We start from the raw sequence: 144,179 nt of genomic DNA on the forward strand, positions 1-144,179 counted from the left end.
GTTCAGATGTTGACTGCTCCTACTCTGAAATTCTGTCAGTAGCTCTAAAACATTTTTATTTTTTGACCAAAGATGCAAACCCATTATTATGTATTGCAGCACTTTCCTCATTGTCAACCTTAAAGTTGTGTAATTCTCTTGTGGTCATTACTTTTGTTTTCTTGATGTTCAGCTGTAGTCCTGCTTTGGCACTTTCTCTTTTAACTTTTAGCAGTAGTCATTTCAAATCTTCACTATTTTCTGCCAATAATGTAGTGTAATCAGCATATCTCAAATTATTAATGTTTCTCCCTCCAATTTTCACTCCACCATCTAAATTTAATCCAGCTTTCCTAATTATATGTTCTGCATATAGATTGAAGAGATAGGGAGATAAAATACATCCTTGTGTGACACCTTTGGCAATTGGAAACCATTCCGTTTCTTCATATTCTGTTCTAACTGTGGCCTCTTGTCCAGAGTACAGGTTGCGCATTAAAACGAGCAGATGTAGTGGCACACCCATTTCCTTTAAATCCAGCCATAGCTTTTCATGATCCACACAGTCAAAAGTTTTGCTGTAATCTATGAAACACAAGCTGATTTTCTTCTGAAATTCTCTCGTATGCTCCAGTAACCAGTGTATATTTGCAATATGATCTCTAGTGCATCTCCCTTTTCTGAAACCAGCTTGAACATCAGGCATTTCTCGTTCCATATACGGTAACAGCCTTTGTTGTAAGTTTTTGAGCATCACTTTACTTGCATGAGAAATTAATGCAATGGTCCGATAGTTGCTGCAATCTTTGATGTCTCCTTTCTTGGGAATTGGAATGTAAATGGATCGTTTCCAGTCTGTGGGCCATTGTTTTGTAACTAAAATTACATACGGCTAAAACAATATTATTTCCCTTTCTATTTCCATTCACACTTAATCCCATGTAGCAGAAGTCAAAATAGGGAAAAGGGATATAGCACCACTTCTGAAAGATGCTGAGTCCTAAGGGCAGCAACTGAAGAGTTACCGTGCTCTTCGTGTTCTGTTATATTTCAAGTCCCTAATTTCTGGTTCATGTTTCTAAATAATTATCATTGTTTTGCCCTCAGTTTTGCCTTTTGATTATGCCTTATTTTTTTAAAAAAAGAATGAGTTGCTATAATTGTCATTCTTCAAGGTTCAGCTCCCTCCCCAGAATTCTGAAACTTAAATTCTATTTATGTATGGAGAAATGCATCTTTGTACCCAAATCAGGCTTTGCCTTTCATGTTTGAAGACTTCTGACAAGTCAAGCAGATCATTTACCACTCTGCCCACCGTTATGCATATCTACACCTGCCCCACCAGCCTTGCTCTCCACCTGGCCCACCACACCTGGCTCTCCAGCAGTCTCTCTGCTAGCCACAGGCATTCCCCTCTGGCATAGCTCACCTTCCTCTTCCCCTCCCAATCAGGAGATGGTCTCCAGGAGAAGGTCTATGCCACCCCCACAAAAAAATTAGAGTGGGATAGCTGTGTTTTCCTTGCCATTTTCCCATTCTAACACCCCCCACCCCCACACACAGTTCTGCTGTTTGCCTGATCAGGAAAACTGCTGGAAAGCATTATACACCAGTGCACCTGTTATTTCCAAGGGCTACTACTCCATGCCAACTCAGAGGTCCTTGCCACTGCTTCCAATTGATCATTAAAAATAAATACAGCAGGAGATTTAGTAATGGACTTCACATTATTTATTATTTCACATTTATAGCCCACCATTCCTGGCAAGCTGGGCTCAGAGAAGGTCACAACATAAATAATAAAACACAAGTTAAAACATTGGTCACAAATAGTAAAAAGGTAAAGGTCCCCTGTGCAAACATCGGGATGTGACATACCCATGGGGTGACATCACATCCTGGTGTTTACTAGGCAGACTTTATGGGGTGGTTTGCCAGTGCCTTCCCCAGTCATCTTCCCTTTACCCCCAGCAAGCTGGATACTTGTTTTACCAACCTCTGAAGGAAGGAAGGCTGAGTCAACCTTAAGAGTCTCCTTAAAACTTTATGTAGTCCGGTGTTAGCCATTTTGTTCTTCAATCACAAATGCCACAAAGCATTAATATTAGACACTGGACAACCCTCATTAAACCATTACGTCCCAACAGGGGGTAATTATATTTTTATCACAAGACAATCACAATTCTGAGAGAAAAAGGAGCACCCAGCTGTGTCCGATACCCTGGGGGCACCATTATTGCTTGATAATCTCACCTGTGCAACTGTCAGGTTTCATTGCCCAATTAATTTACCTCCATAGATGGTTCAATAAAAATGCCCCCTGCAGTAATTCCAAATGATTTAATGACTTTAAATCTTTTGGACTAACACAAGGAGATCTGGTAGGTCTTGACAACTCAGCTTTGGCACAGAAGGCATTTTCAAACTTTCTGTAAATCTTATACTCATTAATTTCTTCTGGGTTGTGGGAAAGTCACCATGTAACGCTAAGTATTAATAGCTGCAAATGCCACAGTGGAGCTCTGTTCTTAAAGCAGCCAGACTTAAGACTGCCAATTCATAACAAAAAAAACATTCTATGAATTTTGGCCTCAGGTAGGTTTCATAGAGTAAGTTTTACATACCATAACAATAGCTAGACATGTGCTGTACCTGGAGGGATATTCTCAAATAGGCTTTTTACTCATGCTGTCATTGCACCTTTCTAGTGAGAGGTGGACAAACAGATTTACTTCATCCTGCATTGAGCTTTTCGGTCTTTCACTATCAACTGACTTATAGGTCAGGTCATGTGCCTTCCATGTGGAAACCCTTGCCATGCCAGAAACTTTGGATTTTATAGGCTGTGGTGATTACCAAATATCCTTTGCCTGTAGCCTGTAATTCTTAAACTGTAATCTGTAACTCAACCACATATAAAAACTTGGACTGAGGAATTATTGAATTTCAGAGTGAGGGGGAAATGGCTTTCAATAGACTGGATGCGGAAACAGACTAAAGTGGCATTTCAGTTGAATTTTTGGAGTTTTATAAAACCTGATATACTTTCAGCGCATTCCTGAGCCACGCTGGCAGCCAGGATGAAAGGGCATCGTATGCCGGCTTTCAATAGACTGGATGCGAAAACAGACTACAATGGCATTTCGGCTGAATTTTTGGAGTTTTATAAAACTTTATATACTTTCAGCGCATTCCTGAGCCGCGCTGGCGGCCAGGACGAAAGGGCGGCGTATGCCGGCATTTGTGGCACCAGCACCGGCGTGCAGGCCTGGCTGCCTGTCATAGGCTGCTGCCGCAGCAGCACCAGGCCCAGATACCAACGGAGTCTTCCGCTGGTGTCTGGATGCCAGCAAAGGCCATGGTGGCATCCCGGGAGGCGTTCCCGGGGCGTCTCGGCACCGGCCTGGAGGCGGGGCCACTGTTAGGCAGCCTCCTAAGCCTTTCAGGTGGTGTATCTCCCGTACAACCCTATGAGGGTTGCATGGCTTTTTGGTGCCAGGTGGAGGTTTCAGCTGTGCCGAGACCTCCTTAGGAGGCAGTGCTACTGCGTTGCCTCCTAAGCCCAGCGCAGGCATTCCGCTTAGGAATGCACTGTTATTTCTAATTGGTTGAACAACTATCACCCCTTGGTAAGTTTCACCATCATCTTTTCCTCGTTCTGTTTTTTAATGTATTGATGTATTTTTCTCTTTCATTATTACTTCCTCTCTTTTTCTTCTCTCTGATTAGGGCTAATGAAGAGGGTGAGTTTATGGAAGGCAGAAGTTGGTTTATTTTTCTTTCTTACTCTATTCCAACCAAAATATGTTTTGAGACATATAGATATGATATTTTTTTTAAATGGAGCTATTTATCTGTCTAATAACCTGTCCTTCCTCCAAAGAACTCAAGTTGTGGTTCTCTACAACTCTCTCTTTTCCCCCTCACAAGACAGTAAAGTAGGTTAGGTTAAGCAAGTGTGACTGGTCCAAAGTCACCCATTTGAATGTATATGACCTATCAAGCACTGTTCTTGCATAAACCTTTAGGATGTGAGCTAGGTTGTTTGGGAGCAATGTTTCTTGGATAATATTTATATTAAGGTAAAATGGAAACAACTGATCTGAAAATTCCAAGTGATTCGTGAATTAGATATTGGTCACATACATGGGAGTTTTATCTGAGGTTTATTGTTCACTGGACCCACCCTTTCTTCTTGCAAAGCCATGCGCCAGCAGTCTCCTAGCTCAAAACAAGAAGCTTTTGAGTCCCCACCCCTTGAAATGCCGCTTTTTAATTGGCTGTAGTGCTTTCTTTGAGAGACAAGTCCCCCTCTACCGAGTCAAAAAGCATTTAAAATTTTTAATTGTGAGGGCTGGCAGTGAGGTCATCTCTAATGGTGGGAAAACTCATGCATAACTCCAAGGAACAACCGAGACAGACTGGGGGCAAATCTGAGTGAATGTACCCATGCATAAGTAACCATTGGCTACAGTCAAATGGGGAAAATGCATGTGCAAACGTTTCCCAGGTTTGAAAAACTTGATTCAGGAGATGGCTAGATATTTTTTTAAATAGCACTAAACATCTCTTAGGGAAAGAGGAGAGGGACTGAACTGAATCTAGCCCTTGACTTACCTCCTGTCAGGTGCTTAATACTCTGAAGACATCTTTTACCTTCAGAATCAAACATAGGCAAATTTCACCAAGAACACAATTCAGAGAGTGGACAGGCTTTTGCTGTTACAAAAGGATAAAGGTACAATGAAGATGTCTCATCATGTCCAACTTTTTCCAGATAAAGCAGAAATAAGAACTTGCTTTAACCCCAAAGGCCAAAGCTTTATAGTTAAAAAGAGACAAACTGAACATCAAAAAGTCAAGTTCATTTTAACATGATACAGTTTCAGCGAGGTCAAAATAAGCTTCCTTCTCCAAATAAACCCTTTGGATGTTGAAGGGAGAAAGGGAAGAGTGTGGCATAACAATTATTTTTTTAGCGGCCAACTTCTGAAAATTGTAGCTTCCTACAGAAAGCTAGAACAGCTTAACTTTAATCCTCATGGAGGTTGGGAATAATATAGGTCAATACACAAAACTAATCTGCCAAATGGATCTAGAGTGGCACTTCATTACTGATACAAGTGTTGTACGTGTATTTGTTCCAAAATCAGAACGCTTTAAAGTCTAGCCCAGATGCCTTAAGATAGCTATGAGGTACAATGAATAACAAAATGAGCATCATATGTCAAAGGAGAGAATAAATTAGATCCTCTAACCACAAGCAGAAAATGCTTATAGAAGTAGGTCTTCCTAGCCTTTCTTTTCCTATAGAAGCCACTTGGTATCCCACCCACCCAAATCAATGCTGGAGCTTAGGAAAACCTCATGGACATGTGCCCCATGCTTCATGAGACAAGGACTTTAAAACAAACCAGATGTCTTATGATTCCTTCGTTGATGGGTTTCAGAAATATTCACATCTATCAGCTAAACAAATATTAATTGTCTGGGCCAACGGAATCCTGATTTTCTCCTAGCAAAATTTAAGCAACTTGGAAGGGCTAAGATCTTTACAACCCCAAGGATCCTGTCCACCTAAGCTGGGGGAAATTAACCCAGAACTATCCAATCAAACTGTCAGAAGGTTCCTGACTCCTCTGCCATTAGATCTACTTCAAACCAAACATCAAAGTTGGCTCAAATGTGAAATATTTTATCAGCAAAGAACCTAGCTGAACCACCACAATAGACCAAATCCTATTGATTCTGTGATGTTTCACATCTAGGTGTCATCACTACCAACTACCTAAACAATTTTGCTGGGTGAACTTCTGCTGGTGCAGAGATCAAAGGTTTCTTCAGCACTATCACCACCACATTACAGGCTTGAAAATGAGCTCAGTGGCATGCTCTGATTCAGCATGAATCTTCAGCCAATGCCTCTCTGGTCATATCCAAACCATTTTCAAATCCCAACGTTCCTTCAGAAATATGTGGCTGTGAATCTTCTTGAGAAACAGAGAGATCTATTTACTTCTCCTTTAACCAAATCACCAGAAAACTATTTGGTACAGACAATTAAATGTACACCACCTTCCTCCTGCCTTCGTAACTTCCAAAGTCATTTTGACGATATATTCTGTGAAGGGATTTTTTAATGAACTGTATGGTACAGAGGAACAGTGGGATCTAGAAATCAGCCCTGTGATCCTGCTGAACTGTCTGGAAATAACCAGTTACTTCCAGCACCACTGATGATGGACTAGGAGCTACTCTCTCAAAGCTGAGGACTATAAAAGACAGCAAGAAAAACTAACAGGAGGAAGATGTGGTTGAGGCAAGCTTGTCATCTTGTTTGTGGGCTTCCTAGAGGCACCTGGTTGGCCACTGTGTGAACAGACTGCTGAACTTGATGGGTCTTGGCTGGGTATATTTAGCCTGAAGAGGAGAAGACTGAGTAGGGATATGATAACCATCTTCAAGTACTTGAAGGGCTGTCATATAGAGGATGGTGCCGAGTTGTTTTCTGTTGCCCCAGAAGGTTGGACCAGAACCAACGGGTTGAAATTAAATCAGAAGAGTTTCTGTCTAGACATTAGGAACAATTTTCTAACAGTTAGAGCGGTTCCTCGGTGGAACAGGCTTCCTCAGGAGGTGGTAAGTGCTCCTTCCCTGGAGGTTTTTAAGCAAAGGCTAGATGGCCATCTGTCAGCAATGCTGATTCTATGAACTTAGGCAGTTCATGAGTGGGAGGGCATCTTGGCCATCTTCTGGGCTTGGAGTAGGGGTCGCTGGGGGTGTGTTGGGGAGGTAGTTGTGAAATCCCTGCATTGTGCAGGGGGTTGGACTAGATGACCCTGGTGGTCCCTTACAACTCTATGATTCTATGATTCTATGATTATGTTCTTAGGTTCTTATGTACCAAATACTCTTCCAGGGGAACTCAGCAGGACCAAGGTGGTAGTTGAACAGAGTGAGCGAAAAAAGTGTCAGCCTTGGGTTATGGGATTTATCCCCCCTTCCTGAGGCTTCTCTAGCCTGGCAAAGCAGAGGGACCTCTCTGGAAAGGCTGAAGCCACCTGATGTGATTCTACGAGACCCCTGCCCTGGGGTATAGGGAAACTCGAATATCATTATAGATGTGAATATACTTACCCGAGAAAATGTACCTGTGAGAAGACCCTCAATCTAAGCTGGCAGACTCTGTATAAAATGGCCATGGATGAACATTTAACATTCAGCTACCTATAGGTGAAAAAGGCTATCATAACACAGGCAACTGGTCTGAGAATCCCAGGCCCCAAGTACCCAAAGCAGCGAAACCTCACAAACTATAATAAAACAAGAGAATGTGTAGACTCATAAGAGAACATTCTGTGGGCAAATCTGTCACAACCAGGATCTATTCATCTCAAGACAAACTCACCCAGTAATCTAGCTCCTATTGTTTGTAAGGGTTTGAATTCCTAGTATTTATGAAAAGGACCTCAGGTTAAAGAAGCAAAAGGAAAATTTATGGTGAAAACTGATACTTCCACCCAACTGAGAGTCACTAGAGAGGAATTCAGGTATGTAATGCTTTTAGTCATGAGTGATGCATGCTGGAGATGATATACGAGTGTCATGTGAGCAGAAGAATACTAATGATTCTTCTCCACACTTCTCAAGATGATCTAAGAAAACTAATCCTTTTTTAATGTCTAAAGAGACAAATTTATAGCTTTTTATTACTTTAATGGGGCTCTTGTGTTAGCACTGAAATCCCAAACAACTTACTTGGAGGTAAGTTGAACCAAAATCCGTAGGACTTGCTTTCAGGAAAGGCAAACAGGATCAGGACACAAAATCATTTCGTATCCGTTGTCAGATTGTCACAACTGTGTTCCCCAATGTTTGGAAACTCAACAATAGTGTTATTGCTGAGTCATATTCAGTGGTATCAAAAGACACACTCACCACATGGATGTTAGCAAGCATTCAGCACAAAGGAGCAACTCACCACATTTGCAGAGCCTGCACCAACGTCTGGAGAACCCGAAATCTTTTCTCCCTGTTCTGTGTTTACTGAAAGTAACTCCCTTATACACTTTAGTGAAAGTCAACTAAAAACAGCGTTTTCAAGGTAGCTGAAAGTTCAGTGTGATGTTTTATTGAAAACCAATGAACAATTACAGAGTTCTGGGAAACTGCAATCACACAACATTACAAAAGTGGAGCTATCACATTTCCCCCTTATTGGGAGATGGATATAATTAAATATGTAGTTCTCTTCATCCCCTCACTCTTCCCTTTTAGGTCAGAAGGAGTGATTTATATATGATATATTTAGAGAGAAATGCACACATGGGGAAACAAATGTGGCAGCAAAGCAAGAATTTCAGCTCCGCACGGCAGGGTTACCAGTTTCATTCCAAGATACTGTAACTTTACTTTTATCAATACAAAGATTGCTGAACTGTGTTCTGCCATTTTGCTCCATCATATAAAGAAACAAACAGAACTTACCTTTTCCCCTACAGCAAATGGGGGAGGGGTGGATTTTGACCAACAGGAGCTGGAAGGAATGGAGCAGAGGGTGCAGTGGCAATATCCTTTCCCACTGCATATGCATTTTGTAAAGGTAAAAGTACAGTCCCTGCTAAAGGTACTCTCTTTAACACAAGCTTAGCTGGATCTCCAAAACTGCTGATGAATTAGTGCTGATGAATTAATGCATCAGTTATGCCAACCTCCTCTGGAACATGTTAATGCAATCCTTTTTGAAACCTGATTAAACTCAAACCTTGCCAAATTTTGAAAGCAATGTAGGGGGTATTCTTCATGGAGATTTGCTGCTGTTTCGATGCTGATTTGCGTCGGAGGCAAATTTTGGTTATTCACTGCAGATCCGTGTTTTCCCCCACTGAGCAAAATAAGCTGGTTTAAAAGAGAGGCAATCCAAACCACTTCTGAGCCGTACTTTCCAGTAGAAGAGCGTTTTGTTGCTCGGATGCCCATGAAGAAATGTTTGCTTCGCTCCCCGGGACGTCTCCTTTCTCCTCCCCCAAGAACGGTGATTGGCTGGGGGAGTTGCCACTCTAACAGCATCACACCGGCTGGAGGGAGACCCAGAGCAGACTGGCTGCCCCTCTTCAGAAGGGTGATGGGGGTTTTGGCTTGGATCTGCCGCTTTCAGGATGCCCCCCCCAAACACACACACACAAGATCATGGGAAGAGTGGGCGGGATTAGGCGGATTTGGAGCGGTGAGTCATGAGCGGCAGCAGACGTAAGCAGCGCAGAGAAGTGCGCTGTTTCTCCCGTGAAAAATTGCGATGGGGGTGAATCTGCACTGCCATGAAAAAGCTATTTAAATCGGTTTATTGTTTGCTCCGATTCGAAACCGAAGCAAAATCCACTGTGAAGAATACCTGTAGGACTTTTTTTAAGGGAGTGAAGCTGGATTTCTCTGCTTCTGTCATTTGAATGCCCATTTTTATGAGATGCTTATAAATTTGTTGTGTACTCTTTTAACATAGTGATCATAAGCTTCTTGTTGTCACTCAGCCTATTTTATGTACATGCAAAACATGCATGCTTATTTGCTATGAACATATAACAAAGCTGTCTTATACTGGGTCACACCACTGGGTTATCTGTCTCAGATACCGACTGGGAGAAACTCTACCATCTGAAACAGAGAACGGTCTTTTGAACTGGGAAGGCTGGAAACTGAACTTCTGCCACTGAGCCCTAACTCCTCATCTGCTACTATTCTACCAACATGGAAGCCAAGAGCAGAGCCAGCTCAGACCTGTCTATGTAAAAAATTAATTGGCACAAGGATGTCAACTGGTGTGAATTCCATGAAAGAGTAATAAATGAGTCATGGGACGAGTAGCTTTACATAAGGATTTAATCTTTTTGGAATGGATTAAAAAAATTATATCACCAATAAAAAGAGTCATTTGGTTACAATTTAGGATGCTAAATGTTAAGCCAACATCTTTTGGTTGTCACAAAGCATGTTGCCACTATAAATGTGAGTCCTGGCTAAAGAGAGAATGATTGTGACTCTAACAGATTTGATAGCGCTAAGAATGACTCTTAACAGAGCATTTGACAAACTGCTTCCTGATTTTTTTAAAAATCCATATTAGTTCATGCATGAATCTGCAAAGGAAATAATCTGAGAACATGGCTTTGCAACAAGATACCTCTGTAAACTGCTGTTGCTAGTGCTGACATCAATAACATATCCCAGAAGGAAACCCAAGACATTTTTTACAAAGCTGAAATATTATCTCCATACTACTAATAAGAGCAATTGCATAGCTATTTTGAAGATGCTCCCCAGACAAGAATGCAGAGCAGAAAAACAGTGCATGGGTACATCTCCATTATCAAAGTAAAAACAAATAAAGCAAAAGGTTTCATATAATTAAAATGTATGTGATCACATATTTTTTGGCAAGCATGTGACTTTCACCGGCTGCTGCTCTCATAATACCTCCAGGGTGGGGAAGAGCCTATTTGGAATTCTACTCAGCTACCACACAAAAAAAGTTGATCTTATCAGTACAGGTGCAAAGTATTGCACACATTGCAACATCTAACAACTAAGGAGAAGGTCAGGGATCAAAAGAGAATCCAATCCAGCTGTGCAGTCACCAGATTACTCATATGCCTTTCCCCTCTCTGTCTTCTTCTGCTGCTCTTGGTTTTATTTTGTTTTGTCTTGTTAGATATCAGCCAAACAAAGTAATGTCTTGATTTAGCTCACCGCTTAGCATCTTCTGTTGCTTTTTTAAAAAAATCGATTTATATTTCCCTTGCCACTGAAATGACAGAGTTAAATGTGGGCTGAGCAGCCAGGGAATAATTCTACATTTCAAAATGGAAAAAAGGTCCTGATCCACCTTCCTGATTTCAAGTTGGGAAGAAATAAGTTAACAACATTTACTGCAAACAGCCCGACAGCTGTTCAGCTTGTGCAAGAAGGCCACAGTTGCTTGGACCAGTGCCAGTTGCTGTTGCCTGAAAGATACCACACTAACAGGGTGCTTGAGAGAGGTACAGCCTGTTCTCATGATCCTGGCCCATCTTGGTTTGTTACACCCATGAGAGACTGGTCCTACTGCTGGCAGAAATAATTATTACCTCCGAGAGTGTTGAATGAAAGCAGTCTACCTATTGTAGAAAAAGAAATCCTTGCCCTGGAAATCAATTTATATTTCTCTCCCATTTGTCTTTCGAGGCAGCATGTCGGCGGTTCAGATCCAACCATTCCAGTGTTTCCCACAGCCCTTCACACACAACATCCAATAGTGTTGAGTTTGAATTCTAGATAGATCGTGATCTTGTGGATTATTGTACACACACACAAAATAAAGGACTCAGAACTTGTAGCTTTCTTTTAACTGAACAAACGTTTACTTATTATAGGGAGGGTAAACATGGGATACATAATAAAAGCTATCATGTGGCTTATAGTTTGAGGAATAAGTCCTCTTTCATAGCCAGTCTGTCTCAACCACTTAAAACGGCAGTTTAACTGCAGCCCCTCAGAACGCAGCAGAATGTCACATGACCAACTAATCAAATAACACCGACTATGTGCTGCAGCACTGTTCCCTGAGATCATTCAAATAAATATATACATTTAATTAGCATTCCTGATCCAGACAAAACTCGTCGTCCAATTCCCAACAAAGGCTCCTCATAGTAAGGAGAGAGCTCAAGGCCCAATAGACTACAGAAAAAGCCAAAAGTAATCAGAACTATTTGCCCCCTACACACACCACAATTGTTAGACTCACTGCTAACAGATAAAGCTTTGAAAACCTGTGAGTTGTGAACAGTATGGTGTAATTGTTAGAGTGTAGGACTAGGATCCGTGAGGACCAGGTTCAAATCTTCACTTTGCTGTGGAAGCTTGCTAGGTGATTTTGGGCCAGTCACACGTGCTCAGCCTAACATTCCTCACAGGACTGTTGTGAAGATAAAATGGAGAGGAGAATGATGCAAGCCATTTTGGCACCAATTGGTCAGAAAAGCGAACTATCAATGAAATAAATAAGGCTTTCATCTTAGAAGTTTGTCTTTAAAATATTTCTTTTAGTATTTTCATCCAACTTTTCTTCCACATGGGGTCTCAAAGCAGCTTATATGTAAAAATCACACATATCCACAAAACCAGTTTAAACCAAGATATACTAACAAGCTAATGGGTAGTACACTTTTCAACAAGGTGATGAATTCTAAAGTCAGCCCAGACTAATGCTGGTTCTGTTGACATAACTCATACAGGGCCATGTGAGCTTGAGGCTAAAATCAAAGTCCAAGAAGAGCCCTTTGGCTCCCACCCTTCAACTTGTGCTTTTTGACTTAAATACCTGAAGAAAGGGGGAGGGAAGGTTCTTATTAGGGTTGTGCATATTAATATCAATGAGGAAATTGAAATTGTTGAAGACTTTCTATTCCTTGGCTCAATCATCAAACAAAAGGGAGACTGCAGCCAAGAAATCAGAAGGAGATTGAGATTGGGGAGGGCAGCCATGTAGTAGCTAGATTCTTAAGTGCAAGGATGTGTCATTGGCCACCAAGATCAAGTTAATTCATGTCATCATGTTCCCTATTACTAGGTATGGGCATGGAAGCTGGACATTGAAGAAAGCTGATAGGAAGAAAGTAGATTTCTTTGAAATGTGGTGTTGGAGGAGACTGTTACAGATACCGTGGACTGCCAAAAAAACAAATCAGTGGGTTATAGATCAAATCAAGCCTGAACTGACCCTAGAAGCTAAAATGACTAAACTGTATTTTGGTCACATTATGAGAAGACGTCAATGGAAAAGACAATCATGCTAGGAAAAGTTGAGGGCATCAGGAAAAGAGGAAGACCCAACAAGAGATAGATTGACTCAATAAAAGCCACAGCCCTCAATTTGCAAGATCTGAGCAAGGCAGTCAAAGATAGGACATTTTGGAGGACATTGATTCATAGGGTCGCCATGAGATGGAAGCGACTTGATGGTACTTAACACACACACACACATATCGATATACCCGAACTGAAAATAAACCCGAAATTAGCAGTTTCAGCAATATTCGGGTTTTGGGTTGACCGAATACCAAAACTTGGGAATCTGCCCGAAGCTGAATAGGCGATTCCTGAAAAGCCAAATAATTATTCGGCTTTTTCAGGTTCAGCTATTCACCTTTGCTCAGATGCATAGCCCTGTGCTTTCTTCCATTTTTTTATCTTCTCCCATTTTTCTATCTTGACTGGTTTTGTTAGGGCCCCATAGTTGAGGCCTTTATGAGGTAGGGGTCATATAATCGGAGCCAACTTGGTCTGACCAACCAGGCAGTGGACTGATCTGCAATTCTGCATCAAGAATTTAAATGAAAAGGCTCACCCAGTCCCATCCGGAGGGATATACCCTCCAACTAAAAAACACCCACTTGTACAGCTGCTTGTTGAGCTTCTGAAGAAGACCCCTCACCCACGCGGATGAGCAATCTCCTTCACAAGAGCTGCCTTGGTCATGACTTCAGCTGGCTCCCATATCACCACCACCCCCGAAAACCTGCTGTAAAACTGAAGGTCACCCCGAGAAGGCCCTGCACAGTGACCATCTCTTGAAATTGGATTTTTGATGACTATAATAAAGGACTATTCACAAGATGTCATTTGCCACCAAAGGAAATGTTTTCCATACCTTTTTTTTTCATTTAAGCTGCTTTTCTCAGTTTGGAAACTAATTTGGATAGACATCATGCTATGTGCCCCAGATATGAAGGGAGCTCCCAGACTCTGAGGCACCAGCCTGCCAATCAGCTCTTTCTGCTAGTCCTCAGGAACGCTGAACTTCTGAACCTGAAAACCGATGGACAGCTTGACTCAAATGTCCGGAGGATGGCCCATAAAATTGGACCCCTGTTCCAAAATTCACCAAACTTCGGTGATTGTCTAAGAAGAGTCCCTTGCAGCCACACTGCAAATTTGATGACTCTACCCCCAAAGATTCCCCCACAGGAGCTTTGAATAAACATCCCCATAAATTATAATGGACACAGGTTGTTGTTGTTGTTTTTTGGTAAACCTAGAAATAAAGCCGAAATACCCCTTTAACGCTATGGGTATTTGGTATATTCTGGGTTTACCAAAAAAAATCAGGCCTAATAAACCTGAACCCGAAATTTACTGGATTCTTTTTTGCACTACCCCAGTTCTTATACACAGGTCTTGAACAGCTGGCTCAGAAGTAAGACTTTATAAAAAAAAAATGTTCATTTATGTTCCAATTTTTGAAACTTTATGCAGGTCTCAATGTTTGCAAGTTTTTTCACCATACTCACAAATACTAGAAATAGGCTTAAGAGTTTCACTATTTCAAACTTTCATGTTGCCCTAAAGAAATGAAACAACTGTGGTTTTCCAGATGAAATCTTTGCCCAGAGATTATGACAGCAAGGGATCCAAGCAACCCATTAGTGACACATGCTGTTCTTGGTCTTAGTATGTTGGTTTTTTCCCCTTACCAGTAGTCACAACAGAGTTCTAAAAATAATAGACCTGATGCTGATTGCTTGCCAATTTCACCGATTTCAGATTTTCAGAGTACATTTTAAAGATAAGAACATGGGGAGAATTAATTATTTCCTGCAGAGAATAGTTTCAGAAAGCCAGCATGAACCAAAGAACATATTGATTGCAGGGAACCCTGATGGCTCAGAGAATTGGTAATGGAATAACATAGTGCCTTTCATCTCTAGGTCCATCCAATGTAGGGTTCACATGTGTAAACCAGTGTATTTCAAAAGGAAAAAAATCCTTTAAAATTAAATATAGCCAAGATGTAGGCATTCCATTTTCATCACCCCTTTTCTGATATTCAGGACAGGACAATATTTCAAATTCCTGGGAACCAATATAAAATCATTAAGAGGTAGCCATCTTTGCTGCTGGAAAAAAAATGTTTGTTTAAGGTAGTTATGTAACATCTCTGAGGCCATTGAACAATTACAATCTGAAAATAAAATGAAGTATAATACATCTAAATAAAGCAGCATGAAACGTGTACGTTAGAATGTCAGCACATTTAAAGACATTTTTAAAATTAAGTTATTAGGATCAGACATCAGTGTTTTAGCATTGAAGGGACTAGTGACTTCAGAATTCCATCTCGGACAACCTCCCTTCCCACAGCTTTAAAAAACCATCAGCACACAGTCTATGTTCCACTTATTTATTATTCATTTGTTTATTTTTTGATGCCACCTTTCTTCCATCACTGTATTCAAGGAGTCTGACAGAAAAAACACTAAAACAAAACCTGTACAGTATCAAAACCAATAAAAAAGTCTCTGTACCACAGTAAATTTCTCTCAACTGCTGAAGAGTGTAGACAATAGTGAATGTCGCCAGAGAGTTGTACAGGTAGGGTTCCCAACTTCCCAGAGATGGTGGGTAATTGCCTGCAAATTCATTGGGCAGCCTGCCACCTCTCAAGTGGTTGGTGGGCGGAAACAGGCCCAGAGGATGGGGGGGGTGGGCAGCAGTGGTGCGATTACGTTACTTCTGCATCGATGCACCAGGAATGCTCTAGCATTCTCCCCCCAAAACTCTATGGAAATCATAGTTTTGGAGGTGAGTGCTAGAGCGTCCCTGCGAGATCTGATGCTTCTGCATTGACACAGCAGTGATGTAATCATGTTGGGGAAGCTCTAGCATTCTCCCCCCCCCCCAAAAAAAAACTCTATGGAAATCATAGAGTTTTTTGGGGGGAAGTGCTAGAGCATCCCTGGAGTGATCTGACACTTCTGTGTCAACATGGAAGTTAGGTAATCACGCCAGGGACACTCATCGCCAGCCCCACCCCTGCAGAGCTCCCACCAGTTACCAGGACAGACCTGGCAACCTTATGTACAGGGGACACCATTTGTAGTTTCTGTTCACCTGATTTTAATCAAGTTAGAGGTATGAGAAAGGATGGCTATGTTGACAAAGGTGGTTCATTTGTGCTTCTTGTTACAGATCAGTTAGCTGGGCTGGCATTTGGAATGGAGCAGTTTAGAGTGACCATCTCCAACGATGACCTTTGGCGGTTTTCCTGTGACTCACAGCTAACTGCAGATGCCTTATACCAGTCTGAGAACTCTGATTGACAAGGGGTTCAAAAAGAATGCTACTGTTTACCTGAGGGAGCGGCAGTTGAGAGTGACAGGAAGGAAGGTGGGGGCAGAATGGAGGGAGACAGTGTAGGATTGAGGAGGATCCTGAAAGAGGGAGGTGAAACCAGTAGTTCTTTCCTGAGGGATACAGCTCCAAGGAAAAAGGGGTGATCCTTATCCAGTGTTAAAGAAGGAAAATTGGAACCTGTGTGGATGTTCCTGCCTCCACAGACTTAAGAATTTTTTTATCAAACAAGCTCATGCCTGTTTAACTAAGGAGGGGCAGCCAAGTGTTGCTGTTTCACCTGCCAAGTTTAAAACTGAAACCTCCCTGACAGTCTGAATGGAAGTGAAATAAAACAGTTCATGCATTGTGAATTAATATCAGCCTCTAGTGTGCCATCTTCAGACATGTACCAATGAAGGCTTTTGCAGTTCCTCAGCTTCCTAGGTTGGGTCAGAATACATCTATATATATTTTAACATGTCTGAGGGGACAGAGAACAAAGTAGGAGAAAAAGGAGCTGCTTGGTTATGTGAAAAAGGAAATGGAAATAATCAGAGTCCCATTCAACATTTATAGTGTTGCATTGTTCCATTGGGAAGGGTGAAACAGACAGCTGCAGGGGACATGTTTCCAGTCCCATTGGATTCCCGTTGGGTTCCCGTTGGAGTTCCCGTTGGAGAGAATAAGGTAAAGGACCCCTGTGCAAGAACCGGGTCATTCATGACCCATGGGGTGACGTCACAGCCCGACGTTTCCTAGGCAGGCTTTTGTTTGCGGGGTGGTTTGCCAATGCCTTCCTCAGTCATCTTCCCTTTACTCCCAGCAAGCTGGGTACTCATTTCACCGACCTCGGAAGGATGGAAGGCTGAGTCAACCTTGAGCCGGCTACCTGAAACCGACTTCCGTCCGGATTGAACTCAGGTCGTGAGCAGAGCTTTTGACTGCAGTACTGCAGCTTACCACTCTGCACCACGGGGCTCCTACTTTTAAAGGCAGTGGATTGTTAATTAGTCAGATGTTTTTAAATTATATTTTAACATTATTGGATTTTCTACCTTGGATGCCAAAATGACATGGGCCATACTGAGTTGCAGCAGAGCACAGTCTTTGGAGCAACTATGCAAGAGATGTTTCTTGCTATTTAATCACACCTCAATCATCACTTGCACTCCTTGACCATGGGAAATAAAAAAGGATGAGAACTAGGGATTTGCAATTCAAGACTTATTGTTTTAATACCATATCAGAACTTCGGTGAGAGCATGATCATGATGTTCATTAAATATTGGGACAATTGTTCTGGAAAACAATAGGAAAAATCATTTTAATAAATAGCAGAACAGTGCCCCCAATTTGATGGAGCAATCATGGCCTTTGTGGAGGAAATTAATATTATAATTTTGGAAGTGCCTTCCCCACCAGAGGCAGCAGGAGCACAAAGTGAGGGAGAGGAACTGCACCCCAGCCTCATGCAGGCCTCATGCAGGCCTCCCATAAAAAATGATGGCCCTTTGAAGGACCTGTTTGCCGCAGACCAGCTGAGGGTCAGGGCATGCTTCCTCTCTTTCTTCCTGTCTTCCTGCCCTCCTGATTTCCACTTTTGATATCAGGAGTGGAATTTTGCAAAATTGGAAATTGCCAATCCAATCCAGTACTGGAAATATTGGGCTTTTTTTATCAGGTTGGGAATGTCCGATTGCACACTTGTAGCAAGTATTGCAGAAGAGGGGGTAAAAGGCAGAATCACTGAGGCTCCTCAGAGTGTGGGGAATGGAAAATAAAACAGGCTGGTTCAAGAGCGAATTATCACAGAGATGCCATAATGAAGGTGCTAATTTTTGAAAGTTAGTGTTGAGTTAAACTACAATTTAGGCCTCCTTTACTTACTAATCCAGGGGTCCCCATGAGCATTAGTGCACCCGTGGACACCTATTCTTGTGCACACCAACACTTGCTCGGAATGTGGCAGATTTGACTTGATTTTCTCTAACATGTTAAACCATAGGGAACTTTGCGGCTGATCAGAGTTTCACAGGCCAGACTTTGAAAAGTTGATCGGTGCAAGTCCCTCTAACGGAGTGTGAGGGATATTCCCATGCTACAGGGGTTAGGTAGGCAATGCAGTGAGTAGGGTTGCCAGGTCCCTCTTTGCCACTGACAGGAGGTTTTTGGGGCAGGGCCTGAGGAGGGAGGGGTTTGGGAAGGGACTTCAATGCCAGAGAGTCCAATTGCCAAAGTGGCCATTTTCTCCAGGTGAACTGATCTCTATTGGTGGGAGATCAGTAGTAATAACAGGAGATCTCCTGCTAGCACCTGGAGGTTGGGAACCCTTCATGGAAGAGAGCTTCCCTCTATCCTGCTGATATGGTTCAAGTAACTTCTTTAGTATGCTACAGCCTTTATAGCTCCCTTTTTGTGTCTTTGTTATTCCTACAGTAAGTTTGTGGTTTTATGGTTGGCCCCGCCTCTTCCATTAGCCATTTTGTGGTTGGCCCCACCTCTTCTGGCAGCCATATTATGCTTGCACCCACCATCCCGTGTCACAATCCCAAAAGTTCTCACAGGCTTAAAAGGCTTGGGGACCCCTGTACTAATCCAAAACCAGGGAATGAACAAAAGGACACTGTGGGAAGAATGTTTCAGCAGATGCCATTTATTTGTATTTATTAAGTGAGCTATTGTTGTACCTGTGTGAACTATCAGATTTGCACAATATAACAGTTTGAACAGTGACCTTTAAAAACTTGATACTGAAGTTGTTTTATCATGTAGATTGCAATCATGCAGACTGCAAATAAAAGAGGTTTGGAATTATCGTGCTCGGCCCTCTGAATAAAGACACAAGACATGAGTATATGAGTTAGACTAGCTTTATTTATGGCTGCTCTACATCATGAATCATTCCTACTTTTAAGTGTAGGTTGCTGCCAACAGGCAGCCTCTCTCAGGTAACAACACTAGGGGAAATCCCACCTGGCCCCAGACTTGACCAGCATTACCACTAGCTGTATTTATGCATCCAAATAGTCCTGTGTTGCATTCCTCTCTCTCCCACATACTACTCATGACGGTATGTATAAAAGCTGCCTTATGCAGAGTTCGACCATTAGTCCGTTTCGCTCAGGGTTGTCTGTTTTGACTGGCAGCAGCTCTCTGGGGTCTCAGACCGTGAAAAGCCTTCCCCACCAACCTCAGATTCTTTAACTGGAGACTTCAGGTATTTTCTGCATGCAAAACATGTCCTCTATCACCAGGCTCTGGCCACTCCTATTGTTGACAGAGGTGACCCATTTAAATTATGGATACTAGTATCACTTTTATTCTGCCAGTACGTGTTGAAATGTGAATTTTTTACTCAGTTCAAATATTTTAGTGAAATTAAAATAAAATTGGGTATGATCCCACCAAACTTATAAACTTTCAAAATCATTGGGGGAAATTGTGTTTAATTCTTCCATTGCTATCAATGTGACTTCAAAATATTTCAGTTGAACTGTATTCATATTTTCTTCAACATATCATCCATACCCATAATATTCAGTTTTGAAGTTTGTTACCATTACTGGCTAGTCAATGGGAATTCTGAAAAGAAATGGCAGAACTGCACCCACAATAATTTATGTTAAAGACTTTTAGATAGTAGGAAGTATGATAAAAAAAACTTTACATGTTATATTTTAAACATTAAGCATAATTGACAATCATATTCATCATGCATACAAAACTGCTAAAACAAGTCACTTAATCAAGTTACTTTATCGCTAATTTAATAGATTTCAAGTAACTTCATAATTATTATTCAGAATATCGCTTCACAAATCATTGCATGTTGTCAGTCAATGAGCAATCTGAAACCTGAAGAATTGTCTTTGTCTGCAAATATTGGAAGTATATGTACATTGAAAATCAGCATAGATTACATTATTTTACATTGTATATTCATTGCTTTGCATTGTATATTTTTAATGCAATCTAGGTATAGGCATATTCTGAGGTCAAGTCTTACAGGATCAAGTACTAAACTAATAACAACTCTGGAGTGATTTGTAATGTTTGTAAAGTTTGCCCCGTGTAACAGCAGTGTGATTGTATGTAGGCATGTAGCTTTCAAGATATAACTCAGTCATGAACCCACACAACAATGCAGCTGTATCTCATAATTGCAGGACAGATTTTTTTTTAGTATTATTTGTTTTATCCTACATATTCTATTCCTGATTCATAGCACCATGTGGCATTGTACTGCTCAATTTTGGTTCGATTCTGTAAAGTGCTAGGTATAGATTTTCTTTCTGTGAAACTATTTGCTGCTAAACTACCAGCAGGAACTACTGAATGTGGCATCACCAAAAATGGCATAGCATTTACCCCAAATGGCATGGACGATACCACTTTTTGGTTTCACTTTCCCCTCACCACCGACAACAGAAGGAACAAGTGGGGACCTGTGAGAAACTCATAGAAACTTGCAGGGTAGCTTGCAGGGACACTCTTTGCAAGAACCCCCAATTTTGGTGAAGATTGGGTCGGGGGTTCAAAGTTATGGGGCTAGAAGAGTTATGGGGTCTGGAAGAGGTCGCCTCCTCCTGCCTCCATACACAAGCATTGAAAGTTAAGAGATTCTCTGTTCACTAATCGGCTAATGCTTGTCTATGGAGGAGAGAGGGGGCAACCTCTCCAGAGCCTATAACACCAGACCCACTGACCCAATCTTCACCAAACGTTGGGGTTCGTGCAAGGGGAGTCCCTGAAAGCTACCCTGAAAATTTGGGACCTTAGTGGTGGGAATTTTCCTTTAGCCAACTTTCGCAGGATTGCAACTATGTAGCAAAAGTACGAAATCAATCTATTAATTAATTAATTCATTCATTAAATGTTTAGGATTTTAGTATGAGCAGAGACCAGCTCCCTTACTTCAACAGGGTACTCCAACTTACTTTTCCATTTCTTTCTCCCCTTCATCAGCGGGGCACCCGTATACTCCTTGAGTTTGTACCTCCCCATAAGCACTGTTGGCATTGTTTAGATTTACATTCAGGTGGTGAGATCCCTAGGAGCCCACAGCTTCATGGAGGAAAGTAGCACTAGGCAACGTTTATTCCAAGTATGCTTTCATTTTGTCATAGAGATTGATCCACATGGGAACCAATCCCAATAGAGTGGGAACTGTTATTCCTCGGACCCCTACATTCCCTCCAGCCCAGTTATGTAGCTCTACCAATTTCTTCCCACACCCTGAAGACATCCCCATGCTCATTTTATTCCCACTTTTCTGCTCCATGATGTATCCTGTTTCCTTTCTCTCCCTCTCTTCATTCGTTGGTCTCCTTCCTTAGGATTTTGCAGTAACCCCCTCTCCCCTCCTGTTTTACTTTGGGGAAACACACTCACAGGTGAATTCTGTATGTACTGGCTGTGGACACATCTAAACAACATAACTGCTTCTGGTAGGGATTGCATAACAAAGTTGCACTGCGTTTTTAAAATGCCTAAAGCGCCTTTTATCTCTCTGCATTACATTTTAAAATTTGTCCCCCTTTCTTGCTTTTTCTGTCTATTGTTGTGGCTTCTTTGTGTATACACAGGATCCCAAACCAGCACTGGAGAGGTGCTCCAGTTCACTGGTAACAAGCAGCCTGTCCTAGAAAATAATTATTTCAAATTCTAGGGAGGGGCTTTTCATGCACATTTGACAGTCACAAGCCTTCTGCAAGTAACCGGTGTGGCACAGTTCCCACATACAGAACTCTAACAGAGTCAGTCCATTGAAATTGTCCATGAAGATCAGGGATGACACTGGAAAGTAGGGTCCCAGTCGTCCTACTTTCCATGCATTGATCACTCAACGAAGTTATCCATGTAGGATTATCTGAGGCAATTGCTTTCCTGTGAACAAAAGGATGACTATTCCCAGTTGATTTCTCATAAGCTGGGAGAAGGAGAACATGTTTACCCAAAGCAAACTAATCACTGCCAAGGCAAATGGGGAAGGGATCAAAATGGAACAGCAACTGGGAAATTATTCTAGGCAAGAACATGGCACAAGGTTGCAGGAGAGTAATTGTTTTTTTAAAGTTCTCTCCAGCTGCTGCCACCTGATTGGCAACCCAAGAGAGGTATCAACTACTAGAGCTAATACAGGCAGGCAGATGTTTGATTACTTGTGTTATCAAGAGAGTAATGTGTGAATCATTCCCAAGCATTGAGTAATCTAGTGATGAATAATATATCAAGGTATATAACTCCATGAGTGAATAAGCTCCATGTTTTTAGAACTGAAACTCTACTAAACTGAAGCAAATCAGTCAATTTACCCCTTATAGATGTTTACTTTCCACAGGCAAAGCAGCTGAGTTTGTCGTTCCAACCTGTGCCATGTCTGAGGCGCTACTTCAGTTAGATAGCCTCATATTTGCTGGTTTTGTATCTCCAGCTATATCTGTGGCAGACTATTCAACAGTTGTACAATTATGTAAAACTGGCTTAGTCTTGGTTCTTTTACTTTTTCAGCATGTGAAGAAATGCATTTTTCTTTGGCGGTCAAGACTGAGCAAAACCTTCATGTTTAGTTAAAAATTAACCAAACTAACCAAATAGCGGGAGATCTCCAGCTAGTACCAACCTCCAGGTACTATAGGGTTGCCAACTGCCAGGTAGTAGCAGGAGATATTCTGCTAATTCAACTGATCTCCAGCCGATAGAGATCAGATCACCTGGAGGGAAATGGCCGCTTTGGCCATTGAACTCTATGGCATTGAAGTCCTTCCCCTCCCCAAACCTCGCTCTCCTCAGGCTCCACCCCCAAAATCTCCCTCCGGTTGAGAAAAGGGACCTGGCAACCCTAAGGTACTAGCTGGAGATTCCCGACTATTACAACTGATCTCCAGCTGATAGAGATCAGTTCACCTGGAGAAAATGGCTGCTTTGGCAATTGGACTCTATGGCATTGAAGTCCCTCCCCTCCCCAAATCCCACCCTCCTCAGGCTCTGCCCAAAAAACCTCCCGCCAGTGGCAAAGAAGGACCTGGCAACCCTAACTGCAGCCCTGAGCAGAGGCTCCAACGTAATGGGAACTTTTTAGAATCACTGTAATTTTTAAGCTTAAGGAGCCTGTCTTAGGTTAACATCTGCTAGGGAGGGTTACCAGGTCCCTCTTTGCTACCGGTGGTGGGAGATTTTGGGGGCGGAGCTTGAGGAGGGCAGAGCCTGAGGAGGGTTGGGTTTGGGGAGGGGAGGGACTTCAATGCCATAGAGTCCAATTGCCAAAGCGGTCATTTTCTCCAGGTGAACTGATCTCTAACGGCTGGAGATCAGTTGTAATAGCAGGAGATTTCCAGCTACTACCTGGATGTTTATACAATCAAAAAAAGTACTACTGGCAATAAATGAATCACACTAGCACATTATGCCAAGTGAATATATTTCCAAGGAACAACAAGCATTCCAAAATTTCAAAGTGCAAACTTTCAAAATTGCAGGTGCAATATTCCAATCAATTCCTATGTTCAGTAAGTAGCAAAAAGTGCAAAGTTCATAGTTGCCAATATAATGGGCCTCCGGTAAGTTCTCCCATTTCGCAGCAACCTCTTCAATATAGGCAATTCTATGATAGATATTCTTGGAACATATGTTCTGAAATACACATATGAACGCCATTACAATAAACAACCAATGTAAATATTGCACAAATCCATACACTTATATCACAGTACTGAAGCAGAGTGATACACAAACATACAAATATTATATACAACAATAAATTTGTTTTAGAATAAATAAGCAACATATCCTTTCAACGGTGTGTAACCTCCTATATCAATGGATGGCTTGCTCAGTCACCTAACCTAACGCGACTCCTCCTCTCATTTAAACTGTATTGCCTCACTCACACAGTCCTTCCATTTAAAGTTACAGCGTTCTATTTACAAAAAACTGGAAAAGTCTAAATTAGTATTTAAGCCGTTTGGAACAATTGTCTGAAGAAAGAAAGAAAGAAAGAAAGAAAGAAAGAAAGAAAGAAAGAAAGAAAGAAAGAAAGAAAGAAAGAAAGAAAGAAAGAAAGAAAGAAAGAAAGAAAGAAAGAAAGAAAGAAAGAAAGAAAGAAAGAAAGAAAGAAAGAAAGAAAGATAAATCTAGATTCTTGTTGGCTTAAAATGTGATCGATGTTATGAATTTGATGAGGCTTGCCTGAAAATTTCCATATTACAAAAAACCGCATCTCGTGGTCTTGGTGTTTCATGGACTTATAATGTGCAGTGAGCGGCGCCTCCATATTGTTATTGCGTATTCTGGATCTATATTGGCCTATTCTTAATTTAATAGGTCTTTTTGTTTTACCCACATAAAGTAACCCGCAGGGGCACTGAATTAAATAAATAACAAATTTGCTATTACAATTACTAAAATGGTTTATTTTAAATGTAAAGCCTGTGCGTGTGTCTTTGAATACTTTAACCGACAAAGCCTGAGCACACGCTATGCAACTGCCACAGCAGAAATGTCCTAGTGCTAGTCCTGTTGTCTGTGTTTTACCTACATCTGAATGCACTAGACGATCTTTGAGGGACCAAGTTCTACTTAATCGAAATCTTGGAGGTGCTGAACAGCCTGGAATCTCACTGACTAAATTCCAATGTTTTCTAATGATGTTTTGAATCTTGGAAGATAGTGGAGAAAATTGCAGGGCTGTCGATATGCTGGGAGAAGACTGTTGTCTGTGTTATTTTTTAAGTAAATCCACTCTAATTCTAGTGTCAGCCCGTGCTTTTGAGCTGCTACGGCATGCAGAGAGGGAAGCCCAGAGGAATTGTGCATTTACACTTTTTGTTTGGATCTCTTGCTCAGTATGTTGCTGTACTGAGATTATGTATGGGGGCATTTTCTTTTTAAGAAATGTTCTGTATCTTTAATGCTTGTAGCGATTTTCTGTACCACATAGACCGCCCCTGTTTTTAACACGCTATTTTAAAAGGAGAGCTAGGGGAAGGGGAGGAGCAGTCAGTTGGCAAGGGGCTACTCCCCTAGTGGTATTCAAGTGCAGTAGTCTTTCTCCATGGTAACCAGATGCTGAGTAGCAGGAGACACAGGAATGAAGTGAGGCCTTAGAATGGCAATGCAGGGAAGGAAAACTGGGAGCCCTTGTCATCTCAGCAGATAGTTCATACAAAGGCCAGCTGGTAGTAGTGGTTGAACTGACAGAGGGAGAAAAGAGCAAGAGTCCAGTAGCACCTTAAAGACTAACAAAATTTCTAGCAGGGTATGAGTTTTCATGAGCCATAGCTCACTTCTTCAGATACAGCTAGAATGACAAAGGGAGAGAAAAGCCCCCCCCCCCGGGGGGGCAAGACAGAGCAGGGCCTACAGATCAGTGGGGCTGTTAATTACACAGCACATTCTTTGTTTGCTTAAATGCAAAGTGTATTCATTCCACAATTCATCTTGTGTTTTCAGTTCCTGTTTATGGCTCTTCCTCTTTCCCAGTGACCACATCATCTTAAATTTTAAGGATGCAAACAGTTCTTTTGTTGTTGTTAACATGACAGATACTCATTGTTTTTTTTTAAAAAGGAGTCCATGTTGCTATGAGGTGAACTTCTCCATATGTATCAGTATGTTTCCAGCAGTAGGGCCAGAGAAAAATTTCCTACTCAGCTAATAAATCATTCAGTTGTTCTGAGATTTTGTGTATATTAATAAACCAAAGTTCAAAATGATAAATATTGAAGTAATCGTTTCATTTTGAAGAAACTGATTTCACATTTTAAATTTCAGTTTCTCTTCTTAGTTTGCTAGGAATTGACCTAAGTAGGTAGATAATTTTCATTTAACTGATCTCATAAACCATCTCTTATGGTTCCCAGACTCAATTTTATCATCCTCATTACAGCTATCCTCATGTTACTAAAAAGTGCTTGAAGTAAATATTGACTTTTATATTATTATGTGCAAATGAACTCTGACAGTATCTCATCTACTAGAATATTGAGGTCCTAAAGGGGTCAGCCCAAAAAATGCATCTCTCCATCTGCCACCGGTATTGAAACCCATAGGAAATGAAGGCAATAATTAAAATGTCAAATTGAAATCAATGTGAATCGAAAAAAACATCAACTTTATTTTCTTAATATAATTATCCACATTAATTTTGATGAGATAATAATTTGCTTGATCCTACATATGAAATTTTACAACTCATGCATTTCAGAAAAGAAATTACAGCAATTAATATTGACCGTCTGAAGTGATGTATCAGTAATGCTATATAATTACTCTTTTATAGTGCAGTTAAATGATTGTCATGAATTTAAGTTAATCAACCTCTGACAGCCCTGGAGAGATCATGCCCCTTTGTTCTTTCAAGCAATATTTCTTAGAGCCCATTCAGCTGTTTTATTTTCAGGTGCCCAAAAAAGTCTTTGTATGGTGGAAAATTCCACATGGAAGCAACAGAAGTGAAATTCTCCTTACCCCCGTGTGTTACCCAAAGGCATGCAAAATATGCACACCAGAACTGACAAATGCTTGAGATGCACACATGAGTGTAGTTATACAACAGCATTTTCTACATTCTGATGTGGCTTCATTAAGATAAAAGTGGAGGAACTTATGCCTTGTATTGAGTTTGTAGAAAACTGAATCGGAAAACAATCCCATACCCAGAGTAGCTCTTAGAAGATTTTAAAAACTGGCTGAGCTTCTTTAGGACACATTAAGGCACCAAATTAACTCTTTACTGAATAAAGGCACTAGCAGTGCTTAAAACAATAAAATGAAGATGAGTAGTAGTACTCTAGCTGTCCTGCAAGGAAGCTTGACTGTGAAATAGCAGAAGAGTTAAAGGACTGAATCAGCTTTGGAATCTTGGGTAGCTGTGTTGGTCTAGGGGAAAACCAGTTTGATCTCAAGGAACAAAAATAAATGTGTATACATTTGTAAGCAACTCTAAAGGGTTAGAGACTACTGTTCAGACAGGTATTCCTGATGGAATTTGGCTGGCCCACACACATTTTGGATCTGGATGTAACAGGTTCAGATTCAAGCCTGGAGTCAGTTTTGAAGCTCACTGTATGGTTATGGCCAAGTCCCTGGGTCTTGGCCAAACCTGCCTCATCATTTGTGAATATGTATGAACTATGAACTGTAAATTGCTTTCTATTCAGAAGAAGATCTATTCAGATTGTGAATAATGCCATTCTATCCAAGTGGTAAAGTGTGAAGCAGGAAAGCTGTCACTCTGTTTGCCAAATAAGATTATTTACACCATGGTCTTTAAACTGCGTGCTATTGTTTGTTTATGTGTTTTTATCGCATTCTTTTATAATTTTAAATGTTTTTTATTGTTCAAATGATTTATGCAGGCCGCCTTGGGGACCTGATCAGGTGGAAAGGTGGCATAAAAATGGTTTAAATAAATAAAAAAATTAAAAAGTTTCTGCCCTTATTGGAACCTTTCTACGTGCCTTCTGAGGAGCTCCTGCATATGCCCAAGCTGAAGTAGGGTAGGTGAGCAGATGATCTGCATGCAGAAGATGTACGGTTGGAAAAGTCTTCTGCCTAAGTCTCTGGAGAGCAATCAACCTACGTAACAGCCCTTAAAGAAGAATATCATGAATGCCAGTCTGCTAGAACAGATCTTCTCAATGATTTCTGAAACACAACTTGTAACATGCTGATTTTGAATTTGCGCTCGTAAAATAGGTATTAATTGAAACACAATTTAAAAAGTTGTTGGGTGATTATATTTTTGGGAGGAGTCATTGGTTTGACTCTACCTCTTAAGAAAAGGAAGGTAAAGTTATAGAAGGCATAATGTTAAACCACTGATTCCTCCCTATAGTGCACCTCATGACAACTTAATTATGCAGTCACTACCCTTTTGGGCCTGTTGCTTGCTACTGCCATGTATCCAGCTCTCTAGCAGCCTCAGCTATAAATGGGAAGGTCTGAAACCATCCCTTACTTCTTGTGCCTGTTCTCCTAAGTGAGAGCAGACCAAGAGAGGCCACCTCATCTTATCAACCATAAACCAGAAAGTAGCCCTAGGGTGCCAGTGATGGAGGGGTACCAACCAGCCCTGTCATCCCTTCCAACCCTTCCAACCCATCTCCAGCACCAGGCTCTGCTATGGTAAACAGTAGCCCTGGGAGTGGTCCTGGTCCCCATGAACAGCCACAGGGAGGCTGCTGTTTCTCTTCCTCCATAGGAGGTGGGCATTGCCCAAGCCTCTTCCTCCTTCCCTGCATCTTGTTGTCTCATCTTGCCTCCTCAGTGAGGAGGATGGGCAGTGGAGAAGTTCAGGGTGTCTCCAGGGAGAAAGCTAAGCAGTCTTCAGTGGTTCAGAGAGTGAGGCAAATAGCAGCAGATTGCTCCCATGACCAGTGCTGCCAAGCACGGTAGGCTAAGTATTTTTTGGGGGGGTTCTTGCACAGTGGAGAAATACTGCACACAGAAATATTTGTGAGGATGAGGTGCTAGACCACCAGTCTGTTCTGCCATCACCTCTTCTTCTGATCTTCTGACTCCCTACCTCTTTCAGCTCAACAGAACTCCTAGAAAGTGTTTATGACGAAAAGATATGTAAGTGTGTCACATGTGAATGATGCTTCAAAGTTTAGCTTAATGACTGTGGTATAGGAGAACTGGATCATGGCATTAGTGTGGGAGAAGGAAGGGCTGGCCTCATCCCTCATGCCATTTTCCTGATCTAAATCGTTCTTCTCAAATACTGTATAGAAAAAATATAGGCAGCTGTATTTCCTCAGAATGGCAAACTGCAGTTGAGAGAATTGAGAAAAATTGCATGAGGAAAAACATTAAATCCATCATCTTCCAGTACCACAGCAATCCAATCCCTTCCATAGCTACTTTAAAGTAAATAAATTCTTCTGATCATGAATTTCCTGTATTATAAAGTGTTTGCCATATGGTGTACAAGTACAGGAAATACACTGCTTACTTTAAATTTTAAAAATCCCGACTTCTAGCAAACATCCAGGCTTTTTCTAGTCAGTTGCTACCATCCTTTATGGATATATTATTACATGACAATCTAGTACCCAAATCATGCTTTTTTTTAAAAAAGTGAAGCCTCTAGAGGACTTACCTTGATCAAAATACCAAGATTATTTTGTTTTGCCATTGAGTCACAACTGACTCATGGCAACCCCATAGGGTTTTCAAGACAAGAGACATTCAAAGCTGGTTTGCCATTGCCTGCCTCCGTGTCACACCCCAATTATTCCTTGGAGGTCTCCCATCCAAATACTAGCCAGGGACAGGGCTGAGAGTGTGTGACCGGCCCAAGGTCACCCAGAAAGCTTCCATGGCTCAAGTGGAGATTTAAGCCTGGGTTTCCCAGGTCCTAGTTCAACCCCTGAACCACTACACCACTCTGGCTCTCTACCAAGATTATTAGAGGTTTAGATTTTGCCAGGATAAAACATAATCAATATAGCACTTCGAAAACCAAGCTACCGCTGAATAACAGTAGTGTCAGCAGGGGTGATTCTTCATGGTTATACGAAGAAGGGAACATATTCCTTTGATTGATTTCATCCCAACTGCAATTATTTCAAGTAATTTTACAAGGGCAGATATGAGAGTTGTGTCATTATCCAGTTCTGATGGAATTTTGCTGCAAGAGAAATTAACTCCATGGGAAGTAATAGCTTCGGAGAGCACATTATTCATCTCTCTTTTTTGAGCCGGCATGACAGGGAGCTGATAATTTAGGATGATCAAAGAATGAGGATGAGAGGCACATGCAGACACACACAGGTGCCAGCTAACAGTATGTGCTTTCTGGGATAAATTAGTGCCGATTGTGAGATACTAGTATTGATGGCAATGGCCTAAAGCTGAGTAAGATTTGTCCCCAGCCTGCTCAACTCCACACTGCTACATGTGATGACTAGGGCAGTTGAAATTTTTTTTTGGTAAAATTTGGATTCGGCAAAATTCAGCCCGTTTTTATTCGGGAAATGCCGAAGTCCGAACTCCCCCGCTTCAGGTTCGTGCAATTCATCATGAGATCCGGAGTTCAGGGGAAAATTCAGCCGAATAAAGCCATTAAAAACACAATCGCATCTTTCCGTGGCTCCGGGGGGGCATTTTTGGGAGTAGAGGTCCCAAACTTTCAGCGTAGCTTGAGGGGACCCTTCTTGCAAAACCCCCCACGTTTTGTGAAGATTGGGTCAGGGGGGGGGCTGAGATATGGGCCCCGAAAGGGATCCCCCCTCCTTAATGTGCATCTCTGACAATGGGGGTTTGCAATTAGCAGAGCTTGCCACCCACTCCCGAAGCTCCCAGCCCCGACAAACAGCTGAGTTGGGGAAAACAAGAGCGGGGCAGGTGCGAAGAAGTTTGCAAACCATGCAAAGCAACACATTTGCAACCACGCAAACCATGCAAAGCAACACGTTTGCAACCATGCAAAGCAACACGTGACGCCTGGGAGTTTGCAAACCATGGAAAGGGACAGAAGCACGCTAGCTATGCATAAGGAGCAGGAGGGGGTGGAATTTCCCTTTTTGCATTGGACTCGGGACCAGGCAAATGCATTCTTTAAGTCACAATTTGAAAACCAGTTTTGAGCAAGCATCAAAATAGACCTAACCGATCTATGAATGAGAGAAAACCTGAGGACACACAACTAAAGCCCCCCCTCAAACCAGGGAAAGAGAGACTCGAGGGGGCACCCCCCCAGGCAGAATGGGCGAAAGCCCCCTTTGGCTTCCCCACCCACCCACAGAAACTGCTCCCTCCCACACACACACACAGACTCTGCTTCCCCACCACACACACAGGGAAAAATTATAAAGCCCCAAAATGGGTTTTACTGTGGATGTCTTCTGTTCCATCTTCTTCGCACCTGCCCTGCCCTTGCTCCTTGCAGCTCAGCTGTTTGTCGGGGCTGGGAGCTTTGGGCGATGCACATTAAGGGTGGGGGGACCCCTTCCCGGCCCCATATTTCGCCCCCGATCCAATCTTTACAAAACTTGGGGGTTCTTGCAAGAAGGGTCCTCTGAAGCTATGCTGAAATTTTGGGGGCTCTACCCCCAAAAATGCGCCCCCTGCAGCCACGGAATGGCTTGAATGTGCACACGCTCCCCCCCCCCCAAGGGGGATCTCTCTCACACAAACAGATACTCTCTCTTTCTCTCCCTGGGCCGCGCAGCAACTGGGCTCATGCACTCAATCGCGACTGATTGGCCAGCAGAAGACCCAGCTTGGCCACCGATTGGCCGCGGGAGAATGCTGCTTACTAACTGACGGTTATGCTGCTGCGCCGTACCTCGAATTTGCTGAATTTATTCGCCGAACACCCCGAACTCGCTGAATTCGGCTCTCCATTTTCCCGCCTTTTTTGAGTTCGGTTCCATCCGAACTAAAAATTGCCGAATCAGGGGAAATTCGGCTGTTTTTCGGTTCAGGACGAATCGAATCGACAGCCCTAGTGATGACTTACCTGGTATCCAATTATTCTGGTGGAAAAGAGGAACTACCTCTTCTGGAAGAAAGCCCTGGCAGGTTACAGTACCCTGAAGTACCACCCCATTCCATAGCTTGAAATGAAATTGCTCGAATTATGTAAGGTAGTAAAGTGCTGGCCAAAATATATATTGAATTACTGCATAATCATTTCTCAACTGAGGTTTACAGTTCTTTTAAGCAGGAAGAGCACTCCCATTGAAAATAAGGTGAAAATTGATACCAAGCTACTGGGCATATAAGGAGTGAGTATGTCATCACTTCTTGATCACAGTCTAGTATCCAACTACCTGGTGACAGAAACAAATAGATCCATTAGCATAAAGAAGAAGAATTGAAGAAGAGTTGGTTTTTATACCCCGCCTTTCTCTACCTTTAAGGAGTCTCCAAATGGCTTACAATCAATCGCCTTCCCTTCCCCTCCCCACAACAGACACCTTGTGAGGTAGGTAGCGCTGAGAAAGTTTGGAGAGAATTGTGACTAGCCCAAGGTCAATCAATCAATCAAGTTTTATTTCGATTCAATATCAGCTCTGAATAAAAATTAAAGTTAGGTTAAAATAATAAAAGTTGATGATTCTGGGAGAGGTGATTTGAAGAAGAGGAGGAAAGATCTTCTATAGGGAAAGGTTTTCAATCAGCCGTTTACGAATTCCACTAGACCGAAGGCAAAATTTGGCTACTTGACTAGCCCAAGGTCACCAAGCAAGCTTCATGTGTAGGAGTGGGGAAACCAACCCAGTTCACCAGATTAGAGTCCGCCACTCATATGGAAGAGTGGGGAATCAAACCTGGTTCTCCAGATTAGAGTCTACTGCTCTTAACCACTATACCACACAGGCTCTCAGAAGTATATGTAGGCCCATATGCAACACATATGTTAAGCCTTGAACAAGGAACCAGAACAATCATACCCTCTAATGTCCCACTTTCCTATTTCCTGGTCTCTGGCCCTGGAAAATTGCTGCTTATTTTTGTCTTGATTTTTGCCTTTGAGGGGTGACTTATTAGGATTTTATTAGTGTGAGTTGGTCCAGTTTTCATTTCTTTTCCTCTATCGCTAGCCATTAGAGGTCCATCTTATTTCTGCTCTGCATGTATATAAATGCATTAAGATAACACGCAGTGCCTAGGCAGCCATTTCACACAGCTACCAAAATATATTTTGAACTGTTGATAACCTATTGAAGCCCAACTAAGTTTTCTTAATATATGTTTAACCACACACATTATTGGCACTGAAAGCGATGGAGGAGAAGCTCTTGCAAAATACTTGAATGAAATATACAGCACAGGGAGTATAGTGTTACCCAAAATGCTCCTTAATTAGGGAATTAGCTAAGCAGATCGGTAACTTTAATATTTATAAAGCGAGATCAGCCAACTATACCAGAGTCCATTAACTGTGACCTTAAGAATCACGACAGACATGGGAATTCCGAATTAAAAGAGTTTATGTCGTCTCTTTCATTCAGTGATGCATACAACCATACAGAGAAACTAAGAAATAAAGAGAGTATTACAAGCACTGATGCCAACATGGCAGGGATCGTTGATTGGGCAATATTTACCATTCTTGAAGAGGTGTAGTCCAAGTTCACGTAGACTAAGACAGAATGAAGTTAAGAGCGAAGGCAGGGCCAAGGGGTTCCCGTAGACTTGGCCAGCAAGGCGGGAGGGAGCGTGGTCAGGCTGCACAAAACCAAACCAACAGAATAACGGCCAAGATGCCAGGAAAGACTTAAGGTGGAGTTATGGGTTGAGGGCACCCCAGATATACTGTTTTTCTGGGGGCAGGGAGAGGGGGTTTACCCCTCCTAGGTTCCCAGGTGACAAAAAGGTGACAAAAGGATTAATCTGTGGCTACCGGGGTGGGGATGGTGAGAATTTAGAAATCTATTCTGATTCCAATGGCTTTTGCAATCCGGGAGGAACCGGGAGATCTCTGCTGAAGTGATTAACGTTCTGGAACAATGGGTGCATTCTCTGCAAACGTCTGGGGACCGCTGCTGCATAACTGGAAGAACGACTCATCACTGATATCAGGATCGCTGCTGATTGCCCATTAAGCTGCTGATGTTGCAATGGGAAAGGGGGGTGTTGGCACTGACTACGTGACTGTCTGCTTTTCACGACATGGCTGCGGCTGGAACAGAGTCTGCACATGAACATGGAGTCTCTCAGGTTCACTGAAGGTGGCCCTTGCTTCTGTTTCCTAGCTGCTGGCTGCTCGGAGCTTGCAGGAGCGGCCATGTCAGTTTCAACGCAGCGCGCAGTGGCCGTCCAGTAGCGTTTGGAGCGGGCGCGCGGCTGGAACAGTAGTCATGTGCCTGCATATCAGGTGGCCAGGTCCAGTCTGGGAGTTTAGGCGGCCCGTATGCTTTCAATAGCCTTCAGCAATGTGCAGTGTGTGAGAGAGAGGAGGGACAGGGAAGGAGGGAGGGGAAGAAAATGTTACAAACAGTTTATGAGAATACAATGTAATCCTACCCTTCCTGCTTCTACATTCTGTCTTTTGTTGTGTTGGTGAATTTTATATAAACAAAGCATATTTGAATGGTTTGAACAAGATGTTATTTGAGCAACAGGTTCATCCAGTGCTAGCAGCTGGACCTTCTTTCTCCCTGGAACCGTCTTGATTCAACCTTTCCTACTCACCTGCCTAATTCATCCAGGCCTGCAGGTTGTCTTTTTCTAAATCACTCTTTCTCAGCTTCAGTTCTGCTTCCTTTAATCCAATGTTGGTCTGCATCCTTGGCGTTTGATTTTGGACTTTGAGTTGCTCTTCTAACCTATTTTCCCTTCCCATCTACCCATTTTTTCCTGCATGAACTTGCTTTCATTATCAGTATATGCTACAACCAAAGCCCAATTCTTTATCTTGATAGGAAGGGAGTACATTGATTTGCAATCCTTCCCAAGACTGATAACATCCATCCCTGGTAGGGTTGCCAAATCCCTCTTTGTTACTGGCAGAAGATTTTTGGGGCAGAGCTGAAAAGGGTGGGGTTTGGGAAGGGACTTCAATGCCATAGAGTCCAATGGCCAAAGCGACCATTTTCTCCAGGTGAACTGATCTCTATCGGCTGGAGATCAGACGTAATAGCAGGAGATCTCCTGCTACTACCTGGAGGTTGGCACCCTAATCCCTGGGAAGCTACAGCTCTCGCCACAAAATTTTGCATGACTTTTCTTCTGTTTCCTATGCAGTTACCATCACAACTTCCATGCTGCTTCTGCACAGCATTGATACGTTATGGGGGGGGGGGGAAGGCCAGTAGCTCTCTCTTCATGTTTGGGAGAAGGGTGCTGCAAAATTTGACCACCTCTTCTAAATAAATACATGCAGAGTGGTAAGCTGTAATACTGCAGTCAAAAGCTCTGCTCACAACCTGAGTTCGATCCCAATGGTAAAATGAGTACCGAGCTTGCTGGGGGTAAAGGGAAGATGACTGGGGAAGGCAATGGCAAACCACCACGTAAACACAGTCTGCCTAGCAAACACCGGGATGTGACGTCACCCCATGGGTCAGTAATGACCCGGTACTTACACAGGGGACTACCGTTACCTTTTACCTGACTCTCAACCAGCCCCTAGATTAAAGGTTTGATCAATTTTATACTTTTTATTAGCAATATTTTACTGTATTTATAAATTATATGACTGCAAACCACCTTGGATGCTTTTAAAACCAAAAAAGAAATAGGATATAAATCTCTCAAAGAAACACTGACTGATGAATGTTAAAGCAGAAAGTGCCAAAGCAGGATTATAGCTGAACAGGAAAAGTTGAAGGCAGCAGGGAAAGAGGAAGACCCACCCAAGTTGAGACATATTGACTCCATGAAAGAAGTCACGTCCCTCAGTTTCCAAGTCCTGAGCAAAGCTGTTAACAATAGGACGTTTATCACCAATAACCAATATTTTACTGTATTTATAACATATTTACATCTTAAATATACTACTGAAACAACAGGGGTTTACATTCCCTGAACAGAAATGTATACTGTCACCATTTGGCCACAAGGAATAAAATGTGCACAAATCAATTAATACCTAGTCTGGCTAATTATATCAACACTTGTTCTTGGTATGTATGTATGTATGTATGTATGTATGTATGTATGTATGTATGTATGTATCTGTGAGCACAAAAGAAGGCCCATGGGGCCAGATCCCATTTGGTCTTGTTTACTATGGCTTTGTTTATGAACTATCACTTAGAGATAATAACTGAGTCAAGTTTACTGTGATCTTTTTTGTATATCATCAACTTTGAGCAACTCATTTTATTGAGGACTACTTGGTCTGATGATTTTCAGCCTAAAGGCTAAATTCAAGGTCTATGTTTATAAATTTATATTTTAAGTGCACTTTATAAATACATTGATTTATTTTGTTTAATTTGTTTTTATATTGTTTGTGCTCAACCTTCATGGTACTAATTGTACGAATTCATCCTTCCCTGCCATTCAGAGTCGCACTGTTGTTGCTGGTCTCCTGACGTAGTACCAATGCCAGGAGCCAACCTAAGGCACAACATCATCCACACCATTATGGCAGCCTGCGTTCTCTGGCCCTTTGGAAAGGTAGGGAGTGTGAGGAGCAGAGATCCAACATTTTCCCTGAGTGGCACACCCAAATGGCTACCATGGCACCATGGGGACCAGAGTTGTGACACAAGGCTGCTTGCTGGAGGAGGGGAAAGACTTTGCAATCATTACTTAGTATTCTTTTTAGCCTGGCATATGATTCTGTTAATGCATGACAATAAGTAGAAACAGAATCTATTTTAAATTGAATATACATCCTAAGTAGTGTACATTTGAATTTCAGACATTAGAAATGCAAGAGGATGTTTCAGCGGTCATTTGTGAAAATAGGCTTTGCATTTGCTGGTGACAGTTATCAATCAGTGTGATCTCTCTTGGGAGCTGAATCCAGATCAAGTGTCTTTATTGGCATGAGGTGGACATAAGGCTTTCTTCCTTAATTGGTGGAGAAACAAATCCCTATTTCATTCATTGCTCCACCTTATTCCCTCAGCTCTTTATTGAAACAGAACACATTTATCCAAACAAAAAGAGAGAACCTTTTCCTCAAATCAGCCAACCTGACTGGCACATTTACATTTGTGGGCCTAAGAGGCAATTTTTCTTCACAGAAGAATTCAAGACTATCAAAATATAAGTACTTATCTGGGAGAAACATACATCTCCACGGGCAGCTGCCAATTCAGTTGCTTTCCTTTACAGAGAAGACAGTGTTGATTCTCGCTGGCAAAGAGAATCTTTGCTTCTGCTTGATAACCAAGTAGCAACAATAGTGTGGGATTGGAGAACAAATGAAAAATTAGCCACCTGTAGAGGGGGAAAAAATCATTGTGTTCTACTTCTGAGGTCAGCACAGCACTGTAAATCAGTGGGCTTTTCTCATTGTTCAGCTGCTTAGTAAGCCATAAAATAATAACCTATCTAAGAGTTAAATTGCTTGTACAGAAACAATTAAACTGCAATTACATTCCCGAATGAGTTTGATAGGACATGCTACAGTTTGTCTTTTGGATGCCCTCCAGCCTTGAGCATGATGATGCATTGCCCTCAACCTCCTTGCTGATATTTACTGATATTTCTGTACCTCTACTTTCTCTCTAGATGTAAAATATTGGTTCAAGTTGCTGATGGACTCAAATCTGTATTCAGTGTCAGGACTCATCCTTGGAAGATATGAATTACTGTATATTGGAGTACGTCTGGGCATATGTAGGTAGGATCCATAAATCATTGGATATTGTGAGATATTCATTAATATGTGGCTGTAGCTACATAGTGCTTTTGCTAAATAACCACAAGCAATCCTTAACAGAGGGTGCCCAAATTATGACTTTCATGAACCCTTTAACGCTGAGAACTTATATTTTGGAAATTAACTATCTACTGGCATCCTATTCTTTCTCTGAAAAGCTCAAAGTAGTGTACATGAGGCTGTCCTCACAACGCTCATATGAGGTATTTCACAATGAAGCCCAAATTTCACACACACTAGTAAATCTGTGACAGGATTTAGCAATGTTTTCTTTAATGTTAAAAACCAGATGCAGGATATAAAGGCATGCAACATTAAAGATGCAGCCTACAAAGCTGAACTTGTTACCTCTCCCATTCAAAAGTGTAGGATGCATAAATTTTATGTAAATACAGGAACATGTTCTACAAAAAATTTAATGGGTTGAAAATGGTAAAGGTATTCATAAAGGTAAAAGGTAAAGGTCCCCTGTGCAAGCACCGGGTCATTCCTGACCCATGGGGCGACGTCACATCCCGACGTTTTCTAGGCAGACTTTGTTTACGGGGTGGTTTGTCAGTGCCTTCCCCAGCCATCTTCCCTTTACCCCCAGCAAGCTGGGTACTCATTTTACCGACCTCGGAAGGATGGAAGGCTGAGTCAACCTTGAGCCGGCTACCTGAAACCAACTTCCGCTGGGATTGAACTCAGGTCGTGAGCAGAGCTTCGACTGCAGTACTGCAGCTTTACCACTCTGCGCCACAGGGCTCCTAAGGTATTCATAGAAGTATATTAAAGTATACGGATGTATATTGATAAATATACAACCACTCAGTGTTCTATCATGAACTACTGAAAAGATGCTCAGCCTCGGATTTAGGGAAACACAAGTGAACAAACATGAACACACGAAGCTGCTTTATACTGAATCAGACCTTTGGTCCATCAAAGTCAGTACTGCCTACTCAGACCGGCAGCGGCTCTTCAGAATCTCAGGCAGAGGTCTTTCACATCACCTACTTGCCTAGTCCCTTCAACTGCCAGGGACTGAACCTGGGACCTTCTGCATGTCAAGCAGATGCTCTACAAACTGAGCCACAACCCCTTACCCTTGGGCCACAAGACTCGTGGGGGGCAATCCCATCTCTCCCTCCCCCCACATTCTCATCATTCCTCTGTGACTCCCAGGCTTTTCTGCAGCCACCATCAGGTCCACTGTGGCTCTTGGGATGCTTTGCCGCCACCGTTGGCAGGCCTGCCGCAACTCCTGGGCTACTTCACCACCACTGTCGCTGGGCGCACTGCAGCTTCTGGGCTGCAAGGCAGCTGCTGCAGTTTTTGGACTTCACCACAGCCAACGCTGGGCCCAGCATGTCACCCAACGCTGGGATCCACAGCAGTCACCACACTGAAGGTAAGAAATAGCATTCTGTGCTCTTACTTTTGAGGGGAATTTGCTCTGGAAGAAGTATCTTGCTCTAGTAGAGGAAATTTCCTCCATCAAACCAAGACTCTTTCCTCTGGAGCTAGACTCCTCACTTAGCGGAAGGGAGTCAAACCACAAACCTGACACAAACCAACTCAAGCAAAGAACACTATCTTGCAATACCAACAAAACCAATTTCAAGGGACAGAATCAAACCCAAACCAACATGGCAAGCCAATACCAACCCTTGCAAAGACACAGACACACAGTAAAAAAATTAAAAAAAAAAACTCACTCCTGGAAGCCTTAAAATACTGGCTCTCAATATTCTTGATTACTCCCAAATGTTTCTGGGATTTTTCGGGACCCATTTCCCAGCATCCCAGAAAATCCTGGACACCATTCAGACACCCAAATATATCCAGAAAATATGGGTGAGGTATTTTTGGGATATATATTTGGATCGGACAGATCCAAACACGCATTTCTACTTCCAGGCCCAATTCAAGTTGCTGGTATTAACCTTTAAAGTCCTATATGACTTGGGACCAACATCTTAAGGAATGCTACTCCCACATGAATCACCTGATCTCTGCAGTCATCTTAAGGGGTACTTTGGGTGCCCTTACCATTTGAGGCTAGACGGGCTGGAACCTGAGAAAGGGCCTTCTTAGTTATGGCACCAAAATAGACTTGCCAGGTCCCTCTTCGCCACCGGTGGGAGCAGTGCCGGATTTACGTATAAGCTAAACAAGCTATAGCTTAGGGCTCCACTCTCTTGGGGCCCCCCAAAAAAATTTAAAGGAAAAAAAACTGGATGTACATTTCCAAAATATAAGATAAAATACAAATAAAGTAAAACCTGTCAAGAAGTTGAGACCTCTCAATTTCTTGGATTGTATTATTTCTTTTGGTTCAGGCCTGGGAGGCCTATGAATTCTGTGTTATTGGGATTTTAGACCAGAAAAATAAGTTTCCTTTTGAAAACTGCTTCTGTGGAGGGAGTAAGCCCCAGCTGGTGCTAGTTAACCTTTCCCCTTTTTGGAATGCAAGGCTGTGCATTGCCATGGTAATTAAATGGTCAGCCATCATGACAATGTCCAGGTGCAGGTAGTTCTGCAGGCTTCCTCACCTGAACACATCTCTGAGTGAGTCAGCAATTCTGACCAAGCGATTAATTAACAGCTAAGTGCTTGCGTTTTCTCAATTGGCCTCTATGAGCTCATGCCACTGAGAAAACGAATATAAGGACAAACCAACCCTTGAGAAAACTATGCATGCTTTGGGGTACAGCAGGAGAGCTGTGCTGGCTGCATCACAACCCATTTGATTTTGGCCCTACGGGGAAACTCTGGTCAACTTGACCTGCTTGGAGAAACTCTTGAATGCTGGAAGCATCTTTGGGAAGTTGGTAACTATAAACCTGATGCAAGAAACCTTTGCCAATCCTTTTGAACCAAAAAGGCTTTTGAATGTATTAATTAGCTAAGCTAAATAGTTTATTATTTTCTTGCTTAACACTTCATGACTTTTTCTTTCCTGTAAACCAGCTTGAATCTTATAAATTGTTAGCCTTTAAATGGCTTGTGTCTGTGATTTTGGGATTCCAAGCCTAAATTCTAAGTGCCTTGTTTGAGTGTAAAAACCACCTACCAAAAACCTAAGACATTTTGGGAGTGTAATCTTTCCCTGGCAGGTCTCTACCTTGCAGGGTAAGCGTTACACTCAATTTTGGAGTGAGTTGGGAGAGGATTGCCCTTATCTTCCCCCTGGAGCTCAACCTTTTGAAAGGGCTGGTGGCAGCTACTCCTTGGACTTGGGGCAAAAGCCTGGAGTTCAAGGTTTTGTCTTTTGGGAAAACCTTTGACCAAACCAAAGCAGCCTCCAACTGGTGGAGACAGGTTGGGGAGCTCTTTGACAAAACCTACATACAGCAACAGTGTTTTGTGTTGTGTAGGCTCCTATGATGTAAGTAATGGGCCCTGCCTGCTAGCCTGCTCCCTAAAATATCACTGGTTTGTTCATTTCTATATATAGGGTGCCTACATTCTGCATAAATTACCATATAGCATATCTTCAGCACAAAAAAAAAACAGCGACAATTTGTTGTTGACAAAGGACAGCTGGACATATAAAGGGCCCCATTACCTTCAATAGCTTAGGGCCTCATCAAACCTAAATCCGGCCCTGGGTGGGAGGTTTTGGGGCAGAGCCTAAGGAGGGTGGGCTTTGGAGAGGGGCGAGACTTCAATGCCATAGAATCTAATTGCCAAAGTGGCCATTTTCTCTAGGTGTCAGGTGAACTGATCTCTATCCAGTTGTAATTGCAGGAGATCTCATGCCACCACCTGGAGGCTGGCAACCCTACACCAAAATTATGGAATTTTCTCCCCAAGGAGACTTGTCTGTCCCCCTTGATCATTGTCTTTCACCAGCAGGAGAAGACTTACCTGTTTTGTTTGGAATCCCCTAACTGAGCTTCCTTCCTGTTAATGTATTTTAATTGTTTGTGTTTTAATTTTTTTAATTAGTTTTTTTAAAAAGCTTCGTTTAATCGTTTTGATTGGTCACCTCCTTGGGGGCTATAAGTGGGGTGGAAAGGCAGCATTAAAATGTTCTGAATAAATAAATAAAGGAATGCATTCACCTTTAATTTTAAACCAAGATGCTTTTAAAAGTTACACCATCAAACATTTAATTTTTAAAATCTGATTCCATATTTTTAATTCTCAGATGTGAGGTTCAGTAGTGTCATTGATTAACAGCTAAATAAGGCCTTTGTACTAACAAATATCCATACCATGACTTGCACTTTTCAACAAGGGTGAGTACTGCATGAAAACTTTCATAAGGCTATACGTCTGAAAACATTTCAGATATATATGAAGGTGAAAACGTATATTTTGAAATAAATGGTTTGAGAAACAAAGATAAGCTTTCTCATCTATTCAATGCCAAGTCAGAAATTCTTTCAGTACAAATCACATTTTTTCCTTTTCTTGGCATTTCCCTAGTTTTTGTGTATGTTTCCCAGAATCCTTAAAAAAAATAGCATGGATTAAATTAAATTATGTCTATTTTGTATGTGTATATCTAAGAGCATACCAGGAACCCATTTCCCAAATATTCAAAAATTGAGTGCTCTGGTTCTTATATGATCTATTATAAACGATTCAGAACCAGGAACTTGCTTGACATTTTTCCCACTGCCAAAAACTATACAGATGGTTTTAGTAACAGATATCCCTGAAATAATCTTCCAAAATCATTGTAAGTAACTAACCCGTTACATGAAAATTAACCATTTCTTGATCCTTGCTCTCTTTATTTATCTTTGAAGCTTATGATTTGTAAAGGAAGAATTACATATTGCATTTTTAAAAAAGACTTAACACAACAGGTCATGCTTCATTGCATGTTTTGAAGACAATTGACTATGTATCTGTGTTCATCCTTCATAGAGGTGGTGCTAGTTTGTACATGCATAATGCATTTGAAGGTCTCCATTGCCATTCCTTTTATCAAAGAGCATTTGGCTGCGTATATGACAGCTGCCATCCAGGCTTGTAATTCATCTGATCAGAGAATCCTTGGAGGAAAAGACTTCTTCTTTCTCTTCCTCTAAGCAGTCAACACATTTACCATAAGCAACGGCATTGCATTCTTGTCAGATGGGCATGAATATGCAGGGAGGGGGGAGAGAGAAAGAGTAATCAACCTTAATTTCCCAGCTCTGCATTAGTTCCATATTTGATACAATCAGTGTTTTATTGTGTAGATTGAAATTCAGTTGCTGGATGTTATCAGGTCTGTCTTTTATTGAACTGAGTTGAAGATGCTGTACATAAAAAAAAAAGCAGGAAAAGCTGCTGGGCATTGGAAAGGGTACTAAAAACTGGCAACCATCCTGCACTTGCCTTATGAAGATGTGTTTGTGACTAGCAAACTTACTACAATAGGGTAAGGAGTTGCAGGGCATAGATACCCAAGCTGGCAGCCTGGGTAGAAGCAATCACACAAATCCTACATCACATCATAGGGGTGAAAACAGGACCATAAACTAGAACTTCTTGTGTGGAATAATACCAGCTAGAAATGTGCATCAAAGGGTGCATTTTCAAGGCATGCATACAGTGTGATATCTATCATATAGTGTACATTTCCATGTAGCAGGATGTGATCCCCAAAATGTCATCTGCTAGTAAGTAATGGTCATCACAATCCATTCCATTTTGTAGATGAGCAACCAGGGCTTGGTGAGAATGGCTTGCTAAAGACCACCTAATGTCTTCATTGTTCCTGGGTAGGCATTTCAGCCTCAGTCTTCCGGGTCTAAGTTCTATCAACTGGATCTCTTCAGTGATTGCCACTGATGCTATATGTGGCATCGCTGTATCTCTAAAGGCTTTTCAGGATCCAGCTAGGTGGCAGAAATCCTGAATGGGAAATGTAGAAAATGCTTTTTACAATGGAATTACAGGGCCATCCCAAAAGGTGTACCAGAATTCCCTGGCTGCCAAGTACCAGATTTCACTACAACTATGGTGTGCAAAACCAAAAAGTATGACAGCAGTGCAGATCTAGAGGATTAGGGTGCTTATCTCACATTAGAGTTTGTGATCCCACTTTGGAATTTTAATCCCTAGTTGTTGTTGTTTTGAGAAAAGGGTATCATCTTTTTTTGAGAAAAGGGCGTTGCATTTTCACTTAAAAATGTGATGAGGGGGAGGACACTGAACTTTGAGATAATGAGAGATGGGGATTCATTAACAAGGGTTGGCAAGGGTTGTAATGCCAGATGCTAGAAAAACGACCAAATGGTCTTCTTCCACGCACATACACTTTCATGTCACATATGGTGAAACAGTTGCTGAAATCTCAATGCCCATTAGTTGTGGAACAGCTCGCTGTCAGGGGACACAATCCCCATCCTATTGAAGCCAATTACAACATTCTGGTTGATTTTAATGGATTATGATGATCAAACCAACAGTCAATTGTCTGTTTTACCTTAGTGAGGACTTTCATCTCTAAAGGCATCTATTGGATTCTTAGTCTGTAAGTTATTCACACACATAGTGCTAGATTACGCCAAATGGAGATCTTATACTGAACAGGATTCTCAGGCTTCATCTACCTCTGCCCAATATGCCAAGCTCTCTCTTCTACATGCCACATACATAGGCACACTTAAGGGGGGGGGGGTCCGTCAAGTCACAGCCAATGAATGGAGATCCTGTAGGGTTTTACAGGCAAGAGACATTCAGAGGTGGTTTGCCATTATCTGCGTCTATGTAGCAACCCTGGACTTCCTTGGTGGTTTCCCATCCAAGTACTAACCAAGTACTAACCTGCTTAGCTTCTGAGAACTGAGATCAGGCTAGCCTGGGCTATCCAGGTCAGTGCAGCTTAAGCAAATGGGTAGACATAATTCATTTTTCTTGACAACTAGCAGTTCACTTTTATAACGCATTAATGTATTTCAGCACACAAGATGGGAATACAGTTATCCCATAAGAATATAAGAAAGGCCCTGCTGGATCAGACCAAGGCCCATCAAGTCCAGCAGTCTGTTCACACAGTGGCCAACCAGGTGCCTTTAGGAAGCCACAAACAAGACGACTGCAGCAGCACCATCCTGCCTGTGTCCCATAAGCCCATTACACATGTAATTGGTCGAGAATGCTACCAGAGTCTTTGGAAGAAGCTCAATTATTTTTCCACTGTAGTATTCTGAGTCGTGTTCTCATGTTCTTCCTTCTGTGCTGACAGAGATGCACATATAAAGGGGTGGGACTAAACCTGGGATCAGAACCCTTCTGTAAACCTGCTGAGGCTTTTGAGAAGCCTATTTGAATGAAATGCAAAGCGTGTGACAATGATGACATGGACAAGTTTTCCTTCAAATGGATGGTATATGCAAATGGTTTCCAGCATATTTTCTCTGCTCATTGGAAAGGCAAACTGTTCAGTGTTTCCTTCACCCGTTATGGAGCTTCTCCTGTCAACAGAAACACTATGATATCCCCTGCAGCACTTTCATAAATCATTTCCTGACTTAAGGCCCATGGACTCTCTGTGGCAGCCAGTAGGAATAAAACCCATTTTTCAAGAAAGGCTGCTGGAGAGATAAGTGTACTCGGGCAGCTAATCAGCTTCAATTTGTGGCGTGCTTCGAGACAAAGAAATGAGATCTACAAATCGCATCTTTCCTTCTGTGATACCAACTTGAGTTTGGCAATGAAATCAGCCCTATGATTAGCCTGCTGATGTAGGTTTTTAAAAAATAAATTAAAATCCTGATTTGGAAGGGCTTGGTTGTTTAAAGATAGATGTTGATTTGCTTTATCTGTGCTGCCTTGCTCTTTGTAGTCATACGCCTGCAGTTACACCCGCTGAGCACAATTTTTCACAACAAACATAACTTAGTAAGGCCACACAAAAACAAATCACTCATTATAACCTGTCATGGAAGAATGATACCAAAGGGGGAAAGGCATAGAATCTTATAAGGGAATAAAGCAGGTTAGAGCAATCCTGTGGTGGAATCATTGATTGTAAAGGGTAGAAGACGTTGCCAATCTCATTCTCTTTGTGTTTAATTATGGGTGGATTTGGATTGACTTAACTGAGAAATCAGCATATACACTTGCTATAACCCACTGTTGAATTAAATGCACAGCCTAGTGAAGTTCATTTCTACAGCGCTGTGGACCAATTGCTCATGGTTTTTCAAAAGTTTAAATAGCGGCCACAGGGAAAAAACAATTTAGAGCAGTGTTGTTGGGCAGAGTATTTTAGCCTCTCCATAGCTGTTTGTACTGCAGAGGGAAATATCCAGTATCTATGAATGTCTATGCATCTCTCCATAGGTCAAATAGTAGTTCAGGAGGCTCAGTTGAGGTTAGGAAAATGGCATGTGGAAATAGAGTTGACCTTCCCTTTTTCAAGCCACAGGGCGGATTCAAATAGAAGAGCGCTCTTCTTCTTCTTTTAACCCCTACAATGGATTGATTCATGGAAATTCCAAGACTTGGTCTATTTTGGCCCCAACTCAAGCAATGGGTTTTGGTTAGCCAGCTTGGTTCCTTGGCTTTCATGGAATTTAATCACAGTGAGTAAAAAGGGGAGTTTCGTTGCATTAAAACTTTAATTAGTTGTGAAAAGCATTGCCCTCTTTCTTTCTTTTTCCCCAAAAGGAATGAGAATAAGAAGTGAATGGGTAGGTTCATATGGGAGAAGGTGGCCCTTAAGACATGCTGGCCCAAAGCGGTATAGGGCTTTAAATATCAATACCAGAACCTTGAACTAGGCCCAGAAGCAAACTGGGAGCCAGTATAGATGGAACAAGACTGGAGTGATGTGGTACCTACAACACTCTCTAGTCAACTTCTTGGCTGCAGCATCTGTATCAATTGTAGCTTCCTGAAAGTCTTCAGAGCAGCCTCATTTAGAGTTTATTGCAACAAACTAATCTATATGTTATCAGGGCATATGCACAGCAGTGGCAAGATCTCCTCCCCCTACCCCGAAAGGCCTCTGATGGCTCACCTACCAAAGCTGGTGAAAGGGACACCTGGCCACCGCTGCCACCTGCTTATTCAACAGGAGGCCTGCTCTTTTAGAGGAAGTACAAGTGATGCACATGTTCTGGCTCAGTCCAGAACAGGAGATACCCATTTTCTGGGTCAAGCCTCCCCACCACCTAGAGTTGCCAGGTCCCCCCTCTCCTCCGGCAGGAGGTTTTTGGGGCAGAGCTGGGGTGCTGGTTGCACACGCAGTCATGTGCGATGCGATTATGTAACTTCTGGTTTACACTTGGAAGTGCCGCATCGTGACGGGCTGCTTTACCACTCAAATCCCCAAAACACTAGGCCCCGACCACCCGGAAGAGTTCTGCAGGTCTACACTGGGCAGATGCAATAATGGAAGAAAAATCTTTGCCACCTCACTGCCACAGAGCAGGCTTTAAAATTAGCTGTAGCCTGGGCCTTGTTTAGGGCTTCTAGGTCCCTTTTTGCCACCAGCGGGAGGTTTTTGGGGCAGAGCCAGAGGAGGGGAGGGTTTGGGGAGGGGAGGGACTTCAATGCAATAGAGTCCAATTTCTTCAGGTGAACTGATCTCTATCAGCTGGAGATCAGTTGTAAAAGCATGAGAACTCTACCTAGTACCTGGAAGTTGGCAACCCTAGCCTTGTTGAATTCATCTTCAATCTTTCTCCACTGGAGATCAGTTCCCTGGAGAAAATGGCCAGTTTGGCAATAGGACTCCATGGCACTGAAGTCCCTCCCCTCCCCAAACCCCAATTCTTCCATCACCCCTGAGCTCAGCCTGCTTGAAATCCCCTTGCATAAGGCAACGTGCAGGAGAAAGAAGCTTGGGGGAGGGAAGTTGCTCTCACAGAAAGAACTACAGCCAATAACAAAGCATGTCAAGAGGCGGGGATTCAAATGCCTCCTGCTTCCTGGGAGTTCTTTCTGAGCAGAAGAGAGGCATTTAGAAATGAGGGTTGGGTTTCTCTCCCCCCCACACATACACACACACCATTCCTTTTAGGGATCTCCATTTTGTTTTTTAAAATGCTTTTCGACCCGGCACTTGAGTTTCTGGGGAGGGAGGGACTTCTAAGCACTACAGCCAATTACAAAGTGGCATTTCAAGGGGCGGGGACTCACAAGCCTCTGGTTTTGAGCTTGGAGACTGCTGGTGCATAGCTTCGTGAGAAGAAAGTGTGGGTCCAGCGAGCAACAAGCCTCAGGTAAAACTTCCATGCATAAGCATCCATTGACTACAACAACATCACTCCCCTTCCACCAGGCCTATGTTGATGCATCACCAAGTAAGCTGGGGGCATAATTGGGAGAGTTACCCCCTCCTCCCTGCCCTAACCAGGTCTCTGTGATACATGCCAGGTCAGCCCTGTCATCCAGAATTAAATCCTGGATGGCTGCTGTTTGTCTGTAACTGACCTTTAATATCTTGCATTTAAAAGCAAGAGGTTATAGCCCAGTTGTGTCATACCTTTCCATTATACACACAAGACTCTATGCAAGGATTCTCTACACTCACCTGTGGAACTGATTCTTTGGATGCTGAGGTCGGGGAGGGGGGTAGAGTTAATTTAGAAGGGAGTTGATGTTCAAAAAGTTTGAAGAATACCAATACAATCCACAAAGGCAAGCTCTCTCTTAGAATCACGTAATGTAATTTACTTCTAGATTCAAAATGGTTGGTCTGGATGACACAAGCATTCTGCCAATGCAGACCTGATTCACTTTGACAGGTCTTCAGTAACATTGGAGTGCTTTTTTCTGATCACGCCATACAATGATGTAATTGCCACGATGCCTCCCTAGACAATTTAGGACTGTGCAAATTTAACTGCTCAGAATGAAATGTGCTGTTTGGAAGGACAGACATATTTACATCGTGCCTGAAGTCGACAGGGGAAAGGTGATGAACTGCTATCAGTTCAATCAGGTCTACTCAGCAATGAGACATCTGCATCCTTGAAATGCAGCCATTTAGCAAGAAAGAAGAGACATATAAGAAGCTTTTTTTGTCAAACATAAAGATTATTATGTTCAAACAAAACAAAAACATAACATAAACAAACATAAACAAAACAAAACAATGTTCAAACATAAAGATTATTTTTTAATATATTTATTACACAAGGGCTAACCTGTGCTTGAAGATTTTCAAAGATGAAAAGATGAAAACAGTTCACCTGGTCATTTTCTATATTTGGTGCATTGGTGCATTGCCAACTCTGCCAGGCGCATTAAAGTGGAGGAGAGGGATCATGACTAACAACTAAATGCTGAATTATGAAGCCAGTGATAAAAAGGTGGATCTAACAGGGGGAAAAGTGGCAAGGGAATGTCCGGGAGATCAGTTGTAATAGGAGGAGATCTCCAGCTAGTACCTGAAGGTTGGCAACCCTACTGATGCTCCTCCTCCCTTTGCACCAAGGTCCCCATTCAAATTAGGCCCTGTAGTATATCAGGACTGAGATCCCACAGCTGCTGTATGACTGCCTTGCAGCATACCTGCGTTAGATGAAACATCTAGTTCAGGCCTGATGGAGACGAATGTATAAGCAGCTGTTCAAGAAATCTCATGTGTTCTATTCAAACAAATGTTTAAGAACTCACTTTTTTCATACTGACCAAATTCTTCATCTATGAAGCTAGGTTTTCTGTATGCAATAAAGAGGATTAATATTCATGAGAGTCCTGCATATGGAATATCTTCCAGTCTATAATGTAATAATTCCATGTATGCATGTGTGTTTTTTTTCTCTGAAGCACAAAGCAGCAAGTATTACAAGCATTTGTTAAATACCTGCCCAGCTGTAATTTGCTAGAAATGAGTTCCTCGGGGGTATATATGCTGGAACAAATTCGGTTTCCAAATGGCCTTACTTATTTCATGTAACTGTTTTTCTTTGTTTCTAGCAGCACATCTTCATTTTAACTGTGCACATGTTTGCTGAAAACATATCCCTGAGAAATTCCTTCTGTTACTTGCATTTCTGTGACAGCTGCGAGGCAGGAGGCACAACATGTGAAAGGCTTCTTTAAAAACTCTCTGTCCTTTTTATGTTTCACATCTGTTATTTTTTTCTGCTTTATCAGAAGACCTTCCATTCAGTTCCCCTCTACAGGTGCCTTCCTTTACAGGAAGTCTGAAGCTTTCTGAATTTTGTTAGGAAAAACACTCTTTTTATGGGATTGGATCCAAAGTAACCACAGTCCAAGAAAAAGGCTCTACTTCTTGGGCCAGAGGAGGAGGATCTGTAATTTCCGTGGATTTCCACATGCTATCCCCAAGAGTCCCCCAATCATCAGGAACAGCTTTTTAGGAGACATGGGGGGAGGGGCTAAAAAAGATGGAGAGTTTGCTTCAGAATGCAAAATACAAACACGTACATTGTTACATACATTTTAGAATGATACATAGTTCACTTTGCTATTCCTTTAAGGGCTGAATGCAAGCACTCTGATCAAGTTCTGAGGCTAAATCCTAGTGAGCCCTGGCTCAGAAAAACCCTGCCGGTATGGTTACTGAATAATCCATGCAAACTACATTATGAAACATAGACTCATAGAGTTGGAAGGGACCACCAGGGTCATCTAGTCCAACTCCCTGCACAATGCAGGCAATTCACAACTACTTCCCCCCACACCCCCAGTGACCCATACTCCATGCTCAGAAGAGGGCCAAGATGTCCTCCCTCTCATGATGTGCCTAACGTCATAGAATATGAATCTCTGCCTTTCGGTCTCAGGCCCTCAAAGTCAAGCTTGCATGATTTTATCATTTTAGTTACACCACACCAACTGCCTCCTTTGTGCATTCCACGTTCCTCCCTTCAGCCTGATGTTCCACCCGTCTTCAGTGGTGCATGTACTATGAAACTAATGAAGCTTAAGCTTCAGGGGCCCTAATCCCGGAGGGGCCCTGAAGCAACTTATTATGTTTTTAATTTTTCAGCAAAATCAATGGAGTTTTTTAAGTGTTTGCTATTACAATAAGGCTATTTTAGTGATAGAATCATAAACCGATGGGTTGAAGTACTTAATATTGACCTTAGAATATGCTCTAATACCCATTCCATATGGCCTCAAAATGTCCCTGTAATTGGTCAAATTTCAAAATTTTCTTGGGGGCTTGCAGCACCCAAACCCCCAACTGTATAGGCTTGCTGAGCTCGCCAGAATCTATTTATAGCCTACATTTTGGCAGCTGAATCCTTTGTTGGTGCATGGCTTAATAGTTCTATAACTCAGCCCATAGGCTAGAGCCAATCGGAACCATAAAAGGACATCTAAATTCTCAATTCAGGCTGCACTCGTCTCGCTTGTGTATTTTAACACCAAAAATCAGATTTTCACCTCTTTATCCTAACAAGCCCCCTCTGATGACCTTCTACCTCTCTATTAGAGAATGAACCACTACGTCTACCACAGAACAACCCCACTGAAGAAGATAACAGCGGTTACCCAGCCCTCGTTGCTGGTGGGAAGGGCTCACTGTATGGCCCATTTTCAAGGACTCCACCCCACCACCTTGTTCTCCACCATTTGGGCTTCGAGGTCCTTGCAAGGGCAGCAAGGCCCTTTGGACCTTGTTGGATGTTGACTTATTGTTGCTGGTTGCGAAGGGCCCCCCATAACAGTTCAAGCTTCAGGGTCTCAAAAATGTATGTCCAACACTGCCCGTCTTCTATTTATGCCTTTGCAAGACTGGTATCCATTGCCTATGCATTGGGTTGATCATTTCTGTACTACTGGGATTTTTAAGTCCTCATCCCCTCAACAGATAAGAAAGGTATAAGAACATTCATTACTGTCCAGGCAGATGAAAATGGGATGTTTCTCAACATATCTCCCGTTATGGGAAGCAAACTTTAGGAACAAAGAGAGAACAAATTTTCTTTCATAATAGAAATAAACTAACTGTGAAATTCACAGACATGCTGCAAGGCCTATGAACCACTTAACTTTCATTAAAATCTAACTGAATAGTGAATTTCATGCTGGAAGATTACATCTGATCTAATTATTATTCATATGCCCTTCAGGACAATCCAGTTTAGTTTTGTGATGATGTTGCTTGGGTAGGTATACTCATTTTACTCTTGTCTCTAAAAGGGAAGTACTGGATAACCTTGGAGGGCTATTTTATAGGAAATTGCTGATTCAATAATAATAATTTCCTTTGACACTTAAATTCTATGTAATGACAGCAAAAATATGTGGGTATGAAACTGTGGGCTGATGGGGAGGATGAGGACTGTAGCTATGGTACAATGAATGTACCATCCCACCTATATTTGCCCCACCTAAACATTTCTTTTAAAAGGCCTTTAATTTCTGTCATAGAACTTTTCATTTAAGGAATAGGAGTTTGATTTTAGAACAAGAAAGACTATAATCAAAAGTCTCACTTAGGAAAGTTGCATAAAGGAAGGGGGAGGGCTATCGTCAAGCTGGAATGGCCTGCAACTGGCTTCTCCCTAATAATGATATCAGAGTTTCCCTACCATATCAATTTCTGACTCTGTCCTAAATATTACAACACCCATTTTCTCTTTGAGATGATCAGAACTTTTTCCTTCCATAAGAGGGAGGGAATTAAGAATATCTGAGCCCACTGAATAAGTCCCAGCAGGTAACCCCTGAAAAGCCACACCTGATGATTCCTGCACATGTAGCTGTTGTGGGGAAGGGAAAAGAAAATTTTCAAACCATGCTGGTTTCTTTTTTTTGGGGGGGGGGGAGTGTGGAGGGTGGAAATTGGCAATGCTATTGTGAATTAGTCCCAAAGCTGAATGTGTCCTTTTAAAAACTCACTCAGACTATGGTTGTGCTAGGATTAAGATTGCCACAGTATAGTCTTAAATGGACCTTCTTTGTTTCTTTAAAATTACAGTGAAGTTTAAAAACATAGTTCTGGAGTACCAAAGGAGAAGCTGTGCCTATTGAGTTAATTCCTGCTCATATATTCAAAATGGAGAGAATACCTCTTAGAATCAGAAGCTGGCAACAGCTCCCACAAACTCTGGCAGGCTCCCTCTCAAATGTCACCTATGCATCTTAAATGTCTCTTTGTTTGACTGACAGCTAAATACAGCAGTAGCTGATGGAAACACACTGTGACTGAAAGCTGCAGGCCACTTTACTCCTGATAACAGAACTAAATCAACTGAAACACAGCCCAGACATGTTGAGGATAACAGAGGGGAACACCTTCAGGAAATAAAAACTAAAAGATGGGGGGGGGACGACAGATTTTTGGCTGTAGAAAGCTCATCCTGAATGGAGATACAACCAGCTCTGTGAGCTACTATATTTCAGAATACAGTTTGCTGAACGTCCCACAGTGATGACTGGAACTAATAAACAGCCACTAAACCATGCAAGGGCGGGGGGGGGGGTCTTGAGTATCTATGATTTGTGTGAAAACAACCCCCAGAGTTTACATGTAACTTCCTTTTTTGAGAAAAATTCAAAAGCCACTGAACGCCACCTTAATTTTACCTACATGTTAATTTTATTATGAATGGAAGAATGCTTCCTATCAAAATACTGGATGCCATCTTGAGGTGACTCCACCACCCCTTCTACCCTAGAAAGCTGAATCCAGTTTATTGTAGGGTAAATGCTCAAATGTGTGCAGTCTAAGCTTTGAGAGGAAGAAGCACTTGCATGCAGAAAATGTGTGAAGATTTGTACTGAGAGACCAAGAAGCAACATTGAAATGAAATGTGAAATGAATGCTGGGCTATAAGTCCAATTAGCCATACCATGTTCAAAAACTCTGAAGTTGCTTAAATTCTAATAACGCAAGGGATTCTTCCATGGGAGTACATCCCATTGTACCTAGTGGGGTTTATTTTCAAATAAGCATGGATAAAATGAGAATATATGCACATTAATCAAAGCCTAGCGCAATTTTAATATTTTAGAAGTTCCTTCATTATAGTTGTGTCTTCAGACTTTGTTTTGTTTCTTGCTTTCGTTAAAACTGGTAATGAAATTCAACTCTGCTTAGAAAGCTGGGTTGCAGTGCTAATTATTTTCTTCACTCATTCAGCAAGGAATAGATGGGCCTATGCATGTGGCCAATTTGAGCCTACTGGATTGTGACAAATCTTGCAGGGATTGCCATCGTTAGAACTGATAAAAATTATATGTGGAGTCGTGGCCATTTTCACAAATAAGCTTCACTGTTTTTGAGTACTGTGGATTATGTGATTTCTGGAGTCCTGTGGTGTTGACTTTATATAATAGAAGCTTTTTTTGACTTACAGCATAATCCTGAGCCCTACGGATTAGCATTGCGGAGAGCTGCGGCATAACTAGGGTTGCCAACTGCCAGGTAGTAGCAGGAGATTTCCTGCTAATTCAACTGATCTCCAGCCGACAGAGATCAGATCACCTGGAGAAAAATGGCCACTTTGGCAATTGAACTCTATGGTATTGAAGTCCCTTCCCTCCCCAAACCCTGCCCTCTTCAGGCTCCGTCCCCAAAATCTCCCGCCGGTTGAGAAGAGGGACCTGGCAACCCTAGGCATAACTATGATGTAGCTGAGCTGGTAGAGGAAAGGAGCAAATCTTTTTTCCCTCTAATTTTTTCTGGCATGGAGCATGAGCACCACAGCATCCCGTTGTGGTGAAGCAGGGTGGTGGCAGGGTCCTGACAGACCGGCCCTCTGCCAACAATTAGGGAGCTATCTGAAAGCTGTGAGGCAGAGTGGGGCCTTCATTGAAAAGGCTCTGGTACAATTCTAAAAGGTTAGAAACCTGCGAAAAAACTTAATAGCATTTATAGTCAACAGAAGTGGGGCAGTTACTAGCATTCTCTCAATTCAGGAACTATGTACGTATAATACACACACCCGCACTCAATCTTTAAGGAACTGTATATGTCCTTCTCACTTTCTCATGAAGTTTATACATGCATATAAAGTTGATCTTAAATATCCATAGTTTATCGGCCCATCCCAAAAAAGTAAACCTGTTTATTGGTTTTTTTAAATCTTCATTTTCCTTCTAAAAAAATCAAGGATGGACAAGGTTAACTGGGTGGGTTACAAAAGAAGGGCAGGGAGTGTGCCTCAGATGTTTCATCATGGTTTACCCATGGAGTGGTTAGTTGTAAATAGTGGCAAGCTCTGGCAAACCAGTTCAACAACAACACCTTTGTGTGTGTGTAAAGTGCCGTCAAGTCACAGCCGACTTATGGCGACCCCTTTTGGGGTTTTCATGGTAAGAGACTAACAGAGGTGGTTTGCCAGTGCCTTCCTCTGCACAGCAGCCCTGGTATTCCTTGGTGGTCTCCCATCCAAATACTAACCAGGGCCGACCCTGCTTAGCTTCTGAGATCTGACGAGATCAGGCTAGCCTGGGCCATCCAGGTCAGGGCAACAACTTTATTGGCATATATTTTACTGAGATACAAAAACAAGAGAACACAGAAAGCTGGGGCTAAGCAAAATCAGGATTTAAATTATCTGAGCCTCATTGCCAGTTGCAGAAATTTTGTTACCCTGTCTATTGTGGTAGGATTGAAAAGGTATGAACAGGAAAAGCTGTACCTTGTGCTTGCCCGAGGATCCATTCTATGCAGCTAAGAGTGAATTAAGAAATTTATTCTGAATGTCAACAGAAAAACATGTTGCAAAACAGTAGATAAACAATTCTTTGGCCTCTGTCTCAGTTGTACTTGGTAATGTGATGGGGTACCATGGCAGTGTGTCCCGGGCCGGGCTCCTGCCCTGCCCTCCAGGGCCCTCCATTTCCGACCCCACTTACCTCCCCAGAAAGATGCTCCCGAGCACAGTCAGGCCAGCAGCTTGGGGATGCCTCTTCTCTTCCTCTAGGAGTTGCGGGGAGAGGGAAAGAGCCAGCCGCACCCAAAGCCAAGGCCAGAGCATGATGCCTGGAAGCAGCAGCTCTGGCAAGAGTGCAACGCCCGGACCCAGCCCTGACAAAGATGCTGCTGGGTGAAGCACCCCGCCCTGCCAAACAGCTGATGGTCAGTTGAGCGCAGGCAGGGCAGGAGCGAGTAGCCAGGCCGGCTGCCACGTGCGGGAGGGGAACAGACCCTCCCAAGGGCCTTTTATGGACTTCTAGAGGAGGGGTTAGGGCAGAGCCAGGGCAGGGTTTCTCTGGCCAGAAGGTATTTAAGGCCAGAAGGGAGCTGCTGCTGGGGAGGAGGAAGGTGTAAGGAGGCTGTAGGGTGAGGTGAGCTGTGGCAACCTGGCAATGTCTGATGGAGAGGAGAGTTCAGACTCTCCCTCAGATTGGTCTGAGGCAGAGGAAGCTCTCTCGGCCCGACCCTCCTTCCAGGCAGAGACTCCCACCATTGTGAGGGCTCAGGCAAAGCATGACACAGTTGGAGGTAGTCCTTAATTAAACCCTAAATGAATACATGCTACCATTGAGAGAACTCTGGCTCTGTATAGATGGTGGGCTGTTTCCCTCCAAAAATATATTAGTGCCCACTCTTGTCAAACAGCAGCAGCAGCAGCAGAAGAAGAAGAGTTGGTTTTCATATGCTGACTTTATCATTAAGGAAGAATCAAACCGGCTTACAACCGCCTTCCCTTCCCCTCCCCACAACAGACACCCTGTGAGATAGGTTAAGCTGAGAGAGCATGACTTGCCCAAGGTCACCCAGCTGGCTTCATGTGTAGGAGTGGGGAAACCAACCCGGTTCACCAGATTAGCCTCCGCCGCTCATGTGCAGGAGCGGGGAATCAAACCCGGTTCTCCAGATCAGACTCCACTGCTCCAAACCACTGCTCTTAACCACTACACCACTATACCACGCTGGCCATGCAGAACTTGTCCTAATAAATTACAGTATGATGAACTGCAGTGTGGATCTGGTAAATCCTCTATGAAGACCCCACTGAAAAAGAATTCAGTGGCAAGTATTTGATCTATTTAATTAAGTTAAATAATATCTGAGAGAAAGTCATGGTTAATTACCAGTTTGCATACTCTCATCCCTAATGTTATTTTATTGATTAATTCTTTTTATATTCCACCATTTTCCCAAGGAGCTTAGTTCAGCATATATAATTTCATCACCCATTATTCTCCCAACAACACAATGAGGTATGTTGGACTGAGAGGCTTAGATCCCACAGAACATTTCTGCTGATTTAAGGATTTCTATTGTGACGTGTGACTTCTTTGCTTCCCCTTAGGACTGCAGCCCTCAAAGGCTGTACCAGGTGGACAGAGGATACCAAGATCAGCATGTGGGGGCGGGAATCAGAGGTCTGCACAGGGGGTATTGGTGCAAATCCTCCTCCCTTCTGTCAGCGTGAATCTTCTGCTAGATCAAATCTAGAGGAAGCATCTGGTCCAAGGTCATCCCTGTACCTTCATGCTGAATAAAGATCTATTGTATCAGGATTCCCCACATCTATGCTTCACATCTCAGCTATTATACGACACTTTCTTTAATCACACTGAGAAAGCTTACAAGAAAGCCTATTTAAGAACATAATGTGTTTTTGTTATTAAAAAAAACTAGAAGCAAAAACATCTCTAGGCTTGATGTTAATATTTGATTTATACTCACATCAAGACTTTCAGCCCTCTAGCTTCATGATCTGAATGTTAATCTCTTCCTCTGGATTCACCAGAAGATGATCTGTTCATAGAGGGAACATTCTGAGATGGGTGTCATCCTGGACTCAAAGATTTAACCTTCCTGTTCTTTATTATGATGTTCTTAGCACTACCAGAAATTAGCAATTTATTCTCTTACAAAATGTGGTAAGAAACAAACTTCCCATATTGTTCTCAACAGCAGCATTCTTTGAGTTCTGAGACATCATCTCACTTCATTAACTGAATTATTAAAGAATGAAATGACACTGATTATTTTCAGACTTTTCCTGCAGAGCTGAACTGTTAAACTGCACAAAGTCATAGAGCAATTCTAAACATTTGTTTTCCCTGTTTGTTTCTTGAAATAAGATTTCTCTCAGCTGCTTTAACTTTTACCGTACTTTTTTAGGCTTGTTAGAGCAAACACAGGGACATTTCTTTTATTTTTTTGCCGTCAAGTCACAGCTGACTCATGGTGACCCCCATAGGGTTTTCAAGGCACGAGACATTCAGAGGTGGTTTGCTGTTGCCTCTCTAGGATTGCCAGCTCTGGGATGAGAAATACCTGGAGATTTTGTAGGTGGAGCCTGAGGAGGTCGGGGTTTGGAGAGGGAAGGGACTTCAATACCATAGACTCCAATTGCCAAAGCAGCCATTTTCTTCAGGCGAACTGATCTCTGTCACCTGGAGATCAGTTGTAATAGTGAGAGATCTCCAGCCACCACCTGCAGATTGGCAACCCTATGGCTGCTGCCGTGCCACAACCCTGGTATTCTGTGGAGGTCTCCCATCCAAATACTCACCAAGGTCAACCCTACTTAGCTTCTGAGATCTGGGCTATCCTGGGCTATCCAGATCAGGGTGAAAGCAGCATCTTCAAATGGTCTATTAGATTTTACCAGACTTTCAGATCACTTTATGTGGATGATTTTTTTTGTCCACTTTCATGAACAGTGAAATAAGCCACATTTAAGACAAATCTAATTACATCAGATAATGCCGGAGGGGTAGCCATAAAGTTGCCAGGTCCCTCTTCGCCACCGGCAGGAGGTTTTGGGGGCAGAGCCTGAGGAGGCTGGAGTTTGGGAGGGGAGGGACTTCAATGCCATACAGTCCAATTTCTCCAGGTGATCTGATCTCTATTGGCTGGAGATCAGTTGTAACAGCAGAAAATCTCCAGCTAGTACCTGCAGGGTGGCAACCCTATTTATGGCCATATTTCACTACACCACATGCAAAGAAAGCTTTCTTTTCTCACCAAGAACAGGAAACTCTGGAAGGCGGCAGTGCAATCTGGTGCAGAATTACTTCACTCTAAGCCACTGAGACTGGAGTAACTCTTGCACTGAAAAGGTATGAACAGGAAAGAAGGTATCCTTATCTACTATCAGTCTAAAAGTTGTTCAGGAACCATGAGGTGTTAAATACACTCACGGGTCATCTTCTTAGCAAAGAAGGTTATTTTTTTCCAGCTCTACTGGTATATGTTGTCTTACTAATGCACTACAGGGAGCCTCAAAGGTTACTGAGGCTCCCTGTGCTTTTCTGGTTGAGTTCCCCCCCCCCTTTTGTTGTTTCACTAATGCACTACACTAGGGGAGCATTTCATGGTTGGATTCAAACCACAAGTCTCGTCTCTCCTTTGGTTGAAATAAAAAGGTTTTACACTGAATTTGACTACACTACATTACATAGTACAAAGGTATATAGTGCCTTTGGAGTCAGTCTCAGCAAAAGCCAATCTGTTAGGGCAAATGAGGAAATGATGCAGCAACTTGGACTGTCTCCAGCCCTCTCTTGTCAGCCTTCTTACTATACACAACAGAGTCCATGGAGTACCAGGCTGTGAACCAATACCCAATCTTGTCGGAGGAGGAGGAGGAGGAGAAGGAGAAGGAGGAGGAGAAGGAGGAGGAGAAGGAGGAGAAGAAGAAGAGTTGGTTTTTATATGACGCCTTCCTCTGCCACTTAAGGAAGAATCAAACCGGCTTACAATCACCTTCCCTTCCTCTCCCCACAACGAACACTCTGTTAAGTAGGTGGGGCTGAGAGTTCTAAGAGTAGGGTTGCCAGGTACTTTACCTCCTCCAGCGGAAAGCTCTTCTTGTTAAGTGCGTGTGCGCGCGCACACGTGCACCAACACGCGCATGTCACTTCCAGTTTAGAACCGTAAGCGCCACATCACAAAGTGCCTTTACCTCTTAGTTTGAGTGGTAAAGTGGCCCTTTACCACTCAGACTAAGAGGTAAAAGGCCCCTCGCGAGGTGGAACTTCTGGTTCTAAACCGGAAGTGATGCACATGGTATGCACGCACGCGTGCACGTCTGCCCGCCGACCCTCAGGCGGTTGGCAGGCAGAGGGGGAAATTGCCGGGGGTTTGCCCACCACCAGCAGGTACCTGGCAACCCTATCTAAGAGAGCTGCGACTAGCCCAAGGTCACCCAGCTGGATTCATGTGTAGGGTTGCCTGGTTCCTCTTCCCCACCGGCGGGATGTTTTTGGGATGTTTTTGGGATGGAGCCTGAGGAGGGTGGGGTTTGGGAAGGGGAGGGACTTCAATGGCATAGAGTTCAATTGCCAAAGAAGCCATTTTCTCCAGGTGAACTGATCTCTATTGGCTGGAGATCAGTTGTAATAGCAGGAGATCTCCAGCTAGTACCTGGAGGTTGGCAACCCTATTCATGTGGAAGAGTGGGGGAACAAATCCAGTTCACCATATTAGCGTCCGCCGTTCATGTGGAGGAGTAAGAAATCAAACCCAGTTCTCCAGATCAGAGTCTACTGCTCCAAATCACCGTTCTTAACCACTACTCAGCACTAAGAGTAAGCAAGCCCTTCCCTACAGAGGCGGGGGGAGGGGGGACTTTGACAGACAGACAAAATAGTGCCCAGCAGAAGATTGTTATGTGCATTGCTGCCAGGACCATGAATATGCGGCAGAACAGTGAAATGAGTAAGGTGCAGTGAATGTCCAAACTGATTAATCTTGGCATTCACAGATATATTATAGATATCTAAAAACAGATGCACATGTACCCACTTTGGGATAACTGCTAACCAATGATTGCTAACAACACTGACATAACTGTCAATGTTTTATCAGTCTACCTCTGGTTTTATAAACATTCCAAACAATTACGCTAGGATTATTAAGATTTACAGGTGATAAAAATTCATACATTTACTCCAGTAATAATAATTACTGTTTATATGTGTAAATTTCGCATGCACACATTTGAGGAAAAGTACGGGTGGAATCTGCATGCTTCATTTCCATTCATTCCCATTGCACCTCCCATTGCTGATAACTTGGGAGATGATATTTCTGCCAACCATTTTGCCTTTGGAAAGGACAGACATATTAGCATGGCTATTGAAAAAGCTCATAGGCAACGACAGCAGCAGCCAACAACCCTTTGGAACAAGGCCATGCTTCAGCATGTGCTGTTTGGTCTTCACACTGAAATTTCTGGGTCTCTTGACATTGCTAATGCAAATTCTCCCTAAAAGAATAAGTCTTGAGCCTTTAAAGGAAAACACATCAGTCAAAGGCATTTGATGAAGTAAATGGGAAAGATCTGCCAGTTCTGATTTTAAAAAAAAAACCCTGCATTATGACACAATGACCTTTCTGTGGTTTCATTGCAAACGCTCACAAAAGAAGCATCTTTTTTCTCTTCAAGCATTAATCACACAAGTCCCACAGTGTCACCTGTCTTAATTAAAAAGAAAAATACAGACTCCTGTATGAGCTGTTGGATAATAACGCTGCATTGAAAGCTGTCGAAGAGAAACGAAAATACTCAGTGCACTTCAGGAAAGAAAGATGGTAAAATAAATCTTATTTTGCCACTGGCAAAAAACAGAAAAAAAATAAGATTTAGGGGGCGAGGAAATCCAGAAAATAATAATTGAACAACTTATCTTTTACTGAATGCTACCATCTTTTTCCTCTGCACCAACCCTTATAGATATGATTTGTGTTCATTTAAGAAGGCTTAGGGGAAGCATGGCTATTATACTGAAGCCAGTAGCTTCTCCAAGGACATTAAATGAACAATGTGGGGAAAAAATGAAAAAAGCTCTGTAAAATCAGGTAAAACCTAGAAAAAGGAGAAGATGGATCTTTGTAACACGATCAAATTATTCAGTTTTCAAGCGCATTTCCTAAATGTCTGTCCTTAATGATTTTTCTTCTTCTATGCAATCCCAACCTCTTGTTCTTTAGTCACTCCTACATTAAAAAGTGTTTAGGAGAAGGCAGACTGTGATACACAGAAAGATCAACATTGCATATGTAGAGTTTCCAGAGTGTGAACAGTTAGCCTGGTTTTGCAAACACAATGGGATGTGCCACCTTTCAAATTAAAGCCCAACTAAAAGGTGTAGATGACTGGGGAAGGCACTGGCAAACCATCCCGTAAACACAGTCTGCCTTGTAAACGTTGGGATGTGACATCACCCCACGGGTCAGGAATGACCTGCTTGCACAGGGGACTTTACCTTTACACTTCTTTCAATATCCTAAATTACATCAAAGGCACCAGGGTGAGAAATTACTTATTTTACCATTGGTAGAATCCCTGTGCAGTAGACTAGTGCATGGGAATTTACAGTTTCTTTCATTCTTGTTATTAATCCCCAAAGGGAATGTTTCATTGTTGGTGGGGTTTGCATGGTTTTGTTTCACTATTGTTTCTTTTGTTATTGTGATTTCACTTTGCAATGAGCTCATTAGAGGGTGGACTCAGTAAGAGGCACTCAGGACCCTTGTGGCACTTCCTCCTGGGGTTTGCAACCAGTGCTTCGAACAGGGTTCCTAACAGAGGAGTTGACCTTCCATGTTCAGCAAAGGAGGGTGAGGGGGTGCAGGAGAGAATCCATCTAGTCCGAGTTTCCTAAGAAAGGAGATACAAGCTCCACATCAGCACACAGGGTGGTGTGTTGCTTAATCCTTCCTGCTATGGACATCCACCCAAGTTCAAGAAAGCACCCTATTTCACTGTAAAATAATTTCAAAACCAAGCCAGTTATTAGTGTTGCCAACCTCCAGGTACTAGTTGGAGATTTCCTGCTATTAAAACTGATCTCCACCCAATAGAGATCAGTTCACCTGTAGAAAATGGCCACTTTGGCAATTGGACTCTATGGGATTGAAGTCCCTCCTCTCCCCAAACCCTGCCCTCCTCAGGCTCTGCCCCCAAAACCTCCCGCTGATTGCAAAGAGGGACCTGGCAACTCTACCAGTTATGAAGGTAGAAAGCCAGCAGGGGAGAAGATGCTATCCAATGTTTTGCAGGGACTGCTACATGTACTATTATCTGCCCACTGGGTAGAAATCAGGGGTGCATGCTTGATGCATGGAGCTCTTGGGTCTCAGGGACCACATTCATTCCCTTGAGTGTAGGATTGCTGAGCTGGAGAAGCTGAGGCAGAGTGAGAAGTTTGGGAACGAGACCCAAGTTAGGGATTTTAACAACTGTGAATCCAGAAATCTGGTGTATGTTGTCAAATGTGGATACCAATTATGATATGTTGGTAAAACCAACAGACCTATAAAATATAGAATAGGAGAACATCGCTCAAGAATTAGAAATCGAGGTATAGATGCTCCGATGGTATTACACTTTATAGAAAAAATCATAGTGAAGATGACCTTGTATTTTTCGTAATGTGGCATTTTGAAAAGCACAACTCCAATTGTGTAGATATAGATTTAATATTACGCCAACAAGAAACTAAATTTATACATCTTTTTAGGATGCTACAGCCAGAAGGACATAACACCACATTGGATCTTTCTTGATACATATAGAACAAACAAGAACTTATAAAAATTATAAATGTTACAAAAACATTAGGAATCCTTTAAAACCAGCTGACTGGTTTGAAAATCAGGCACCCCAGGTGAATGCAATTAGAGAGGAACTCTTCATATGTTGTAACACTACTACACCTCTAATTAGAGAACACTGTTCCCATCAGCATAGGAGCAAGCTAGATAGCTGACAATGTGTGAGTATATGATTGGTTATTGTTTATACTTTGACATTGTTTTATTATCATTCTATATGGAATTGTCTCCCTAAAAAGCCTTGCCATGATTTAATCGAATAAATACAAATATTTCTAATGATTCCTGAGGAAGACATGGGTTGAAACAGGGGCTCATCTGGATCCCTGTATGGTTTGCCGGTCAGTGCCGCCTGCCTAGGCAGCTCGGCGTTGTATACTATTCGTTTTCAAGGCTTCTCGCTCATGCCTTGAATTGCTGGTCAAAGCTGCCTACTTTCGTGGCTCGACATTGCCTACAGTTCGATCTCAAGGCTACCCGCCTAGACGTATGTTCGAACGTCAGTGCACAGATCTTGGTTCGTCCGCATTATATTCGATGACATTTTGATTGGTTGGACTATTTTTCCCAATATTGTTTTGGGACTAGAGAAACAAAAGTTTGATGCCATAGGAACCAACTCTCAGCACAACTGAAGCAATTTAAAAGCACTGCCTAGTCAAAGAGAAAAAATATTTTTGTGTGTGTATATGTATCAAGCGCGTATCATGTTATTGTGATATATGTATCAAGTGTGTATTGTGTTATTGTGATATTGTTGTCCTTGTAACTCACATTATTGTTAAATACACTTAGTTATTGTGAATTTTTGGAATTATTGCTGCTTAAATTTTAAAACTACCTGGAAGCTGGCAACCCTAGTGCTTGAACTATTGCCATCCTTCAGCCCCAGCATTACAGCTACTTTTTCAGGCCCCTCCTATCCAGAACTGTTCAAGAGTTCAGATCAACAATGATTTCACATAGCAAACCTCTTGTAGAGATTTCTCTTTCCATCGTATTCTTCGTTACCTTATTTTAGTATTGGAATTGACATTTTATTTACTCTTTTAAAATAAGATCTTACGTTATAGATATTTGCTGGGTATTTCTCTTTCTTTCCTGGCTTCTGTTCCTATTTTCACCCTATTGCACACTTGACTGAGCCAGGAATTCAACCAGTGTGGAAGCTATCCAGCTCCATTGACTTTGATTTACACCAGCTGAAGATCTGACTTGATTAATTCTCAGTCTGTCATCCGTGAGAACAAGAGAGAAATTACTAGTGAGATAGAGGCAGCAATCCCCAAACACTGATTCTGCAAAGACCTTGCCAAGGGCTAATTCGGACACTGCAAGTTTATATGGACAAATTCCCATTTACATGAGAAGATGTGAAACTAAATAAAACGTGAGACATAAAACATGTTCCATATATTTCTTCTCTCAGTAATATATAAAGATTAAATCATCAGATGTGGAAATCCAAAGAATGAACTGACTATTGAGTTACGAGTAGTTATTCAGAATATATCAATTATTGAATTAATAAATTATTTTTAAAAATCTTTACATTTGACATAAGCAACTAATTATTGAAAAGAAAGTCCAACAATTTCACATTGTACAAATCTATGGTGAGACCACACTTGGAATACTGTGTAAAGTTCTGGTCACCACAACTAACAACGGATATTGCAGAGCTTGAGAAGGTGCAGAAAAGAGCAACCAAAATGATCAGGGGACTAGAGCAACTGCCCTATGAGGAGTGGTTAAAACTCTTAAGGCTGTTTAGCTTAGAAAGAAGGCAGTTAAGGGGAGATATGATAGAGGTCTATAAAATTATGCATGCTATGGCAAGAGTGGACAAGGAGAGGTTTTTCTCCCTCTCTTGTAATACCAGAATGCGGGGTCATCTGCTGAAGCTGGAGGGTGAGAGATTCAAAACAGATAAAAGGAAGTATTTCTTCACATAACACATAGTTAAATTGTGGAACTCCCTGCCTCAGGATGTGGTGATGGCTGCCAACTCGGAAGGCTTTAAGAGGGGAGTGGACATGTTTATGGAGGATAGGGCTATCCATGGCTCTAGTTAAAATGAATTCTAGTCATGATGCATACCTATTCTCTACAATATCAGAAGAGCGTGCCTATTATATTAGGTGCTGTGAAACACAGGCAGGATGGTGCTGCTGCACTCGTCTTGTTTGTGGCTTCCTAGAGGCACCTGGTTGGCCACTGTATAAACAGACTGCTGGACTTGATGGGCCTTGGTCTTAACCAGCATGGCTTTTCTTATGTTATTATGTTCTAACATTCTACTGGTCGATTGTAGAAGAAATTAAAAATGAATAGTGTCCTTCAGGTAAGACAAAAATTATCATCATAAATACAAAATCAGTAAACAAATATACTTCTAAAACCCTTTTGGCAAAGTCCCTCACCAGTGGCTTCTAAGTAACATTGGCATTTACGGAGTATGATAATGAGTCATCTCATAGATTAGAAATTAGATACATTCTTTGCTATTATGGGAAAGGGGAGGAAGTTCTCTCTACTTTCTCCAGCCTGTGTTTCATGTACCTAATTTTGAACTAGGTCATAGAGCATAGATTAATGGATCCACAAAATGGAGCTAGGGACAAACAGATTTTTTTCCTACAAAACGAAGGAAGTCCCAGGTTTGTAGAAAAATCACCCTTATGTTATCCTTCTCAAAAAAAAAAAAACCTCCGAAAGATTGGTAGGGGTGTGCTTCCTTTTGTTGAAACCATTCTGATTGTCCCACAGCAGGTTTCATTCCTCAATGTGTTTAATCATTCTGTCTTTAATTACAGTTTCTACTGATTGACCCAAAACATGATTCTATGATTCTATAGGCTATCTGTATCATAATTTCCTTGACCCCTGTGGGCCCCTTTTAAAAAATCAGTGTAATTCTAGTGCTGTGGTACTGAGTCTGATTTTAGTGACTCATTACATATCCTGGTTAGTAGATGAATAACTAAACATTTGAATGCCTTAAGAACCCTTGAGTGTATGCCATCCAGACCCAGAGACTTAGGTTTTAATTTTCCATATAGTTCTACAACTTCATCTTTTATCACACCAGTTTGACTCAGTTCTTCAAACACCTTTTCTAAAAATAGCAAATCCAGCATGGGTACACGCCCCACATTTTCCACAGTGAAAAGAGACAAAAAGAATTTGTTCAGCTTCTCTGCCATCTCTCCATTTTCCTTAAGGAAACCTTTCACACCTTCATCATCCAACAGACAAACCATCTCCCTGACCAGTTTCCTGCTTCTGATACATTTCGACAAATGCTTGTGGTTTGTCTTAGTATTTCTAACAATCCATTCCTCACATTCTTCTTTTGTTCACCTTATTGTCAACTTACATTTGTTTTGCTAGAACCTGTGCTCCTTTCTGATCACCTTGTTTGGCTAATCTTTCCATTTTTAAAGGCCTCTGAAAGAGATCTTGGATGGATAGCTCACTGAAAATGTCAACTCAGCATGTGGCAGTGCTGAAAAGAGGCCATTTCTATGCAAGGAACGATTAGGAAAGGGACAGAGAACAAAGTACTAGTATCATAATGCCACTGAATAGATCTATGGTGCAGCTACGTTTGGAATACTCTGTACCCAGAAATCCCAACATTTCCTCCTGGCAGCTCAGTGTAGCTGACTATTCCTTACATTTCCCGCTACAACAGTCTCACTGTCCTCAGCAAGCAGTTCAAACTGTGCCATCCAAAACTTCCAAGAAAGCAGTGTAATCATGGCAAAGGGGCATATCCAAATTTGCTGAGACACTTCTGAACAGCTTGCTTAACAATTGGCTCCCTGCTTGCAACTAGTGAGCAGGATGTGAGCCAAACCGATGGGTGCTTAATTATCTCCATCTGGGAGGTTTGGGGTGGAGTGGGGAGGCAAAAGGAGGAATGGGTGGAGTTTCTTAAAATCTGGTGTTCTCTCTGTTTTTGCTTTCTGACAGCCAATGGGCAAAGCAGGAATGGCAAGTTCTCTCTAGGCAACAGGTATTATGGTATACGGAGCCGTCTTGACAATCCTAAGTTCAGGAAAGTCTTTATGCAAGCTAGGACTAACACATTGCCTTCGACGATCCTTCGTGGCAGATTCCTGAAAACACCTTACACAGAAAGAGTCTGCAAATGTGGCATAGGATGTCCTGACTCCCTGTCTCATATTCTTTTGGACTGCCATCTTTATGATTCCCCAAGAGGAAACCTCATAAAACCTATAGTTTCGAACTTCTCCTCAAATAACACGAAAATACTTCACAAACTATTAGCTGATAAGGATCCTGAGATAACGAAAACGTGGCAATTTCTGACAATAGTAGTCAGCCAATGGGAATCTAGTCAAAAGTAGAATCACAACATTAAGGAATGATTTATATTGATTTTATTTTACTTTAGCTTTTATATACTGCAAATTGTACTATGCCAATAAAGGTATTTGAACTCTTGAACTCTTGGTATACGGATCAGTAGCCACAGCTCTGAAGCCAACAGCCACTGCTGCAGCATCAGCTGATGCCCCAAGGAGGAAGAAGGCTGTCTGTGTTTCCCTTCTGCTAATCTCCACAATACTCTGATGACAGAAGACCTCTATAAAGAGGGATGGAGAAGACCTTGATAGTTCTTGAAGCAAGGCAAGCTCGCCTCAACTCCCCCAGAGTGAAAGAACTCTGAGCGGCATTACTCTCTAGGCTAGTACAAAAGGTGGTAGATCCTCTACGTCTTGTCCATTTTTGTTTTTCCCTGGGAACTTTCTCATTGCCATTTGACACCCAGGGACAAAGCAGCCCCTGCCCAGGTTTTGAGCCCCAGCTCTTCAGTCCATAACCATTTGCCTCCAGCTTATAGAACCAGAAGAAGGTTTCCATGTTCTGACACTTGTCCATGGCCAAAGGTTAGCCACCCTGAAATATAGTCCAGAAATGAAGGCATTGGCAAGACAATGGTGTCCTAGCAGCTGGGACAACAGTCCATATTATCAGGCCACAAATAGAAACGCTTTCTCCTTCTGCTCCACCATATTTTTAGGATTCTAGAAAGCCTCATTTGCTATCATACAAATTTAGTTTTAAGGCAGTATAATGTCTATATTGGGTAAAAGCAATAAATCATGGCCATCAACGTACATGTAAACATGAGAAGGCCAAAAATGTTATTTCCTTCAGATACAAAAACATAAATAAGCAATCATGAATATCCATGTTAAAGACTGCAGACATAATGGAATTGTCAGATCTTTTATGTCATTATTATTCTTCTGCTTGTCTACTCCTTTTCTTCTTATTGACACAAATTCTCTTTCTCTAGTACAGTAAAAGTGACAGCAAAAAAGAAGTATAGCTTTGGCTTTCGTTTTTAAGTTTTTTTTTCTTTGTTGGGTTTACTCCCCCCCCCTTTGCGTCAGGGAGCAGCCCCTATTACAAGGGGTGCAGGAATCCATGACCTCCACCCTCATCCTGCTGCAAAGAACTTTTTTTTCTGAACAAAGATTATCCAGCTATTAAAATAACAAAAAATCAAGTTGCATTAAGCATTCACACTCATATGGGGAAGGAATGGCTCAGTGCGTTCTGAAAATCTGATTAGCCAAGCATGCTCAGCCAAGGCTGCCTCTATTGTGCAAAGCCTGCTGGATCCCTGCCAATGTTCACCTTCCAATGACACAAACCAGCAGGGACTTTTGTGCATTCAGACTGAAATTAATTCCACATTACAGCGAACAAAAAAAGGGAACAAAACCCTTATTACAACACACATTAAGTTCATTATTATAGAAATCCCTTTTTGGAAGATGAAGCTAATCCTCTGTCTCTAAATATTAAGCCTAACACTGATATTACAGTAGAGAGATAATACCCTTCCCTTCATTGTGTCTGGCCCTTGTCATTTAATGAAGCAACCAATGTTGGAGTCTGGATGTTCATGAATGAAAAAGACCTCGTGTTAGATGAGGAGTCAGATTCCTTTATCAACCACCTCATTCCCACACAACAGTGCATTATCTCTGAACAGCGGTTGGTCAAAAGCCCCTGAGATTCTATCTACACTACTGCATTGAATATTGTATGTAAATACTGTATGTCCCTCAACAACTATCTCTTAGAGTCAAACTACACTATCAGCAGCACCACATGATGCGTATGTTGTGTTCCACTTCAGATTGGGCTGTACAAATTGAGCTGTACTGCTCCAGATGGGGATTCCCGTAGAATATCTTTCTGCTCATAGAAAATGAGCATGTCAGAAAGAGGATTGTAACCTAGCCAGCTCTCATAGGGATTTGTACAAAAATGATTTTTGTTGTCAGTTTTTTTCCCAGCTGTTAAAAATCTTTCTCTTTATTATAATTATTACATTTTTTCTTTTTTTATTCTATTTTTTCCTATTGGTTTAATGGGAAATACATTTGTAGCTGTAACTTATTCCTCCATACAACTGAGATAAAGTTCTCAAGAATTACAACCCACTCTCAAGGGACTCTTCCAACCCAGTTTCCACCCAATAAGAAGGATTACTGTTTGCAGGCAATTACAAGGGGAGTGGGGAGGGATTTGAGGCTTACTATTTTATCTTTGGTTTAACTGGGGATGTTTTAACTATCATTGTAAGCCACCTTGAACCCAGAGGAAAGGTGGGATATAATATTTTAATCAATAAATCAATCAAAAGATAATGCAAGGAAGAAGGTAGTAGGCACAGATAGCATATATAAGGAATTCATGCATGTGTTCAGCTATACTTAAAGTGAGGGATGGTGGACTTATTTTTGAAGAAGAAGAGTTGGTTTTTATATGCTGAATTTCTCTACCTTTTTAGGAGAATCAAACTGGCTTACAATCTTCTTCTCTTCCTCTCCCCATAACAGACACCTTGTGAGGTAGGTAAGGCTGGAAGAGTTCAGAGAGAACTGTGACTAGCCCAAAAGGTGACCCAGCTGGCTTCATGTGTAGGATTGGGGAATCAAACCCAGTTCACCAAATTATAACCCACCACCCTTAACCATTACACCATGCTGACTGGCAAAGCAGAGCACAAAGGTTAGGGTTAAGGGAACTAAACCCTGCTCAGAGAACACTGTTTCAAGCACAAGAATAAAGAAAACGAAAGCGTTTCTTTCCTTTCCCCACCCTTCACTCCATTTTTGTTGAAAAATAGACCCCTGCCTCCATTTTCTTTACAAGCAAGTAAGAGGTTGCCTTTTTTCAACCCACTGCTCTTACATTAAATTAAGGACATTGACCTATTTCAGATCCATCCTCATCACTGACCCCTTGCATGTTATCAGCTCTCTCTCTCTCTCTCTCGTATACCTCTGTGATATTCATCACACTGCACACACATTAAGATAACCCACCCTGCAGGCAGGCAACACTGTAGATGGGGGACGACTAAGGCAAATGCCAGACTTGCTACCTACCCAGGAATATATGCTGCTTTGCTTCCCCTTCCCCATAGGCAACATCTATCATCCAAAAAGTAAATCCCCCTTTTTAAATTTCCCAGCCTCCCTCTCTTTTCACACCTAAGCAAGTAAAAATATCCCTGTTCATCACGGGGGGGGGGGGGGGGAGGGAGACAGAACCAGCAGAAGAAGTAGGACCACAGCAAATTCAATTACAATAACTGGAGTAGAAGAACCTGGAAGTTTCTCTTCAGCCAGGGTCTGGAATTCACTCCGTTAATCAAGAGCCTTCAGTAATTTATCAGTGTGCTTTTAGTCACAAGCAGAAACTGTGACTCTGAGCAGTTGTTTATTTAGCTGGACATTTATACCCCACTTTTCTCTACAATGGGGACCCAAAGTAGCTTAAAACATTGTTCTCCCCTCCGCCATTTATCCTCACAACATCAACCCTGTCATGTAGGATAAGCTGAGAGAGGATATCTAGCACTGAGTCAGCCAGCAAGCCTCCATGGCAGAGTCGAAATTCACACCTGGTTTTCCCAGATGATAGTCCAACCACTACACTGTACTGACTCTACCTAATCACAGGGTCCATATGCTAATACATGGAGAAGCCTCCATGTCATTCCCTGCCCTGGACTATTTGTTCAGTCGGCCCAATTTGTACAAGCTGAATTGACCACCAAGCCCCACGTATCTGTTCAGACTGCTCCATCCTCCAAACTCAATGTGTTTTACCTTCTCCTGTTGGCCAGATGGTGACATGAGTCACCATCTTGTTCTTGCTTTTCTTCCTTAGGTTGAAAAGAATCTTATATTTCTGAGCTCTTCAACTTGTTCTATAAGTAGGAACAGAATCATTCCCAAAGAAAACTTTTGCTTGCCTAGGATTACACTTGTCTTGTTAGTTGACTGAGCTCCCATGCAAATGCAATGCATTATTTCCTGACTAGGGAAGTGATGCTTGAACATTCCTCCCCCCAGACCTATTGTTGCTGTGCACCACTAGGCAGCCAATCGTACAAGCAGTGAGCAAACCCATCAGTCAGCCAGAGATTATAAACACTACTTTAAAAAAGATTCTTAGTATTTGGTATTAATTTAAGTCTGTGTTATTGAAGTTACTTTACACACAACTATTTTCACACAGCTTTATGTGAGGCAAGTTCCTCTCTCATGTCATTTAATTTGCTGACCTGACAATCCATAACTCAGAGTAGAATCACCTTGCCTACTGTGCAGATGCAAAAACAAACAAACCCTGCAAGGCAAGGAAAAGAAACAAAGCAGCACAAGGAATCAAATTCTGCCACCACAGGTACTGCACAGGTGCAAAGCTGTTCAACAGCCATTTGAGGCACATGGCGGACAGGCAAATATATCAGCCTTGAGCCTGAGGAGATTGGGTGGCATAGGAATGGATTCCATAAATCTATAAATAACTCGGAGATTCAGCTCATGGGTGGTCATGGCTGACAAACACAGTTATATTTCCCTATAGAACATGTTCACTGCAAAATTCATGACATTCCTAGCCTTGAGGCCTGGACCTCTATTTGCCTTTCAAAGATAGGTAGCAATATTGTTCTTTGCTTTCTTTCTCATTTGTTGGCCTGCAGTAACTGACTCTCTATCTGGCTTCTAAATATGAAGGACTGACATGGGGTGAATGATATTATTTTGATTGCTAATTCTCTCGCACAGATATTGGTATTATTCTCAACAATAAACTTCATAGGGCAGAGCTTTCAATGCATACTCACACAATCTTCTTTGGTGGCAAGCTGTGTGTGTAATTCTGCTGATGGGAAAGGTTCCTGTTATTTACATATCTGGTGAGTTACTCCCTCTGCAATCTCCTCCTTCTGACCTTCTTGAATTGTGAGCCAGGCAGAGAGGCACCAGAATAATAAAGCAATCTAAATGTTTTCCAATACAACTTGATGTTATAATTATTCAAAATGGAAAATTAACAACTATATTACAGATCACAGTTTTGATTACTTACCATCTAACTGCACATTCCTATTCTCTCATGCTAGTTTTTGATGTTGGCCTTAAAGGACCTGCATGTCTTGGGCTCAGTATATGTTAGCTGCACATGAACAACCACAATTTGTCTTCTCTAGTGTAGATCATACTCCTAGTTTGGTGGAAAACATTTAAACTCTCCCAACTACCAAACTAACAGTTCATTCCAAAACTGAGGAGGAGGAGGAGAAGAAGAAGAGTTGGTTTTCATATGCTGACTTTCTCTATCATTTAAGGAAGAATCAAACCAGCTTACAATCACCTTACCTTCCCCTCCCCACAACAGACACCCTGTGAGGTAGGTGGGGCTGAGAGAGCTCTAAGAGAGCTGTGACTAGTCCAAGGTCACCCAGCTGGCTTCATGTACAGGAGTGGGGAAACCAACCCAGTTCACCATATTAGCCTCAGCTGCTCATGTGGAGGAGTGGGGAATCAAACCTGGAGTCCACTGCTCCAAACCACCATTCTTAACCACTACACCACTCTGCATCCTTTATCTATTGAACTCAGAAGGGTGCGACTTTGTTTAGGAATGCACTGAAAGAGTATTCTGTTATTGATTTCCTGAATTATGTTCAGTTGGAATGGAAGTGTGTTTGCATTCCTGTAAACATTAAGAGCTCCATTTGTTTGTGGCAATAATGTGTTGGAGTTGCTTGTGCAGTGGTGGCATCTTTCAGTGTCCTCCTGTCCATTGCAAAATTTTAAAGAGCAAGGAGTACTGCTCTAAGCCTGCCTTTTGTTGCAGTAATTGTTAAATTAATTGGATGTCAAGACAGAGATGTGAGAGGCATACAACAAACATGAAACTGTTGTTTCAAAGATAAAAACAATAGGTGCAGCTGGATGAGGACAGATACTTTTTTTTCTTATGCTTTTGTTTAATAATAAATAATTAAATGGCCCCAATACATTAGTATATAGACAGAAGAGAAACCTTGGAAGAGCAACAACACTGGTTCTACACTTTATACCTAGATTGTTAACCTTGTTAACACTATAATAGCCCTTTACAGCTGAGCTACTGCTGATAATGACTTTTGATTATATGTCAGTTCAATTACTAGAAATGTCACTCTTGTTCTTTGATGTGTTTCCTTTTTCCCTTTGCGAGACATTTTTAATTCTTTTGCTGTGATTGAAAATCCCTGTCTTGGCCAATGAAATCAAGCCACATATCCAAGAAGGATTGAGGATTTGCAACATAAAACAAAGCAAAGACCCAAAAACCTGTCTGAAGCTTCAACGTATCTGTTGCTGGCAGATAGAAATCATATCAAGTAGTGTGTTTGTCTTAAAGAACTTTCAGTATTGGGAACACACAAATTTTGAATAGAACCTGTGCCACCACAATGGTTCAATCTTCAAAACCACCACTCTGCATTAGTAGCTTAAGAACTCTGGATTTGATTGGTTTGCTAGAGGCCCAGCACTGTAAATCCATTATGGCAGACACTGGCCTTGGATCCTGAGAGAAAACTTCTTTCACCGGTGTTTAATTTCTAAAAGAAAGGGAGGGTGCCGTCTCCTAAACCTGTCTGGAAGACCTTCTCTCTAATCTCTAGCTGTGAAGGTTCTCTGTGGAGACTCGGCTGTAAAAGTAATGCATTCTGCACCTGCTAAGGCATTTTAGTTCAGTTATTATTCCAGCCTCAGCACTGAAAAATACCAGGATTGGTCCCTTGTGAGAGATGACATTTTAATTGGGCTTCTCAATCTAATTCACAATCTGGAATACATCAGAGCCATAAAAATGTTCAGGAGAAAAGATAAGGGAAAGCTGGCTGGGGATATGTCATGGTATGATGGAGAAAAGAAGCACTAAGGTAAGGCTGAAAGAAAACAGGAAGAAGCTACTTGAAGTCCAGAGCTGAAATAAGGTCAGAGGCTCCCTCATTTGCTGAAGACAGACTACTTGGCTGCCAAGGAATGCATTGACAGGTGAAGGAAATGAGGAACCAGTTGGAGGCTAGAGCCCATTAGCCACTGTCACTCAGAAGCTGCTTAGAAATTACCAGAGAAAAGTGAAAAACTTTCCCCAGAACCATCAGCAGTGCTGATATGAGGCATGCTAGGCTCTCCTGCTCTTGCACAGAGACAGTTAATAAATGGTCATGTACATGTTCAAATAACAAATTGCTTGCATGCACACAAGTACGTTATACTCTCCTAACTTTGCCCATCTGGTCCTTAGAGCTGCTATTAATAACAATTAACCTAATAACTCCTTTTCATTTTTTAAATCAACTAAAAGATATGAAGGATCAGTTTGGCCAGTGGGGATTGCAGTGATAAATGCTTCTACAAGAGGGGACATAGTCTTCAGATGTAAAGACAATGTTGTCAGAATCCAGTCTACCTCAACTTGCCCTCTGTTTCAAACTACTCTTGGGATGCACTAAATGCTTCCTCAGCTGTAACATGTGAATAATTCATCTACTGTATTTCCTCCCACAGTCTAACATGAAAGAGTAAAAGGTCTTAGAAAGTTCACTAGCTAGTGAATAATGAAAGTGCTTACAAATGGGATGCACTGCAACAGATATTAAATATGCAGTAATTGTGTCATGAAACTCATTTCATTTTTAGCCAGAGTTGGTGGATGGCTTCTTGAAGTAGTGTTGTTTGATTCATAAAGCTATTCTTCTGCCATTTTCCCCAGCAACGTCTCCAATTTTATTAAAGCAGTTGGCTAAGAAGGGATTGTAAAATTACAAACAATACAAAAATATAAATATTTATTTTTCCCCTCTCTCCACTGGAGATCCAGTGTGGCAAAGTGCTTAGAAAGTCAGATGAGAATCTGAGAGACCCAGGTTCAAATTCTCCTTATAGGACTGTTGTGAGGATACAATGAAGAAGGGCAGAAGGGAGGGGCCATGGCTCAGTGGTAAAGCATCTGCTTGGCATGCAGAAGGTCCCAGGTTCAATCCCTAAAATCTCCAGTTAAAGGAACTAGGCAAGTAGGTGATGTGAAAGGCCTCTTCCTGAGACCCTGGAAAGCCACTGCCTGTCTGAGTAGACAATTCTGACTTTGATGCATCAAGGGTCTGATTCAGTATAAGGCAGCTTCATGTGTTCATGTGTTCAATCATTCAAACTTTCCTGAGCTCCTTGGAGGAAAGGTGGGAATGGGAAGTGATTAAGTCTTATCAATCATATATCAGGGAGCTGATGGGACTGCTTTTTGTGAAGGTAAACTTGTGTATCCCCATGTTGCTGCCCCAGGGTCTGCATTCCCCTTGCTTGGCAAAAGGCTGATGCCTCTGTACCCTGCCCTGCCTAAGACCCAACCCCTTTGTTTTATTTATCTACTGAGTATGCTATGAGTAAGCATGCCTGTGCTGTGGCTAGAGTGGTCATGTTGCTTTCCTTTTATGTGCCCCTGGCAAAAGGGAACTGGGGAGCAGGTAGTGACTAAAACCCACATCTGCAGAGATCCCTGAAGTATGTTCATGCTAAGGCTCCTTCTAGTCACACCACAGTGCTGCTTTCTAGGACAAGGAGCAGGAATCTTTGTCCCCTTCCTTGTTGTATTCCACATATGGGCAGCAGCTGCCTGACACCAGATGCTGTGGTCACATTGTCATGTGTCAATTGGCTGTTAGGCTGCCAGTCAAGGGGGTGCCAGCAGCACACAGCTCTATGACTGATAGATGTCAGCAGGGTTGCTGTGGTCTCTGGTGCAATCACTATGCTCTCTGGGGCATGCTGAAGCACGGTTCTGTCACTTGTTTCCTCATTGTGTAGGAAGTATATGTCATCAACTAGCAGAACCCACACTTGCACTGGGGATACACTAATGCTCAGGTATTAGGGTGAAGCTGAAAGCGCGCACCATTTTATTGTAGTTTGCCCTTCCCTTGGTGACCATACTGTGCTCATATGAGGCTGCATCACTTAACTATTTTTGTCTAGAAGGAGTCATCAGTAACCATTTGAATGACAATTAAATTTTAAGATGGAGACTTAAGCCAGTGTAAACCATGTAAACTTTTACATTTATTTGTCCTTTTAAATAAATTCATTCTAAACTCTGCCTTTTTCTATAGGCAGCATGCTAGCACCTGGTAAAAAAACAAGTGTATATATGTTTATGAGAAAGACAAAGCACTATTAACTCATTACAAATAAATAAGACGTTATTTCTAATTTACTGTTCTTTCCGTTACTAAGAAAAAATTAGCCAGCTCTAGAAAGTATTCAGTGGGAGTAGTGCATGTGACTTTGAAGGGGCTAAATTGATTTCCACAAGCGAACCCTCTAATTTCATGCATTCAAACTGCAGACAATGTCAGAAAGTAAAAAAAGAAAGCTCCAAGAAGCAGTTTTGTATGAGCGGGCTGTAAGCTTAATGCAGTTATTGGAGCCCTTTGGATTCCCCAGAAAAGGATAGCGAGTCTTCAAAGCATTTAAAAGTGATGCATGAAGATCAGGCAACTGGAGAGATGAAAGTCATCTGCGGGGTACGTAATGATGAAAAATTAAACAGAGAGCCAGCACATAAACTGAGAAAACTTACTATAGAGCCCTGAGGGGCCTCTTAGCAAGATGAACATAACCAAAATGCAAAAGCCATAATGTGACATGATATCATTATAATGCCTAAAATAAGTTAGCTAATTATATTGTTCCACCAGGGCTCCGCAATCCACTGCATAAAAAGGTACTTACAGATTCAAAACAGGCTCATCAATATCAGCCAAAGAAAACAACATATAGCTTCCTTGAAAAGCAGCATTTTTACCACTGAGAGATTTAAAGTTTTATCACATGCCTGTCTTTTTCTGTAATAACAGCTGCATCCCACTCAGATTCTTTCCTGGTAGCAAGGAGAGAACTGACTAGTTATAATTCTGTCTTAATAGATGCCGGGATAACATCAGAACAAATGAGGTAAGGATTGCAAAAAGAATGAGCTAACAAAATTGGTATATTCTTAGAAGTTATGAAGGCCAGGGGGCTCAACGAGCAGATGGTGGAAGCATCTGCTGAAAGACTTGGACAAGTGCCAAGGAAGACCTTGAGATGGCTACTAAAATACTTCATTTGTGTCCTACAAAGGTTTACTATCCTACACAAGTTTACTATCTCATCAGCTGTTTGTAAGAAATATGACTAAGTCTTCAGCTGGTGGTATCTATACTAGGGCTGTGCATATCAGTAAACCCCAAATCAAAAATAAACCCAAAATGCACTGTTTCGGCAATATTCAGATATTTTCGGCTGAATAACAAAACATGGGAATCTGCCCGAAGCCAAATACGCCATTCCCAAAAAGCCTAATAGATATTTAGCTTTTTCAGGTTTTGGCTATTCACCTTTGCTCAGATGCACAGCTCTGAGCCTTCTCCCATTTTTCTATCTTTGACTGGTTTTGTTACGACCCCATAGCTGGGCCCTTTTGAGGTAGGGGTTGTATTATCAGAGCCAACTTGGTCTGGCTAGCCTTCCAGGCACATCACCCAACAGAAGTCTAGTCTGAATAGCAGAAGAGTGATTTAAAAGAAGCAGCTCACCCAGTACCATCCGGACGGATATTTAACAGCTGCTGACCAGGCTTCTGAAGAAGACTCACCCGCGCAGATGAGCAATCTCCTTCAGAAGAGCCAACTTGGTCAAGACTTCAGCTGGCTCTGATATCACCACCACCACCCTTCTGAAAACCTGCTCTCAAACTGAAGGTTGCCCTGAGTAGTGGTTTCATTTTCCTACACCATGACCATCTCTTGAAATCAGGTTTTGATGACTATATTAACGGACTGTTCACAGGATGTCATTTGCCACCAAAAGAAATGTTTTCTGTTCCTTATTTTTCTTGGATTTAAGCTGTTTTCTTCGGTTTGGAAGCTAATTTGCATGGACATCATACAAAGTGACCCAGATACGAAGCCCCCAGACTCTGAGATGCCAGACTGCTAATCGTCTCTTTCCGCCAGTCCTTGGCAATGCTGACCTTCTGAACCTGAAAACTGATTGACAACTAGGCTCTCACAAATGCCTGAAGGATGGGGCAACCCCTTTGCGGGCCCATAAAATTGGACCCCCTGTCCCAAACTTGCCCAAACTTTGGTGTCCATCTAAGGAGAGTCTCTTGCAACTGTGCTGCAGGTTGGGAAAGACCTGGAGATTTGGGGGGGGGGGCTTAGGGAGGATGGGGTTTGGGGATGGGAGGGACCTCAGCAGGGTATAATGCCATAGAGTCCACCCTCCAAAGCAGCCATTTTCTCCAGAGGGATTGATCTTGGTCATCTGGAGATCAATTGTAATAGCAGGAGATCTCCAGGTGCCACCTGGAGGTTAGCAACCCTAACCTGCAACACTGTGCCATGGAGACATAAGGTTTACTTTGTTGTTTGAGAGAACTAGGCTTTATTCATATTTTCTCAGCAGAAAATTTATATTCCTTGCTATGGGTTTTTCATTTTCCTTACAGAGTAGGTGTTTTTGAGATGAATTATATATTTACAGCTAATGCTATTGCCTTCATGTTCCACTTTCTTGTTCAGACTCTGGAAGTCGGCAATGATTGCTGAGATTCCATGCCAAGATATTATTTTTCTGAAGGGCACCCTTGACTGCACAGCAAAGACTTCAATAACACATAACTTCAATTTTCTAGTCAAAGTAAAATATCAACCAATATTCATTCTATCAGTGAATGAATTGGTCTTCACTAGCTTTGCTGCTCTTGGTTATTGCTCAACACTGGGGAGTTATCAGACATTGCTGGAGATTTTCTATGGCAATATTTGACAACCCCCTGCTGCTGAGTTCAGTTCCCTTCATCCATTCCATTTTGTGTAAAAATAGACATCCCCCACCCCCTGCTTTACACATGAATGAGACAGACATAAGAATAAATACACATGGATTCCCCATCACATCCAGGTTGAGCCTGAGGTGATGAGCTGCTCAGTCTATATGTCTGGATAGTGTACTATTTAAGATGGAAGCCATTTTCAAACATAGTGGCAAGTATAACACAAATACCTATGCCCTCACAAATGTCTGATCTATCTTGTAACATTGGTTTCTAATTTAAAGGTCACTGTGCTACGAACAATACTAGAGGGGTCTTTCATAGTGAAACCACCTTGCTTGTTTGTTCACTCACTCTAAGAAACTATGCTTAAACGATATCCTCCATTCCAGTATCTAAGCTTGGAACAGATATCTCTGTTGGAGAACAATTGTAATTCCAGGTGAGTCCAATGTTGGCAACCCTAGTTCCCCTGGAGGAAATGGCTGCTTTGGAGGGTGGAGTCTATGGCATTATACCCTTCTGAGGTCCCTCTCCTCCTTCTCAAATGCCACCCTCCCCAGATTCCCCAGGGAGGGGAAGAAGAAGCAGGTGGGAGGCCAGGAAGGTGATGGGGGCAGAAAGAGAGAGTGATGGAGTGGGAGGGCAGAAAAAGAGAGCGTTTTTTCTCATTTGGGGGCCAATAAAATTGCACCCCCTGACCCGATCTTTACCAAATTTATGGAGCTCTTGAAGAAGAGTCACCAGCAGCTATGCTGCAAATTTCATGCCTTTACCTTTAAAAAAAACAGCCCCCAGAGCCCCAAAAAGATTCTCCATAGACTATCATGGTGCCAATTTTTTTCGGATTTCTGGGGGGTGGGAACCTGGGGGTGGGGGAGAACCAATACTGGTATGAGTATTTGGGAACATTTAGGAATCCCAAAAAAATGCGGGTCCAATAGATCCAAATCCGATTTTTCCCATTTTTATTTTATTTTTATTTTATTTTTTGCTTATAATATTCTCACCTGTCTTTATTATTGTTACAGTCTTTGACCAGTAAAATGCATGTTCACATATATAAGATTGTCTATTCCTGTGACTATGAGGTTATGGTGTGGTTGATCTGTGGAGCTAGTGATGTGTAGTGATATTTTGCCCCTGTCCCTCCTTTGCATCTCAGAATACCAGCAAGAACCCCAAATGGTAGGTTTTGCCTCTCAGAAGTTGGGTAAGTATTTCCCTAGGATGGGACAGGGGCCCTAGTCCTCTCACAGTCTGCTGCCTCATTGAGCTACTGGGCAGCTCATGGCTATGCTTTGCGTTATGGCATTCATTTTTCCCTAAGTGGATCCTTTCTAAGTGGCATAAAACCCATTCCCCTCATGTGGGCCTTATTCCCACAGTGGATCGTGAACTCTTCTTTGGGGAAAAGGAAGGCTCTTCATGCCCAACAGCTCCTCACAGAGCTAAGGAGCAGGTTGAATGCTAAGTCTGGAACGATACTCCTTTCACCTCTGTGAGTGAGCATTTTCCCAGGGAAAAATAAAAGGCAAAGTAGGCCATTGAGTTCTACTCATGGAGTTTTCAAGGCAAGAGATGAGCCAATGTGGTTTGCTATTGCCTTCCTCTGCATAGCAGCCCCAGTCTTCCTTGACGGTCTCCCATCTAAGAGCCGACTCTGCTTAGCTTCTGAGCTCCAACAAGATCAGGCTAGTCTGGGCTATTAGAGCTGCTACATAAAAATACTGATCTTCTCATTGAGGTTGCTGGTGTTGGGGAGGGGGTAGTTCAACAGCCTTCCTGCATGCAGGGAGCAAGAGTAAAGACTGGAGATGTCAACAGGGTTTTCTCACTGTTGCCATTTCCTGACCAGTGCCTTCCATACATAGGCTTTGTGTGATGGGGAGCTGTCTCTGGGAGCAGTGCCATGATTGGTGATAGTGACAACATTGCTAAGGATTTTGTGGGAGTGGCCGCAATCATTTATATGCAAGCCTACTCCCCCTTGTTGTTGTTGTTGTTGTTGTTGATTCAACTCTGCTGATGTAAGAACATAAGATTCAAAGTCATTATTGGCTATAAGAGGAGAAAGATTTTTCATAGTGCCATAATCACCCAATCTGGATTATCTCTCTTTCTTTCACACACAAACTCCACCCCACCCCATACCTGTCCCCCTGTGAGATAGGTAGGGCTGAGAGAGCTCTAAGAGAGCTGTGACTAGCCCAAGGTAGCCCAGCTGGCTTCATGTATAGGAGTGGGGAAACCCATCCAGTTCACCAGATTAGCCTCCGCTGCTCATGTGGAGGAGTGGGGAATCAAACCCGGTTCTCCAGATTAGAGTCCACCACTCCAAACCACCATTCTTAACCACTACACCACACACACACACACAATTGTGGGGGGGGGGAGGAAACAAATTTATCCCAAATTATTGTATCTTATTGCTTTTCACCAGTGCTATTAATTTGAAGTTGTGTAGTTCCTCCAAGATGTTTCTGTTGGCACTTCCCTTTCCTTTTCATCTCCTTCCTCTTGGTTTTCTAAGTGAATTGCCAGCGTAAAAATGATAACATAGTCTGGAAGATTATATATATTATCATTTTACACTGCCTATCCACACTTATCTCTGTTCTTCCTTCAACACGTCTGAAGAAAGTTTCTCTTTGCCTTTCTGACACTTCTCCAGGAATACCTGATAATTTTCTTAAGCATAACCTTGATAGAAATAGATTTGTTATTTTAACTCTGCTTTCAGCCATGTTTGACCTTTCACTATCTTATCATTCATCCTTCTGGTCAAGCTTGTAACGTGGGTGTAATTTTAGACTCCGTCACTCTGCCCATTCGCTCCATTTCTAAAACCTCCATTCGTTTGCACAGCATCACCAAAACCAACCCAATCTCTGTGTTGATATTGCGCTAACTCTGGATGCCTGTCTTGTTACTTCCCATCTGGACTAGTACTGCAGTAATCCTTTCACTGGCTCACCTAGTTCTCATATCCAGCCAGTCTTCTTTTTTCCTTCTGCTGGATGGCTTGTTCTTTCCAACTAGTGTCCCCTCTTCACAATTCCTCTGTTTTCATTAACTTCATTACCCTTTTCAGACTGAATAGATGAAGCTGCCTATAGCGAGTCAAATTGTTAGTCCATCTGACAAGAGTGTTATCTGATCTGACAGCATTAATTGCAAAGTTGTTATTCTTACTGGTAGATCTTCCATCCTTACACTCACTTTCCTATATATCCTGTCTTTCAGTAGTTCTTGTTCCCATTTTTCTTCTAATGCCATTGTTAAATTCCATCTTCTTTCCCATCCCCATTTATTTTCTACTCTTATTAATTGAAATTTTCTTTCCCCAGAAATCTGTTGCTTCATCTAGTTCCAGGGCTTGTTTTATATATTTATTAAAACTTATTTTTTGCTCCTGCTTTCTCTAACTGAATCTTTTGTTCCTTTCTCATTCTCTAAACTGTGCTTAGCTTTTATTTTCAATTTCACCCACCTCATGACATTTTTCTACTTTGGATTTGAAATCATAGAGGAGGGACTATGTTGATTATTCATTCTGTCATTCTATGTACAGCCTCTGGCTGCTATATAGACTTCTGTTGCTGTTCTTGATGAACCCAGGCAGTCATCTCACTCAGACCTGCTTTCAGTTCCTTCCCTAAGAGAAGTAAAGACAGCATCAGCCCAGGCAAGATTTTTGGGGGGGGGCACCTCTGAGTCCAAATGATGTCAAGGATTTTCCTTCATTTTTGCTGGTTACAAAAAAAATGCACGGCAGAACTTTTTAGAAGAGCCTTTCACTGGCAGCCCATTTCTGAGGGGGGGTAGATCTGCGGTGGCTGGGAGCAGCGCAGCCACACTGCCTCCACAGATGCTTCCCGGAAAATAAAATAAAAATGAATTCTGTCACAAAAAAGGGAAAAAGCCCCCACAGAGCAAAGCAAAGCCATGCCACCAAAACAGAGATGGTGTAGTCACTAGTCAGGCCGCATCTTGAAGAGGCGTTCATGGTTCCAAAGGGGTTAGAAAGCTGCCTAAAGGAAGCTCTGCCCCCAGGAACACCCTGGGAACATTCCCCCCCCCCTCCATGCCAGCAAGGGCTCCCGCTTCCGGGATTTTGCTGCTGGCGGCTGGAGCCCCACACAACAGCATGGCTTCCTGGGGGCAGTGTATTTGCCCCCACGCTGGCTCCTAAAAAGCTTCAGCCCACCTCCCACCCCCCCATTAAGGATTCCAGTCTTAATGCTGGTATTATTCTGGCTCTTGTAGTATAGGGTGATGTTTTAATTATTGACTGTATATCGATTTTTTATGGTTGGAAACCACCTTAAGCTTTAAGGGAAAGCAATATAGAGATATATTAAATACATTTATTTCCAGTTAAAAACTTCCAGTTATTTGTTTACTTACTTATAACCCAACTTTTCTGCCCAAAGCGGCTCTCAATGGCAAAAAAAAGTATAGAGCATAAATAAACAAACACACAAAACAACAAAGTATGTTTTGTGCTGGTCTGGGATTCAATTCTCATGCCTCTGGCCATAGCCAAGTGTTATAGTAGTTGAAAAAGGAAGGGAGAATTATGTCACAGCTGGTCAAGATGTTCTACCTACTTCTTTCATCCAGTTTAAGAGATTATAGATCATACTATAAAAGGAGTGTCCCATTTTGTGGTTTTCTTAAACTGTAGTCCCGTACAATATTCTAGTCACATGAACTCAGCACTAGACAGAAACAGAAACAAGTATATGAAAGTCAGATTTTAAAAGATGAAACTTACTTCTAGCTGATAAAATAGAGAGAAAAGAGCAGCGGCCAATTTTTCACAGTAAATAAGTTGCTTGTAGCTAAAAGTCAGTGTGTTCTTTCCTAAAATAAATATATTCCTTAGTTGTGTCTCGTTTGGAATAAATAAATGCTTGCATTGCTTCTTATATCTCTTGTTTCAATTAAGACTGACTTGTTTTCTTGGAATGCCTGTATCCCCAGATACAACTGTACCTTACTGTCTACTTCAGTTTATTTTATTGGCAAGACTAGACAGACAGAAGATAAAGCCAAAGCAGAAGAAGGAAAGGTTTAATGTTCCACTATCACCAATATTGTGAGACAGTCTTTTTTTAAATTTACAGCCCATTACAATGTGAATCTAATCTAACACAAGAGCTTCTCTCCCATTCCCTTCATCTAATTAAGGAATATATAATACATTGCAATTCTTTTTGCATTTTTGTCTGATAGCTGCTTTTTATTCAGGTACTTATAATCTAGCTAAAATAGGATGGCTATTATTGTTATTTGATTGAAGTCTATGTATGACACACAGATCAGTCACTGAAACAAAAAAAAATATCTTGGCAAGTCTGCAACTATTTAGTCTCATTGTGTGGGTAAAGTGCCGTCAAGTCACAGCCGACTTATGGCGATCCCTTTTTTGGGGTGTTCATGGCAAGAGACTAACAGAGGTGGTTTGCCAGTGCCTTCCTCTGCACAGCAATCCTGGTATTCCTTGGTGGTCTCCCATCCAAATACTAACCAGGGCTGACCCTGCTTAGCTTCTGAGATCTGACGAGATCAGACTAGCCTGGGCCATCCAGGTCACGGCATTTAGTCTCATTACAGGGAGTGAAATTGTCCATGAATAGAGCAGAATGCAATGCATGGGGCTGCAGTGGGAATAAGTAGTCAGTGCAAATCACCTCCTCACATACACATAATAGGATGTGCATTTGGATATATCCAGTCTTAATATATATCAAAAAATACATTATCAGTATTTTTCAGATATGTTCAGGTCTCTGGATGGTATCTGGTATTTTCCAGAATACCAGGAAATGGATCTTGAGAAATCCTGGAAATAGTTGGGACTAACTGGAAAAACTGGGAGCTAGCTTTTTAAGGCTCCCAGGACTTTTCCTGTGTTTTCCCAATGTGTCTGTGTTTTCCCAGGGCATAGTATCATCTTGTCAGGTTGGGTTTGCTTTGTTTCTGTCCTTTTAAATTGGTTTTGTTGGTCTTGCCACATTGTATTCTTTGCACATATTGCTTCATGTCAGGTTTGTGTTTTGATGTGGATTCTTGGGTTCAACATTGCCTTTGATTCTTGGATTGTATGTTGGCTCAAATTCTCTTATTTTACAGTTGTTGGGCTTGCACTGTGGTCCTATTAGATTTGGTTTGGATGATTCATTGGTTTGACATTGAGTTGGATTCTCAGGTTTTATATTTGTTGTGTTAGCCACCGTTCTGCTGGGTCAATGTTAATTACTATGTAATTCCTGGTATTTTTTAAGGGGACAATTTAGCAAAGGGGGAACACAGAGTACTGTGGCAAAAAAGGAAATACATGGGAACAAGGGGAAGATAGTAAAGGTTCATGCTGCAACCTTTGCTCCACTCGTGTTCGATGATGGTGAATGGACTGAATGGCAGCAGTAACCAAGCAAACACCAATCTATGTTGCAGTTGCTTTTTAAACTCCCCCATTTAAAAAAAAGCCACCTGTGGGGAACCACATTTCAGAAATAGGATTATAATCCACAGAGCAAGGCAGCGTATGCACAATACATATTATTTTGCAGTGATAGAATGGATTCAGTCGTTTTTATTCATCAAATAAATTTAGACGCTTACTTTTTTGCTGTCAACTTATGGCAATCCCTGGTAGAGTTTTCAAGGCAAAAGATGTTCAAAGATGGTTTGCTATTGCCTGACTCTGTGTCACAGTCTTATATAAATCCATATGGAGACCCACCATATAAACAAATTCATTATGCCTACAGCTATCATGAAAGAAACAGCCCCACTTCTTAAGCTCTGCTTGTTGCATAATAGAAGTTCAGTCAGATGCAAAAGGAAACCTTTCCAAACAAGGTAAAACCATGATAAGAAGACAACCATATCACATCATAATGGACGTACCAAAAATGTTTCAAACAACCAAGATACATCATTAGGGATATGCATCTGGAAAAAAAATGGTATTTTTTCAGATCAGATTTCAGTAATGGGTTCCATATCAATATTTTGGAGTATTCAGGTCCCGTCCCCCCAATAACATTTCAGTATTCAGATTCAGGTATATTCTCCCCCCCTCCCGAATTCTGAAATTTTTGGGAGTCCATTATTCTCTATGGGGGGGGGGCTACCTCCAGGGGGCTGGATGGCTGTCTTTCAAGAAAATGACACTAAAATTCCAGAGAACCTAGTCCTCCTGTCCACTTCAGACTGACCAAGTTTCAAGCAAATTAGATCAAAGGTACAATTCTATGGGGCCCCAGCCATCCTACTTGTCTACATTGTTTCCTATGGTGTGTGTGTGTGTGTGGTGGGGAAATTCCACACTTTCTCCAGGGTGAACCAGCCAATACTCAAACACACAAGAGCAACCACTGGCCAAAGGCCTTCAAATGCAAACAAACCCAACAGAATCAGTGTCAAACCACAAAATCCCAGCAGAACAACAGGCCAACATGGCAAGCACAACACAATCAATGTCAAATCAGAGAATCCAAGCCAACTTAAGCAAGGGACACGGAAGCATGCCCAACAGAATGAATGTCAGACCATAGAATGCAAGCAGAACCTAGGGAGAATGTGGCAAGCCCAACATAACCAGTGTCAAACCAGAGAATCCAAGCCAAATCAACCTGGCAAGCCCTCACCAAAGTGGCCAGTCACCTCTCACAAGACACCGACACTCACACTGAAATCATTTCCTCAAGGAAGTCCTCAGTGAGCTTGAGGGAGAGGGTTTGGGGCACCCAGGTTCTCCCCTCTCTGCAGTCTGAGGTCTACACCATCATTGGCTCACAGGAGTTTCAGTAGCTGCAGCAGCCATTCATCACTGGCTCTCCTGTTCCCTCCCACCCCTGTAAAGAAGGAACACAACACCAACATCACATAGATGAGTTTCATTTAAGGTTCTTCTGTAGGTTCTGCTTGTTTTAATAGACATTCTCATCTGTTTTCCTAACATCTCTTGTTCCAAAGATATTTGTGAGGTTTTTCTTTATGAGAGTGGCAAGAACAGCATTTTTGGCACTGTATTTATTTTCCGCATAGAATTGTACTGAGAAGTGATGAGAAGGCTTCAGTTTAGGGTGGGATTTTGTTGGAATACAGTTTGGCATGTGGATTTTATATAGTTCCAAACAAAGTGGATAATTTCCCTGCTGTTTCTTTCTACTTCTGAGTTTTAAGTTTCAGGGAAAGCATTTTTCCCTGACTCCCCAACATGGACTGAGATGATGCAGGCAGAAGCATGTGCTCACTTCGCTCACTCTCAAAGTTCAGGCTAAGTAGTTGAAGAGCAGCAAGTTGAGCCTTGGGAACACCAAATGCTCAACCTTCTGGGGAGCAGACATGAACAGCGTGAGCTGGCAATGTCAACCGTGCCCTGGGTAAAAAACATGCTCACTCTGCACACTTCTTAGAGGGCATGAGAACCACTCAGAGGGCATGAGAAGAGCCTCTGAACCACTTTCCCATCCCAGTAGCTCAGGGGATCAGTGGCATGTGATTCGTATGGGTCAGATAGGTAGTACCTCACCATTGCATCCTTCCTTCAGCCTAAGGAGCCTTCCTTCAATTTTAGTGAAGAAGGAGGAGGAGGAGGAGTTGGTTTTTATATGCCAACTTTCTCTACCACTTAAGGGAGAATCAAACTGGCTTACCTTCCCTTCCCTTCCCCTCCCAACAACAGACACCCTGTGAGGTAGGTGGGGCTGAGAGAGCTGTGACTAGCCCAAGGTCACCCAGCTGGCCTTATGTGTCAGGAAACCAACGTGGTTCACCAGATTAGCGTCCACCACTCATGTGGAGGAGTGGGGAATCAAACCGGTTCTCCAGATTGGAGTCCACCACTCCAAACCACCACTCTTAACCACTACACCATGCTGGCTATAGGAGTGCAAACATTGAATGGACTGATAGGATACCATGATTCCCCTCACTAATCCTTAGAGATAAAGTCAGGGAAGCTAAACTATCTGCTAGAAGTGTAGCCTCTCATAGCTTTCGACAAATCTTTGTAACGCATTTGAACTGTTGTAAGCTGCTTTGGAAACCAAGCTTGGTTGGAAAGTGGAACGTAAATAGAAGGTGTAAGGTTCAAAAGTAAGTTCTATCACACAGACATCTCTGGGCTCTATTACTATGTCAATGGGCTTCTTGAAAGAAAACCTCTTTAAATAGCAGGCTCAGAGAGGCCCAATTACGATCCTCCTCATGCCATTTGCCTACGCTGATACAGTCCTACAGAGCTGCTATTTGCCCTGTTGAGGAAACATGTAGACACTGATACAGGCCAAACAGAAGTTCTGCAAGGCCATTTCAAGTATTTCCCAACCCAGAGCTGGCAATCCTACCTACCTCTGACCTGGAAGTCCTTTTTCACTGAGTGGCTGCTCATTGTGTTTATGAACTAAAGAAGTAAGATAAGGAGGTGACCAGGTCTCAACACAAAGCCTTCAAGGAGAAACCTGCTTCCTACTCACATGCTAGAGGCATTTTTGTAAGGTTAAATAGTAGCCAGGGGCTTAGATTTTTTGCACTCCTAGTTAACAGCATGCTCTCAGTCTTAAGAGATCATTGTGGGAGATGGAGGATATCTGTAATGCATATATGGAGCTAGCCAATTCAAGATATTTAGAATAAAGCCTGCTTTTATTTACTCTTCAGTTTCCCAAAGATTCAGTCATGCCTATTAATTCAGATTACAGAAGCAGTGACCCTTTAGTAAAGATGGTAGAATCCTTAACAAAAAAGTTACATTCATAGTGGTTTCACTAACCCACCTTTTTATACCATTTATGTTTTCAAATAGATACCTTTTCTAAAGAGTGATGCAGAAACCAGCACTGTGGTCATTTTCTTTTTAAGGGAAGGCAGTCTGCTATTCTACATGGTTTTGGATTGAAAATGTAAATGAGGTCTCTTTCAATTACAGATTATGTTCTCCATTCCACGCAGTACACAGATACGGTAGCCTTATTTCATGTTCCTGTAATAAAATACACAGGAAGAAAATTGATATGCTAATTTATCTAATGCAAAAAAGTTAGATGTTATTACACGCAATGTTCGTGTGATCTATTTCAGTTCAACCTGGAGAGCAGGAAGTTATTTTACAATAAAGAGGGCTTACACTACTAATTAACAGTGTAGCATTTTGAAGAAAATCTGCTAAGTACATTCCACTGCACATTTAATTTAAATTGAAAGTGATAAATACCACAGGTTAAATCAATACTAATTAACTCTTACAAAACATCTGCCAACTTACAAATCTGAAGACGTACAGAAAGTTAAGGCAAAAGTAAATATGCTTTGCAGAACCATATCATGAATTGTGATTAAAGGGTGCACAAGACCTCCCACCTAACTTGAGAACGCCTCCATCATAAAGCAAGAGGAGAATCCATATTTCAGCTTGTGCAAATTCTATCATTAGTCAGACCATGTGCACCTTGACATCAATTATTATAATTAGAGTAAAATTAAACCATTAAAAGCAACTTTAGAGCCCCAAGAATTATTTACTGCTTCCCAGAGAAGCAAATGGTGCATTTTGTGCCAGAAAACCTGCTTGTCTTTCATAAGATTAATAACTGCAATACTTTTTTAAATTTGATGCTCCATTATAATAAAGTTCAGCAGCAATTGATATAGCACACTAGCTCAACTGATTTCCATTAAACTGCCCTAATGTCTGAAAAGAACATTATGAGAGAAATTATCATATGAAAAATTTATAAAACCCTTGACTTACATGTAGTCAAGTACCAGGGTGAATGAAAGTTAAGGGTTTATTGCAGGACTTTACCAATTAATTAACCATAGGTAGAAGACTCTCTTTTCTTCATTTTGATGTGACTGCCTAAATTGCCAACCTCCAGGTGAGGCCTGGAGTTCTTCTCCTGGAATTACAACTGATCTCCAGATTACAGAGATTAGTTCCCCTGGAGCAAATGGCAGCTTCAGGAGGCAGACTCTGTGGTATACCATAGCATCTAGGTGAAGTCCCTCCACAAATTTCCCCCTCCACAGGCACCACCCCCAAATCTCCAATAATCTCCCAGACCAAGGTTGGCAACCCTATGACTGCCTCCTCCCAAGGGATTTAGATACTTGGCCATGTTCTTAACAAAAGGGAGAGTCCTTACTAGTGATGAATGAACATCCCAATGTTTAACTTGAAACCATACATATTTTTGTTAATATGTTCCATCAGGATGTTTCCAACATGGCTGCCAACTTTTTGTTGGGAAATTCCTGGAGATTTGGAGATAGAGCCTGGGAAGGGTGGCGTTTGGGGAGGGGAGGTAGGTCAGCAGGGATTTGGTGCCATTAAGTGCACCCGTCAAATCTGCAGGGGAACTGTTCTCTGTAGACTGGAGAGCAGTTGTAATTCCAGGAGAACTTTAGTTGGTTGGTAACTCTAGTGTGTTAATGCACATGCGATCAGGTGCCCAACTTTCCCTGCCCATTCTCCCCTTTCCAAGTATCAAACCTTTCTTTTCAGAAGCAGGAGAGTCTAACCAATTCTGAAGATGGTTCTTTACACAGGAGATAGGACCTGACCTTTCGAACAAGTTATTCTTCCCCAACTGTCCCCCAAAGCATTAGTTTTTTCAGCTTCCCTGGAGGAAAGGGGAACTACAATTCCCTTAATCACAAACACATTATGAACATCAAAAATTCTCACAAGTAAAGTAAAAACACTTGATCTATTGATCTTCATATATATTCAAATCTGTGAGTTCCCAGGCTTTTGTATGTCAGAGTCCAGTTTGGCTGAAGTGCCTTCCTTTGGCATCATCAGACAAAGAGGGCTGGGAAATGAACACCACCCCATTCCACCGTCTCTCCCTTAACTCAACTCTGTTTGAGCTAGTAGCCAGAACTGATACATCCTCCTTGGCCTCTTCCCTCAAATCTTGAAAGGCCCTAATCAGTATGGCTACCATCCTCCAGGTAGTAGCTGGAGATCTCCTGCTATTACAACTGATCTCCAGCTGATAGAAATCAGTTCACCTGGAGAAAATGGCCACTTTGGCAATTGGACTCTATGGCATCAAAGTCCCTCCCCTCCCCAACACAGCCCTTCTCAGGTCCACCCCAAAAACCTCCTGTCGGTGGTGAAGAGGGACCTGGCAACCCTACTAATCAGGCCTGCAGCATATTCAGTGGCCTCCCGGTACCCAGAAGCCCTATGGGGGCATGGCTGTGAGAAACCCATCGCTGCCTCAGAGCAATCTCTCCCTTGCTGCTCCCCTTTTTCATCCCACCCTAGTGAAGCCACAGGACAGCTGATAGACACAGTGCTGGCTGTTAAGGGACCAGCTGCCATTGATCTTAACAGGGTGTGTCATGTCTGGGTTTGACACTGTGGGGTGTCAAAAAGGAGTAGGTCTGATATGGTCCCTGCTGACCTCCAACAGAATCTTACAATATTCATTTTCCACCAATTCTTTCAAATTCCTCAGCTGTTACCTATACACAGGTGTGATTCTATCCATGGGGATAAAATGGGGGGGGGGGTTAAATGAATATCACTAATGGCCTTTTGGCATTTGAAATGTCGGTGTTTATTTCCACATGCAAAATTCATTTCAAGTAAAATATAGCTTAAAAGACAGTCATTAAAAAAAAAAAAGCTAGGGTGCTTAAATTTCTGTCATGAAAATCCATTGTGCCATTTTCAAACAGCCCTTAAATGAATTCTAACATCATACATAAGTGCAAAAGGAAAAGCCAAACTGATAAGTAGTGAAACAAATTCAAATTACTACAGATGTCCATTTCTGGCATTCAAGAATTTCTTTCTTCCCTGGCAAATCCCCTTGAACAGAATGAAAGTGGTACTAATTTTGATCAAATGAAGGGTAATAGTTTCTAAACCGGGAAAGTAAAAGCAATTCCTGCCACTAGTGCTCCGTCCTCAGAATGCCAAGTTCTACAACATAAGTGATGGCAACTGTAAAGATTTGAGCGGAGATATCACCCCTCAGCCTGTTCTCCTTTTCCAGAGAAATAACATGCATTTTGGATGGGCATATTGATTGAGTTACTTTTTCTAGGCTAGAAATCCTTTTAAGTTCTCATTGATGGCCCACTACATGCCTGAAGGATAGCATAATTAGTAAAGTTATCCAAACATCTTGGGGGGGAAACAAACACATATGCTTTCTTAACTAAACTTTGCCATCCAAAGCTTTAATCACCAAAATCATAATTAAAGCAGTGTAACCTTAACAGAGTACAAGGTAATGATTCATAAGTTTCAAGAATATACCACAGAATTATAATTGTTTTCCTCTCTTCTCTAAATTTCAATTAGCGTTTGGCTTTAAGTCATAATTAGGTATCATGCTGGGCTACCTTTCTTCTTCACAAATTTTTGTTTTATCATTTTATCCTCACGTTCCATGACTGAGTTGCTACAAAATACGTATTTACCTTTTCAAGTGCATACTATCGCTATAGTTCTTTTGTCCATTTGTTCTCTCACCACCACATTTAATAAGAAAAAAAGAAGAAAAAAGATATACTTTATGGTTGCTGGGCAACTACAGGACACAACACACTTGCTCTCTTTCTACCCTAAGAAAATGGAGGCTTGTGCAATGGCAGCACGGGGGACTTGTGGAGCTGGAAGGCCTGACTGGGAGAAAGGGAAGGGATGGGTTGGAGCAGGGGACAAGGAGGTAGAACTACACATTTTAAATAAGCAAGCTACATCTGGACATCTGATATCCGGACATCTGATATCCAGACTGAGTCGGAAACGGGACCGTTTGAGCCGGCATGCAGGTAGATCTGTTCCACCAGGAACAGGGTACAGAGGAGACAGGAAGGAGGATGGAAAAGGGTGGGGAGGGGGAAAAAAGGGAAGCCAGCTTTCCTTCTGGGGAAGAGGAGACTACCACTGGCATCCCTGCTAGAAGCTGCTTCACTCTCTCTGCCTCAGGCTGGGGACCAGATATTCCAAAATATTCCAAAATACGGAAAGATCTGAAATACAGACCACTTCTGGTCCCAAGCAATCTGGCTAAGGGATGCAACTCAACCTGTACTATAAAATCTGCCTTGAGGTGGGGAAGAGGGAGCAGAAAAGACTTCAGAATGGATCTGGGATGATCCCATTTTGAATGCATCCCTGTTAGGGCTGTCAAAAAAAAAATTCGGTACAGTTCGGATTCGGCCGAATTTGACCCTTGTGGGTTCGGTACGTGCCGAAGTCCGAACTCCCCCGCTTCGGATCCCCGGTAATTCGGGGGGATCCGGAGTTCGGGGGAAAATTCGGCCCCAGCGCGCCTTCAGAGGGATTCCCTGAAGGCGCGCGGGGGCCCTTTAAACTGATCTGAGCCTCCCAGCTGGGAGGCACAGATCAGTTTAAAGGACAGCCCGCCCCCCTTCAGCGGGCTCCGCTGGAGAGGCTCGGGCTGTCATTTAAACTGATCTGTGCCTCCCGGCCTCTCCAGCGGAGCCCGCTGAAAGGTGCCGGCTGCCCTTTAAACTGACCTGCGCCTCCCAGCTGGGAGGCTCAGATCAGTTTAAAGGGCAGCCCGCGCCTTTCAGTGGGCTCCCCTGAAGGGGGGCCGAATTTGCCGGATTTATTCGCGAACTCCCGAACTCGCTGAATTCGGCACCCCCGGTTGCCCGCCAGTTTTGAGTTCGGATCCGTCCGAACAGAAAATCACCGAATCAGGGGAAATTCGGTTGATTTTCAGTTCGGACCGAACCGAATTGACAGCCCTAATCCCTGTGTAAAAATACTCATTGCTAGAAGATAACTACCAGAGCAGGGAAGAGACTTTCTCCCATGCTGGTTTCGAAAACAGCATCCACATGTGTTTCCTGAAATGGTACATACCCCACTTCACACTCAAACAGTGCAGAAATCAAGGGGTTTAGAAGGATATAACTGCTTAGGATAGCACTGTGAGACTCTTTTTGTGCAGACTGACACTGCTTCAGGAAAGTAACTGGCTTATCATTAGTGATCCTGGCCATGTCTTGGACTACTGCATCACCTGAATGCTTATATTTTCATGGGTCGAAAGTGGGAAGGCCATCTCCATGTTAGGCCTATTTAAACATGTGCTCTCTTGCCATATATTTACATAGTAAATAACTGGAAAAGAATCTTGATTACATAAGTCCTGAACTGATCTTCAATGTTTTCATCAACTGATTATTCAGCAATTAACTTCATTTCCATTTTTAAAACAAACCATTATCTGAGCCAGCCAATTAAATCTACTATGCAATGAGGTTTAAAAAAAAAAATAGACAAAGAATCTACTTTTTGTTTATTAATGCGTGAATAGTTCAGAAAGAAAGAGATAAAATTGAGGAATAAGCATAGACAACTGGGAATACTGTAGTTAGCCCTTTTTTAACAGAGGACAGCATGCTGCATTATTGTAATTTATATGGGATGCAAGTTCAAATGTTTGTAATCTTTTAGGGGAATTACAAAATGCAATTTGGTTCAGACATGAGCAGAAGTAGACTAATTTAATTTGGTTAGTCAACAAACAAGCAGATGTAGCAACAGTTAGTTGCCTGCTCAGTTTCCACTTGCCATTTTCAATTCAAATGCTGTGTGGCAGCTGCTATCTAGATAGACAGTGAGGGCCAAAGTAAGAGTGCCTTTCAGTTATGTGCCAAAGACTTACCCAAACTACAATGGGTATAGCTGAACTGTGGGAGAACATGGCTGCCTAAGCCAGAGGCTGGGGGACCATACCAGCTAAAATCCCTGAAAGATATGCTTCTTCGCCTACTTGACTTATTCACACGCACAGGACATAATATACAAATCCCAAAGCTTTAAACATTCCAAAATTTTGAATACTTATAGTTATAATAGTTATAATGAAGAGGGACCCATAGCTTAACAGCCCAAGGAACATCCACAACAGAAGAAAAACAGAAGTGAAACAAAATTTGACCCATGTACAACCTGTAACTGCTCACATTTTTACAAGCATCTCCGCTGAACATTCCAAGATGCTTGATGCTTACAGGTATTTTAAGGTTATGCTGAAAATTCGTCAACATCACTGGACAGAATATTGGCCCACATTAAATGGAGAACATCTTAAGTGGGAAATAGTATTACATCTTAAATTGCTGAAAATACATCTCTTATAAGCAAACAAACTGATGTAGACTTGTCTAGTCACTCTGATGACTACAAAATAAAATATTGCATGGTCAGAAAACATGGAAACTCAATAGAAATGGATGACCTCCAGTAAGTACCCTCTTCCTCTAGTGGGGTTTATCCTCCCCCCGCCATTCCAGTGGTCTCATTAGGCTGCTCCCAGGCCTCAGAAAAGGGGTTTGTGAAGTCGAGGTTTGAAGCACTCCTGCTTCCCCCTCCTGGGAGTGCTTGGCCTTAAGCTCCAGGTTCAGCCTTCCCTTCTTTTCTCCTCGGCACAGTTGTGGTACCCTTTTTTTAAATCTCTCACCTACATCTCTGGCCACAACTTTATTGGTCCTACATGGACCAATCCCTAGTCCCATCAGCACATCCACCCTAGTTCTCATCAGCAGCCTGGTTCCCTCCTGCTCTCCTTTCAGTCTTGCCGTGGCTCAGCATGAGCAGGCCTACCCATCTTCAGTCTCGGGCAGGTGATCCGGGTTTGCAGCCTTTGTAGAGCCTAGCCATGTCTGTGGGGATTCTTTAGCTTTACTTATAGAGGCTGCTAGTTCCTCAGCACCAGCTGGTGATGTCATCAGCTGGTGGTGGGAGGCTGAAGACTGCTGCTGGGGCCAGCTTCAGCTCAGCTGGGCTCTCCAGCTCCCTCACAGGTCCTCCCTCACTGGTTTCAGTGGTGCTGGGTCCCCCAGCAGTGTGGGGCCCTGGCTCAGCCCCTGCTTCAGTGTCAGTGGCAGCTTGGCAGCTGGGGACAATGGTGATGCTGAGCACAGCATGGCCAGCCAGGGTTTGCATGGTGGCAGCACTGGGCCTGGCACGGCCCGTCTCATCAACATTGAAGGGACTGGGCCAGGGCTCTCAAACCCTGTTGGGGCTGGTCCTGGATCCCACATCAGTGGCTCCATGCATGATAAGGTTGGTGGGATTAGGGGGCAATCACGGCCAAGTCTGGGTGAGGGTCTGCACCCAGACACCTTCATTTTGGACAATTCCTAAGATGGTAAAAACAAACAGTACATTACAAAACTGAGTACATCTGAACTGACAACTGAAATAACTCTTGAATTGACCCACATTTTTCTGCCAGCGCTACTAGCACTAGAAACATAATTACTAAATTTATCTTCATTGAAGCAAAACATTCGATCTTATTTAAAGCCAGTACTGGATTCCAGCTCCATAATTCAATCTCCCTTTCTTTCCCCTATACCAGAAACAAAGCTGTCTCTTCTTCCTGATTTTCTTTGACCTTATGTTAAAGACACTGACCGCTGTATTCATGCAAAAAGAAAAATTCCACAATACTTAACTTGAGGAGAGGGAATGTGAAGCTTTAAGTGGATTTGCTGATGAAGTGACATTTGCATACAAATGCTGAATTATGGGATCCCACACTGTGGTTGGGATAATCAAAGGCCCACTTTTATTAATTTTACATCCAATCACTTTCTACACCAGCCGAGGGCATGTAGCACACTTCACACCTGATTTCTGCAGTGAAGGCATTTGATGGGACACACAAGAGTCAGGGCTCCTCTGTCAGCACATCCCTGATTTTCTTGATGAGGAGGCCATGCTAGCTCCAAACCCTACACAGCCCTGGCTCCTTCTTGCTAAGCATTTGCAAGTGCTTGATGGAGGTGTGCCATATACGTCATAGATAATGGTACCTCTCAAGGGCATCCTGTCACAGTCCCATGAAGGTCCCACTGTCCCAGGTTCCTGGTTTGAGGTTTCCCCCTCCAACCCACTAACTGATGGCTCAGTAAGCTTTATATATACCATTCAACCACTCTAACCTGCAGTGCTCTCGCTTCAGGGGTGGACCAGCTTGCTGCTTGGTCCCTCATCAGCCAGAAGGCAAAAGATGTCAAGGGAGGTCTAGGAGGCCTTCAGTGCTCTTGAGCACTGCCTCTGAAGCTGGCATGCTCACATTCCCAGCTAGGGTTGTGCATATCGATAAATCCGAACTGAACTCGAAATTAGCCACTTCAGTAATTTTTGAGATTCGGGTTAACCAAACGCAAAAACCTGGGGATGAAGCTGAAGCCAAATAGCTCTGTACTTTCTCCCCTTTTTCTTTCTTTTTTGGGACTGGTTTTGTTAGGGCCCCATAGTTGGGGCCCTTTTGAGGTAGGGGTTGTGTAATTGGAGCCAACTTGGTCTGACCAACTGACAGCAGTGAGCTTACCTGATCTGCACTTTAAAAGACGAAGCTAACTCCACTTCCAACATGCCCCTGATACTGCTCAATTTTATTCCAGTGCCAGGCTTACAGAAGCATGGTGCCAGAATGCTGCCAGCATACCTTGGAACTACTATCCTTCCAGATAAACTGGCATTATGCCAGCAGAGGTGTCAGTATCCTAAGCTCTTCAGAGACAGGGTTTAGGATTGCTTCCTAAAAAATGTAATAAACCAATAAATATCAGACGTTTGGGAGACTCATTGTTGCTTATAACATTAGTGGCAACTTATTTAAGTTGACTTTATTTTCTATAGATGACAACATATATCCACAAGGGCCACCATAGAGGGAAAGATGAAGACAGGGATATAGGTTGATAGATAAATATAGGTTGGCTGGTGGGTGGAAAGGAGAGTAGGAATCTAGGAAAGGGGAAAGACTGGGGGTTTAACGAGCAAATGAATGTTGCTAGTGCAGTGGTAGGATAGAGGTAGAATCCATCCAGTTAAAATAAACATAATTTTTAAAGCAGATCCGCAATGGAAAAAAACAACCAAATAACTTTATTTCAAGGGAAACTGGTATAAAATAAACACTTTCACTGTGTATAGCAAAGTCTGGCTTTATTTTCTTGATACCTGTTTGAGATGGCTTTTACTTACTAAAGGGTAACAATAAGAAACACATAGTCCAAGCAGAATTGGAAGTGATATTTTACTAAATGTTGTATGATGGTAGAATAAAAATAGGGCTTTAAAATGTATCTAACATCAATTTCCTGGGTTTTGTTTGTTTTGCTTGACAGCTTCATTACACTACAGAGAAACATAAAATGTTATTCATTGATGTATGTTCAAATACCTCACCAAAAAGAATAGCTCCTGAATAATAAAAAAAAAAAAACACCTGCGTGCTATGCATTCTGTGAAGACAAAGACACATAATTGATTTTGTTCAAGGGCTTGTGGGTCACTGAAGGTAGTCAGAAAGTTGTTGGGTTTTTTTGTTTTTATTAGTGACAATTCATTTAGACAAGATTCTTTATTTTATTTTAGGATGGCACTCATCAGTATTCTGACAATACCATTCACGTTCAGATATATCCAACATGAGTCATACGTTTTTGCTACACAGGACTAAATACTATTAGTTACAATAATAATGAAAGTGAGGTGTTTCATCATCATTATTATCATTAATATGAAAACAATACAAATTTCCCATCTCAATAGACTTTAACACAACAACCCATGATTTTCTTTCATTTTGTTAATTTTTGTTATTACACTCTTGCCCCTCTCAGACGAAACTGGTTTAACTTTTACAAGGCAGACAGCATTTTCCTAATAAGGGCATAAGTTGTGTTCCTTAGGGGGCAGGGGGGAGAGAGGCTCTGAGCTTTCTTGATTGGCTGCACATTGTAACCACTAGGATTACATACATGTGTGAGGGATTCCAATCCTGAAATATATGGGGTGGGGCTTTGACTTCCTTTCTCCTCCCAATGCCTGCCCTGCACCCCCTTGCAGTCTGCACTCCCCTTCTTGCCTGCTGCCTTCCAAATCTTATCCCTCATCTAAGCAAATCTACCTCAAGGTCCTCCTCTTCCTGCTGCCTGCCTGCTTAGACACCTTACAATCATAGAATCATAGAGTTGGAAGGAACCACCAGGGCCATCTAGACCAACCCGTTGCACAATGCAGGAAATTCACATCTACCTCCCCTCCACACACCCAATGACCCCTACTCCATCCCCAGAAGATGGCCAAGATGCCCTCCCTCTCATGATCTGCCTAAGGTCATAGAATCAGTATTGCTGACAGATGGCCATCTAGTCTCTGCTTAAAAACCTCCAGGGAAGCTTACCACCTCCCAAGGAAGCCTGTTCCACTGAGGAACTACTCTGTTAGAAAATTCTTCCTAACGTCTAGACACAAAAACTCTTTTGATTTAATTTTAACCCGTTGGTTCTGGTCTGACCTTCTGGGGAAACAGAAAACAACTCAGCACCATCCTTTATATGACAGCCCTTCAAGTACTTGAAGATGGTTGTCACATCCCCTCTCAGTCTTCTCCTCTTCAGGCTAAACATGCCCAGCTCCTTCAACCTTTCCTCATAGGACTTGGTCTCCAGACCTCACCATCTTTGTTGCCCTCCTCTGGACACGTTCCAGTTTGTCTACATCCTTCTTAAACTGTGGTGCCCAAAACTGAACACAATACTCTAGGTGAGGTCTAACCAGAGCAGAGTAAAGCGATACCATCACTTTGCATGATCCTTGCTCTCCTTGTGCACCAAATGCCATTGTCTTGTTAGTCTGCCTCATGCTACTGCTCTTCAAGCTAAGTGGCTGCAGTGCCAGATTCCCTCACTGCATGCTGCTGTCTGTGTTACAGTGTGCTTGAAATCTTTCCTATCAGTTCTCCCATAGACTTTAATGTTAAACCTGGGCACCTTTCATTGCTTCAAAGAATTCCTTTATTCTAACTGGCTGAGATTTGGAAGTGTGGATAGCCTGTGGGAGTGCTACAATCATGCTGTGCTTTGTCAAATGTGGATGGAAAACTATAAAGGTACAGACTTGAGAAGATGGGAGACTCTTCCACTGAAACTAGGGCTGTTGAAATTTTTTTTGGTAAAATTCGGATTCGGCAAAATTTGGCCCGTTTTTATTTGGGAAATGCCGAAGTCCGAACTCCCCCGCTTCGGGTCCATGCAATTCGTCATGAGGTCCGGAGTTCGGGGGAAAGCCATTAAAATCACAACCGCACCTTTCCACGGCTCCGGGGGGGCATTTTTTGGGGTAGAGATCCCAAACTTTCAGCGTAGCTTCAAAGGACCCTTCTTGCAATAACCCCCAAGTTTTGTAAAGATTGGATCAGCGGGGGCTGAGAAATGGGCCCCGAAAGGGGTCCCCCCTCCTTAATGTGCATTTGTAATTAGCAGAGCTTGCCGCCCACTCAAAGCTCCCAGCCCCGACAAACAGCTGAGCTGCGGGGAGCAAGGGCGGGGCAGGTGCAGAAGTTTGCAAACCATGCAAAGCAACACAACCATGCAAACCATCACGTTTGCAACCATGCAAAGCAACCCCTGATGCCTGGGAGTTTGCAAACCATGGAAAGGGACAGAGGCATGCTAGCTAAGCATAAGGAGCAGGAGGGGGTGGAATTTCCCCTTTTGCATCAGACTCGGGACCAGGAAAATGCATTCTTTAAGTCACAATTTGAAAACAATTTTTGAGCAAGCATCAAAATAGACCTAACCGATCTTATGAATTAGGGAAAACCTGAGGACACACAACTGAAGCCCCCCCCCTCAAACCAGGGAGAGAGAGACTCGAGGGGGCACACACACCCCAGACAGAATGGGCTTTCCCCACCACCCACAGAAACTGCTCCCTCCCCACACACACACAGACTCTGCTTCCCCACACCCACACCCACCCACACACACACACACACACACACAGGAGAAAAATTATAGATTAAAGCCCCAAAAGGGGTCTTACTGTGGCTGTCTTCTGTTCCATCAGGAGGGACTTGGAGGACTGGGTAATCCAATATGGTTCCATTTAAGCACGGGAGGTTTTGCCTTGGATTTGCCGCTGTCGAGATGCACAAAGGATCGGATGATCTCATTCATTCCAATAGGGAAAAGGGGGGCCATATCTCAGCCCCCGCTGATCCAATTTTTACAAAACTTGGGGATTCTTTCAAGAAGGCTCCTCTGAAGCTACGCTGAAAGTTTGGGGGCTGTACCCCCAAAAATGCGCCCCCTGCAGCCACGGAAAGGAGCGAATGTGTGCTGTAAATGGAATAAAAATGAACATTAAGGGGGGACCCCTTTCGGGGCCCATATCTCAGCCCCCGCTGATCCAATTTTTACAAAACTTGGGGATTCTTGCAAGAAGGCTCCTCTGAAGCTACGCTGACAGTTTGCGGGCTGTACCCCCAAAAATGCACCCCCTGCAGCCACGGAAAGGAGCGAATGTGCACAAGTACCCCCCACGGGGATTTCTCTCTCATAAACAGATACTTTCTCTTTCTCTCCCCGGCTGGGCCACGCAGCAGCTGGGCTCATGCACTCAATCGCGACTGATTGGCCAGAAGAAGACCCAGCTTGGCCACCGATTGGCCAGGGGAGAATGCTGCTTACTAACTGACAGTTATGCTGCTGCGCCGAACCCTGAATTTGCTGAATTTATTCACCAAACACCCCAAACTTGCTGAATTCGGCTCCCAGTTTTCCCGCTTTTTTGAGTTCGGTTCCATCCGAACTAAAAACCGCCGAATCAGGGGGAATTCGGCTGCTTTTCGGTTCGGGACAAACTGAATCGACAGCCCTAATTGAAACCACTGGCAAATAATAATGGAATAGAATTATGAAACCAAAGCAGCAATAACAAAAGAAACAACAGCAAAACAAAAACACAGAACCACTGATAAACTTTGGAGGGATAATGGACTGCGTACATCAAAGCCCATCTATCCCCCAACATGTCCTGCCACCCTGGAAAAAAACAATTATGGGGCTCAGGGGAACCCTCTTGAAAAAAAGTCTAGATGGCTAGATGGTGGGGGCTACACTGAAGAAGCAGGACTGAGTGACATTGCCTTCTTCCCTGTTCTGTTAATGAAGAGTGGGCTCTGTCAAGTTTCTTCTGCTAACAAAAGAGGGAAGGGGACATGCTCCCCATTTTTCCCCTCCCCACCTCAAGTCCCTGTGTCATGTATCATTCTGACCATGGGGAGTACTCTGACCTCCCACCATTAGCAATTCAGAGGTCAGGGAGAGCTGCTTGTAAAAGGAGCCTCCATGAGCACCTTGCATGCACTGTTTGCAGAATCCAGCCCGGTGTGCAATTTGTCTGTCTTAAAACCAAAACGCAAACGGTACAAAGTACCAGAGGCCACAAAAAGAAAAATAACAATTGTACTTAACTGGGTAGGATTGTGCAAAAAAAAAAAAATCGGTAAATTTCAGTTTATTGGGCCTGATTTTTTTTTTTGTAAACCCAGAATAAGCCAAATACCCATGACAGTAAAGGGATATCTTGGCTTTATTTCTGGGTTTACTGAAAAATTCGGGCCCATTATAGTCTATGGGGATTTTTTTTTCAAAGTTCCTGTGGGGGCATTTTTGGAGGTAGAGTCACCAAATTTGCAGTGTGGCTGCAAGGGACTCTCCTTAGACAGTCACCGAAGTTTGGTGAACTTTGGGACAGGGGATCCAATTGTATGGGCTGCAAAGGGGTCACCCCATCCTCCAGGCATTTTCCTCCAAGTTTTCAGGTTCAGAAGTTCAGTGTTGCCGAGGACTGGCAGAAAGAGCTAATTGGCAGGCTGGTGCCTCAAAGTCTGGGGGTTCCCTTCGTATCTGGGACATATAGCATGATGCCCATGCAAATTAGCTTCCAAACTGAGGGAAAAAGCTTAAATGCAAGAACTGGTGGGCAGCCCATTCTGAATAGCAATACAATATTTCCAGTTGTAAGCTGGCTTTGTTCTCCCTTTATGCCTATGATTCTGCTAACATTCTGTTTTGACTGATGAAGAGCTTTGTTAAAACAAATGACTTGTGTACACCTATGTCTAGTTGGCCCAGTAAATATGTCATCAGACTTTTATCTGGGGTGCAAAACGCAATACAAAACTTTGGAGTTGGGTTTATCTCATAAGTCTTTAGAAGATAGCAATAGTCATCATTTGGCATCATGGGTGGCCGCCCTGTGACACCAATGCTACAGACAGTATAGGCTGAAGGCAGGAGCAGGAAGTATGACTGTCTGCCTGTCTCTTTCATGTTGTGCTCCCTTTCAGCAAACTAAATGCAAACCCACACAAAGGCATATGGGGGGCACATAGATATTGAAGGTCACAATAGAAAAGTAATATCTTTTGCTTCAGATGATTTGTGGAACACTTTTTATAAAAAAGTTAGGCCACCCGCAGTTTAGATTAATTTAGTTTTATAGATCTCTATATCAGACAACTGAGTTCCAGAGTCAGATTAGCTCTTTTCTTTTCTTTTTTGATCTGGCAAATGTTCTTTAGAAGTTCCTCAGGCAGAGTGTTGCCTGCTGTTAACTTAAACCGCTATAAACTTCTTGGAAGTGAAGACCAGGAGCAGATGCATTTTTATTTCCCATAATTGTTGTAAGAACTTTCATTTAGGGACCGTAACTGGATTAACCAGGAAGAAAGTGACTCAAGAGTCAAATAAGAAGTTATTCCAACTACATTATGGCCTTTATGAAGAGAGAGAGAGAGAGAGAGAGAGAGAGAGAGAGAGAGAGAGAGAGAGAGGGAGGGAGGGAGGGAGGGAGGGAGGGAGGGAGAAAGAAAGAAAGAAAGAAAGAAAGAAAGAAAGAAAGAAAGAAAGAAAGAAAGAAAGAAAGAAAGAAAGAAAGAAAGAAAGAAAGAAAGAAATTTTGAAGGAAGAAGATAGGAAAATACACTCTAGTGAATGAGCAGACAAGCCAATCACATTACCTCAGTACAGAGTGGGGAAAAACAGGCCTGGAAATAGATTTGGGGAAATTGTTTTAGACAAAAAATGGCAACACACACACAAACACACATACATCCCAGATGAATGTGGCATTTGGTAAACTAGATCTTCTATTTATAAACTACTGCCAGCAACTCAATAATCCATCAAAAACTGATGCAGAAAAAAAACATAGCTGATTAAAGGGGAAAGTACTTAGGAAAGAAATGCTTGCATTCCACCTGATATAAATATGCATCAAGGAAAGACAACTCAACTGGACTCGATTTTAATTTTAATTTTAGGCCACTAGTGAGAACAATGTCTAAAGTCTGGAATCAGATTATTTCCATTTATACAAAACAATCTGGAGTATAAGAGGATATGCATTTACCAACTATATTAAAATATATGCAATTTCCTGTCTCCTTCAGATCTGTTTGATCTAACTGTGTCAACAGATGTACCTCCTACAGAAACATCAAGAAAATAGCTTATCCTACCAAGAAAGGATTTTTAAAAATTGGAGCCATCCCTTTCCAACCTGCAGCCATGGATGTGGTTTTGTTTGATAACCGTTTCTGTCAGTTTCTCCTCTTGTCAAAGAAGATGATAGGAGTTAGTTAAGCAATATGCTTCATAGTGCCTAGGATGAAATAATATCATTTTCAATCTATTTAGAATGCTGGAGTTAACACATCAGATATCTCTTGTGATAGCCTTTTATGTCACTTTTGATCCACCTTTGCAGGATCATAAGACATTTTTAGTATCTCTGATCAAATAGTACATCTCTGATGTACTGTTTGCCATCTTCCTCATTCTGGCAAGTTTTATCACTTTTTGGAATACTACCTGGATTTTACAGCGCAATCCTAAACAGAGTTACACGCTTCTTAGTCCATTAGACCAATTGGCTTAGAACGGTGTAACTGTGTTTACAACTGCACTGTTGTGTCATTTACCCAGAACAAGCAAGTCATATTGGCAGTGGTGTGACTTCTTTCTTTAAAATGTGCTTCATATTAGATACATACAGTGTACCTTATTTCAAGGAGGAAAGTTCAGCTACACTACCTGGAATGCAGCTCACATTAATAAAAATGGAACTTACTTCTTTTTAAATAGGGTTGCCAGCGTCCAGGTATTAGCAGGAGATCTCCTGCTATTACAACTGATCTCCAGCCGATAGAGATCAGTTCACCTGGAGAAAATGGCTGCTTTGGCAATTGGACTCTATGGCATTGAAGCCCCTCGCCTCCCCGAACCCCGCGCTCCTCAGGCTCCGCCCAAAAACCCTCCTGCCGGTGGTGAAGAGGGCCCTGGCAACCGTATTAGTAAATATGAATAAGAATAAGAATACACAGCAAGGTATTTATTTTAACTGCTGTGTTATGCTATATTACTTTGTTAGGTGCCTGGAAAGGAAGGGTAGAATTTTTTTGAACAATCCGTACAGTTCAGTCCTTGGTGTCTGTATTAACTGCAATAATGCAAACGTCTGCCTCTGTCCACTATCAGAAGAAGCCTTCTACCCAGCCAATTATACTTTGGAGAACCGGCTGTTTATCACTCTATGATGTTTTGTTAGGGTTGCCAACCTCCAGGTACTAGCTGGAGTTCTGCTATTACAACTGATCTCCAGCTGATAGAAAATGGAGAAAATGGCCGGTTTGGCAACTGGACTCTATGGCATTGAAGTCCCTCCCCTCCTCAACCCCGCCCTCCTCAGGCTCCGCCCCAAAAAGCTCCCACTGGTAGTGAAGAGGGATTCTGCAACCCTATGTTTTGTACTATACCTATTCCTGCCCTTACTTGGGTATACATGACTATGCAACAGTTCTGGGCATGCATTTTTATTTGGTTTTTCAAGCTGCGTTTTATTGAAAAGCAGGCATAGCAGGGCTTAAACTCATATGAGGTATGATCACCAGTTGTTTTTGAACTAGTAACTTCCAGAATGGCTTGTTGGTATAGCACTGAGGGAAAAGGAAGGAGGGAAGGACAGCTTGGGGCGGGGGGACAAATCAAAACTATGGGCACTTTCACATGTTGAATAATGCACTTTCAATCCATTTTGAAACTGGATTTTACTGTGTGAAATGGCAAAATCCACTTTCAAGATCATTAAAGGGCATTGAAAGTGGACTGAAAGTGTCCTTTGAATTCGGTATGTGTGAAAGTGCCCTATGAATCTTTAAATAAAAGCTTTATATCCCAGCCATTTCAGAGAAGTGTAATTAAGTGGACCATACATCTGTGAAATATATTTTCACCTAGCATATAATGTCATGCTCTTGTAAATGAGTTCCTTTGTAAAACAGACATGATTGTGAAATGGTGCTTTAATGTTACAGTAAATGTCCACAATTTGGTGAATGTTAACATTCACATGTGAATTCATGCTGACAATCCTGGATAAACATTTATGAATGTCTAGAACTTGCTGGTGAATGTTGACAGTCACCTAGATGTGATTGTCAGTTTCAGATGGATTATGTCTGTAGAGAACGAAAATAAAGACATCTATTTCCAGATATTCACAACATTCACATATGAATGCTGACATTTATCAGAAATTGAGCATTCACTATAATATTAAATGAAAGAAAAGACGTACTGAAGGAACAAAGTATTTTGAGAAAATAAACTGGATTTCTATTAAATATTGACTATACCCAAACACATGAACACATGAAGCTGCCTTCTACTGAATCAGACCCTTGGTCCATCGAAGTCAGTATTGTCTACTCAGACCAGCAGTGGCTCTCCAGGGTCTCAGGCAGAGGTCTTTCACATCACCTACTTGCTGAGGGTAAAGTGTAGACAACTGGGGAAGGCAACGACAAACCTCCCAGTAAACGTAGTCTGCCTAGTAAGCATCATGATATGATGCCACCCCATGGATCAGTAAAGACCTGGTGCTTGCATAGGGGACTACTTTTACCTTTATATCATTTTGTGGCCATTTTGTCTACTTTGTGAAACATCCTAATTCTGCTGGATTAACTATTACGCAATCCGCAGTGGTTTGGTCACTGAAAGTTATCCTAGAGGATCTTGTAGAAAGAATATAAGATAGACTATGAGATTCTTTCCAAAGCATTCCCTGTAAGAAAGATTTATTAAAAACCCTACAGAGACAAGCAACTTTTCATATTTGCCATCTGGTAATAGCAGCTAGTTCCCACTCTTGGCATCTGTTGTCCATTTGGGCAGCTGCTCAGGATGAAAGAAAACTGTTATCAGAGCACACAACATGATAAACAAATTAATATAATGACTCAATGCAGCAAGAGCAGAGCCAATGGGGAGGCCAAGCAATTCGGTAAGTGTATTTAGAGGAGATGCAGTGGGCCAAATTGTGTCCTGTCCTTAGTTACATCTGGACAATTCCAACTGAGTACACTGGAGAGGCTGTTATAATTGGAAGCAGAATTTGGACCATTTGTGCACAAATTAACCCAACAGTTGTATCACTGAGGCCTGATAAATTGGCTGTCTGAGCACCATGAATTAAGCTTCCAATAAAGCAGCTGAGATCATATGCAAATGCTGGCACCCATTACTAAACAAGCCTAAAACCACTGCAGTTGTTGTCTCAGTTTTGGAAAGCAAAGATCCTTCCAGACTTATCTGTTGATTTTAGAAAAGATTGGCAGATCTTTCCCTCTCACTTTCCATGATGACATTACAGCTGGAATCAACAGTAACACATCAAAAACAGTAACACATACAGAGAATGGGGGGGGGGACATTAAATCTTCCTAAACACTCATTCTGAGAACTTAGAATGGCTACACAGGGCCTTTCCAGAATAAAAGTGAGAGAAATAGCAGCTTGGTCTGTTGTTGTTCTATTTGTTTTTCTCTTTTCTATCCCATGGAACATGAAGTGATGTAAATGGGATTCCCAGGTGGCCTGTCATCAAAGCACTGGCCAATCCCAAGCCTGCTTAGTATCACTAAGGTTGCTGTGCCATGGGCCATTCAGAATATGCCTTGTATTGGTGCTAAACATTCCCACCCCCTTGTAACAGAAAGGGACAAGTGCCCCATATCTCAATGCTGTGGCACTAGCCCTAAGCTTGTTCTTCAGTAAACCTATCTAATGTGTGAAATCCAAAGCTAATCTGCATGGCTATTGGGGACTGTAGTCTTTGTTAGTCTGGAGGTTTTCAGGACAGGAAGCCAAGCCTTATTCATTCTCCAGACTAACAAAGACTACAGTCAACAGTAGCCATGCAGATTAGCTTTGGATTTCACACATTAACAGATCACTTCAGGATACAATGGTTCCATATTAACATACCACACCCTCATTAGCACATTATCTTCATACTTACAAGACAATGATTAGCACATTACCTTTGATACTTTTTGCAGGACAATGATTCAGCTCAAACCCAACCCCTTTCTGACTATATATAACTCTTCCTACACACTTGACACTGAGAGACACTGTCCTTCAGTGTTACTCCTCTGAAGATGCCTGCCACAGCTGCTGGCGAACCGTCAGGAAAGAAAATACCAAGACCACGGTTACACAGCCCGGATAACCTACAAGAACCAATGAACTCTGACCGTGAAAGCCTTTGACAATACTACCTTCCTTTCTTCGTGTGTGTTAAGTGCTGTCAAGTCGCTTCCGACTCATGCCGACCCTATGAATCAGTGCCCTTCAAAATGTCCTGTATTTGACAGCCTTGCTCAGATCTTGCAAACTGAGGGCTGTGGCTTCCTTTATTGAGTCAATCCATCTCTTGTTGGGTCTTCCTCTTTTCCTGCTGCCCTCAACTTTTCCTAGCATGACTGTCTTTTCTAGTGACCATAATGTGACCAAAATGCGATAGCTTCAGTTTAGTCATTTTAGCTTCTAGGGTCAGTTCAGGCTTGATTTGTTTGTTTTTTCCTTTCTTTAACCTTTCTTTAATGGTACAGCTCCCATCCAATAGGCTGTAAGCTAACCACACTGAACTGCTGGGCAGAATTTTTAAAATTATTTGATTTTATATCATGTATTTAATTGTATATATGTTCTTTAAATTAGCCTCATGTCTCTTAAATTCAAATAAACCCAAAATAAATTTCACTGCTGGAATTGTGATAGCTGGATCACAACCACCCAGCAGAAATTGTAGCTTATTAGCTACAGGCATGCCTATATCAGGAATTAATGGATTGATTAGCTGTGTTCTTAAGTGCTTATATCTTCTACCACAAAATAAGACATGCTACAAGGTTTCAATAGAACCACTTCCACATCTACATAGACACTCAGAGTAGGGTGTTTTAGAATAGCACCCACTCAAAACAGCTGTGGTAGATACATTGAATCTTGTTAAAAAGAAAGCTCTTCTGTAAACTGGGATGGTTAAGAAATCAATATACAGAAGATGAGAATTTGAATATGTAAACCCCAAAAAAGCAGGAGAGCACACATAACGGGCACGGAGAATAGTACTATTTAGGTCCCACTGGAACAATTTTTTCCCCCTAGAGAGCAGACTGTAGGAAAAGACAGAGTTGACAAAGGGGTATTTTCCAGTCCTAGCCTCTGACGTTTAGCATCTACCAGTCCCTAAAGTACTGTTGCATTTTTTGTCAAAGCACCTCTCAGCCATGAAGCACCTGAGATGCAATAAAATAGGTCTAAAGCAGCAGCTCTGTACAAGATAACTAGAAGAAGAAAAAGAAGAGTTGGGTTTTTTTATGCTGACTTTCTCTACCACTTAAGGAAGAATGAAACCAGCTTACAATCACCTTCCCTTTCCCTCCCCCCAACAAACACCCTGTGAGGTAGGTGGGGCTGAGAGAGCTCTAAGAGAATTGTGACTAGCCCAAGGTCACCCAGCTGGCTTCATGTGGAGGATCGGGGAAACCAACCTGGTTCACCAGATTAGCGTCCGCCGCTCATGTGGAGGAGTGGGAAATCAAACCCGGTTCTCCAGATTAGAACCCACTGTTCCAAACCACCACTTTTAACAACTACAACACGTTGGCAAAGAGCCTTTGTCCCTGGTGCTACTGGGTCTCTTTTGGAGCTGTACTTCACAGAACCGACCCTCAACACAGTATTCAGAGACTGATGGACCCAGGCAGCCCATTCACAAGAACTGGAATGTCAGCCATAGGTAACTTCACTGAGCCAGCCACCCATCCACCACACAAACCAATTTATGCTGGCTTTTGCAAGCCTCCCAGTGGAGCTCACATCCATCCACAGAGAAGTGCACCCCCTCTGGCCAATACGGACTGGAACACCCATCCCAATGCCAGCATGTGGGGGAAAAATTCCTCAGGGGACAGTCTGTTTGTTAATGCATCTGTTAACTTTCAGACGAGTTTTGTCCATATTGGCAGGACTCAAAGCCCCATGCTGTACTCGCCTGAGCAACATCTGTGTCCCAAAAATAATGAGCATTGGGATTCTTGCCCCCTTATTAACTAAGTCCTTCAGGACTCTGGTCATTAAATCAGCCCCAGGCAGCTTTAGTAGATGGTTTTCACCCCAGTGATTAGTCTTTAAGGTTCTGCCACACTATGTGTCAAGAAACAGCATTACCTATAGTTAGACCTTAGAACAGGGGTGTCGAACTCAATTGTTACAAGGGCCAGATATGACATAAATGCCACTTGGTCAGGCCGGGCCATACCTCATCAGCCCAAATTGAGAGAGGGGAAGTAGCTGTGATGGCTGGCTCGCGGGCCGGATAAGAGCTCTCAAGCAGCTGGATCCGGCCCCTGGGACCTATGTTTGACACCCCTGCCTTAGCATGATGTGGTCTCAATCTCTGAGTTTTCCTTGGCTGTAATGTTTACTTATGTCCTCTGTACCAGTCCTAACTTTATTGAACTTTAGTCCTGTTGCTGATCAGGCTAGTTCTTTGGCTCCTGCTTTTGACACTTGATACATTTTCAAAAGCAAAATTGGATTGTGGGTTGGTTTGTTATGGCTTACAGATGCAGAGTTGTATGCACATACATTGGCTCAGTTATCACAAATAATATAACAATAACAGTGCTCTGAGAAAGAGGCCCTCAATTAGGAGAGCTGCCCTACAGTTTCTGACCAAAATTGGATTTTAACATTTGAGTTATATATTCAATTGACCTTAATATGTGCAATATAAGCAAGGTCAGGTATATGTTACTAACAAGAACATGTGAATGAAGAAGAAAAGAGAGTCTTCACTCCTCAAGCTGGGACTGAGCAAGTTATTGTTATGGGAAAGGATTGGACTTTGGTTAGCATTCAGTTTGTGAGCTCCCCTGCCTAACATCTGGAAGGTTATTTTGATTGTTCAGTCAGGCACAACGTTGTAATCTTGGCACCTTTTGGTAAAAGTGCTTTGAAGCACTGTGTTTAATTATTTACAGTTTAAATATTCATGGGTTTGTATAGTCTTTATCTCTAATTATATTTGTGATGAATTATTGAATGGACAAGTAACTGTGCTCTGCTTCACCTATCTCAGGACTTGTAAGAGTAACATTTGAATGCTGATGAGTTTATTCTTCAGGAGGAAAAAAAAATTAAGAATGAAACAAAATGAACAAAATGAACCAATGATAAATACTGAAGAAAAAGATCCTTTTCTAGGAGTTTATCATATTAGAAATATACACATACCCCAATGATCTTGTAAAAAAAAAAACAGAGAAATACTGTTCCATTTTCATTCATACGGCTGAAAGACAAAACAAAATACATAAATGGTGGTAGGAGACTTCTGCTTGGTTGTAAGTCCTACAGGGTCTTGCACGGTTCTATCTTGTCTGCCATAATTTCTAACATCTACATGAAACCAGTAGAACAGATTATTACCCAAGGATTCAGGGGGAGTTGTCATCAATATACCGATACTGATATTGAACTTTTTCTGTCCTTTCTATCAAGATCCAGAGAAGCTGTGGACAAGCTTAACAAACATCTGGCAGCTGAAAGGGACTGGATGCGGATGAACAAACTGAAATTAAGCCCAGGTAAAATCGCTGTGGTTTCGGTGTAAAGCTGATCTGGGAATAGGGGTTCAACTTGCACTGGGGTTATACTCCCACCGAAATAGTCAGTGCACAGTCTGGATGAGCGTTTGGAAGCCTCATTGACCCTAGATGCACACGTGGCAACTGTGCACATCCTTGCTGGACACTCTGCATCTGGACCAGCACAAGGTAAAGCCAGGGACTGCCATACCCATGCCACTCCTTACCACCCATGCCATGGGGAGGGGGTCTGGGACAGGTAGTCTGGGACAGGCAGCAGACCACAGGGATTCCACACAGTGCTTCTTTGCTATAGTCTCAGGAACAGATAGTGTTGTGGTGCTTTTGCAAAGTTGTTTTGTTGTTGTTGCTGCTGCTGTATGTTTTTTGCTGAATACATTCTGATCTGGATGTTGGTTGTAACATGGCTCAAACAGAATATATGCCTAAAACATCATCTGGTCCATTAATAGACCATTTTGACCCAGTTACTGTGTTGGATGTTAACAGGCTCTTAGGATTTCTGAAGACCACCACTTGTGCTCTGGATTCTTGTTCATCCTGGTGGCTGAAATCATATAAGGACCACAAGTAATGGACGTCCATCAAAAATCCATCACTGACTCAGGGTGCCTTCCATTGGCCATTCAAAAAGGTGGCTATCCATCCACTACTTTTAAAAACATCCCTACAGAAAAATGATTTGTCTATCCCCCAGTCTCTAACCTCCTCTTTCTGTGCAAAGTGATCAAGAGAGCAGTGGTAGACCAATTCCAGGCTTTCTTGGATCCTTTTCTATCTGTGTCCTGGCCAGGCTTTGTGACAGAAACAGTGCTGGTGGCTTCATTTGATGATTTCTGTCTGCATGTAGACAGAAGACAAAATGCCACAGCTTTGTTATTATCAGGAGCTAGCTGGAACATGCATATTACACCCATTCTACAGCCACTCTATTGGATGCCCATCAGCTATCAGGTTCAATCCAAGGTGCTGGCTATAACATACAAAGCCTTTCATGTCCTTGGACCCTCATATCTGCAAGACTGCCTCTCTTCCTATGCTCCGCCATGACAGCTTTGTTCATCTGAGCAGGGTCTTCTGCAGCTGCTGGCCTACAAATGGGCAAGATCAATAACTGCCCATACATCCACATTCTCTGTTGCTGCCCATACCTTGAGGAATGGCCTATCTGAGGAGTCCAGGAAGAACCCCACACTTCTGGTATTCCATGTGACCATTTCAGCTCTTGAAAAGGGCAATGTGGGAAGACAGAAGCCACTCATTCCCTCGTGCTGCAGTTCCTGCAGGATCAGACCCCTGTGACAGTTTTAAAAGTTAAAAAAAAAGGCTCTAAAATGGTGCTGCACACCCTCTGGTGGACTTGGGGATGCAGTATAATCTAGTGTGGCCCTATATAAAAGAGAAGTATTCAGGAGGGCATTTGTATAAAGGGTTATGTTATAAAAAAAATGGACCAGGAAGGTGCTTTTATAAAGAAACAGGACTGTATACCACTGTGTATAGAATGTATTATCTGTTTGTTGTATGTATTAGCTTACTGTCATTGTTTTTATACTTACATAGCACCGTTTTCTGCATTAACATATCATAACGAATGCTTTTTTGCTTTGTTTAGAATTATCTGTAATCCTACTCCAATTGCATTGCTTGCTAGATATCATATCCTATTGATTACCTTGACTTGCACTGTATAATCCACCTTGAGACTGGGTGAAAAAGGCGGACTATAAATAAATAAACAGATAAAGTAAATGGCCAAGCCACTGAAAAAGAAAACTGCTGGAAAAGAAATTGTCTGTTCCAGCAATTGATTGAATAACATATCACCATGTTTGATTGATTAAAACATTAGACTTTAAAAAAAAAACCATAACTGAATAATTGCAATCATTATGAGGGTCTTGGACACTATTTCTCAGGGTGTAACAACCCATCTTGTCCACATCCTAGGGGTGGATTAGATTGACTTCATTTATCAAGCTTTTATTTCATATTAAAAATACCCGTAGCCACTCTGTGGTTCCGAAATTAGCATTCAACTCTTGCAGCGCAATTTGTGTCTCTCCCTTTGCACTCTGTCATTAAGTCAATGCATATACAGTGGCAATTGAACACTGAAAATGAGTGCCCAGGATACAACATACAATAGGGAGAAGGACGGTGGAAATCATTTTCTTCCCTTTTCTATCCACTCCCTTTGCACGTGTCTTTTAAAGGAATGGTTTATGTGTCCACATGACATCTCTCACTTACATCCTTGAATGGCAATTGAGGGTAGAGGTAGGTGTGAGTGACACAGTAATTATTAGATAATTGGATGTCATTAATTGAACACAGTGAAATCTCACCTCAGGACCAAAATCTATTATGCTCTTTTCTGTAGCTTTCTCAAGGTCGCCAATTCTTACCATAAGGATTTGGGTTCGATCTTATCACAACCATCTAGTGTAGAATCCCTGTGTGTTACACTGCATATTATTTCATTCCTCCTTGAAATTACATTCATTGTTCCGGCTGCCATCCCTGGTCTTCTCAGTGTAAATGTTATTTCTTAATGAAGCACACGGATTTGTGATCAAGGAAAACTTTAGGGCTTCTTGCATTTAAGTGAACTTTCCCAATTGCCTACCATTCAGATTATTTCTTGTGGACCTTTTGTCTTATTCATTGCTCTAAGAAATACCAAAATTGTCCCTAGGGCTGTTGAAAAAAAAATATTCGGCAAAATTCGGCCCGTTTTTAATTCAGGAAATGCTGAAGTCCGAACTCCCCCTATTCGTACTCGTGGAATTCGGCTTGAAATTCAGCATTCCCAAACAAATGTGGCCGAATAAAGCCATTTAAAGCACATTCGTGGCTTTTCACGGCTCTGGGGGGGGCATTTTTGGAGGTAGAGGTCCCAAACTTTCAGGTTGCTTGGAGGGACCCTACTTGCAAGAACCCTCAAGTTTGGTGCAGATTGAGTCAGGGGGTCCCAAGGTATGGGGTCTGGAAGGGTCCCCCCATCTGCCCATTGGAATGAATGGGAGCCGGCAATCCTTAATGTGCATCTAGAGAGCAGCAAATCCAAGGCAAAACCTCCCATTGTTTCTCGTTGGCTATTTATGCATGGGAGGTTTTGCCTTGGGTTTGCCGCTCTCTACATGCACATTTCCCCCATCTGAATTATCAAAACTCTGCAGGGGGGCTTATTGTTGAGATTTGGAAATTTGGATGGGGGAAATGTGCATCTAGAGAGCAGCAAATCCAAGGCAAAACCTCCCATTGTTTCTGGAGCAGCCAACCCAAACTGACCTCCAGGCGAAGGTGGCATCCAGTGAAAACAGCAACAATCACACTCACAAAGAGGAGATAAAGCCCCCCCCCACCAGGACAGGTCACCCCCCCCCTTTGGCTTCCCCACACACACACACAGTAGAAGCCAGTCCGTGGCTTCTAAGAGCCAATGTAACTACGCCAAAAGTGCATCCAACAATGCTCAAAGCGTAAGTAAACAGCATAACTAGCATGGGTAACGTATCTTTTCATTTCAACACAGCCAAAGTGCATCTTATAAGGCTACTAGAGTAAGTGCAACCAGCACAAATTGTGTAACTTCAGTATAGATAAATTTCATGCTGCTAGATTCAAATCTTCCACAGCAACAATCACACTGGCAAAGAGGAGATCAAGCCCCCACCCACCAGGACAGGTCCCCCCCCCTTTGGCTCCCCCCCCACACACACACACAGTAGAAGCCAGTCGGGGAAAATTTGGCTGTTTTTCACTTCGGATAGAACCGAATCAACAGCTCTAGTTGTCACTTTTATTTTTTTCTCAAAGCACCTGGGCATGATTGAAAATTCCATGCAAAATACAAATTCAGTTGGAGGAACTTTTCCTACCACAGCATCTCCTTGCCAGGACAAATTTAATCTGCTGAATTTCTACCTGACATGCAGCTGTTAAAGAAACAAGAGTCCTACCTAGGGTTGCCACGTCCCTCTTCGCCACTGGCAGGAGGGTTTGGGGGCCGATCCCGAGGAGGGTGAGGGTTGGGGAGTCATACAGTCCAATTGCCAAAGTGGCCATTTTCTCCAGGTGAACTGATCTCTATCGGCTGGAGATCAGTTGTAATAGCAGGAGATCTCCAACTAGTACCTGGAGGCTGTCAACCCTAGTCCTACTATAGGGACTTCCGGTGGTGCTGCTGGGGAGAGCGCTCCATTTCCCCAGGCTGTCCTGGGAGAAATCCAAGTTTGCGTTATTTCTGGGGTACATAGATACCCCAATCCGACCCTTGCAAGTGGGTTGGAAAGCAGGAACTCCCTGCAGCCCGCAAACGCGGTTTGACCTCCTAGGTACTCTGAGGGGGCTTTTTAAGCCCCTCAGAGTCCTGGACGCCGGTCCTGCGAGGGCACTAGGGAAGGACATCGCCAAAACGCAACTTAGGCATCAAGCTCCACCCTCCACCACCTTAATACCAACATAAGGACTACATAAAGAAAAGAACCTCACCTCTTGACACCCAAGTGAGTACAAAAGAACTCTTCGTCTACTTACTGGAAACTTGAACAGACGGGGGGCTGATAAGAATATTTCTGGGACCCCCATTCCTCCTTAATCCAAACTGAAAAAGTTTGATCTGAGTTAGCCATCGGGATTAGCGACAGGAGCCTTATCAATCCGATCAGCCTAAACCATAATAAAGAGTCGGAAGGATACCTTTTGATTGACAAGAACTATCACCAATGGGTCCAAGGGAAGGGGAGGGTGATTTTTCTTCCTGATTTTCCGGCGAAGAATATCCTGCCACGTTTGCAGTAAGGGAGCGCCTGGAACGGAAGACCCTCTATAACAACCTATCTATCATCGGAACTAAAATAACAGGAAGTAGTTGTAGGACCGATTACGCGTCGCACTCGAGTTACTTGGAAATCATTCCTGAAGGAACAACCATCGAGAAGAGACGGTAGAAGGTCCACGGCACTAGCAACTTCCTGTATACTTCCTGATCAGCCTGACCTAGAGCGACCGAAAAAAACTCACTGGTATTCAAAACTTTAAAACGCAATTCTAGAGCCAATTTCGACTCTTTTCAACCCGAAAAAATTATAAGGCTGATGTTTGAATTATTATCTTTTAATTAGAACTTTAAAGGCCCTGTCTGTGGACATGTATTTTACCAGCTTCTTTGGCTTAATACATAGCCCTGCTCCTATGAAATCAAAGGGAATTTTACAGAATTCAAACATGGAAAAAAAAATACAGGACATGCTTGCTAAACATTCTGAGGCGACAATTAAACAATTAAAACAGATTTCAACACAGATGGCTCAACTGATTTCAATGATGACGACTCTTGACCAATCATCACAGGTAGGCAATCAGAAGTTGGATCTGGTTATAGAAGACATAAAAGTCTTGAAAATTCAAACGATGACCACAAATACAGACATACAAGCAATGGACTCTTCTGCCCAAAAAGTCATGGAAGAATACAAGGATACAAAGAAGAAGACAGAAGTTCAAGAAAGCAACCAGCCGGCGATAAAGAGATCAGACATACAAGAAATAGACTTTTCATTTAAAAAAGTCATGGAACGACGTGTGGATATAAGGAAGAAGAGAGCAGGTCAAGGAATACAGATTGAAACCACGATGGAGATGAAGCCCAGAAAGAGTTATTTTTGGATAAGTATCCTGTCTGAGGAAATGAGAGAGAACAAAGAAATCCTGTTCTCATACCTGACTGGCCTATTTCAGTTACAGAAGGAACTATTAGACCATGGTTAAAGGATTGATTTAAATATGATTGTTGGATCCAAAGGCTTTGATAGTGTGGACGGGTGGCATGGCTATTAATGATGTAGTGGAATTAAGATTAAGATATCATTTTGGGAATAAAGGGCTAGAAATTCTTGAGAAAAAAGACTGGATTGTTAAAATGTTTGAAGTGGTAGAAATGGCAAAACTCACAGCTATTCTAAATGAAGAAAATGACGTTCGGTTTCTGGGGGAATGGGGGGCGTGGATGCATTATTGTGAATATGAGTTAAAATTGGGAAGAATGGAAGAATATTTTCTAATCTGATCCAGAGGATTATTTTTGGTTTTTTTTTATAATGAATAAGCATAATTATATTTACTAACAGATTATGGTTTTTTTTATACAGGATATTGATAGTTTATTAAGATTAGATTAACTACGACGAGATGAACTTTTTATTAAGAGGAAGATAGAGGTGAAGGGGAAGTCAAAATTTTCCACTTCTTTTTTTTTCTTTTTTTTCTTTATTATATGTTATGGAACTATAACAACTTTAGGTTAGAATTGAAATTTTATATTGTCATAGATGTTGTTTAATGCAATGGAAAATTTTTAGTATAAAATCCAATAAAATCTATATAAAAAAAAAAACCCTAGTCCTACTATAAAAGGTGGTAACCTTACCACCATTTGAATTTAATATTCAGGAGGCAATGGACAGAAAGAGAGCACAACAGGAGGGAGCCTAGTCTACCTAGCACATACCTGGGTTATCTGCTAATTTCCCTGCCTTGCTCAGATCTTGCAAATTGAACCCCTGTAAATCAGCAGTTGAGGGGTACAAATTAAAGTGCAGTATAGGCAGATAGATGACCTGGATGGCCCAGGCTAGCCTGATCTCGTCAGATCTCAGAAGCTAAGCAGGGTCAGCCCTGGTTAGCATTTGGATGGGAGACCACCAAGGAATACCAGGGTTGCTGTGCTGAGGAAGGCACTGGCAAACCACCTCTGTTAGTCTTTTGCCTTGAAAACCCCATAAGGGGTCGCCATAAGTCGGTTGCGACTTGACGGCACTTTACACACACACATAGGCAGACAGAAGGGGAGAACTGAATGCTCGCCACACCCAAACTTTCACCCTGAAAAATGGAAAACCTATTTCAACAAAGCAGATTCCATTGTGGTGAGAAGGGCTCCCCTGTCTTCCCCATCATGTTGTTCTTTAAATCATCCCCACCTTTTTAGGAGTTGGCAAGATCCAAGCTCAGTCCCAGTGCCATGAAGTCATGACATTGGCTGCCACAATATTCCCAGAACACCACACATACCTTGGATCTGTTACTTCTTTGGTAAGATATGGGAATCAAACAAATGATGGGCAAGTTCCTATTTATTAACTTTTGCTACCATTATAATGCCACTGTACAGTTATTCTTATACACATATTGGAAAAAAAAACCAGCTCAAGTCACTAAGAAATTGTGAGGATGTTTACAACACAAAAGGATTTGGGGAGAATGCAGGCCATACACAAGTGGAGTGCAAATCCACTACACAGCTGGACCATAACCTCAGCCCTTTAAAAGCCAATTGGGTCTGTTTTTCAAATGTCTAATTTTCATCATTTCATCAGAAATTATGGAACTGAGTAGAACAGACTGCAAGCACTGTTGAAATGAATCATTTTCATTAGGGATGTTGTCTTCAAAGTATGCTTTTAGCTGATGAAATCTAGCAACGAGTTAATTTCAGTATGATCAAATAAAATCTTCATTAAAAGCAGTCATAGACCAGCACAGCTCTTCACAATTTTCCACCAGAAACCCTCAGTGTTACACTCTGATCACAGGTTTACACAAATTATAGGTTAGTTATTTACACAGTTATTGTGAAGTAGTTATACTACACATTAAATTGTTGGCACACAGGCATTCTCAACAGTGTTTGACAGATTCTACAAGCCGCTGCATAAAACATTGCTGTTCCTGCTGTAACCCATGGGTTTTCGTCTATATTCAACATTTTAGTATACATTTTAGCATCCTAAATGGCCAGGATGCCTGCTAAGCCTCTTGGTATAGTGGACAGCGTAGTAGAACATGTTCCATTGTTTTGATCTCCCTTAAAACACAAGGACATTCCCTATCCTCCAGGGGAACCTTTCTGTATCTCCCGTCTAAAACCACCGAAGGAAGAGCTAGACATCTAGCCAGGGTAAATGCTTTCCTGTATCTGAAAATCTCTAGTTGGGAGAGATAGGTGGCAGGAGAGGCTACATATTTAGACTGTTCTGCAGATAGAAAAGTCGGTGCCTCCTCTAAATCGTATCCAATATCCTTCATATCCAATATGCCTGATCATACCCCATCTCCAGGGCTGATTGTGGGGGGGGCAGAATCCAACTCAGCCAACGTGCCTCTGACTGCCTTCAGCCACATGGATTGGTAGTTCTCGAAGAATCAAAGGGGCTAGGTCTTGAGGGTTTAGGTTTAACTTAAGCCAGAGGGAGATAGAAGCAAGACATACCCTAGCCTCTGCTTTGATCTTGCCTGTCTCCAGGTGCAGAATAGCATTTGACACACAGAAAGGAAGTTGAAGAGCTGCTCCTAAGAACTTCATTTGCACCCATTCCACAAGAGCAAAGTAAGAGGAGGGAGGCCCTATCATGGTCCCATATAGAAGCTGGGCCAATGTCTTGTCTTGAAATAATTTAAGAGCAGCTGGGACATAATGTCCACCTTTTGTTCATAAAAAATTAATTATAATATGGGTGGATTTTTGTCCAGTATCTGCTGCATGCTGACAATAGGCTTTCCAAGAATCCGAGGCCTGCAATACCACTCCTAAGTACTTAAACCTAGTCACCTACTCTATCTTGTGTCCATTTATACCTTGCTGCAATACTGAGCAAGTGTCCTTAATGCTCTTTTAAGTCCTACTGGAGTTCTTGATAAAATTACAGCATCATCAGCGTACAAAAGCACAGAGATCTGGCGATGTGCTAGCTTAGAAGGGTGAAAATCAAGGTCATTTGGACATTTAACCATATCATTGATATAAAAGATAAAAAGCAAGGGGGGCTAATAAGCAGCCTTGCTTCAATCCCTTCGAGGTGTTACTAGAGTTTGTAAGATGCCCCTGCCTGGTTCATCTAACCTTAAGGGTGGTATTATCATAGAGGGCATGGATCAAAAAAGGAGCCTTTTACCTACTGATGTTGCTTCTAATTTCTCCTATAATTTAGTCCTGGAAATGGAATCAAAAGCTGCCTTTAAATCTATGACGGAAGCATAAAGTGAGACTGGACTTTTGGATGTATACTTTTCAGTCAGATGCTGGGGAATCAGGCAATGATCTATAGATGCTCAACACACACACACCCGTCACCGCCACCACCACAACCAGTCTGTTCATCTGCAATTAGGTTTTCCTCTTCTAACCAGCTTTTGAATTTATCAAGGTGTCTGGAATACCTAGGGTTGCCAAGCTCCAGCTACTAGTTGGAGTTCTCCTGCTATTACAACTAATCTCCAGCTGATAGAGATCAGTTCACCTGAAGAAAATGGCCGCTTTGGCCATTGGACTCTATGGCATTGAAGTCCCCCCCAAACCCTGCCCTCCTTAGGCTCTGCCCCAAAAACCTCCCACCGGTGGTGAAGTGGGACCTGGAAACCCTAGGAGTACAATTTACTGATTATACTGAGGAGGCTGGTAGACCTGTAGTTTGCTGGATCATCCCTCCTCCCCTTCTTAAAGAATCACCAAACCCCAGTCCTTAGGTATATGGCCCAACCTATTGATGTACATAAACAGTGTTGCCAAAGGTGGTGCCGACCACTCTAGGAAGAAGAAGAAGAGTTGGGTTTTTATATGCCAACTTTCTCTACCACTTAAGGCAGAATCAAACCGGCTTATAATCACCTTACCTTCCCCTCCCCACAACAGACACCCTGTGAGGTAGGTGGAGCTGAGAGAGAGCTCTAAGAGAGCTGTGACTAGCCCAGCTGGCTTTGTGTGTAGGAGTGTATGGTGTTTTTCAGAAGCTCTGGTGGTGTACAGTCTGCACCCGGAGCTTTCCCCCTTCTAAATTGGCCAATGAGAGATTTAACTTCTCATATAGATACTGGTGACCATTCAGGCAAATCCTTTATCCCCTGTGAGAAAGATTAACACAAGGGATCCTCATGCATCCTTCGAAAGTAGTCTATTCAAGAGTCTGCAGGGGAAAAAATCAGTTATGTCTACTTACAAGACAAGATATTTTCATTCAATGTATATATTTCCAAGTGTTCAAAAATTTCATTTCAGTCTCTAAGGCTACCAATTACAGCTAAGCAAACATTTTACTATAGTGTTTTGTCTGATCTCACCAACCAGTGGCTATGGAGGAAGCATTTACAAAACATCAGGATATAGTGAAATTTAGCTTATAATAATATAGCCTGTAGCATTCAAGATGGAATTTTAACCATAATGAACCATTTCTCAGGCTGAAGGTAACTTTTAAAATTCTGATATATGAATCCAATATAAAACAGATTACATCTTGATGTATAATAATCTTTCCAGCACCATTTTATTGTATCCATACATTTTACAGGCAAAGCAAATTTAGAATGTCATTTCTAATATATCTAATACAGCATGGCATGATACCTTTGTATTACACCTGTGTGTCTGCAGGCCAAGTTGACCCCTGGAACAACTGCAGTGCTTTCAAATTACAACAGCACATGCTATGACTATCCTATCAAGGTGCCATTTCTACATCTTGCACTGAGAACCAAGATAAAGACTGGAAACAATTTTAACATTAAAAGTTGTGTGTGTATAATGATAATAATATTAATAGAGAGTTAACATTCATAACAACAAGTATCACAACCATAAGACAACAAATCAGTACTGGTGGCAGTACTGTGTTATGTCTGGGTAGTACCATGTTATGTCTGCCCACACAACTTATTCCTGCTTTTCATAGCATTCGATCAACTAGCACAGGGGTTCCGCACATCTTCCCTTACCTCCCCATTTTTCGAGTTGCCACATTAGCTTCTTTTCTTATAGACATACTTCAAAAAGTCCAGATTTTTTTTAGAAAGGGTGCTGTCATCATCAGTATCATCACAGCACCAAACCTCCCTTTTTGATTTTGTTTTTTTAATTCAGCACGAGCTATATTGATGTATTGATAGTCCCCTAGAAGAGGGGCTAGGCATGTGCATGCATGAGAATCACCATATTGTCCTTGTGCAAAAATGCCCTCCACTCAAAGGTGTCCCAATATTTGGACGTTTGGGTCTGCAAACTGGTTTTTAAAAGTTGTTCTGTGGACAAGTGGCAGGCAAGCAGAGAGGATCCAATTGCTCACCCATCTAGTCAATTGAATTCAAGCAGCCAGTCCTTAATATTTAGTTGTGTAAATGTCTTTAGCAGTCCAAGAACAATGAAGCGGGCCACCAGGACGGCTCTGCAATATTTCATACAAGAATCAAAGTGATTACAAATACCCTCGAACCAATAAAAAAATCAAATGCCCATGAAAAATAAACATAGTGTGTGTGTGGGGGGGGGGTGCTTGATATCAAAGTACAGGCATGCCTTATAGAGACACATTGCAATCAGGGGGGCAGTTTTGATTTAAAAAATAATTTTAAAAGACTTGTGTACAGATTTGCTTATGCAATGGGGAGGGGAAATCCTTATTTCCATGTGGGGAAATGGGGAATCCGGGCTTATCAAGGGAGCTAAGCACAATGGCAAAGAGTGAAGGCTGAGTGAGTGGAAAGAGCAACAAGCACTCCTGTGCCTTCTAAAAGTTCAAGGAAGCAAATGGCCGCAGCAAAAAAAAAAAAAAAAAAAATCCAGGGCAGAGAAAGAAAAAGGTATCAACTGCTGCAAGCACATGGGAAATGCAATGATTGTTCCTGTACCTTCTTATAGCCATATAGAGATATATCACGAGCAGGCAAGTGTTTTTACAAAAGAACACTTGAAAATCTGCTGACACAACAGGTACAAATGCTTCATTTCGAAGGCAAGGGAAAGAACGCATAGGGCACGGTTGTCCCACAGTCACAAGTCAGCAGAAAGTGAGCAGGAAGTAGGAAGAACCAACAAAAGTGCAGGAAATGTTATACATGTGAACAAACGCAACTCAGATCCAATTGCTAGGAAAAGACTGGGGTAAAAGTGGTCACAGAAGAAACAGAGAGACACCTGGGGAAATGTGAGGCAAGAACTAATGGCTCAAAAGAACATGACAAGGGGTCAACCAAAGTAGTAAGGGGCAAGAACCAATGCAATAATGCTGTGTGGAAAACATACCACTGTATGTTCATTTATAATTGTGTAATATCATGTCTATTTAATATTTGTAATGTTTGATGGCCTTCAGGTTCTTGATAGTTTATTCATAATTACCTTCCAAGAGTTTCTGAATACTGAAATCAGCCCACTGTTCTAAACTGTTCTTCCAGAACCATGAGAACTAGAAGCTTTGTTTGGAATGACAAAAAATGTATTCCAAACTCTAGTCAAGGTGTCCAGTTTTTAGCGGTGCTGGTTCCAACATGCCAACTCCTTTTCAGAAGAAAAGTGGAGAAATGTGGCGTTCATAGAAGTTGCTCAGATAGGCTACATAATTCTAAAGCCTTTGCTTAAAATAAAAGAAGGAGCTTGATCCTGGCTTGCTGTGTCATTAAATAACAAAAAAGGAACATAGCTACAAACATTTCAGCATCATGGAATTCTTTAGGTCACCTGGCTACATTGAGGTAGGAGGCACCACCCAGCAAGATCCCTGAAACTGGTGCTAGGAACCTGCTTCTCTACCCATTGGAACTATTCCTTCAGAGTTCCTTTTCTTCCTTTGCCATTTTGCAATCACTGCTGGGAGCTGGGGAGTGGGGTGCTATCTGTATGCTAATGACACTAAACTCAGTTTCTTTTCAGCAGAGCTATACAAGAGATTGATTGGCAGGGGACTGATCTTGGAGTCAGTGGTGTGCCTATTCTAGGTGGGCTCACCTTCTCCTTGAAGCTGCGTAGTTTACTTTACGTAGGCTAGGAGTACTTTTGGTTAAAAGGGACAGCCATGGTCAAGAATACTGGTTTTCCAGTTATGGCCTCTGATAATGACTCAAGACTTCCTTGACCCAGGAACAGACACTATGAATCACCATCACCACTTAGAGGCTTGTTTCCCCTCTTAGTGAAGTAAATGTCAGGGATGCTCTAGGCTGATCCTTCATTAAGCAGGAGGTTGGACTAGATGGCCTGTATAGCCTCTTCCAACTCTATGATTCTATGATTCAAGTACTTTCAAAAGAAGGAACTCTCATCTCTTTAGACTTCAAACAACAGCAGCTGGGGGATTCAGATCAGGACTCAAGAGAGAGGAGCTAACTGCCCCTCTTGCTCCTTGGAGCTACTATTTGTCTTGCATCGAAGAGTGTTCATCAGGAACTGGTAGGAAGAAATAGTTAATCCCCCTCTCTGTGCTAGGTTTATACTCCAAATTGGGCCTCGTGGTTGCTATTAATGGGAAATGAGATGAGAACGAGAGGGAAGGCAGCATGGTATAGCCCAAACTCATCAGATCTCGGAAGCTAAGCAGGGTCAGCCTTGGTTAGTATTTGGATAGGAAACCACCAAGGAATAGCAGGGTTGCTATGCAGAGGAAGCCACTGGCAAACCACCTCTGTTAGTCTCTTGCCTTGAAAACCCCATAAGGGGTCGCCATAAGTCGGCTGCAACTTTACGCACACGACAGCACTTTAAGCACACAAAGAGATGAGAACTCTGATTATAGATTCCAAAGTCTCATCTAGTTGAGCTCTCTGAGTTTCTCACATATTAACAGAGCAAGAAAAAGCTGTTAAAGAAAGCAGAATGGCATCAGCTTATACATTCAATTCATTCAGCCAAAATGTCCTTGGGAAGGATAAAAATGTCTTTTTAAAAAGATGCTGTGAGATTCAAGCAAACACAGCTGTAGCCTAGATAAATTTAATAGGCCATTGGCCTGACAAATTGAGTTCTGTATTAACAGCACTACACAAACTTCCATAAAGGGGCTTTTTAAAAAATAACTGATTGGTATTTGTATTTTTCTTTTCTGAATATTAAACACCCTCTGGAGAGAAGCTCAAAAATCTATTACAATTTTAAAGTGAACATTAAAAATGTAGGACGATCAGAAATTGCCTTATTCCAGGTCAGATCACTGGTCCCTCTAGAATAGTGCTGCCTACGCTGACTAGCGGGTCTCCAAGGTCTCTGGCAGGAGAGCTTTGCCATCCCTACAAACCAAAATCTTTTTGCTGGAGTTCCCATAGATGGATAGCGTTGCCAGCTCCAGGTTGGGAAATACCTGGAGATTTTTGGGGCGGAGCCTGAGGAGGGCGAGGTTTGGGGAGAGGAGGAGCTTCAATGCCATAGAGTCCAATTGCCAAAGCGGCCATTTTCTCCAGGGGAACTGATCTCTATCAGCTGGAAATCAGTTGTATTAGCAGGAGATCTCCAGCTAGTACCTGTGGATTGACAACCCTGTAGATGGATAGGGTTGCCAACGTCCAGGTAACAGCTGGAGATATCCTGCTATTACAACTGCTCTCCCGCCGATAGAGATCAGTTCACCTGGAGAAAATGGCCGCTTTGGCAATTGGACTCTATGGCATTGAAGTGCCTCCCCTCCCCAAACCCCGCCCTCCTCAGGCTCCGCCCCACAGACCTCCCACCAGTGGCGCAGAAAGATCTGACAACCCTATAGATGGAGCCTGGAATCTTGAGCATGTAATGTCATTTCAGGTGCCCCGATGATGACCACAGAAGGGAATGCTTAGGGAATACACACACTGCTGAAGATAATTAAAGAAAATGAATGTGACATTTTGCTAGTAGTTTCATAAGGTAGCCATATTGGTCTGCAGTAGAACAACTAGATTTGAGTCCAGTGGCACATTAGAGACCAGCAAGATTTTTGGAGTATGACTTTTTGAGTCAAACCTCTGACAAAGGGAACTTTGACTCTTGAAAGCTTATACCCTGAAAATCTTGTTGGTCTCTAATGTGCCACTGGACATGAATCTAGCTATTCTGCTAGTAGTAACCATAATTTGACACATATGAGGGAAAGCCACATTTATCCAGGCCTTTAAAAAAAAAAAAAAAAAAAGGAACAGAATACCTTTGTCCTGCTTGTGCTATACAGTGAGCCAAAAGCAGCTCAGTTCCTGAGAAGCTATCCAAGGTCTAGAACAGAAATTACCCAGTTTCATTTGAGGCACTTGTTGAAATAATTAGCCAATTCATCTTGGCGTTTTATTTCTTTTAATCTGTTAAACAAAAATAAAGTGAATATTACAAAGCAGAGGGGCTCTGGCATCATGCCAGTTTACCTTAAAGCGTTTTTTGAAGTCGGTTGCTGAGTGTTCCTGTTAGATTCTAAGGCTCTTGAATCTGCTTAAAAGGAATTTAGACAGGAAAAGGGCTGTGGAAAAGAGAATAGTGTCCCACTCACCTTATTTAGCATTATGAAATAAAAATATATGTAAATATAAGACATAGAAAATAAGCACTGGAAACCACCTCTGCCCCAATCAGCTCTCAGCAATTACCAGCAAGATACTGGAAAGCAAACACAGAGATAATGAATGAGAATGACTAATAACAACTTGGAAGTTAACTTTTGTTAAACTAACAGAATACTACAAATCCTCATTAATGTCTCTGTCAATTTCTGATTATTTCAATTGGATGTCATTTAGTTATTAATGTTGGCTTTGTTTTTTCTTATCTTTGCTATACACATTTGTCTTAAAATACATGAGATATACTATATAATTTTGTTAGACGTGCACATAAGTGTTTTATGTATAAGTTTCACAAGGATGTCATCGAGCTGGAGAAGATACAGAAAGATGAAATAATCAGGTGACTCCAGCATCTTCTCTTTAAAGAAATACTGACGAGACTTTCTAATTTAGCAAAATAGCCAACAAAACAGTGCAACCCTAAGCACAATTATACCATTCTAAATCAGTTGAAGTCATTATGCTTAGAAAGGCTTAACTCTGCTTTGGGCGGCACTGCAAGTCACATAAGAAAGTTTTCTGCTGCGCTGTGGTTTAAAAACAAAAACAGGACATTCATAGAGCAATCCTAAGTATGTCTACTCAGAATCCTACTCAAGTCTATTCCATGGGGCTTTCTCTCAGGAAAATATCCTTAATATTGAGTACCAGTGTCCACACTATTGATTTGGCAACCACCTGTAAGAAATAGGGTAGGGTTTGGATGCAGTGTATGAGCACACAGATAAAAATGCTAGAGTAAAACACACCCCTTGATGTTGGAATTTCATCTATCTGTGCCTGATTTGGCTGCAAGGAGAGTCTGACCTTGACCTGGGGTTGCCAGCCTCCAGGTGGTAGGTGGAGATCTCCCACTATTACAACTGATCTCCAGGTGACAGAGATCATTCCCCCTGGAGAAAATGGCCACTTTGGCAATTGGACTCTATGGCATTGATGTCCCTCCCCTCTCCAAACCCCACCCTCCTCAGGCTCCACCCCAAAATCTCCAGGTATTTCCCAACCTGGAGCTGGCAACCCTACCCTGACCACAGCAGGATTAAAAGGTGGCACAATATGGTGGGGGATGCCAACCATTATTGGCAAAATACGCTGTAAATTCGTAGTGAAAGAGCTCCACTGCCCACTGTTGATGCTAGACCTTGGGGTAGTCTCTGTTAACCATATTAAGAAAATGGGAATGGACTGTGGTTAGGGTTGCCAGGTCCCCTCTTGCCACTGGGGAAAGCTTCAGTGTGTGTGTGTTGGGGGGGTGATTCACGCACACACAAAAATGTCCCTTCCAGGTTTGCCCTGTAAGTGATTGGGATGCTCTAGTACATCCCCCAAATATTCTGTGGTTTCCACAGAGTTTTTTGAGGGACCTGCTGGAGTGCCTCTGTCACTTCTGGGGTAAACCCAGAAGGGACATTATTTGGCCGTGAGCTGCTGCGCGTGTGGGTAGATCACCCCTCTTCAGCTGGCATGCTTTTCCTGCTGGCCAGCTGGGGGGGGGGCAGGCAGGCCTGCTGATTGGTCACCTGACAATCCTAACTGTGGGATCATGTTGACCCTTCCCCATCACCTCCCATTTCTAAAGTGGATTTCTCCTTCCTATTTGAACCTCAGTCAAATGTTGTAGTAGCACCCACATTAATTACAGTTAACATGACCCAGAGACCTTGTTAAAGCAAGAACGGGAACCAGGGTTTGAAACAGCCTACTTACTGTCTTATAGCTGCAGATGACTGGGCCCAAGCATGAACTCTGCACTGGCCCTATCATCCAGTTAGTGGACGTGCTGCAGATTTTGGAGAAAAGAAGTATTTCTTCATACAGCACATAATAGATGTCCTCATGTTCTCACCACAATGATATCCTGGCACCATCCCTATGGCAAGGACAACATAGCCATAATTAAGGTTGTTGAAATAAATGGGAAACCTTACACCTAACTTGAGTCTCACAATGTTTCAATTAGCTTTCCCTGGTTTGGGGTACATTATTTATTTCAGACTTTCAAATTGGCATATTTTATTCATTGGGGATTTTGTTTAGCTACTACAGCTAAAAGCCACTGATAGATCTATCATGCCTGAATCTGTCCAATCCTTTAAAATTCATCTTCACTAGTGAGGTCATCACCACATTGCGTTGGATCCAAATTATTTTTTACTCATGGAGAAACCTTCTGTTCATGGAAGGATGCCTCATGAGCAAAAGGTCATGTTTTGTAATGCCTTTATAATGATTTTCCTGAAATGCATTGGTATCTTTCACAATTACCTCATACTAATTATACATAATAATAAGCAGACTTTATTATTAAAGGACAAAATAACCTTTTGCTTCTGCCTTAATACCATTAAGTGGAGCTACAAGCCTATTTCAATCCATAATAGATATCCTAAAAAATGGAAACTCTCATTTCCATAATCCTATTAAACAATCTATACTAAATCCTCCATGTATTTTCCATATCAATCAATTTTCAAACTAGGTATAGCCCATTATAAATCTTCACGGGTATTTGAGCCTCATTCTTGTTAAGATTCTTTTACTTTCCCTACCATTGTAGGAGGGGAGGAACCCTAGAGTTTGCATAAGCAATGGCAAAACAGCTGTGAATCACCACATCCAAACTGACAAATTTGTCCAAGGTGAAAAACAGATGTTTTCAACTTTATTTCCTCTTTTCTCGTGACAATGAAATAAGCCTCAATGCTAAAATTAGATTAATTTTTTTTTACCCAGATGGTCTGTCGCTATGGGAATTGTGGCCAAAGGCCCATTTTCACATGAAAAAATGAGATAATGCAATGGTATAGATCTCCTTGCATATGAGTATGAATATCAGGGCTCAGTGAAGCTTTGACCAAAAAAAATCCAGCAATCTGAAAACATGTGTTGGAACACATCTGGACCAGAAAGGACTGTAAAAACAAGACAGACAGAGGCAATGGGGAACCACAAATGAGCTGATCTCACACTTAGTGCTAGAGGACTCACATCCACTAAAAATAACAGACTTCTTTTTGCTGTGCTCAGAGCAGCCACACAAATGCCAGGTCACACTCGGACTTGCCTCATGTGCTGTGTTTGCAGATTCCGTTCCACCCTCCAAATACAACGATTTTCCTACCTTCCCCGCCTTTCAGCCAAATGAGGCAATTTGATATGAATCAAAGAAATCCTTTCTAAGCTAGGAGTTGTTTTTTATTGTTTGTTTAATTCACAGTGGAACTTTATCAAACCATTTCTCCCTGTAAAACCTGGCAAGAAAAAATGTCCCACCATAAAAAGCAGGAAGAGTATCTAGATTTTCAGAATGTAAGTTGCAAATCCAGACACCTCCCCTCTCACAAAATCAAATGTTTATAAGAGATTTACTGAGAATAGAGACCTAGTAGCTCATCTAATTTGTCTTCTGACTGTTCATGTTAAATGTGAGAATTATGCAGCCATGTGATTAAGAGAACACACAATCTAGCCCTTGACCCGAACATCCAATGGTCTTCTCTGCTCTGGCTCTGCTTTCTATCTCCATCTTAGAATGTCTCCATAAGCTTACCTACTTATGAAGAATGAGATATGCAGCCAATTCATATGTGCACCTACTTCAGTATTCAGTAGCTCAACGGAATGAACTAACTGCCATCACTGAAATGGTATTTAATTACAGTATTTACTACTTGCTTTTCAGCAGTGTTCACAATAAAAGTTACAGCTAGGATTGCCAACCTCCAAGTAGAGATCCCCCAGGATTACAACTGATCTCCAGTTGACAGAGATCAGTTCTCCTGGAGAAAATTGCTCTTTTGGAGGATAGACTTTATGGCATTATACCCTACTAGGGCTCCTCCTTTTCTCAAACAGTGCTCTCCTCAGGCTGTGCCCCAAAATATCCAGGAATTTCCCAATCTGGAGATGACAACCCCAGTTACAACAGAAGAATAACACACTATAATTCAGAATACAATTACAAGTTAAATAAAACCAATGTAAATGCCACAATGATAAGCAGCAATGCCACAAATAAGTCATAATTATATAGAATCATAGAGTTGGAAGGGACCACCAGGGTCATCTAGTCCAATCCCCTGCACAATACAGGAAATCCCCCCAACATCCCCAGTGACCCCAACCTCCCCCCACCATGCAGGATCCCACAATCAAAGCACTCCTGACAGATGGCCATCCAGCCTCTGCTTGAAGACCTCCAAAGACAGGGACTCCACCACCCTCCGAGGCAGTGCATTCCACCATCGAACAGCCCTCACCATCAGGAAGTTCTTCCTAATGTTTAGGTGGAATCACTTTTCTCTTAGTTTAAATCCATTACTCCGTCTCCTAGTCTCTGAAGCAACAGAGAACAAGCTGTTTCCTCATCAACATGACATCCCTTCAAATATTTAAACATGGCTATCATGTCTCCCCTCAACCTTCTCTTCTCCAAACTAAACAAACCCAACTCCCTAAGTCTCTCCTCATAGGGCATGGATTCCAGACCTTTGACCATTCTGGTCGCCCTCCTCTGGACACACTCCAACTTGTCAACATCCTTCTTAAATTGTGGAGCCCAAAACTGGACACAGTATTCCAAGTGAGGTCTGACCAACGCAGAATACAGTGGTAGTATTACTTCCCTTGATCTAGACACAACACTCCTATTGATGCAGCCCAGAATTGCAATGGCATTCTTAGCCGCCATTTCACACTGTTGACTCATGTTCAGTTTGTGGTCCACTAAGACTCCCAGATCTCTTTCACATGTACTGTTGTCAAGCCAACTATCTCCCATCCTGTACCTGTGCCTTATGCTTTTTCTGCCTAGGTGAAGTACCTTACACTTCTCCCTATAGAAATCCATTTTATTACTTATGGCCCAACTCTCCAGTCTATCGAGGTCATTCTGAACTCTGACCCTACCCTCCGGGGTATTAACTACCCCTCCTAACTTGGTGTCATCTGCAAATTTGATTAGCATGCCCTCTATCCCATCATCCAAGTCATTTATAAAAATATTAAATAGTACCGGTCCCAGGACAGACCCCTGTGGCACCCCACTGGTCACTCCTCTCCAGGATGAAGTTGTGCCATTAATGAGCACCCTTTGGGTTCGGTTGGTCAACCAATTACCAGTCCACCTAACAGTAGCAGTGTCCAGCCCACATTTTACTAGCTTTGTTTCAAGAAGTTCATGGGGGACTTTATCAAAGGCTTTACTGAAATCAAGGTACACTACATCTACAGCATTCCCTTCATCTACCATACTTGTCACTGTTTCAAAAAAAGATATGAGATTAGTTTGCCATGACCTGTTTTTGAGAAACCCATGTTGACTGTCAGTGATCACGGCTTTTCTTTCTAAATGCTTACAGACCGTCTGTTTAATTATCTGTTCTAGTATTTTACCTGGTATTGATGTCAGGCTGACTGGGCGATAATTGTTTGGGATTTCTTTCCCCCCCCCTTTTTAAAGATGGGGACCACATTTGCCCTCTTCCAGTCTGCTGGAACTTCTCCTGTTCTCCATGAATTCTCAAAGATTATTGCCAGTGGTTCTGAAATCTCTTCAACCAGTTCTTTTAACAGCCTTGGATGCAGTTCGTCCGGCCCCAGAGACTTGAATTCATTGAGAGTAGCCAGGTATTCCCGTACTATCTCAGTGTCTATACTATGCTATAATTCCCCTATTGCGTCCTCTGCTCCATTATTCCCAGGTTGGGCACTATTCCCCTTTTGGGAGAAGACTGATACAAAAAAGTAGTTAAGTAATTCTGCCTTTTCTGCCTCCCCTGTTAATAACCCACCGTCCTCTCCACACAATGACCCAATCGTTACCTTGATCTTCCTTTTGTTATGGATATAACCAAAAAACCCTTTTTTGTTGTTTTTAACTTCCCTGGCTAGCTGGAGCCCATTCTGCGCTTTAGCCTTCCTGACTTTCTCCCTACATGTGCCGGCTACTTGTTTGAATTCCTCTTTGTTGATTTCTTCCTTTTTCCACTTCTTGTACATGCCCTTCTTAAATCCTATCTCAACCAAAAGTTCTTTAGACATCCACCCTGGTTTCTTCAAACCTCTACCTTTTTTTCTGCTCGTGGGAATTGACTGAAATTGCGCCTTCTATAGCTCCCTTTTTAGAATTTCCCATCCTTCATGTACTCCCTTCTCATTCAATATGCAACTAAAGCTTGAATGCTTGGAAACCCTCTCCCCACCCCCCAAAAAAAGGATTTCAGGGCTTTCTTAATGACAATGAGGTGCTGAACCTCTCAATAGCAATTACAAAAATCTAGGTTAAAAAAACTAGAGGCTAACAGAAAGAATATACATTCCCCTGCCTTATTAGCAGGTTATCTCCTGCAGCTTTCTGCCTGCTCCTGTATGACTCTACCCAACCATTCTGGTCATCTTCAGTGGCCCTGCTTTGGGTTCCCTGCCATCGGAGACTAGACAAGTGGCAACCCAAGAAAGAGCCTTCTCTGCTGTGGCACCACACCTTTGGAACTCCCATTCTGGGAAGATTCCTCTCTCTCTCTCTCTCTCTCTGGTTTGGCATTCCCTTACAAACAGGTTGGGTGCCAAATGGGCTTAGGAGGCAGCGTGACGCCTATGCCAGTGTCTGTGCCACTTGTGCCACCTAAACTGGCACGGACGCCAGCATTGGGGCACTTATGCCACCCGCCCTGCACTCTGGCATCCCAGGAGGCGTTCTAGAGGCATTCCAGGGGGTGAAGCTGCTGTTAGGCAGCTTCCTAATCCTTTTCAGCCTGGAAACGGCCCCTTAAGCAACAGTGGTTCTGCACCACCTTTTTGTTGGTGCGGCATCACTGTTTTCAATAGGGTTTTTCCCCCCTTTTCCAATTTTTTAATTTAAAAATAGCTCTTCCCCCCACCCCCCGCTGCAGTGGTGAAACCTCTTTGGAGAAAGCGAGCTATGATAAAGCAAGCTATGATAAAGAAAGCGAGCTTTGATAAAGTCAATAAAATCAAAACAAGTTCAATATCTGCATGTTCATAGATCACATGCTAAAAGCAAAAATATTGAGATGGTCCACTGCTGTCCTATAATGCTGAAGTTATTCTAACTAAGATGAACAAATATTCACTAGTTAATTTTATAAATTCTCTGCTTTTCACTGATGGTGTTATAGATTCATTTGCATTGTATACAGGTCATGTAGTTCTATACACACTTTTTACAGTACTTATATGTATAATTAACACAATTTATACAGATATCATTTGTATAATGCTAATTTATTGTAACACAAATAATGTTAAAATGTCTACATTTTATGGACAAATTTCAGTGTGAGGATCCAGAAAATGACGTAAGAGTTCTGATTTAAACACAAGGGGAAAATCTTTAAAGCCAGTGCTTCCCACTAAGTTGGTAACGTTTCAACAGTGTGTTCACACAAAGTACACACAACTTGCAAAGCTAAAGAAAAAAAATTATATTCCTTGAGCACTTCTGCGAAAAATGCTGTCACAAATAATTGTCCTGCGTGAACCAAACGTGCGGTTGACAACCACTGTGGATCACAACTTCAGCGAGCACTTCTGGGCTTCAGAACATATGGGCTCTATCACTCAGGCAGCACACACCATTAAATTAAGGGCTACAGCAATTTCCTAGGGAAAGGTAGCAATAAAGAAGGGAGCAAGAGAACCAAAAGTAATTCTGCAAACTTTCCACCGCAGCCCAGGTACACTAATAACTACAGAGACTTGAAGATTAAATGGTTTGGGAAAAATACTACCACATAAACAATATTCTGTGAGAATTATTGCCACTTCCATAATTTTTTAAAAAAATTGAACAGTTGTGTATATTGTTGTCCTATACTGTAAGAGTTGCCTACCATATGTTCTTATGGCACCTGGTTGGCCACTATGTGATCAGACTGCTGGACTTGATGGGCCTTGGTCTGACCCAGCATGGCTTTTCTTATGTTCTTATGAGATCTGGCAATGGTATAGCTGGCTTCATGTAAAAGTTGTAGTAATGCCCAGAACTGATTCACCATTATAAGATGTTCTAGTTTGAAGCTGGGATGTTCCTGGATTGATTCTGAGATGAGGAAAGAAATAAGGGAGGTGACTAATGCAGATAATGTGATGCTGGGTGACTTCAGTTCCCCTCACATCAGCTGGGTAAGCATGGGCTCCAATCATGCTGTAGAAATTAGACACCTACCCATCATAAATGACTGTGTACTGAAACAGTTGGTCACAAACCCAACTAGAGCAGTAGTTATCTTGGACTTTGTTCTGAGTGGGGCTCAAGACCTGGTAAGAGATGTAGATGACAATAATGCTATTAAGTTCAGCACTCTTGTCAATAGAAAGTTACTCCTGAAGTCCTAAACAGTAACATTTGATTTCTAAATAGGGATCTTTACAAAAATGATGGGAATAGTTAAAAGAACACAGAAAGGGAAACACAAGAGAGTCACATCCCTAGAGGATGCTTGGAAGCTATCTAAAACCACACTAATTGGTCCAGACAGAATGCATTCCCTAGGTTAGGAAAGGTACAGAAGAGGGCAACCAAGATAATTAAGGGGTTATAGCACCTTTCTTATGAGGAAAGTCTGAAGAGTCTAGAACTTTTCAGTGTAGAAAAGAGACAGCTAAGGTGGGACATGATAGAGGGTTTTAAAATAATGCATGGGGGTAGACAGAGTTAAATTTTTCTCGCTCTCCCAAAATAGTAGAACTTAAGGGCATCCAGTGAAGTTGAAGGGCAGTAGATCTAGGACAGACTAAAGGAATTATTCTTTAAACGATGAGTGATTAAAATGTGGAATTCACTGCCAGAGGATGTCATGATGGCTACAGACACCAGTAGCTTTAAAAGGGGAACAGACAGATTCATGGAGGATAGGTCAATCACTAGTCATAGTGATGAAAAGGAACTTCCAAATTCAAAGGCAATAAACATTTGAATACCAGTGCCAGAAGACAACATCAGGGGAAGGCCTTGGGCTCTTTGCCCTGTTGTTGGCCCTCCAGAGTCTTTATTTAATTCCTCTTGTTCTTAGACCAAGGTCTTGAACAGTAAAACCATAACACTTAAATAAGACCCATATCTAAAAAAAACACCTCCCTTCGACACTCCTCTGCAGTCTCAAGGAAACGAGAAATAAAATAAGTACATTGGGAGTCAGAGTTCTCAAGGAGGAACCTTTTCCTTGGCCCATCAGAGTAATTGGTTGACCACTATGTGAGAAAGGATGGTGGACTAGATGGGCCACAGTCTGATCCAGGAGGCTTTTCTTATGGACCATCATTTGAACACACACACACAAGCACACCTGAAACTGCCTTATACCGAATCAGACCATTTTTTCCATCAAGGCCAGTATTTTCTACTCAGTGGCTCTCCAGGGTTTCAGGCAGAGGTCTTTCACATCACTCTACTACCTGGTCCTTTTAGCTCCAGATGCCAGAGATTGAACCTAGGATCTTCTGCATGCCAAGTTGAGACACCCAGCTACAGCCCCTCCCCTTTAAGGAACACATGATGGTGCTTTATACCACTGGTCTACCAAAACCTGTGCTGTCTACTGTGACCACCACCAGCTCTCCAGGGTATCAGTACCTAAGCCTTCTCACTGGAGATGGCAGTGATTGGACCTGGGACCTTCTGCGCACAAAGCAGATGCGATCCCACTGAGCCATAACCTCTCCCTAATCTGCTGGTTCATCTGAAAAGCCAGTCCCTAGAAGTAGCTTCCATCTTGTTTCTCTTGATCTATTCTCTAGTCTATTCTCTTCGTGTTCTTCTCTCTATCAGTTGCTTTCTATATTTTCCTTCCAGTTTTGTTAATAATGTTCCAGAAGGCTATCTTTGTCTGTCTATTACACCAAACACTGATAGATTTATTGTGGCACATGGCTTTGATGGACTAGAATCAGCTCCATCAAATGCATGACATCATGTGATAAAGTGGATGTTAGCCCATGAAGGTTGAGTTCACAGTAAATCTGTTAGCTTTCAAGGTGCCCAAGATTCTTCATTGCCAATAAATTCTGTAGTAAAAAAAAAAAGAGAGAGCCAGGTTTTTGTTTCTCTTTTCCCCTCCTTTCTCCCTTCTCTCTCCCAGTGCCAAACATTAGAATGTAAGCTTAATGGGGCAGGAATTATTTTTCCTATTCTGTAAAACAAGCCATGTGCATTGGTAGTGTAAAATAATTATTGTCTTCTACTATTTTTCTTTTTTCCTTTTTCTTCTTCCTCTCTCTTTTCTTCTGTTATAGTTTCTTATACACTGTCAGTTTGTTGTGCTCTCCGATTGTTTGCCAGAAAAGGAAGTATATTGTTCAACATCTGCCATACTAGGAGACAACCAGTATGCCTTGCCTGATAACTCTGGGGTTATTACATGACTCAGGTTGGCTTCACCCAACTCTATAAATGCTGAGATATTAGCCTGGTTTACATTAACCTGCACCTTTACAGACCATGGAGCTGCGACCACTCTGAAATTAGCAGGTTGGTTACCTGTTTGCCTGCACTGTGCTTGCCTTTGTGGACCTCCCTCAAAGGGTTGTCAGCCAAAGGCTTGTATCCAGTGGGAGAATAAGACAGGTGAAGACATGGGGGGCACTGTTGTATTGAGGACACGACAGGATTTCTGGGGGTAAACCCGTAAGTCACCTCACACTGTTCTAGGATTCAACAGAAAACCAGAGATTTTCCGCTGAATTCTAAAGCAGCAGGATTCATTTCCAGGTTCACCTTGGAAATGACTTCATACCATTGATGTGACCGCATTTTTTGCCTTATCTCCCCCCAGACTATTGAGTGGCAGAGGAGGTCAGGGGCTGCCCGTAGGAGTCTTCCACTATAGCAAGAGATCTGGCAACCCTACTTCCCAGCTGCCTTGGTTGTAACAAGCCTTCTGGTTGCCAAGCCGTCCCCTGGCCCTGACTGTCAGTGCAATCCTAAGAACACTTTCCTGAGAGTAAGATCCATAAAAAGACCTGAGTAGGATTCTGAGTTGATTTTCTTAGGATTGCTCTCTGTGCTTCCAGAGGGACAGCCCTTACACACACATGCATCCTCCACCCTGACTCACCCATTCGGCAGACCTAAGTGATTGCCTAGGGCACCAGAGGGACAGGGGTTCCAGGACAGCAAGCCGCAAGTTGGCAACCCTGAGCAGCAACACTGACCCTAGTGCTGACCTATGGGTTCATGTCAGCTGGGGCAGGCTCACCTGCCCTTCCAACCCATCTCCAACCCTGTCCCCATCAAAGAGAGGGAGAAAGAAGGAGCAGGTGGCCACCGGCTCACTGCTGGACTCCCCGTCCACCTGGTTCACAGAGCGGTGGCTTGCAGAAGCTTCTTCTCCCTTCCTGTGCGTGGCCTGTGTACAGCAAGTCAGGGCTCGCCCAGGTCCATGCACACTTAGGTTGGAGTATGGCGGCTTGTGACACAGCAGGGTATGCCTGGCTAATAGCCGACCCAGGGCATCCAAAGCCCTTCGGCTGGCCCTGTTCTTAGGCTTGCCAACATCCAGGTGGTGGCTGGAGATCTCCCACTATTACAACAGATCTCCAGCCAATAGAGATCAGTTCACCTGGAGAAAATGGCAATTGGACTCTATGGCATTGAAGTCCCTCCCCTCTCTAAACCATGCCCTCTTCAGGCTCCTCCCCCAAAATCTCCAGGTATTTCCCAACTTGGAGCTGGCAACCCGGAGCTGGCAACCCTACCTGTTCTTCCTTTTTCTACACTCTGGTGTTGCTTTAGCTTATGTTACCAAACTATCTCTTGCTTACTAGGGTGTGTAATAGATAGGGTTGCCAGGTCCCTCCTCGCCAGTGGCGGGAGGTTTTGGGGCGGAGCCTGAGGAGGGTGGAGTTTAGGGAGGGGAGGGACTTCAATGCTATAGAATCCAATTGCCAAAGCGGCCATTTTCTCCAGGTGAACTGATCTGCATTGGCTGGAGATCAGTTGTAATAGCAGGAGATCTCCTGCTACTACCTGGAAGTTGGCAACCCTAGTAATAGAGCACTGGACTAAAACTCAGAAGACCCAGGGTCAATTCCTCACGCCTCCCTGAAAATCACCAGGTGACCTTGGGCCAGTGTCTCTCAGTCTAAACCATCACACATGGTGGTTTGTAAGGACAAAATGGGGTGAGCCCATGTATGCCACTCTGAGCTCCTTGGAGGAAAGGTAAAATACAAAAATATTATTGATAAAAAAAATTGAACTCTCATTTTTTGAAAAGTCAAGGACTACACTCTTCTCTTATTTTCTTAGATCTTTCTCCTGTGTTTGATAGTGCAGATAAGTATCTTAAATCCAGCGACTGGAGACAAGACAGAGCTTTCTACAACCCTGAAAAAAGCCACAGGTTTGAAGAAAAATCTGAAATGGGGGGGTAGTACATGGGGACTTAACCCCCCACACACACACACACACACACAAGAAGTAACAGAAGCAGCATTTGTAGCTTTAGGAAACTCAGGGACCGTAGCCATTGTTACAACACACGCTCAAATATGTGAACATACATATAGATTAACATGGGAAATTAGCTTGTGTGTTTGCACAGGGAGTGGGAAACTAGGATCTTTCACCTGAACAAGTAGCTGTGAGTAGCAAGTTTTAGAAGGAAAAAGATGACAGAGACCTGATTTAAAGGTTTAAAAGGGGAAATGGAGTTTGTTAAGGGATTTGGTACGAGCCAACTCTAGAAAATACTAAACCAAATTACAGACAAAGAGTACATTATTTATCCAACTAACAATATAATAGAAACAACCAAAAATCAATCAGAGCTACTCCAATTTGGAGCAGGTTACTTTTTAAATATGGGGAAATAGGGAATAAATAGGACAGAGGAGAAGTTGAATCTGTTACCCCCCACATATCCTTGAAGGTCACCCACTTGTAATTCTATTATTTCTTTCATGATGGGAAAAAATCCATTTTGACAGTATCTCAAGGTAGGACTCATGGGCACTTCAAAGAGACAAAGGGGAACATTATATTGGCCGTCCAACTTAATATTTTTAATGGTGTGAACATTTGTATAAATCTTGTCAGGTGCATTCAAGATATCATTGCCATGGTTACGTGTGTGTGCTTTCCCCCTGTAAATAATAGCAATAACTACAGTAAAATTACTCATGTACTCAAAGCAGTGTCTTTTTGTAGCTTCATCATAAAGTTATGAAACCAAAACTTCTAATGTTTTTATACTGGGGGTGATCCTATTTCTGACTGCCAATCAAATTTCAAAACCCGGTAGTAAATACAATAAACCTTTTGATTTGGTATCTCTAATAAGAGACAGTAGTGCTATCTCTTAGCTGTTTCTATATGATTTACTGTTTCAACTGCTATATGGCTGTATAGACATTCCCAAGAGGTATGAAATGGACCATCCTGACTGAATCCGATTAATTGGTTCCTCAAAACCACATAACTTAATTCGTTTTGCTCCCTGTTTATTTAATTTGAAAACTGTTGTGAATTTTCAACAATGCACCAGCTGTCGGAGCTACTGAGGTCATCCTTTCTTTCTGCTATTTTTTATATAAATATTTTCTATTTTAGCTGCAACACAGTCTCGTGGCATCTTAATTACTAACAAATAGGGTTGCCAGGTCCCTCTTCACCATTGGTGGGAGGTTTTTGGGGTGGAGCCTGAGGAGAGCGTGGTGTGAGGAGGGGAGGGACTTCCATGCCATAGAGTCCAATTGCCAAAGTGGACATTTTCTCCAGGTGAACTGATCTCTATTGGCTGGAGATCAGTTGTAATAACAGGAGATCTTCAGCTAGTACCTGGAGGTTGGCAACCCTACTAACAAATGCATCATGGCCTAAGCTTTCATGAACCTGAGCCCAGTTCATTAGGGTTGCCACTATTAAAAATAGTCTCCAGACGATAGAAATCAGTTATTCTGGAGAAAATGGCCACTTTGGCAATGGGACTCGATGGCATTGAAGTCACTCCCCTCCCCAAACCCCACCCTCCTCAGGCTCCACCCCCAAAACCTCCAGGTATTTCCCAGCCCAGAGCTAGCAACCCCTACAGTTCGTGCATCTGACAACACAGTGATGTCCTGGTGGTAGAGCATTTGCTTTGCATGAAGCAGGTAACAGTTAAAGATTCACAGGTAGCAGGTGTTGAGAAGGAAGACCCTTCTCTGCCAGAGACCCTGTTGAGCCACTGCCAGCCAAGAGTGGATAGAACAGCACTAGATGGGCCAATATGGCAGCTTCATATTTTCATCTCAAGTGGCTCTAGCTCACCTAAATTTAGACTAAAATGTATAGTGTTTCAGGTGTCACAAGGCTGTATTTCATATTGGAAAGCAAATCAGGTACAGACAATACAATCTAGGCAGTATTTGTCTTTTAAAGGATGCATCTGACAACCCAGCCACAAAGAGGACATTCCTGCTTTACAATGCAAGTAAGTCAAATAGATGACTCACAGGAATACATACAATGAAGACAAGTTCGTTCTTGACTGGGCAAAAGCAGCTGCAATCTGCAACAACCTGGCCTTGTAGGACAAGAGCCCACAGGAGAGGTGTAAAGTGGATGAACTTCGACAACAGCCATTGAGTTGATCCAGCTGGAGCTTGCCTCACATGTAATCAAGGGAGATTAATGAAGCAGCTCTCCCAATCAGGTGAAGTATACAGAATGCCTAGCTAGATGTGGCCTTCTAGCAGGAAGTGTGGTTATCCCTGTAAGATCAATAGCATTCTTGATGGTTGTTCTCACCTTATGGAACAATCTACCCAAAGAGGTATGCAGGCTACCCTCTTTAGTTTGCTTGCAAACTTTGCAAAGGGATTCTGTTTCAGCAAGCTTTTTCTGACTGAGCCAAATAGGACTCAGTAAAGTGTTTTACGGGCTTGTCTTTTCGGCTGTAAGAATACTGAAAATTGCTGTGTGCTGTTTTGTTAAGTTACGGTTTTAATGGTTTTACGGATGGTTTTAATGGTTTCTGCATTTTTTTGTAACTTGCTTTGGATGTTTATAGCAGAGGGATAAAGTAAATAAAATACTGAGATTAAATTTGAAATCGACTGAGCAATTGATATTCATGGATTTAATGGAAATTTTCATCTCTATCTGTAAAAAGGGATAGAAATAAATCTGACTGGGTTCTCGGGAAAATAGATGTAACACATATTAAAATGCCCTTTGTACTTAAAAAAAGTTCCAGAAACAATAGAATTATTATTATTATTATTATTATTATTAATAGAAATTGGCTCTGAAGCCAGTTTCTCATGTGCAAGAGGATTAGGCAGGAGGATGGACTTCACCTCAACAAGCTGCAGCAGAAGATGATGGAAGTTTACATTTTGGAATGCTCCCCAGGTTAGGAACTCCCTAACAAGAGAAAACCAACACAGTCGACAAAAGGAGTGGGTAAAATCAATAAAATCATAGGAAAAAATAATTTCCAAAATATAAAATAGATATTTTAACTATGCCAAATTAAATCTAAAATAGTACTTTGAAAAAAAAAATTAGGCCAGAGTAGTTCAGACAGTAATCAATCAGGACTTCCTTTTGCCTAACAGATGTATTACAAGATTACTGTGCTTGAGAGACTTTAGAACCATTTCTGTTACACCCTATTATCCCTCCTAATCTCTGAAGAGAGTTTTCATACAAATCCTTAGCTGCAGATTAGCAAGAGTCCATTGAATTAAATTTATAGACAAGCTGCAACTGATAGGTCAGCCTAGATTTCTATTCGTATTTTTAATTGTCTCAAAATCATATGCTGTGCCAGGCAGCAGTTCATCTTACCATTTCCCATTCTTTGCAACCTGTTCATTGATCAAACCTACTGGACTCAGCACAGCTATGCAAAGATATTGTCAATAGTATATGCACAGGAAGTCGACATCAATTTGACAATTTGGAACAAGGCAAAACTCACAGAGGAATCATGGATCATCTGTCATCTGGGTGCACAGATATCTTTGAATAAAACTGAATCTCTCTCTCTCTCTCTTAATAGACCCATTTACGACCCTAAATCAAACAACCCCTTGGACCAGGGATTCTACATCTCAGCATTGTGAATTCTGTTTTATCTTCTTTCCCTTCCTTGCAATCCACTTTTCATGTTCTCTGAGCTACCCATATATATAATTTTTCCAGGATTATTCAAAAAATTCATTCCTTACATTTGCATGAAGACCTTCCTGGGGGGGGGGGGGAATGATCACACAGAATATTTGTGATCACAGAGATTCATAGTGCCAAATTTGTCATGGCAAATAAAAATAATGTGTGCACATTCAGAGCTGGATAGAAGGGCAGTGCTACATGATTCAGGAAGTACACAATGAAGCAAATGCATACTAAAATGAGGTGTGTTTTTTTTTAAGTGTGTATTTAAACACCTATGTATATGCATCCTGAAAACCTGATTTGATCTGTTGTCACAGACACAACTAAATAGATCTTTAATGATACATGTGCCTATGTATACATCATTCACACTTTCTATGTTTGCTGTGATAAACGCAGGTATAACACTGGGGTATGCACAGCAAACAAGTTTGCCATGCAACATTTTGTGTTGCTCAAAGAGAGCCCAGAGTTTAGAAAGCAATCAGGTTGCAATACATTGGTACCCAGAATAAACAGCCTCATAAAATGAACAGTAAAAGACATTCTCATGGCATTATTTGCCTTCTGCAGAGCTTTGAGAGTTTAATAAAGAAAATGCACCTAAGCCTTGAACTATAGGCTCATAAAGCTCTAGACTTCAAATATCAGTGGGACTTTTGCTAGACAGTGCAGGCACAGAAAATGAATAAAGGGCCATATGAATTAGTTTACACTTGAAGGCCACAAACATACTACAGTGTTAGTAATGTCTTGTGCAATTAATACTATGTCAAAATGAGTCATAAATAGGAAAAATTGTAAAAGAAG

This window comes from Euleptes europaea, chromosome 4 (assembly GCF_029931775.1).
Source record: "Euleptes europaea isolate rEulEur1 chromosome 4, rEulEur1.hap1, whole genome shotgun sequence".
NCBI classification, from domain to species: Eukaryota; Metazoa; Chordata; class Lepidosauria; order Squamata; family Sphaerodactylidae; genus Euleptes; species Euleptes europaea.